General features: G+C 42.0%; 2 protein-coding genes and 2 pseudogenes across 3 annotated transcripts; 3 read left to right on the forward strand and 1 right to left on the reverse strand.

Moving 5' to 3' along the window:
* Nucleotides 1-10996: 10996 nt before the first annotated feature.
* CUNH2orf76 (chromosome unknown C2orf76 homolog) lies at nt 10997-102313 on the reverse strand. 2 transcript variants are annotated; one of them, XM_088021762.1, is made up of 6 exons: nt 102267-102313; nt 77217-77361; nt 60741-60791; nt 57065-57102; nt 52284-52365; nt 10997-11448 (listed from the first exon to the last, which is right to left on the reverse strand). In XM_088021762.1, exons 2-6 carry the CDS (start codon nt 77347-77349, stop codon nt 11381-11383), a joined length of 372 nt encoding a protein of 123 aa, XP_087877888.1. In that variant the 5' UTR covers nt 77350-77361; nt 102267-102313; the 3' UTR covers nt 10997-11380. The 2 variants fall into 2 exon arrangements, with proteins under 2 accessions (XP_087877888.1, XP_027957105.1); XM_028101304.2 differs by lacking the exon at nt 10997-11448 and adding an exon at nt 43178-43362.
* On the forward strand, nt 79247-79593 carry LOC114207296 (large ribosomal subunit protein eL43 pseudogene; annotated as a pseudogene).
* LOC114207293 (actin-related protein 2/3 complex subunit 3 pseudogene) lies at nt 79981-80516 on the forward strand (annotated as a pseudogene).
* A 110-nt stretch (nt 102314-102423) lies between the features above and the next one.
* DBI (diazepam binding inhibitor, acyl-CoA binding protein) lies at nt 102424-107990 on the forward strand. Its single transcript, XM_028101303.2, has 4 exons — nt 102424-102530; nt 103591-103708; nt 105974-106036; nt 107696-107990. The coding sequence occupies exons 1-4, from the start codon at nt 102522-102524 to the stop codon at nt 107767-107769; spliced, it is 264 nt and encodes an 87-aa protein (XP_027957104.1). The 5' UTR covers nt 102424-102521; the 3' UTR covers nt 107770-107990.
* The last annotated feature ends 36189 nt before the right edge of the window (nt 107991-144179 follow it).

The raw sequence follows: 144179 nt of genomic DNA on the forward strand, positions 1-144179 counted from the left end.
TAATTTTGTTTAGTGTGCAAAGTGGAGTTTTTGCTCAGGTAAATTCTATTTTCCCCCACCAATTTCTGTAATAATTCCAGGTACTTTAACTTACTCAGTTTGACCTCTGATAGTTACTCAGAATGCTTCGGATTCATTTTTGTTTTCTCTGTTGAGAAATGGACAGTCACAAATGGAACTTTTGATACACTTAGCAACCAAAAGCCTCCATGCCAATCCTCCCATAAAGTAAACAATCAACCCCTTGTTTACTGAGTGTTGATTTCATCTACCAGATGAGAAACCTAGCTTATTTCTACAGTTTCTATCATATGCAGAGCCTACTCATAAAAATCTAATTTATCCAACAGTTAAAACTGTTTCCTAACTAGAGAATTCATTAAGGCTTTCACTTCCTGAGGAGTCTTCCTCCTACAAAGCAACTTGTTCTTGGACAAAAGACATACTTTTTAATGTACTGCTAAACTCTTGGAGGTAAGAGAAATCACCAGGGCAGAAAAGAAATGGGAGTATGCATGCACATACAAATAAACCAGACAGTGCTGTCCTTGGCTCCTGGCAGAGGCAAATTTAAGTCCTTCCTGCCTCAATTCAGACCAACCAAGTGGGAGCTCAGTATCTAAGATCAACAAGCCACAGGTGAGAATCAGCAGAAACACAACTCCCAGAGACTTCAGAGAACAGAATTATCAAATAGAAAATAATGATATAATAAAGGATTAAAAAATAGAGTCACAAAAATAAGTAAGAAATAAGGCACAATGAAAGGACCAGGTATGATGAAAAATAGAAAATTCAGAAATGAAAGATTGTTGGAAACAAACCTAATCTGATGGATTTAACAGCTGATTGGAGAAAATTAGTGAATTCTAAAATGGAGCTGAAGAAATTGCCCAGAATGCAAAAAAAAAAAAAGAGAGAGAGAGAGAAAGAGAGACAAATGGACAGAAAATATAAAAGAGAGGTTAAAAGAGATAGAGCTTAAAATGAAGAAGTTTAACATACAAATAAGTGAAGCTCCAGAAAGAAAAAATGGTAGAGAGGCAAATTTTAAAGAGATAAAGGCTGAGGATTTTCCAAAAAGTAATAGAAGACTAGACTCTAGAAAAGCAGAAAGTACAACGTATACCTCTGAGCAGGAAAGCAAATGTGAAAAATGAAACCACACCTAGACACACTAGGAAGTTCAAAAAGCAGCTGGAGAAAAATGACAGATTATTTACAATTGTGAAATTATAACAAACTTAATAAATCAATGGAAATCAGAAAATAGTGATCTAATATCTCGAAAGTGCAGAGAGGAAATAATTGTCAACTTCTATTAGAATTGTAAATCTAGCAAAACTGATCTTAGAAAGAAGGCAAGGGGCGGCTGGGTGGCTCAGTCGTTAGGCGTCTGCCTTCAGCTCAGGTCATGATCCCAGTGTCCTGGGATCGGGCCCCGCATCGGACTCCCTTCTCAGCGGGAAGCCTGCTTCTCCCTCTCCCATTCCTCTGCTTGTGTTCCCTCTCTCGCTGTGTCTCTCTGTCAAATAAATAAATAAAATCTTAAAAAAAAAATAAGGACATTTCAGATATGCAAAAATTGGAGAGTTTATCAATAGTTTTTATCTAAAGAACTTCTAAAAAGTATACTTCAGATAGAAGGAAAATGCTCTCATGGGGGAGCCAAAAAACAAGGAATGGTAAACAAAGAAATAGTGACCATGAAGATAAACCTAAACAAGCCATGTCTATGTAAAATAACATTCATGTCTATTTAATGTGAGTTGTTTTTTTTTTTAAGGGGACACTGAAGGACTGGACAACAATGACATGTAAGGTGACTGAGTAAATGGTTGAGTTAAAATGTTCTGAGACTCTTGTATTTGTTCGGGGGTGGGAGAAATTATGGGCTAATTTAGATTTTGTTAAGTAAGCCTGGAAAAATGCCAAGGGTAAGCACTAAAAACCTAAAAATATAACATCCAAATCCTGAGGAGAGGAAAAAACAAAATAGGAAAACAAGCAAAAATTTCAATTTTTAAAAAGCAAGAAAAGAGAAAAATAGCATAGAAAAAGCAGGAGACATCAAAAACAAAAAGTAGATGTTAGAAACAAATCCACATATATCAATAATCACAACATATACAAATGGATTAAATTCTTGAGTTAAAAGACAGAGATTACCAGATTGGATTTTTCAATATAGTTATATACTATTTATAAGTAGCATACTTAAAAACTAAAGATAAAGTAATAGTAAAAAAATGTGTTAGGCAAAAACAAACCAAATGAAAGTTGAGGTGGCTAGATTATTATACAAAGTATACTTTATGACAAAGGACAATATTAGGGCTAGAGTCACTATATAATGATAAAGATTTAAATATTTTAGAATTGTATGCATTTAATAATGCAGCTTCAAATTACATGAGGCAAAAAAAAAAAAGAAATGTAGACAAATTCATCGTTATACTGGGAAATTGCAACAAACAAAAAATTGTGTGTCTGTGTTTATAACATAACAAGCTTGGTATCATAAAGAATAAGGAAATCATGTTCTTCTCAAGAAAACAAATCGAAAATATAGACCTGGGCAAATTTCAAAAAATTTCAAAGAACAAATGTCATACAGATATACTTTCTAAACTTGGTGCAAAAAAGTTAAAAATCAAGAATACAAGGCTGCATTTTAAATGCCCATATATCTTGAAATTTAAAATACAGATTTCCAAATAAGTCATAAATCAAAAAGGAAATTAAAGTGAATTTTTTTCAAAAATTTAAAATGGAATTATTAATTCCATTAATTACCAAATTAATATTTCATCAAAAATTTGAGGATGCAGCAAAAATATTACTTAGAAGGAAATCAGTAGTCTCAATTATGCACTAAGAATTAATATACTAAGAATCAACTCAGAGAAAGTAAAAAGAAAGGCACACTAAATGTAAGAGCAGAAATTGATGAAATAGAAAGGTCAGTAAAAAGGACTGACAAAGTCAAAAGCTGGTTTTATGGTAAGACGAATCAAATAGATCAATCTTTGATAAGGCCAGTCATGGGGAAAAAAAGAAAAGACTCTGAGGAAATCCTAGGTATAAAAAGAAGACAAAACTACAGATGAAACAAATTTAAAAGATAGTAAGAGAATACTACACATTAATTTATGTGATTAAATTGGACAACTTAGAATGGACGAAAATATAACTTACCAAAACTGATTCAGAAAAAGAAAGTCTGAATATTCCTCAGTCATTAAAGAAATTCTATCAGTAGTTTAAAATTTTCCCACCCCAAAAAGAAATTCCCACAAAAAACCCAAGGCCCAGATGGTTTAGCAGCAAAATTTTACTAAACTTTTAAAGAACAAATCATTCCATCTTACATAAACTCTTCCAAAAATTATAAAAAGATAAACCATTCTCCAACTTATTCTAGGAGGCAATGAGTGATAATAAAAATAGACAAGAACTATATGAGAAAGGAAAATTATAAGCCAATCTCACTCATGAACATAAATGCAGAAATCCCAAATAAAGATATCAGCAAATTTAATCTTGTGATATATAAAAAGATTGAATACCATGACTAAGTTTGACATATTCCAGGAATACAAGTGTAATTTAATATAAGAAACTCTATAAATATGCACTACATTAAAAAATTTTTTTGAAGATTTATTTATTTATTTTAGAGAGAGAGCAAGTACGAGCAGGAGGAGGAAAGGGAGAGAGAATCTCAAGCCACCTCTGCACTGAGCGCAGATCCTGACCCAGGGCTCAATCTCATGACTCTGAGATCATGAGCTGAGCTGAAACCAAGAGTTGGATGCTTAACCCACTGTGCCTCCCAGGCAGCCCCCAAATTTTTATCATCTCAATTACAGAAAAAGACATGATAAAATTCAATACCTCTTCATGATTTAATTTTTTAAAAATCTCATAGCAAAATAGGAATAGAAGGGAACTTCCTTATCCTGATAATCTATTAAAAATTTACAGAAGGGGCACCTGGGTGGCCCAGTCATTAAGCGTCTACCTTCGGCTCAGGTCATGATCCCAGGGTCCTGCTCAGCGGGAGGACTGCTTCTCCTTCTTCCACTCCCCCTGCTTGTGTTCCCTCTCTTGTTATGTCTCTGTCAAATAAATAAATAAAATCTTTAAAAAAAATTTTTTAAATATTTACAGAAAAAAAATTTACAGCACATATTATTCTTAATGGTGAAATGTTAGAAGCAGTTCACATAGAATCAAGAACAAAAATGCCCATGATCACCAGTCCTATTTAAGATTGTACCAGAGGAGGGGCGCCTGGGTGGCTCAGTTGGTTAAGCGACTGCCTTCGGCTCAGGTCATGATCCCAGAGTCCTGGGATCGAGTCCCGCATCGGGCTCCCGGCTCAGCAGGGAGCCTGCTTCTCCCTCTGACCTTCTCCCCTCTCATGCTGTCTCTCTCTCTCTCTCTCTCTCTCTCTCTCTCTCTCTCTCAAATAAATAAATAAAATCTTTAAAAAAAAAAAAAAAGATTGTACCAGAGGTACTAGCCAATGCAAAAGAAGAAAATAACACATGAAATAAATGGTACAGGGGCGCCTGGGTGGCTCAGTTGAAGTGTCTGCCTTCTGCTCAGGTAATGATCCCAGGGTACTAGGATAGAGCCCCGCATCGGGCTCCCTGCTCAGCAGAGAGCTTGCTTCTCCCTCTCCCTCTGCTGCTCCCTCTGCTTGTGCTCTCTCTCTGTCAAATAAATAAAATCTTTAAAAAAAAAGAAATTATATATATATATATAGAGAGAGAGAGAAGACACAAAACTGATTATTTACAAATAACAATTTCTTGGGACACCTGGCTGGCTCAGTCAGTTAAGCATCTGGCTTCAGCTCAGGTCATGATCCCAAAGTCCTGGGATCGAGCCCCACATTGGGCTTCTTGCTCAGCGGGGAGTCGGTTTTGCCCTCTGCCTGCCGTTACCCCTGCTTGTGCTCATGCTCTTTCTCTCTCTTGCTCTCTCTGACAAATAAATAAATAAAATCTTTTTTGAAAAAACAAGTAATAATTTCCTATACTGGAACCCCAAAAGAATGTAGAAATTTTTATAAGTAATAAGAGAGTCCAGCTACTCTTAAACATGTTCAAAGAACTAAAGGAGACCATCTCTAAATAACTACAGGAAAGCATGAGAATGATGCCTTATCAAATAGAGTATCAACAAAGAGACAGGACCTGACCATGCTGGACCTTGATCTTGGACTTTCCAGTGTCCTGAACTATGAGGAAATTAGGTTGTTATTTATGCTATCCAGTCTATGGTATTTGTTATGGAAGCCTGAGCCAACTGGGACAACCATGGAGACCAGAGGCAGAAAGATGACATATTTAAACTGCTGAAAGATAAAGAGAGTCAACCAAGAACTCTAAATCCAGCAAAACTATACTTGCAAAATGAGGGACAGGGAGGTCCACTTCTAACATGACAGCATGAGGAGCTCCAGTGACCACTCCCCAGTGAAACTGGTGAAAATTAATTTTGAAAACAAGCATTTAAAGCCTCTAAAATGGTTTTAATGGCAAATAGCAAATGACAAAACATATATTTAAGAAAATTTACCCCCCCCCAAAATTGGTAGGAAAGGCAAGAGTGGTGGTATTTGAACTAAGACCATGCCTTTCCTCCCTCTTCCAGCTTGGTAAGGTAAAGACTCCAGAATGCTGCAGCCAAGAACCCAGGGCTCCCTCTCCCCAGGCCACCAGTTGAAGGGCTCTCTTCCTAGAAGAAGCAGAACTTCAGTGTTTCTCATTGTACTCCCAGCCTCCTACTGCTGAAGCTAATTCCAAGCAAGTATTGTTGAGAGGAGTGGGCTCCCTTCTTCTGCTTAGCCCTACTTGTAGAACAGAGGCTCTACCTTGGGCGTGGCATGCTAAGAATACTGGGGCCCCAATTACCCTTGTTTCAGCTCATCAGGTAGTGGTTCCCTGCCAGGAGAGACAAACCAAAGGGACTTCAGACTGCTGCCATTACTCTACCACTCACCTGCTAGAGCAGGGGTATGACTCAGAAGCTTGCCATTGTTCCCACCTGCAGCTCTAGAGCCTTGGCTCAGAGATTAGCCTAAGTGGAGAAGCAGGCTGTAAAATAGATAGCTCCTAATCTCTTCCCAAGAACTGACTTCATTTTCAACAGAGCACAGGAAGTTCAAACCTAAGGGCACTGTCTAGAACACCAGAGGTTTTGGAGAAAGGCAATGGGGAGATTCATGGATTTTAAGAAAACACAGCCTAGAATGTCAGCAGGCTAGTTTACAAGAGAACCATGGAGTAAGATGGCTGGAAAGAACCCTCCTAGGATCAGAACAAATATCAAACACAGACCTAAGAAACTACTCCTTCAAAGGAGCCACACTTTGGGGCACCTGGGTTGCTCTGTCGTTAAGCGTCTACCTTTGGCTCAGGTCATGATCCCAGGGTCCTGGGATCCAGCCCCACATTGGGTTCCCTGCTCAACAGGGAGCCTGCTTCTCCCTCTACCTCTGCTGCTCCCCCTGCTTCTGTCCACAGCGAGAGAGGGAACACAAGCAGGGGGAGTGGGAGAAGGAGAAGCAGGCTTCCCGCCGAGCAGGGAGCCCGATGCAGGGCTCGATCCCAGGACCCTGGAATCATGACCTGAGCCGAAGGCAGACCCTTAATGACTGAGCCACCCAGGTACACCAATAAATAAAATCTTTAAAAAAACAAACAAACAAACAAAGGAGCCACACTTTGATTGGATTAGTCTGTAGAACAATTTATGCCCCAGGGCATTACTGGAATCAGCTAGCAATTAGTGGAGTTTAACAACTAGGTGTGGTCAGAGAAAGAACTCTACCAATACCACTGTCATCCCAAGGGAACTATGGGTATTTCCAAGCTGGATCTCCCTGAGGAGCAACATCAGAAGCCTAACACTGCATAGGAGGGAGGAAACAGATGTCATTAAAATAATCCAGTCACTAAAAAACAAACAAGCAAATAAAAGTAACAAACCCTGGTGGGGAGGGAGGGCAGTACCCAGAGTTGCTACAATATATTATCTAAAATGTCTACTTTCTAACAAAAATATATGAGGCATGCAAGAAACGGGAAAATATAACCCATATACTGTGAAAAAAAATATGGCAACAAAAACTGCCTGTGGAAATAACAAGATATCCGATTTCATAGAAAAAGCCTTCCAAATACCCATTATAAATATGTTCAAATATGAAAGAGAAATGAAGATATTCATAGGTAAACAAAAACTAATATGATTAGTTTATATATAATTACATATATTAATTATATATAATATAATTAGAGATAATTCATCACTAGCAGACCTGCTCTTACAAGATATACGAAAGGGAGTTCTCCAGGCTGAATTAATAGGACAGTAGACAGTAACTCAAATCCCCATGAAGAAATAAAGAACTTGGTAAAGGTAACTACAGAGATAAATATAAAAATATATAAATGTACTTTTTATTTATAACTCTTTCTCCCATCTTGTCACCGGCTAGACCCCAAGACCTGACTTCTACTGCTCACCTGCTTGTATCCACTGACCTGTGTCCCACATTTTTCCTCAAGCTCTTCTTCCCAGCTGGTCTCTTAACTCATGCAAAAGACCCTAAATGCATAACATCCCAGTGACAGAAACCAAAACTACCCCTCAAGCAATAATGACTGCTCAGAGGAAGAGCTCTAGTGGCCCAGACCACCCAGACCAGTTTGAGCTTAACCCCCAACTCATGCCAGTGCAGTTGGACCAGGGAGTGGCCAACAGTCATCTTTACCCATTATAATACTAAAATCTCCACCCAACAAGGAACACAAGCCTCATTACATAATATACAATGTATGCATAGGCCTATAAGGTGCATGCGTGACTTATGCCTGCCTATACATATGAGGACAAGCTCCCCTATCTAAATATGCATCCTAATCCTAAATAAAAGGAACCCATTCACCCTTGCTCAGGGACTCATAGCTTTGGTAATTATTCCCCATCATCTCATTTGCTGCTAATAAAGTTTCCTTTGTACAACAACTCACCTGGTGTAGTTTCTATCTGTGACTCACCATGGAGTGAACTCACGTTAGTTCAGTTCAGTCTAAAAGACAACACAAAGCAATAATTACATATCTGTCTGGATGGGCACAGTGTATAATGATGTAATTTGTACAATAACAGCACAAAGGAGGGAGGATGAAATAGAGTAAATAGGAGCAAAGTTACTGAAATTAAGTTACTACTGAAATTAAGTTGGTATTAACCCAAACTAAATTGTTGTAAGTTAATATATCAATTATAAGTCCCAACACAACAATAAGAAAATGAGTTAAAATATATAGTAAAAGAAATGACAAGGGAATTGAAATGGCACACTAGAAAATGTCTATTTAACACAAAAGAAATAATGGAGACGTTGAGGAATAAAAAAGAAGACATGGGGCGCCTAGGTGGCTCAGTTGGTTAAGCGTCTGACTCTTGATTTAGGCTCAGGTCATGATCTCAGGGTTGTGAGATTAAGCCCCATGTCTGGCTCTGCACTGGGCATGGAGCCTGCTTAAGATTCTCTCTCCCTCTGTACCTCCCCACTTCCTCTCTTCAAAAGGAAAGAAAAGAAAAAGACAAAGGAAACAAATAGCAAAATGGCAGTCATAAATCCTACCTTATCAGTAATTACATTAAATGTAAAAAGATTAGGCAGAGATTGGCAGAATGGATTTTCTTTTCTTTTTTTACATACCCAACTATGTGTTCGCTGCAGAGACACCTGTAGATTCAGTCACAAATAGGTTGAAAGTAAAAGGATGGGAAAAGATATACTGTGCAAACAGTAACAAAAGAGAACTACATGATGAAATACTATATGATAAAAGACTAACAGACTTTAAGACAATATTTGTTACTGGAGATAACATTTTATAACAATAAAAGTGTCAACCTATCGAGAACAGTTATACATGCACCTAACAACAAAAATACACGAAGCAAAAACTATTGGAATTGAAGAGAGAAATAGACGACTCAACAATAATATTTAGCCCATTTTCAATGACAGGTTGAAAAGCTTGACAAAAGATCAATAAATCAAAGATTTGAACAACATTATAAAACAACTAAACACACATCTATAGAACACGCCATCCAACAACTGCAGAATATACATTCTCAAGTACACATGGAACATTCTCTAGGACAGACCATACAGTAGGCTATAAAACCAGTCCCAATACATTTTACAAGACTGAAATCATACCAAGTACATTTTCCAACCACAGTGGAATAAAGTTGGAAAACAATAGCAGAAATACATTTGGGGAATTCACAAATATGTGGAAATTAAACAACACACCAGTTGGTCAAAGAAGAAATAACAAGGGAAATCAGAAAATATTTTGAGATGAATGAAAACAAAAACATGATATACCAAAGCTTGTATGATACAGCTAACGCAGTGCTTAGAGAAAAATTATAGCTGTAAATACTTATATTTAAAAAGAAGAAACTTCTCCAATCAATAATCTGAAAAAACTAAAAAAGCAAAAGCAAATGAAACCCATAAAAAGCAGAAGGAAATAATGAAGACTAGAGTGGAAATAATGAAAACAGAGAAGAGAAAAACAATACAGAGAATTCATAAAACAAAAAGTTGGTTCTTTGAAAATATCAACAAAATTGACAAACCTTGACTGATCAAGAAAAACAGAAAGAAACCTTTAAATGAATAAAATCAGAAATGAAAGTGGACACTTTTGGGGTGCCTGGGTGGCTCAGATGATTAAGCATCTGCCTTCAGCTCAGGTCATGATCCCAGGGGCCTGGGATTGAGCCCCACATGCTTCTCCCTCTCCCTTTACCATTCCCCCTTGGCTTGTGCCCTCTGGCTCTCTCTATCTCTCTGTAAAATAAATAAATAAAATCTTAGAAAAGAAAAGAAAAGAAAGTGGGCACATTACTCCTGACCTTCCAGAAATAAAATGGATTATAAGAGAATACTATGAGCAATTGTCTGCCAACAAATTAGATATATTTCTAGGGCAAATTCCTAGAAAATCAAAAACTACTGACACCAAGTCAAGACGAAAATCTGAACAGACCCATAACAAGCAAAAAAGATTGAATTAGTGATGAAAAAACTTCCTACAAAGAAAAACTCTAGACAAGGAGGCTTCATTGGTAAATTCTGCATAATTAAGAAAAAAAAATTAATGATAGTCCTTCATAAACACTTTCAAGACAGAAAATATGAGACATTTCCTATTATGGGTTGAATTGGGTCTCCTCCACACATATCCCGCCTCCCCTGCCCCAATTCACATGTTGAAGTTCTAATCCCCAGTACTTCAGAATGTGACCTTATGTAGAGATGGGGTCTTTACAGAGGAAGTAAGTTAAAATGAGGTCATTAAGGTGGGCCCGAATCTAATATGACTTATGTCCTTATAAAAAGGGGAAATTTGGACAGATGTACATATAGAAGGAAAATGATGTGAAGGCTCACAGGGAGAAGATGGTCATCTGCAAGCCAAGAAGACAGGTTTGGAACAGATCCTTCCCTGGCAGCCTCAGAAGGAACCAACCTGCTGCCACCTTGATTTTAGACTTCTAGACCTATGAGAACTATGAGACAATATGTCAATAACTGTGAGGCAGTAAATTTTTATTGTTTAGGCCAGCGAGGTTGTAGTACTTTGTTACAGCAGCCCTAGCAAACAGATACACTTCCCAACTCCTTCTATGCAGCCATTATCACCCTCATAATGAAACCAGACAAAGCCATCACAAGAAAACTACAGATCAATATCCCTTATAGATACAGACACACAAAAAAGTGTTTAATAAAATACTAGAAAATTGAGCCCAGTGACATATTAAAAAATGTTACACATCATGGTCAAGTGGAAAATCAATGTAAAAGGCCATATTAATAGAATAAAGGACAAAAATCACCTAACTCATTAGATGTGGGAAAAAAAAAAAGCATGTGAAAAAACCCAACACATTTTCATGATAAAAATACATGATAAATTAAGTATGGAAGGAAACTTCTTCAACCTGATAAAGGGTTTATATGAAATACCTCTAGCTAACAACATAATTAATGGTGAAAGCTGGGTGCCTTTTTCCTAAGATCAAGAGGAAGACATGGATGATCATTCTCACCAAACTGTATTGGAGTCCTATCCTGGGCAATTGGGTAAGAAAAGAAATAAAAGGCAGCTAGATTGGAAAGGAAGAAGTAAATTATCTCTGTTTACAGAAGACATGATCTTATATATAGAAAATCTTAAGGGGGGTGCCTGGGTGGCTCAGTCGTTAAGCATCTGTCTTCATCTCAGGTCATGATCCCAGGGTCCTGGGATTGAGCCCCGCATCAGGATCTCTGCTCTGCCAGAAGTCTGCTTCTCCTTCTCCCACTCTTTCCTCTCTCGCTGTGTCTCTCTGTCAAATAAATAAATAAAATGTTTAAAAAAAATCTTAAGGGATCTACTAAAAGATTAGAGCCAATAAGTAAATTCAGCAAGGTTTTAGGATACAAGATCAAATATGTAACAATGAGTTGTACTTCTATATCCAAGCAATGAACAACACAAAAATGAAATTAAGAAAACAATTCCATGGGGTTCCTTCCTGGGTGGCTCAGTTGGTTAAGTGTCTGCCTTAGGCTGAGGTCATGATCCTAGGGTCCTGGGATCGAGCCTCAAATCAGGCTCCTTGCTCAGCAGGGAGTGTGTTTCTCCCTCTCCCTCTGCCTCTCCCCTCCCACCACTGTGCTCTCTCTCACTCTCTCTCAAATAAATAAATAAAATCTTTAAAAACAAAAACAATTTCCTTAATAATACCATCAAAAATACTAAAATACTTAAAAATAAATTTAACTCAGGGCACCTGGATGGTACAGTTGGTTAGGCATCCAACTCTTGGTTTTGGCTCAGGTCGTGACCTCAGGGTCATGAGATCAAGCCCCACATTGGGCTTTATGCTTAGCACAAAGTCTGCTCGAGATTCTCTCTCCCTCTCCTTCTGCCCCTCCCACTCATGCTCTCTCTCTCTCTGAAATAATAAATAAATCTTTAAAAAAAAGAATAAATTTAATTCAAGAAACAAGAAAAATCTCAAATAAACAATCTAACATTACACTTAAAGGAACTAGAAAAAGAAGAACAAAGAAAGCCCAAGGTGAGAAGAAGGAAAGAAATAATAAATCAGAGAAGACATGGATTGGAAGAACAAACATGGTTAAAATGTCTATACTATCCAAAGCAATCTACACATTTAAAGCAATCCGTATCAAAATACCATCAGCATTTTTCACAGAGAACAAACAACCCTAAAATTTGTATGGAACTACAAAAGACCCTGAATAGCCAAAGCAATCCTGAAAAAGAAAAGAAAAGCTGGAGGCATCACAATTCTGGACTTCAAGCTATATTACAAAGCTGTAGTCATCAAGACAGTGTGGTACTGGTGCAAAAACAGACAGATCAATGGAACAGAATAGAAAACCCAAAAATAGACCCACAACTATAAGGTCAACTAATCCTGACAAAGCCAGAAAGACTATCCAATGGAAAAAAGACAGTCTCTTCAACAATGGTGCTGGGAAAACTGGACAACAACATGCAGTAGAATGAAACTGGACCACTTTCTTGCCCATACACAAAAATGAATTCAACATGGATGAAAGACCTAAATGTGAGACAGGAACCCATGAAAATCCTAGAGGAGAATACAGGCAGCAACCTCTTTGACCTTGGCTATAGCAACTACTTACAAGACATGTTGCCAGAGGCAAGGGAAACAAAAGCAAAAATGAACTATTGGGACTTCATCAAGATAAAAAGCTTCTGGGCACATGCACCCCAATGTTTATAGCAGCAATGTCCACAATAGCCAAACTATAGAAAGAGCCTAGATGTCCATCGACAGATGAATGGATAAAGAAGATGTGGAATATTATGCAGCCATCAAAAAATGAAATCTTGCCATTTGCAACAACGTGGATGGAACTAGAGGGTATACTAAGCAAAATAAGTCAATCAGAGAAAGACAAATACCATATGATTTCACTCATATGTGGAATTTGGAAGCAAAACAGATGAATATATGCAAAGAGGGGGAAAAGTTGGGACAGGAGCAAACCATAAGAGACTCTTAACGGTAGAGAACAAAGATCAGAACAGAAATAAATGACATAGAGACTAAAAAAGGAAAGAGAAAAAAGAAAAAAATTAACAAAACTGGCATTTGGTTCCTTGAAAAGATAAATGAAATTGATAAATCCTTAGCAGACTCATCCAGAAAGAAAAAGGACTCAAATAAATAAAATCAGAAATGAAAGGAAAAGTAGCGATTGACACCACAGAAATACAAAGGAGTATAAGAAAATACTACAAAAAAATTATCTGCAAACAATTTGGACAACCTAGAAGCAATGGATAAATTCCTAGAAATGTGCAATCTTTCAAAACTGAATCAGGAAGAAATAGAAAATCTGAACAGACCAATTACTAGTAATGAAATAAAAAAAGTACCAAAAAATAAAGTCCAGAAGGATTCACAAGTGAATTCTACCAAACATTTAAAGAAGAGTTAATACCTATTCTCCTTAAATTACTCCAATAAAGAGGAAGGAAAGCTCTGAAATACATTCTACAAGACCAGCATTACCCTGATACCAAAACCAAAACACCACAAAAAAAGAAAACTACAGGTCAATATCCCTGATGAACATAGCGTCACAAAAAATCCTCAACAAAATATTAGCAAACTGCATTCAACAATACATTAAAAGGATCATTCACCACAATTAAGTGGGATTTATTCCGAGATTGCAAAGATGGTTCAATATTTGCAATCAATCAATGTGATATATCACATCCACAAAATGAAGGATAAAAAAAATCATATGATCATCTCAATAGATGCAGAAAAAGCACTTGACAAAATTCAACTCCATTCATGATAAAAACTCTCAACAAAGCAGGTTTAGAGGGAACATACCTCAACATAATAAAGGCCATCTATGAAACACTTACAGCTAACATCATATTCAAAAAATATGATGGTAAAAATGGTAAAAAAAAAAAAATGAGCTTTTCCTCTAAGGTCAGGAACAAGACAAGGATGTTCACTCTTCCCATTTTTATTCAATTAGTACTGGAAGTCCTAGCTATGGCAATCAAGAAAAAAGGATTTCAAGGCATCCAAATTGGTAAGGAAGAAATGAAACTGTCACTGTTTGGAGATGGCATGATACTTTAAATAGAAAATCCTGAAGACTCCACCAAAAAACTACTAGAAGTAAAAAATGAATTCAGTAAAGTTGCAGGATACAAAATACCCTGAAATTGGGGCACCTGGGTGGCTCAGATGGTTAAGCGTCTGCCTTTGGCTCAGGTCATGATCCCAGGGTCATGGGATCAAGTCCCACATTGGACTCCCTGCTCAGCAAAGAGCCTCCTTTCCCTCTCCCTCTGCTGCTCTCCCTGCTTCTGCTCTCTTGCTCTCTCTGTAAAATAAATAAATAAAATCTTTAAAAAACAAAATACCCTGAAATCAATAGTATTTTTACATACTAATAATGAAGTAGCAGAAAGGGAAATTAAGAAAACAAACCCATTTACAATTGCAACAAAAATAATAAAATACCTAGGAATAAACTTAACCAAGCAGGTGAAAGAGCTGCAACTCTAAAAATTATAAAACATTGATGAAAAAAATTGAAGACAACACAAATGGAAAGATATTCTATGCTCGTGAATTAAAAGAATTAATACTGTTAAAGTGACCATTCTACCCAAAGCAATCTACAGATTTTATGCAATCCCAATCAAAATATCAACAGAATTTTTAACACAACTAGAACAAGTAATACTAAAATTTGTATGGAACCACAAAAGACCCTGAATAATCAAAGCAATCTTGAGAAAGAAAAACAAAGATGGAGTTATCACAATTCCAGATTTCAAGATATATTACAAAGCTGCAGGGGCTCCTGGGTTGCTGTCATTAAACGTCTGCCTTCAGCTCGGGTCATGATCCCAGGGTCCTGGGATTGAGCCCCATGTCGGGCTCCCTGCTCTGCGGGAAGCCTGCTTCTCCCTCTCCCACTCCCCCAACTTGTGTTCCCTCTCTCACTGTGTCTCTCTCTGTCAAATGATTAAACAAAAATCTTTAAAACAAAACAAAACAAAAAACAAAGCTGCAGTAATCAAAACAGGATAATCCTGGCACAAAAACAAACAAACAAACAAAACAACAAGAAAAACAACAAAACCCCCAAAAAAACCAGACACATAAATCAATGGAACAGAATAGAAGCCTAGAAATAAACCCACACTTATGTGATCAATTAATGTATGAGAAAGAAGGCAAGAATTTACAGTGGGGAAAAGATACCCTCTTCAATAAATGGTGCTAGGAGTTACATGTAAAAGAATGAAACTGGACCACTTTCTAACACCATACACAAAAATAAACCCAAAATGGATTAAAGACCTAAATGTGAGACCCAAAACATAAAAATCCTAGAAGAGAACAGAGGCAGTAATTTCTCTGACATGGGCAATAGCAACATTTTTCTGGATATGTCTGCACATGGGAAACAAAAGTAAAAATAAACTATTGGGACTATACCAAAATAAAAAGCTTTTGCAAAGTGAAGGAAATCAACAAAACAAAAAGGCAACCTACTAATAGGAAAGATATTTGCAAATTATATATCTGATAGGGGGCTAGTATACAAAATACATAAAGAACTGATATAACTCAACACCAAAAAAAAAAAAAAAAAATCCAATTAAAGACAAGGGCAGAAGACCTGAACAGATATTTTCCCAAGAAGACATACAGATAGCCAACAGAGGCATTAAAAGGTGCTCAACATCACTAATTGTCAGGGAAATGCAAATCAAAACCACAAAGAGATATCATCTTACACCTATCAGAATGGCTAAAATTAAAAAGATAAGAAATAACAAATATTAGAGAGGATGTGGAGAAAAAGGAACCATCATACACTTTAGGGGGGATGTAAATCAGTGCAGCCACTGTGGAAAACAGTATGGAGGTTCCTTAAAAAATTAAAAATAGAAATACCATTTGATCTATTAAATATACTACTGGGTTATTACCCAAAGAAAATGAAAACACTAACTTGAAAAGATAACTGCACCCCTATGCTTACTGCAGCATTATTTACAATAGCCAAGATATGGAAACAACTTAAGTGTCCATCAACAGAAAACTGGTTAAGGAAGATGTGGTACACACACACACACACACACACACACACACACACACACACACACACACAGGGGAATATTACATAGTCATAAAAAATGATGAGATCTTATCATTTGCAACAATAGGGATGGACCTAAAGGGTATTATGCTAAGTGAAATACGTCAAGCCAAGAAAGACAAATACCATATGATTTCATTGATATGTAGAATCTAAAAAAGCAAGTAAATAAACAAACAAAGAGCAGAATCAGACCTATAAATACAGCAAACAAGCTAATGCTAAAAGGTGGTGTGGGGATGGGCAAAATTGATGAAGGAGAGTGGGAGATTCAGGCTACCAGTTATGGAATGAAGAAGTCATGGGAATAAAAGGTACAGCATAGGGAATATAGTCAATGATATAATAGCATTGTATGGTGACAGATGGTAGCTACACTTGTGGTGAGCACAGGATCATGTGTAGAGAGGCTGAATCACTATGTTGCATGCCTGAAACTAATGTAACATTGTGCGTCAATTCTACTCAAATAAAAAAAAATTAAAAATAAGTAAAACAAAAAGAATGAATTTAACAAGAAGATGTAAATACACTGAAAACTATATAACATCAATTGAAGAAATCAAAGAAGACTTAAACAACCAGAAAGACACTCCATCTTCACAGATTGGAAGATTTAATATTGTTAAAATGACAACATTCCCCTAATTGATCTACGGGTTCATTGTAATCTCTATCAAAATTCCATCTGGGCTTTTTTTGCAGAAATTGATAAGCAGATCCTAATATTCATATAGAAATGCAAAGGACAGAGAATAGCCAAAACAATTTTGAAAAAGAACAAAGTTGGAAGACTCACACTTCTCAATTTCAAAACTTACACAAAGCTATAAATAAACAAGACTGGCATAAGGATAGCCTTATATATCAGTGAAATAGATTTTAGAGTCTAGAAATAAACCCAAACAACTATGGTCAGTTGATTGTCAACAAGGGTGCTGACTGAATGGTGAAAGAATGGTCTTTGCAACAAATGGTGCTGACACAACTGGTAGTCTCACACAAAAGGTAAACCTGGACCTCTACCTCATACCATATACAAAAATTAACTCAGATGGATATGCAACTTAAATGTAAGAGCTAAAACTATAAAACTTGTACAATAAAACATAGATGTGAATCGTCGTGACTATAGATTAGGCAGTGGTTTCTTAGACATGACATGTAAAGCACAGGAAACAAAAGATGAAATAGATGACATGGACTTCAACAAAACTAAAATCTTTTGTACTTTAAAGGATACCACCAAGAAGTGAAAAGACAACCCACAGAATGGGAGAAAAATACTTAAAATCCTTTATCTAATGAGGAACTTGTATCCAGAATATATAAAGAGCTCTTACAATCCAACAGTAAAAAGACACCTGATTAAATGCTAAAGGCCACCAGATTATATTCTTCATAGGTAAGTTTTATGGTATGTGAATTATATCCCAATTAAAAGAAAGAAAGTGATTCAGAAGTAAATGTGAAGAAACTCAGAATACCTTAATCAATTTAATTCACATATATTCTCCTGATGTGTATCCAGAAGAGTGATTTATGATGAAAAGACATTTCAGAGAAATAAGAAATGTTAAGTCATAAGAAAGCATTGTTATTTTTTAATTGACAATAATTTTTCTTTTATTGTTGTACCAAAGTTATGTTACATCTTACATAGATGGCTTCTTAGAAATATGACTTTACAGATATGGCATTGCAGGTTACTAGGGAAAAGGAGGTAATAATCAATAAATGGTTCTTGGATAATCAATTACATATGTGGGGGAAAAAATCAAATCCCACCTCACACCATTTATTAAAAACAATTCCAGATAAAGACTCAAGTTTCAAAGGTAAAACGTTAGCACTTACAGGAGAAAGTAGAGAACATCTTTATGACAAAGGGGCAGAGAAAGAGTCTTTACCAAGACACAAAAGGCACTAAGCATAATAGAAAAAAATATACTCAACTATATTAAAACTTTTAAAGTCACTGAATGGTACATGTTAAAATGGTAAACTTGATGTTATATGAATTTCACCTCAGTAAAAACATTAAAAACTCTTTGTTTATCGAAAGACACCTTAAATAATATGAAATAGTACCTATACTGGAATTAAAATTAAAACTTAATGTAAATTAATTAATTAATTAAAGTCTCCTTAAAAAAAAGAGAGAGAAAAATAATTTGCAAGAACTAAAATCAATTTAAAAAAAAGACAGCCCTAAAGAAAACTGGAGAAAAGACATGAACAGGCAATTCATGGAATAGGATATATGGGGGGGGGAGTAAACATACGAAGAGAAAATGAAAATGAAGGAAAATGCAAATGAAGACCACAAAGAGCAAACTATTTCCACCAAGCAGATGTGGAAAATTAAGAAATCTGACAAGTATTGGCACACCTGTGGATCCATGAGGGCTTTCATATTCTACCAGTGACAGCATAAACTGATGCAACAACTTTATTTATTTTTAAAGATTTTATTTATTTATTTGAGAGAGAGAGACAGATGGTGACAGAGATAGCAAGAGAAAGCACACAAGCGGGGGAGAGGCAGAGGGAGAGGGAGAAGCAGGCTCCCTGCAGCTCATAACCTGAGCTGAAGGCAGACGCTTAACCAACTGAGCCACCTAGAGGCCCCAAGATGCAACAACATTAGAAAACAATTTAGCGCTATCTTGTAATGTCAAATATTTGCCCTATGAATGTGTCATTTCCCACCCCACCCCCCCCACCCCCGGGATACTTAGAAACATTCCTGTAGGTGTACAACAGTAAATGTCTATACAAGTATTCCTGGGCACTCTGGGAAGGCAACATGCTTGGTGTTGTAGGTATGTAATCTCTCCAGATTCCCCACAAAGATAGAGCAGCCAGGATTGCAAAACTAAAATCCCACAGGCAGTACCTACGACAGACTATCCCACAGATCCTGCGAATCCTAAAACTGAACGGGTGGGGACACACCTACAAGATCTTCGTGGCACAGCAGCTGAATCAGAGGAAGTTACAGAGCGGGCAACAGACCTAAGAACTTCAAAATAACCAACAGGCAACCATGGAAAAGCCAGTGGGCCAACTAGAGAAAGGCACCTGACCCAGGCAGCGATCCACAGACTCTGACAGCAGGTGAGTCCAAGGGGCAAAGTCTGAAGGGACCGGGGAAGACTGGGCCCAAGAAACACTCAGAACTGACCAGGCCAGGCTCCCAATCAGGACAAACTCCAGCTGAGGAGTAACTGCCAAGAACAAAATCCAAAGGGAGCAGGTCAGGAACACAGAGAAAAGAAAAAATAAATGAAATAAAAGGACCCAGATAAAAGCAAGAAGGCAAACAGAGTCAGGAGATCTCAGGACGGGAGGTGCCATAGTTCTTCACTACTTAACAAAAATGACAGAAGAATGTGCTCTAAAGTTGTGAAATTAGAACAACTCCTATACCTCCTTTCTTAAAGTTCAGGAATTCTAATATTATGTAAATGTAAGTCACAGTAAAAAAATTAAAGCCAAATCCCATACTGTTATTTAAGGAAAAAGTAAGGAGCAGAATAACATCCCTGTGGATAATGGAAGCATGCCGGAGAAATGCACAGATGCAAACTGTAGCCTAATACTTCAAAGATCTATTTATTTATTTGAGAGAGAGAGCACAAGAGGGGGTTGGGTCAGAGAGAAAAGCAGACTCCCCACTAAGCGGGGAGCCCACGTGGGGCTCCATCCCGGGACCCGGAGATCATGACCTGAGCCGAAGGCAGATGCTTAACCAACTGAGCCACCCAGGGGCCCCTGCAGCCTCATACTTCAAAATGGCAAGAGGAAAGAGAGGAGATGGAATGTGAGCCTACAGGTTAAGGGAGATTTAAAAGACACTCTTAAAAAAACATAGGCAAAGCTAAACTGTAGTGTTTAGGACTAGTGACAAAACAGCAAGACCAGAGGTGATCAGCATAAAAACCAGGCTGGGGGAGGGAGAGCACTGTGTTCGGAAAAGGGAGCATGTCGGGCTGATGGGGTCAGAGTCAGTCTCCTTGCCTTGCGGGTCTTTAAATGCATTCCCTTGTTAACTAATTAGCTTTCATTTTGTTTTATGCTCTATATACATGTATATATGTGAGCATATAATGCTATGTTAACAACTAAACTTCTTTTAAAAAAGAATGTTCACAGAAGTATTATTCATAATTGCTCCAAAATGGAAACAGCCCAAACCCCACTGAAAGAAGAACGCATGAATAAATTGTACTATTCAGGCGATGGCCAATTACCCAGCAATGAAAATAAACCACCCATTGCTCCAATTAAACAAAATATAGACTGAAAATAGCCAATAGCATTAAAAAAAAAATCAAGAAAAAGCTGTAGGATACCATCTTTATAAACTTCGGAAACCAAGCAAAAGCTATATATTACATTGTTGAGAGTCTACATACATATGTGATGTTAAAAACTATTTTAGGGAGGCAAGGGTGGTACATACAAAATTTAGGATGGAATATACATATGGGATTTTTAAAACTATGTGCTAAAGGGAAGGGAATGAGAAACCCAAAATTCAGGATGGTTTTTCACTTCGAGGGAAGCAACAAGGATGAGATAAGGAAGGTGCCCATGAACTTTCTTCTTAGGTGGTATGGTGGGTTGATTGGCAGTGTACTTCCCATTACCCTGTCATAATTTACAAATATGTTCTTCATGAAGAGTTTATCAGATCTGCAGACAAAGAGGGGAAGAAATGAAAATGGAATTCTCCCTTTTACCAGCCATCCGCTCCTTTACTCAGTGGCTCAACAGATAGTTGCTGTGTGCCCATTGTATGTCAGGCACTGGGTGAGGCTCTAGAGCAGAGCAGTGAACAGAACAGACCCCACTGCTACCCTCTGGAAGCACACAAGCTCCGAGGACTGGAGATGGTGCTGAGTGTGAAGCGACTTTTCAACATCTGCAGAAGGTAAGAGCCAGGAGCATCCGCAGTCAGCAGGATCAGTGTCACAATAGGTGGGAGATCCCCTCTCAGTATCCCTTGAGGGAGGTGATTTTAAAATTAAGGCAATTAAATAGTCAACAGGAAACAGCACAAAGGGCAGACCAGCACTCCCAAGACCGAGGTCCCCCAACACTGCTGATTCGGTTCCATGAAGAAATTTTAATTTTCTTAAAAACAGAATATATATACATACATGCATACACACACATACAGGCGCACACCCAGGTTATTCCGAGTTTATGTCCTCCCCCGGTTGCCTTTCAGTTACCTATTCACAGTGACGGTGGACGGTGGCCCGGCTTTGTTACCCTTTAGGAAAGTACTGTTTAGTTTTAAGTGTCCTTACTTGGCAGAATAGAGAGCTGGTCAATCCAAATCAATTCCTAAGATTTAAACTATTTATTATTTAAATCTCAGAGTCTCAGAATCGTTGTCTGGAGTCGTATTTGAACCCCACACTTTCTTTTTTCAAAAGAGAACACAGGGAAAGTGGGCTCACCCCTTAATTACAAGTAACGGGCAGTGTCATGTGCTGGAAGAGAACTGGCCTGGGTTCAGGAGCCGCCTGGGCTGACCTCCCAGCACAGAGTGGACAAGGTCAGCAGCTTCTACTGGGCTTAGTTCCTGCATCCAGCAGTGGGGATGAAAGCCACCTCCCAGGCTGTTGCAACAATTAAAGGGGATACCACATGGATTGTAGAAGAGAATGCATGTAAGGAGAGCGCTCATTGGCTCCATTCCTGGCACCCAAGAGCACCAGTGTGTGGACTTCCGCGTGAGTGGATATACACGCACCGTGTACGCATGCGCATACTATTACACATACAGCCGGTCCCGCAAGATGGCTCTGTTACAGGAGCAGCCTGCAGGAAGTTGTATCAGAAGTTCCAGGGATCCTTTGGGTGGAGTGTGCTGTGTCTGCGGTCAGGTGCTTAATTGGCTAGGCACTTCCTGATTCTGTCGGCCAGGGTAGCCAGCAACTTGCCCTCATTTTAGTTCCCCTTTCACCATTTCTGCCATCCCAGAGAGTGCAGGAGCCTTATTGTCTTTACAGCAACCTTTCCTTCAAGTCGACTCACATTTTTCCTTGACTATATTAATTTTTAACGCGCTCCTGTGGAGAAGCAGCGTAGCACAGAGGTTAAGAACACAAGAGTCTAGAGCCAAGCTGGCAGGGTTACTACGCTGCCCTCCCCACTTCTGAACCTGATTTAACTCCCTCGTGCCTCAGTTTCCCCATCTATGAGGGCAATTATAGTTCTTATCGCAGAGGTTTATGATTAGGTTATGAGAATCATTGCTTTCTCTTTCTAAGCATTTAAAACAAGACTTTCACAGCGTAGGTGCTATATAAGTTGGCTAAAGGAGACCTCTAACATCTGTGGGAAACCAGGATCACTTGCTTCTTAAATAAAACATTAAAGATAAAAACAAAATGGTGCTGTTAAATTCTAGCGAGATAGTTGCCTGCTAAAATACTTTAGCACAGTAGGCCTGGTCTCTCTTAAAAAATGTAAAACAGAGAGGAAGGCAAGAGGTGAAGGAAATCTTCAAGACTTGCCAAGGGCAACCCGAGGCCACCTCCTCCACCCAACCAGAACACCTGGAGAAGTGAAACAAGACTAACTTTCTCGCTGTGCTACCCCCCTGAAATCATCCCCTTGTGCGCTAGGAGGAGGCTTGAGTGTATATACACCCTGGAAAGTTCTGGAAGGGCCAGAGGTAAAAAGTTGGGAAAGGGAGAGGTGTCCCGAGTAACAAATATAAATGAAAATGAAAGCAGGCACCCCGTGTCGATCCGTTGATCACAAACATCCCCAAGTTGAGGCAAAATATCTTACACTACCAGGCTGGCTCCGATGCAGAGAATCTGTGTTCACTTTGAGTTGAAGTGTTGCTATGCCTGTCGCTGCGGGTGGGACTGTCACTCCCCTATCCTCCTGGCTGTCCTTCACCTGGGGGTGACTCCGCACTTCCCAGTGGGTGATTCCAGGTGACAGCTCCCAGCTAGCTTGCCTCCTATTCTCTTCCGTGGGCAGGTCTGGTTCAATTGCCATGTATACTTTCTTTTAACCACCAGTGTCACCTGAGAGGGTGGCTGGAGGGGAAGGCAGCAGGTGTGGGGTCCTAGGGCAGCAGGTGTGCGGTCCTAGCACCTCGGGCCTCCTGTTCTGTGTGGTGCACGTCCCCAGCGCCTGTCAAGCTCAGTCTCTGTGGGCCCTGATGGACGGGGTGAGCACCCCGGTGCAGCCACCACCCCCCCATAAAAGGATTAAGGGGACTGTTTAGAAAGCAGAGCTCCATCCCTGGAGGGAAGGTGCCACAGAGCCATCAATACAGAGTTCTGCATAATCAGTTCAACACCAGAACAATGGAAATGGGGAGGGAAGATTAAAAAATAATCCAAATTTCATAGCCCTGAGGGGTGTGATGGAATGGGAAATAGGGTGAAAGCGTTAAGCCCAGAATCACAAAACACTCTCATTTGAGTCTTTTAAAACCTCAAGGCTAAGGTAGGAAACAACATTCCTGCCCTTGGGAGAATTGTCTTAAGTCCCTCTGAAAGACTGCCCACTTCTGAGGTTCCCTCTTTGTGGAGACACTGCGGAGCCTGGCCACTTAAGCTGAGTGTCAGGATAATTCACTGGGCCATTCACAGTGGAGCGAGAAGTTACGGCCCCTCTCCCAACCCTGGAAATTTGTCCACAGGGCCCTTGACAGGAGGCCCAGGGTCCCTGAAAGTCTCCCTCCAGGCTTCAGGTGGGGTGCCAGTGGTGGCACCAAGGGGCTTTTGGGGGTCGGGCGTGCACAGGGGTTTCATGCCCAGCATCCTCCCAGCCCTCCCGTGCTCTGCTCTATGTAATGTGCTTGCCCAGCCCCCCTGCCTGGGTGTGAGCCCCGGGTTTGCGTTGGTTCTTTCTCCTCTCTCTGCCCTTACATGCCTCCCTCCTCTTCCTCTTGCTCCCCTGTCTCTTCTCCATGACCTGTTTTTTTAAGATTTTATTTATTTGAGAGAGAAAGAGAGCACAAGCCATGGGTGGGGGGGAGTAGGGGGAGAAGCAGAGAGAGAGGGAGGAGCAGACCCCCTGCTGAGCAGGGAGCGCACACAGGGCTTGATCCCAGGACCCCGGGATCAAGACCTGAGCCGAAGGCAGATGCTTAAACGAATGAGCCACTCAGGCACCCCCATGCCTCATTTCTATTTTAGTGTTTTAAGACTGAGATTGGCGGGTTTTCCCATTTCAGGGTTTCAGATTGCCAAATCCAAAAATCAGAAATTGGGCTTTGACAATGGGACTGAATCTTGGAAACGGAGGCTTCCCAGAAAGTCCAGAATACAAGCTCCATGCGACTGCACGATGAAATACCCACAGACATTCAAGAGCACAGCTGAGACATTCAAAGTTGGCTGCCTGGTAGAATCCGGCTTTGTTCACCCTGCTCACCGTGATATGAAAACAGTTTCAGACATTGTGCTGACTCCTCTTCTGTGCCACACGCTTTTCTCCCTCCAAACATTGGCGTTCCTAGAAGCTTCCCATGATTAACCAGCACCCAACATCAGCCTCCCCATGCCCTCTCAATCTTCATGACCAGGAGAGTGCATCTCGCTAATATCTTATTGGCCTTTCCAGAACTTTCCAGAGTATGTACAGCCCAATCCTAGTGCTGTACTAGTGATGATTTCAGGTGGTAGCTAAGAATTGTGCATATCCAGCCAACGGCAAGAGCTACCTACCCATCACTGAGCCATGCTGTGGACAGGCACCTGCTAAGCACGTGACAGACATCCTGATGTTGAATCCTGATGACAGCCCTTGCAGTAGGCACTGCTGGCCTAATTTTACAGATGAGTAAAATTGAGCTCAAAGTAAACTGTCCAGAGTCCTACAGACCCCGGAATCTGTGATCTTAACCACTGTCTTGCTGTGCCCATAGAATTCCCAAAGAGATTTCAATGAGTCACTGGGTTTGTGTGATACTGATTTAGGTATATTGTCAAATTACCTCCACACTGCAAATGCTATTCTAGGTTTCCTCATGCTGTTACTACACAGAAATACTGCGATATATAAGCTTGTGTTCATTTTGTATACTGTGCATCTTTTTTTTCTTTTTTGGCAATCTAACAGCTAAGATATTTCTCATGTTTAAAACTTAAATACATGTACACATATAAGAAATAAATATACAGGGACGCTTGGGTGGCCCAGTTAAGCGTTGGACTCTTGATTTCGGCTCAGATCATGATCTCAGGGTCGTAAGATTAAACCCCAAGTCGAGTCAGCTCTGTGCTCAGCAAGCAGATGGCTTGAGGATTCGCTGTCCCTCTTCCTCTGCCCTCCCCCCGTCACTCATGCGTGTGTGCACACATGTGTACTTTCTCTCTCTCTCAATAGATCTTTAAAAAAAAATACACACACACACACACACACCATAGGTATTCGCCAATAGAATCTTATGGCTGACAATCCGTGAAGGAATGAACCCAAAATTTCATGTGAATGAATTTAGAATTGAGTATCTGTGGGTAGCATAATGTGAAAACCTCTAAAATTTCGAGCCTATGCTCTGTGATATTGGCTGTAGAGATCTGAGGCAAATTAGTGTGTCTGAGCTTCGGTCTTCTCATCTCTAAGGAGGGGACGCAATATTTATGTCCCAGGGTTGTGCACAAGATCAGATAAAGGTATTCATACACAAAAAGCCCACCACAGTCCTCACAACACATCAGTATCTTGTCATTTCCTTCTCAGGTTCCTTAAATAAGGGACACACATTTGTTTGCATATTCTTACTAAATTCTTAAAAATCAATAATTTAGTCAAATCCAATTCATAGACACCGATATATAATAAAATTATCCACTGTGCATAAAATTATGTGGAAAGAATGACACAGTAACTATCAACTGACGTTTTATTTAACATGATTGAGTGCCACCGTCTTAGTACAAAGTGACCTTAACTGCTTCGAAATTCCTTCCTTATTTTTCCTGCAACAAATCATATGGTGAAGGAAGACCTTCATCACGGTCATGTAATTTGGAAGGGCTTCTCTGGGGATATGTGCAGGCATCTTTGGGGACTTTGGAAGAAAGTCTCAGTAATTGGTTTTAATGAGGCTTCCCTCCCCCCCGCCCCAGGACCTGTCCTGTCTCCCTTTTTATGTGTCAGGTCCTCAATGGTGGGGACCACATTTTACCTGTCTTTCGTATCCCCCAACCTAGCCAACTCAAATCAACAAATACATTTTAAACAGATAGTACACATCCAACACTGTGTCAGGACATGGAGAGAATATAAAAGAAGGAGAAATTGTGGTCCTAGCTGTGAGACACAGATAATCTCATCAGGCAATTTGGGCATAGGCTGAGTTATCTGGCTGTTATTGCTGGTACGTGAATTCCTTAATGTAATTCCAGAAAGCCCAGTAGCTTTTAGATGAATATAGACGCAATAGGGAAAGTGAACCCATTCATTCATATGTAAATAAATAGACCTGCACATTTATTAAGTCCTGATATGGGCCAAGCAGTGGAGCTACAACTGTGAATAAGACTTGATCCCCAAACCTGAAGAGAGCCCCATCTTGTGGGGAAGATCAACATATAAGAAAGGAAGGCAACAGTGTATTCTAACGGCTATAAAAGACTGGCCAGGACATGGTGAGGACCCAAAGGAGAGCATAATCGAGTCTACTAGCTGTGAGGTGGTGGGAGAGGTGGGTCAGAAAAGATCTTCGAGACTGGTGGTCCTTGACTGTCTCCCAAGATGAATGATAGTCTGGTGGAGAGAGGGTGGAACATTCCAGAGAACAGTGTGAGAAACCTGAGGGAGGTAGAAGCCTGGTGTGTCCAGAAAGAACACATGGTAGGGACAGAAGACAGCTATGGGAGAGAGGAGGGCATTGCCAAATCACCAGCAAAAGGTTGGAGATGTGGCTTGAGATTAAGCCAAGAAGTCCCCAACGCCATGCTAGAGTCTGCACTTTATCCTGAAGGAAATGGGGACAATCTGGTGGTTTTAAACAAGGGAGGGCCACAGTCAGACTTGCATTTTTAAAGGAGCACTCTGGCAGCAAGCGTGACAGACGGACCCAATGGATGAGAGTCTGTAGGTAAGGACACCAGACAGGAGAGTGTCTCGATGGTCAAGATGAGAAATGATGAGGGCCCAAACCAGGGCAGGAGCAATGGAAAGAGAAGGAAGGGCGTTCTTGTGCAGTGTTCATTCTCGGAATTCTGAGCTGACTCATCCTGAGGAGTCATCAGAAAGTACTGAGAAGCAAAGAAAGTATCACTCATGGTAGCTACAGTTAGGAATTTTTTTCTAACACATCCAGTGAGTATAAGGAGCCTCCCTTTTACCCCTAGAGTCCCTCCTGCCTTCCTTACCAAGATAGTGTATAGTCGGTTGTGAGCAGGCTCTAAATGCCCCCTCCATCATTTACTAGCAGAGTAACTGAGTGAGAAAATTTACATAAAGTGGTGAGGACCCGCAGAGACTACACACTCACTAAATACTAGCTGTTACTGCACTACTGCATGAGGTCTCCCTTCCCATGGTTTGGCTTGTCCTGCAGAGGTTGTTGAACTTGTTTGTAGGAAAGATTCTCAGACATGGCCTTTTTAAATATGGCTCCTGTCATTCACAAGAGGTCTACACGAAGGGAGCAACCACCAACCGGAAGCCAAGCAACTAGCACACCCAGTTCTTAACACAGCAATACTACAGGCTCCCTCTGTGCACATGGCAGCCCCCCAACACCCACCCCTCACTGCCACCCCTGCCATGAGGGCCCTGTGCCCATGAATGCACACACTTCAGAAGGTACTAGAAGGATGGCTAGTCAAATGTTTTTTGATAGAGGTCAGATACATATTTGAAAACAGGGAAATCTCATTTTTTGTTCAGAAGAACAAAGAAGAGTATGACCTTGAAGATCTGTAAAGGGGGCATGATGTGGGTTCAAAGACATTAAGGATCTTTTTTGATTACCGAGTATTTAACTAAATACGAGATATGAAGTTCTGTTGGTTATGGAGGAAACAGATTTCCTCAAAAGCCTATCTAGGAGACAATAAATCTCTCTTCACTCCTGAAAAACGAGGTTAGAATTGGCCAAATTTTGTGCTTTTTAAAAAAATAAAATGGCATTGTTCTCTCTTCAATTCCAATTTCTTTTTTTTTTAAAGATTTTATTTATTTATTTGAGAGAGAGAGAATGAGAGATAGAGAGCACGAGAGGGAAGAGGGTCAGAGGGAGAGGCAGACTCCCCGCTGAGCAGGGAGCCCGACATGGGACTCGATCCCGGGACTCCAGGATCATGACCTGAGCTGAAGGCAGTCGCTTAACCAACTGAGCCACCCAGGCGCCCCGTCCAATTTCTTGTAGTAGAGCTATTCTTCAGTGAGTTAAGTTGGGAGAGTAATTTAGACTGTGTACATATTTCCCTCAAACATCCAAAAATGAGGCCCCAAAGCTCATCTATGGTGACAGAAATCAGAACAGCGGCTGCTGGTGGCAGAAAGGCAGGGAGGAGACTGGGAAGGGGAGAAGGAAATGTCTGAGGTCATGGCCATGCTCTGTAAAGACACAGATTGGGCTGTAGGTTACACATTTGTCACAACTCTTGAACTATATACACTTAAGATCTTCACATATTAACGCATGTAAATTATACTTCAATTTTTTTCAAGGCAGGAAGGACGGAGGAGGATTTCCAGTTAAACATGATAGAATGACCGTATGCACTATAGCATCTCTGGAAACCCTACTAAAATGGAGAAAAGGGATAATATAGGTATAATAAGCCCTTGAAGACAGAGAGACCAGAAGATAAAAGGACAACAGAGTTCATTCCATTTTGGAGATGGAAAGTGGACAGAGAAGTAGGAATTGCCAAGGTAGAGTTGATTGGAGGAAGCTCCAACTGGAGTAGTCACGGAAAGTGACATCCCTAAGAAGCTGGCTCACTCACCCTTCCAAATCCTGGGAGCCCCAGGCCACTCTGGAGGTTTATTCTCTGGGCTCTGGGGCCTGGAACGCCATGGAGAAACAGGTTCCACCCGGATGTAGGGTACTACTTTGGAGCTTTTTAGCACCTCAAGCTTAAATATAAGTGGACAGACATTTAGGGAAAGCCTCTACCAGGTAAGAAAGAACCCAAAGCAAACCACTGGGAAAAGGAACCCAGAGGAAACAGAGACAATACGGGCAGCAGACTAAAACATTTAGATAAAATGTCAATTAATAATATCTTTAGAGAGAAAAGAGAAGATATTATACCCGTAAAAGAAGGAAAGGACACTATAGAAAAGAAATAGAGAATTAGAAAAAAAATTGAAAATATGATAGCAAAAATATTTTAAAATAGAAAAAAATAGAAAGATAAAACTTAGTACACTTGCCAGGAAGGGAAACCAAAAAACAAAAGTTAAAGGCCCAGAGGAACAATTCCAGGAGTCCAATATTTGGCTAATAGAAATGCCAGAGAGAACAAAGGAAACAGAGAAGAAAGAAATCATCAGAGAACCTACACAAGAAAACTTCCCCAAACTGAAAGACATGAGTTTCTAAATTAAAAGTGTCCACACCAAATTTAAAACACACCCTTCACCAAAGAGAGAGGAGTTAGGTCAGGAAACTGTGGTAAAAGTCTTTTAGTATGATTGATGTTTTTTTAACTTGGTAAAAAGTTGCACATATTTTTTAATTCTCAAAAAAGAAGAGAGGGTTCTTTTGATAATTTGGAAGTAGAATTTTATTCTGTTCTCCATTTTTATCAAATTATCCTTTTGGTTGGCAACAGAAACCAAGAGGCTACACTGTCCTTCCTTAAATATTAAGTTGGGCCAACTCTAGTACGTTGTGTATGAATTTGTGATTACAAATATTTGTGAAAGAAATTTCCTATTTTTTTTTAGTTTTTATTTAAATTTCAGTTAGTTAACATACAGTGTACTATTAGTTACACGTATACATCCTCTTTCTTTTCTTAAGTCAGATTCCAGGTCCCCATCTGGCTTGAAATTCAATCTCACCCACTCACATTATTGAGCTTCCTTATCCTCTACCTTCTAGGCTATGCAAAAGTCCTGGGGCAAAGTATTCCAGGGAGACTCTTTCAGTCTTCGGTTCACACTGGCTTTCCCAGAGGTGCCTGCTGTCTCTATCCATGTGATCCTGGGAAGCTGAGCAACCTGCTGGCTCCTGTGAGGAGTGGAGGTCCAGAGTCTTGGGTAGAGTGGGAGGGCTTGCCCCCTCGGGGGTAGCTATTTCCTCCCCAGAACACAGACCCCTGCCAGGGGTAGAACCTACGTTGTGGAATCATTCCAGCCATCCAGTCCGCTCCTCCTTTCCCTCCACCTCAAGCCTCGTAGCAAAATCTGCCTGACCAGGATAAGGCTCCAGGAAAGACTGAAATAATCTGTCTTCAAGCTGCTTCTGCTTTCAGTCTTCAAGCACCCCTGGGTTAAAACACCAAAGAGCCTTGACTACCTTGGAATGAGAGGAGAAAAGAATACAGAGAATTGCATACAAATTCCCATCTCAATAAATTACTCTGTCCCCTTGGTCTAGAGATCTGAGGAAGGCCAGTCAGCAGAACCTCTGCACACAGGTCTCAACATGTTTCCATCACATATAGGAGACCTAAGACCATACATAGAATGCTCTCGAGGTCAGGGAAGCCCCATTCTGCCCAGGCCTGTAACAGTTTGGAAAAGGGAGAGCTTGGGAGGAGTTGAGGAGCTCCCATCTGATGCAGACCTTCCTAGGATGGTCCTCTCTCCTTTCTAGCTCCTGTGTTTCATCCCAAGTGTGACCAAGTCTCTCCCCGGCATCTTAAAGAGCTAAGTGGCACTGACAGGACTGGGGACCGAAATTCAACCCCAACAGAGTCACCAGCTATACAGAGATCCTGCCATCTCAGGCCCTGCTCCTGGGCTAATCCAGCCCTCTGCCCTAGAGTTTGTTTCCATCAGACAGACTTGAGCTGAATCATGAAGAAAGCCCACAGAGGCAGTTCTGCACTCTGGGAGGTTGGTTTGGGTTTTTTTTTTATTTATTTATTTATTCTGTTTATGAACTTAAAGCTGTATTTCTTAACTTATTAAATAACCTAGAAATAAACACAAGGCTTTTTGTAAACTATCGAAGAGTTAATGGGATGTTGCATGTGAGCACTTCCAGCCTTCAGAAGGGAAGAGACAGCACCTCATGCTACCATGTCCCTGAGGTGGGAGTCACTCTGCTTCCAAAGCTCTGGGCTCTGCCATCACTCACCTTTTCACGTGCAGAAATCATATCGCTTCCAGGCCCTCCACTGAGCAGAGTGTCTTGTCTAATATCACTGGTTTGGAAAGGGATTTGTTTACGCATCTAAGCTCAGCTAAACAAAGGAAGTTGCACATAATGCGGTATCCCTGGAAGCTTTAAGAAAGGACCTATTAACACTTGCTTGTCACTTTTCAATCTTTAGCTTTAAAAAATAATGCTCGACAAATAAGCAGAGGCATTTTGCAAAGCATAAATGCATCATGGTATTCTTTTTAGGAATAAGTAAGATTATTGAGGTCCGATTAAAGGTAGGTATTGGCTTTGAAATAATTCGGCACTGACTTTTGAAATAAATCTGAATTTTAGGCAGTAGCAGCCATATGATCACTTTTAAACAAAAGTACAAAACTCCATACCATTTACAGGCTGAAGGCTTTGACTTTCAGCTAAAGGAGTCCGGCTAAAGGCTGATTTGACAGGTGGACAAACATACCCACTAAGCACAGTCACTGACAAATGCCCAGCCCTCTCGCCCTTGAGACTCTGAGGTCTAGGCAGGCTCTGCTGACACCTGGTGGCAGACAGCAGGCAGACGGGGCTGAGTCCAAAGCAGATTTCCCTCTACCTGACCTGCCGCCCGGATTTCGAGTCTGTGTAATGAATGCTCGCTAAAACAGCAGAAAGGTGTTATATTGGAGGAAGAGCTACAAGATCTAAAGAGTAATGGCCAGGCATGAGCACCACTGAAGATGTCTGGGCAGATATGAGGATATCTACACCGCAAATCCTGCCTTTGCAAGATCGCTCTTCCCAAAGTTTGTATTTGTTTGAACAACCTCTGAATCCATCTCTATATCCAATCATTCTACCACCCTTATCCCACTCCTGTTAAGCAAGTTATGCCAGAAAATAGGGATGGCCTTACTCTTATGAAAACAATTCCAATAATTTGGAATTATTCTGCTTTTGTTAATGAACTTGGCCCTAATTGGGAAAAATTCCAACCACGGAAAGAGGACATGTACAGGAAACATTTGACAGGTAACGCTTTGAGGGCACCCAAGGCGAGGGAATGGGGAGGGAAGATTTCTTGGAAAATGAGAAGTGAGTCCTTCCCTGGGTCACAGGAGCAGTGCTGGGCGGTGTTGTGGGAGCTGACAGGTGCAGGTGGACAGGAAAGAGCTGACAAGCACTGGGAAACACGTGACTTGTAGGAAAAGGCCCAGCTTTGCTCCCCAGTGTTTGATGTGCCTTCCCTGTGTCTCATTCTGTGCCTAAACCTTCCCTCTGTGCAACAGGAGTCATCTGCTTTGTGCAAAAGCAACATGGCAGTTCTCCCCAAAACTGAGTACGTGTGTGCCAGGCACCGAGCCTGATCATCTGACCAAAACCTCGGAGCACTTCCGTGAAGTTGATGCCGTTATCCGCCATTTAACGGGGAAAGAAACGGAGACGCGGAGAGACCGGGTGGCTGGCCCAAGGTCACACCTGCAAACTAGCAACAGTGTGTGCATTCTTCCAACCCAGGACTGTCTGACTTTAAAACCCATCCCCTTTCCTCCTCCTCATGCTTGCCGAAACCAAACACCGAGGGAAAGAGAATTCCAATACATGCAAAAGTGCACCATTTGCCTTTTTCAATTTGTGTAATTTTAAATGTCACCACAAGTTCGCTTCTAGGTCACTTTTTAAAACAAGCAACTTTGCTTTAAGGCAGGTGAGGGGAAAAAAATCCTGCTGCAATTTGTAGTTGTAGAATCCACTGTTCAGTTTTCTGCTCGGCTTTCCGGGGACAGTTCAAACAGAAACAAATGACAACCTAGGACACTTATCTTGCCTATTGTGAATAACCACCACGGCGCTTTTCCACCTGGTAAAAAGCCCTCACATGAGGCACAGGATCGCCTCCAGGCATACACAGCAATCGCACCACACAAAAGAGCTGTCGGCTCCACGAATTCGCAGGTGCAGCAGCAACCAGCTTTAGACCAATAAAAACAAACTGTGGATGAGATCTTTAATCTCATTTCCTCAACTCCATTTGAAACACGTATGCACTCAGGACTGCTAACCAATTACTCCAGGGCCCAGTCTATGACCGTGCATAAATCTGGATGACCATTCTTCAAGTGCAGAAGCTTCTAGAGTTCATCCAATCTACAACAGGTCTACTTTGCCATGAAATGAGCTTCGAGAATCTGTAAGGCTCTGCCTTAGGATTCAAATACAGTCTCAAAGTCTTTCATTCACTCAAGAAGGATTTATGCTGGCCTATTAAGTGCCAGAGACTGTTCTATATGCTGGAGGCATCCTAATAGCGGGAGACTAGAAAAAGAATTTTTTTAGAGTTAGAGGGGCAGGGAGTGCTGCAGAAGGCAGGCATTTGCTATTTTAAATAGCGTGACTAGGGAAGTCTTCCTAATGGCATTTATGCAGACACCTGACAGAAATAGGGAAACTCACAAAAATAACTAGGAGAAAAGGCACTGCAGGCAGAGGGAAGAGCAAGTGCAAAGGCCCTGGGGTGTGAGTGTGTTTGGCATACACCAGGAAGGGAAATAAGGCCAAGGTGGCTATACGGAGAGAGGAGAGATGCTGGATGAAGTCACAGAGGTCGTAAAGGCTGATCACATAGGACCTTGCAAGCCTCAGCAAGAGACTGGCTTCTTTCCTGAGTAGAGCATGACAATTTATGTTCTAGAACAATCACTCCGACTCCTGGGTGGAAAACAGCGGCAGGGCAGGAGTAGGAGCAGGGAGCCCCATTAGGCTATTGCAGTAATCCCAATGGGGGACAGTGGTGCCTCGAACCAGGTGATAGCAGTGAAGAAAGTGAGTCGAGGCTGAATGCTGGATATATTTCAAAGGCGGAACAGACAGGGCTGGCTCATGGACTGGATATGGGGTCTAAGACGTGAAAGAGAAAGGACTCCGAAGTTTCTGGCCTACACAAATGGATGAGAGTTCTTTCCTTTGGTGGGGAAGACTGAGTGACCAGGTTAGGGAAAACAGATCTGAAGCGTGTTTTCTGACATGTTAAAGTCTGAGATATCTGTTAGTTGATTAGCCACCTTAATGGAGATGGAGAGTGGCCAGTTCAATGTATGAGTGCTAGGTTCAGCAGGGAGATCTGGGCTGTGGGATAAAATGAGGAGTCCGCAGCATGTCATTGTTATTTAAAGCTCCGAGATGCAGGAGTTCATCAGGGGAGTTCCATGCAAATAGAGAAGCCCAAGGACTGAGCCCTGGGGATTCCAATGTTGGAGGAGATGACAAAGGACCCACAGAGGAAATGAGGATGAGTGGCCAGTGGAACATGAGGAAGCCACATAAATAAAGTGTTTGCCCACAGGGTCATGAGATCGAGCCCCGTGTCGGGCTCTGCGCTCAGCACTGAGTCTGCTTGGGATTCTCTCTCCTCCTCCCTCTGCCTCTCCCACTCATGTTCATGTACTCACTCTCTCTCTGTCTCTCTCAAATAAAGTAATCTTAAAAAAAAAAGAAAGAAAGAAAAGAAAAAGTGTTTGCAAGAAGGAAGGTGTCCATTGGTTCATGTCAAATGTTTCTGACAGGTTAATTTGAAGATGGAGAATCATATTCCTTTGGCAAGAGGGGAACCACTGGTGACCCAGACCAGAGCTGTTACAGTCAACTGATGGGAACAGAAGCCCAACTGGAGAGAGTTGAAGAGAAAAGGAGAAGAAAGCGGGAAAAGGAGGGTGTGGATAACTCTGTTAAGGGTTTGCTGTAAAGGGAAGAGGGGGCAACTGGTGCGGCGGTCAAGATGGAAGACACCACAGCACGTTCAGAGGCCTCTGGGAATGACCCAGAAGAGATGGGAGGACAGCCCTGCAGTGATGCTCTGGGCGCGATGTCCAGACAGAGGACGGACTTGGAAAGGAGCACCACTGGCTCACCACTGTCACAAGCAGGGGGACACGGGAGTGCAGCCGGAGCAGGCCATCTGCCAATGGCCTGTTTTCTCAGTGAAATAGGAAGCAAGGGCAGCAGCCCAGAATGAGGAAGAGAGGAGGTGTCAGGGTCAACGGCCAAAGAGAACCTGGGGGACTAAGGGACCCGGAAGTGCAGAGTTGCAGGGCAAGGCCAGGAACTTCCTCGAGCCTGGCAGTCATGAACCAGAGCTTTGTCAGCCCACATCCTTTTACCCGGCCATGTTCAGTTCTTCCCGGCACAGAGTGGGATGAAACCCCAGGGCCTGGGGGCGCTGAGGGGATGAGAAGGAGGACCAGAGAATCTCAGGTTGGGGGGGGGGCGTGAAAAGGTGGTAGGGGCTGTAAACTCCAGGTCTGGTGAGGCTGAAGAACTGCTGGACAGGGCACCAGACCGAGAGAGAGGGAAGGGCAGGAGGTATGGTATGAAGATCATGTTGCAGGCTGGGGTGTGGTTGCTGGTGGTGACTAGGGCTAAGGTGTGACTGTGGGAGCAGGCTGAGACTGAGTCCATGATCACAACACTGCAGTCGAGCTGGTCAGTGGCCTGAGAGCCCCATGGTACTGGAGGGCTTGTCTATACTGAACTACAGCAGGAGCAGGACTGGAGAGGTGACAGTGAGCCAAGAGCTAACGCGGTGAAGGAATGAGGGGGAGTGGCCTGGGGGCCTGCAGGTGTCTGCAAAGGGGGTAGGGAGGTAGCAGTGCGTAATCTGATGGCGTAAGGAGCAAAGCTGGGGCATACAGAGAGGAGGCAGGGCAATGATTAAGAAATTAAATGAGCTTTTTGTTTTTTGCTAAAGAGAATTTAACACCGAAAGGATAGGAGACAGCTCTTGATCTTTCTGGCTCTCATTTCCCACCAGGTGAGAAATGGAGCTGGGAAAAGCCCTCATGATCCTCATCTTTCCCATTTGCCTTAGTCCTGTTGAAGAAATGGGAACTTCAGAGTACCCCGGTCATGGCTCTGACCCCCAGAACAGCGTCACTGGCAGGGACATCTTTCCCTGTGTATTGGACTTAACAGGAATGAGGCTAAAACCAAAAGCTTGAGTCTCTAAGGCAGCATTCCCAAAACAGCCTGCTTTCATTTATTTCAGGAGTCGTATGACATTACCTGGGACCTGAAATGGATGTGGTCCATCGTAAATCTCACTACCCAATGAATGACATTACTTACTGAATACTTCTGTAAGTGCCAAAAGCACCCAGCAGAGCGGGGTCACTGCTCTCTGAAAAACCACACGGCAGAGACAGCTGCATGACACACATCCTGTATGTTTCCTTTAAATGATATAATCCTCTCACTGACTAATGATCGAAAAGCGAGTCTCCAAAGGCCATTATCTAAAGTCAACGTTAGTATTATAACCCAAAATGCACCTTTGGGGGTGGGGGGTAGGGTGGGGAATAGTCTCCGGTCTGATTCATTGAATAAATAGATCTCCTTTGATGGAAAGAAATGGCAAAAGCTGTGCTCTCCTCTACCACCAGCCTCCCTCCTGTACGTAAGTGCTGGTCGTGCCGAGTGAAAGGTGGAGAGTGGCAACAAGTTCTATGCTGTGGGTCCAACGTGAGAGATGGGAGCTGCCCAGACCTGCAGAACCCAAATCCCACTGTCTTCATAGTGGAGTTCAAAATACTGACCTCACATCAATTAAGGAACTATTCTGACTTCAATTACCTTTGCTAATCTGACGAGTCAGAAAAGCTTTGAGTAAAAGGGGGGGCAACTGCCAGCAACCGATAATCAAAGCCCTGCCCCCAACACACACGCACATAATGAAGAAAAGATGACAAGACTCGGGTCCTCAGACACCGTCATACTTGGACTTCTTCTCTTCCCACTAAAGAGGTGGTTCCACCACCTTAGATGCACCCTTCTTGCCTTCACATGCAGCGACAGTTTTCCAAAGGGGTCCAGGCAAGGCCACCTCTCGGGGTGTCCCAGGTAGGCAGGGACATCATCCCCTCTCCTGCTTGCATCTGGAACAGGCAGAAAGACATGGCAAATAAAACACCTTTGGTATGGAAAAAGCTCCTTGAACTCATAACTAGGCTTGGCTAGTTAGTGGGACTAGGGCCTATTAAGCTCTTGTGGCACAAGAGGAGGAAGTAAGTTCTCTTCAACTGAAAAGGGCAAAAAATCACATAGAAGGAGTGCCAACCACCAACAGTGGGACACGGTCTCTTGGCCTGTGGTTGACCCCCTTCCTACCATGTTTCTCCAAGGGCCCGACACCCCTTGTTTTCAAAGAATGGCAGAATGTGGGATTTGAAGTCAGAAAAAAGCTGCCCTCGGACTTAACCAAATTTCAGGTCTTGGGCAAGTGCCTTAATGTCCAACAACATCAAGGTTCTTGGCTCCAAAATAAAGTTAATTCTGCTGCACTGCTCATAATAAGCATCATAAGACACTTACTGAGCATGTAACTTCGTGCTAGGCTCTGTCTACTAAGTTCCCATAGGCAATCTCGCTTCATTCCCCAAACTCTGGGAGGTGGGGATTGTCTTTTCCATTTTACAGATGGGGCTGCCCCCAGTTCTTTCCAACGAGACAACTTAAATGAGATAATAGGTAAAACACATGCAGTGTCCGGCACACAGTGAGGATTCAAAAGGAAAATGAGACACCTCAACTGTATTTAAGAGAATAACGTTTTAAACATCAAAGGATAACGCTTTAGAACGCACGTTTTTAAATAATGACATATGTGCAGAAAAAGGTATGGAATATCAGTCTATGCAAAGGAGTGACCTTTGAGGAAGGGGATTTTCACATTACCTTAGAGTTGGTTGTTTTTAGAAAGCCGAGGTTACCTGTGTAACTTAAAACACACCAGAAAGATCAGAAACACTGAAAAACGTATATAGAAGAAATAACCTAGATAGAATATGCCAAAATGGTAATGGCCATTGCCTAATGGGTTTTTTTTCTTGCTTAACTTCTATACAGGTATTAGTTTTTACTAATTCTTAACACAAATACATTCTCCTTATAAACATTACAGAGGCTTTTCCCCTGTCACCTCCCAGTACTAGTCCCCTCCCCAGAGGTAATCAATGTGATCAATTTGGTGTATATGCTTTTGTGCATATGTATAGATGTGTATATTCATATACATGTACACATATATATACATTATAGTTTTTTTTAAATAGGCTCCATGCCCAGCATGGAGCCCAATGTGGCGCTTGAACTCATGACCTTGAGCTCAAAACCTGAACTGAGCGTGAGAGTCAGACGCTTAACCCACTGAGCCACCCAGGCACCCCTATAGATATTTTGTGCTTTTAAACAAATGACATCACAGTTTGAGTTCTGCAATTCCATCCATCAGGATGTCCCAAAGATGGTCACATGTCCACAAATAAGATATACGTCCTTCATTGTTTCAGATTAAGTAGTTGAGAACATAGATACACCGTAGTTTGTCTATTCTGCTACTGACTTCAATTAGGATGTTTACAGTGTTTTTCTATTGCAAATAACACTGTGGTGGATTCCCTTATAAAATGCCTCCTTCTGCAGGTGTGAGGGTTTCTTTGGGTCAGAGTCTAAGAAGTGGAACCTCTGGATCAATGGAATCTGCACATTTTTTATTTTAATAGCTAGCAAACCAAATTGCTTGCCTAAGTGACTGTATACGAATTTATATTCCCACTGGTACAGTGGGCACACATCACTGCCAATACTTATTACCAAGCCCTTTTTACTCTTTGCCAACTTGACAAATGAAAATGTATCCTATTGTTTTGAATTTCCTTGAATAACAGGATGTGCATCTTTTCACGTTTATAAGCCATATAGATTTCCTTTTTTATGAACTACTTCTTTATAAAATGTGTTTTTCTGCTGCATGTTTGTCCTTTTCTCATAGACCTATTATAAAAGTCATTCACAAAATCTGGAAACTTATCCTTTGTCTCCTTTATAAGTGCAAGTAGTTTCTCCCCATCTTTGTCCTTCAACCTTTGATTTTTTTGGGGGGGAGCTAGTTTTTCATACAGACACATCAAATTTAGCAAATTAGAGTATTTGCATTTTGTGTTTTAGGGAGAACTTCTTTATCCCATGGTCATAAATATAATCCACTTTTTTTCTAATAAGCTCATCATCTCATTTTTCATGTCAAGTTATTTAATCCATTTGAAATTTTAGTGAATGGCAGGAAAAAGGACCCTTAATCATTTTTTTAATGCCTAGTCAGGTGTTAAATATCTTTTTCTTAAAAATACCTTTATTATATAATAGGTTTCCAAATACATTCGTCAGCTTAGTTTGCTATTCTATTCCTTTGATTTTTTTTTTTTTTTTTGGTCTATTTCTGTATCACTCCACAGCTGTTTTAATTCCTGCACTTTTAAGATATATTTTTACATCTGGTAGGCAATCCCCCTTCCTTCTTGCTTTTCCAAGTGATCGTGCCTCCTTTTGTACATTTACTTTTCCAAATGAATCTTTCAATCAGTTTGTCAAATTCCAGTATAAACCCTTTGGGATTTGTTGGAGGTCACACTAAATTACAGATTTGGTATAAATCTATGTCTTTATTATACCAAAGCTTCCATCTATAAACACGTGAGGTCTCTTTGTTTAGGTCTCTTATATCCTCTAGTAATATTTCTGTAGCTTTTGTGCACATGTCACTGTAGGTTTGTTATCAAGCACTCTGGAAGTCTCTCATTGCTTCTCATAACGTGTCAGTTGATCCTCTTGCAATCCTATTGTCTGCAAATGGTTTACCTCCTCCTTTCCAGTATCGATGCTTATGACTTTTTTTTTTTTTTTATCGTATTGGCTATAATAAGGCCTGCGGGACAATCCGGAATAGTCCCGGCAACAGCAGTCATCTTGGTCCTGTATCTTCTCTAATACACTTGCTTAAAACACTTCTCCATTAAGCAGTTTTTGTGGGTAACTTTGGTCAAGTGAAGGAAATCCTCTTCTAGTCTTAGTTTTTATTCATGCCTGGGGTTGCAGATCATCAAATGCTTTTTTGGCATCTATTGAGATAAGCGTAATTTCTTTCTCCTTTAATCTGTAGGTTTTGTGAATTACTTTGATCGGTTTTCTATAGTTTTGAACCAATCTTCCATTCCTGGTGATAGCCCTTTTTAGTCATAATATAGGTCTGTTTGATTTTCACACCTGTGTTTATAACTATATGTAACTAACAAGGAAAGTACACACCAGAACAAAGGGTCATATATGCATATTTTTGCATTTTTGTTAAAAAAGAAAATATACAGGTAAAGATAGATTTAATTTTTCTTAGAAAAGAAAAACGTGTGTAAACTGAATGTGTGCAAAATGAGCAAATAGTGTGTGCTTTCACCTGTTCTACTCACTAAATTTGGGTTAATGTCGTCACCATCAGGCCACTCACGGGAGCCAGAATCCACCGAAGCCCCCACTCCTCCTTCTGCTACACCCTCTACACACAGCATTCACCAAGTCCCAGGAGCCCACCGGTGACTCTACCCCATGCCTCTAATGGGAGGCCACAGGGCAGAGTGGGCAAGGTCAGGACGTCAAGACACACCCAGCTCCAATCCCACTGCACATGATTGCCCTGCTTTGATGAACTACTTTACCTCTCTGGGCCCCAATTTTTTGATCTATAAATAGATAGGATACTATCAAGACTGAAAAGCTATGGTCAAAATTAAATAAGATAATATATGTAAAGTACCTAGCATGATGCTTGCTGTGTAATGCATGAGCAAATGTTAACACTATCTCACGAAGGTCTCCTCCCCTCTCCTTCTCCTGTGCCGTGCCCTAGGTCAGGCTCTCCAGTCTTCATCTGGTCCATGACAACTATCTTTCTGCCATCAGGACATGGCTGCCAAAGCTCCCTTTCTAAAATACAAATCTAGCCATGTGATGTTATCTGTTTAAATCTTTCCACTGGCTTCCCACTACCTACTAGATAAACGTCCAACTCCTTAGCATGAGGGATAAGGCCCACCTTAACCTCCCTCCTGACCTTCTCTTCCTCCACTCTGGTCTAAGGGCTTTCCACACCAGTACATTGAAATCTGTACTTTCTACAGAAAATCAAAAGCTCTCTCACCGTGCTTTGCATTTGCATATGCTGGTCCCTTTTCCTAAAAGCCTCTCCCTTATCTTCTACTAAGCAAGAATTCCTATTCAACCTTTTAAGAACAAGCTCAACTGATACTTCTTTTAAAATAAAAATTAATCCCACATAGAATTAACTACCCCATCATCAATGCTCCCATAGCAGTTCTCACTGCCATTATATTAAGATTACTTGCTTAAATATCTTTCCCCACTCACCAAGGCAAAAACTGCGTCTTTTATTTAATTCTTTGTTAACTCCCCAGAAGCCTGGGTCATTGGTCCTTTTTTAATGAATGAAATGATGAATAAAATATATTTTCTGTTTTTTTTTTAATATTTTATTTATTTGAGAGAGAGATAGAGAGATAGAGAGAGCATGGGAGGGGGGAGGGTCAGAGGGAGAAGCAGACTCCCTGTTCCCCAGGGAGCCCGATGCGGGACTCGATCCTGGGACTCCAGGATATGACCTAAATAAGGCTCTACCACACCTTTCAACAAAGCAAAAAAGCATATTCTGATTATGTTAACCAGACTTCAAAGCTGATTTTTTTTTTAAGTTAGCCTCTACCACAATGAAACCAATTTGCCTTACTAGCTATTTTAAGGGTTTTTAGAAAAATTCTAGAGCCAACTAACCTCGTAGGAGTCCTGATTAGATATACATGCTGGCTGAGAGGCCCCTTTGAAATCACTAGTCTTCAGGTACTGATAGCCATTATCAGGAATCGAGACTATTATATTATTTTGAAAGAATGTATCTTTCATGACTTAGACTTGTTCTCAATGAAGTTTTCTTCCAGAAGTGCAAATATCCTGCTACCTTCTCTCTCCAAAGAAATGAGTTTGGTTCTATTATAGTCTGTTCCTGAAGTAAGGGAACACAGCTCAGGAAAAAAAAAAAAAATTCAGCCATGTTATTTGTGTAGGCTGAAATATGAAAAGAAGAAACTCTCTTACATCAGAAAACCTCCCTAAAATATACACAATTCAATTCATGCATGGCAGCATATCATCGTAAGCAAAAAGGTGGCACTGGTGGTCATCAGAGACTCATAATCTTTGCTAACTACAGACAGTAACAGTGCATAGTGGCTCTAATAGAAACTGAAAAAAAATACAAAATGAACAGAATGACCTTAGTCTTAACAAACTTTTTAAAGAACCCAACATGCAAGCCACCCAAATAACCCCTAATTTCAGAAAAATAAGTTATGACTAAAGAACCAATATTCCATGATGATTTTTTTTTAAGATTTTATTTGAGAGAGAGAGAGCATGAACAGGGGGTGGGGGTCGGGCAAAGGGAGAGGGAGAAGCAGACTCCCCGCTGAGCAAGGAGCCAGACTTGGGGCTGGATCCCAGGACCCCAGGATCATGACCTGAGTCGAAGGCAGACGCTTAACCGACCGAGCCACCCAAGCACCCCTCCATGACAATTTTTGAATAAGTATTTCTTTCACTTAAAAAAATGTTTTTCTCATAAATATATATATTATTTTACAACAAGAAAGAAAGAAAAAGGGCAGACCTGCAGTTACAGAAAACACCACAGACTTCAACTCAAATAGCAGAGCCTGAGATTAATTTTTAAGTTTATTTGTCAATTTCCAAAACTCACTAGTGGAATAAAGAGCTTAATACAGGTATGCAAAAAGGGAGCCCCCAAGAGGTTTTCACCAGGATGAAATGGGATTAGCTTTGTAGTTCTTATAATCTTCTTCACAGAAAAATGCAATTTCAGTTTCATGAGCTGGAAAAAAAAAAAAAAGACAATGGAAAAAAATTTTAATGTAAAACTAGATTTTAAGCAAGCACTGAAATTCATATTACTCTGATTCAGTGTTTCAGATGCCTAAAGTGAGAAAGATGAGCTACTTGTTTGGTTTCACATTTCACCAAATCAATAAGAAGTATCAGCTGTCACTATAAGAATTTAGAATTCAAATACTTTAAAAGTAAAAAGAAAAAATAACCAAAAAAAAAATTAAAAACAAGAATGAGTACAAGACTGGTTTCCAGGAAACCATAAAATTATTCATGTTAGAGTCCTCGTAACAATCCTAGAAAATAAACGTTTATTTTTTTCCAAATGTGCTGCTCAGTTACTGAAGGAGGAGGGAAAAACGCTTTTTTTTTCTCTCTGAAATTAGCCCGTAGGTATAATAATTTAATACTTAGAGGATCAGTAGAATACTTTACAGATCACTTTACATTCTCCCTCATGACCCATCAAAATATGTGTCTGAAGAAGTTAATTTTTGGCCTGCTTATGACTAATTCATGAGGCTTCAACAATATGCAAAGTGAAAGACACAAATTGGCTTCTCCCGCAATACCTTCAAACACCTCTAATTATTCACAGGGGATATGGCACAGCTAAAGGACCCACAAAGGAGCAGAGCAGTCACAATTCTTTCAACCTAGCAGGTCAAGGACTCCGTCTTCTAAAACAATAAGTCAGCAACATTATTAATTCAGACTGGAGACAAATCTGATGGAGAGCCTTCCAATTATTAAACATGCAATTCTTTAAGGTGTGTGCCAACAAATTCCACATTTGTTTTTTTTTTTTAAATTAAACCAGAAGTTAATACAGTCTGCTTAGCTTTTACAGAAGAGCAAAAGGGCCTGCAGACTCTCAACAAGAAAACAGACGAGATTATTTGTAATGAATACCGATCACTCAATTAACATATCCTCTAAAAACAGACAAGTAAAAACTCTTCAAGCCAAATAAACAGGATAATAGGGAAAGATGCCAAGGATTACCACTGGTCTCTTAGTTTACCAAACTCATCTCATCACTAGAATTTATCACAAAAGAATGAAATTAAGGAGCTTAGCATGACATTTCAGTTAAAAAAAATGTTTTTGCTGGTTTTAAGAATATCAAATTTATTGTTTCTCAATCATGAGTTACCCATGCTCATTACAGAAAATATAGAAATGCTGAAAGAAGAAAATAAAGTCACCCATAGTTTCAGATCCTCATTCCAGTCCCAGTGCATCTTCAAGATTAAATGAAGATTAATCTTGATGAAAATCAGATTGCAAACTCTCGGCACAATGAGCCTGGCGGCGAGGGGGAGACAGGGCTGCGACAAACTGAGAATCAGTGAGAAGAGGCTGGAAACAAATGAACCCTGGGCAAACAAGAAGTTTGTACAGCTGAATTTGACATGAAAATAGCATTTAAAAGAATGGCTAAGGGGCGCCTGGGTGGCTCAGTCGTTAAGCGTCTGCCTTCGGCTCAGGTCATGATCCCGGGGTCCTGGGATCAAGGCCCACATCGGGCTCCCGGCTCCGTGGGAAGCCTGCTTCTCCCTCTCCCACTCCCCCTGCTTGTGTTCCCTCTCTCGCTGTGTCTCTCTGTGTCAAATAAATAAATAAAATCTTTTAAAAAATAAAAATAAATAAATAAATAAAAGAATGGCTAAGAGGCTCCACACGTAGAATCAGTAAAATGTTGAAGAGGGATTGGGGGGGGGGGCTTCAGAAAACTCAATATTCAGAGAGAAGATAATTTTGAGATCTATTCCTTTATATAAAAAGCTCCCGGGGTTTCCTTTTTTGAGGGGAAGCAAGCCCAAAGGTACACCTATATCATTTGCAAGTAATTCTAATCATCCTCCAAATGGAGAATGAGCTAAAAGCACCCTGTTCTTAAAATCACAACGCAAGGTTTTATCTACAATGTGCTATTTACATACAGAACTTTACATAGCGCTTTGCCCACGCAGCACTTTGCTCAATACACACTAACTGTAATTACAATTTTCACTTACTGCATTGACATTTATCTGTACCCCTTTTGAGAAACAAATACATCGTAGAGTTCCTCAGTATGGTAATAACAGGTTCAGGATAAGCTGAAGTAAAGAAAGAACTGACAAAGCATTTTTGTTTTGCCACATAGGTTTTCTTGGGTCTAATTAACTTACAGATCAATTCATTACTTATCTGAAGTATTTATATACCATCTCTCACAATACACACTCAACATGAGGTCCCCTAAGATAAAGATTTTCAGATGAATACTTTTTTCAAAACAACAACAAAACAAGACTGACAAATAGGTTCAACTCCTAATGCTTCATGAAGGCTGATGAAATTTACACCCTTCAAAAACTGGAAAACAACACACAAGTTCAAAGTGGGTTACTCTAAACATTCAAAAGTCAGACGTAAAATGTATTTTTTTAAATTTTTTCAAAGATTTTATTTATTTTTGACAGAGAGAGAGGGTGTACAAGCAGGAGAAGCCCAGGCAGAGGGAGAGGGAGAAGCAGGCTCCCCACTGAGCAGGGAGCCTGAAGTGGAGCTTGATCCCAGGACCCTGGGATCATGACCTGAGCCGAAGACAGACATTTTACCGTCTGAGGCATCCAGGCACCCCATAAAATGTATTTTAAACTTGAATAATGTGGTCCTCAAACAAACCAAATAGAATGCTTTTTTAAAATTTATAAAATGCTGTTGAAAATGTTTGAGAATGATGTCCTGTATTTACACCATGAATTTACTTATCAATTAGAGTGAAAACAAATTACAGAAGATTTTCAAGACCTCTGCATCATCACCCTTTCGACCATTATCCCTTAAATTCTTGCTTCCCCAATTCTACTTAAAATGGCTCCAAAGAACCCCAAGGAAGTCTACTGTGTGCCAGTCCCCTAGGGCACCTGATTTTAAATTAAATGTGCTGCAGGCGCAGTGCACTCAGGTGCAGAGTGCCTTGGCGTGTGAATCTGAAATGAATGTAAAATCTAAAATCCAATAAATACATTGCCTGTTCATCCCTTTGTCTTACTATCAAATGAAATCAAGTAAGAACCCTCCAAATACTGTGCACCATTTTAATATGACTTTCAAGTTTAATGCAATGAACACAAGCCAGGACATTCAAACTTTGGGGAAAATGAAATTAATAATTTTTTTAAGATTTTATTTTTTATTTGAGAGAGAGAGAGAGACAGCATGAGTCAGAGGCAGAGGGAGAGGGAGAAGCAGACTCCCTGCTGAGCAGGGAACCCAAATACAACGGTGGGGGGTGGGGGGGGGCTTGATCCCAGGAATCCTGAGCTGAGCCTAAGGCAGATGCTTAACCGACTGAGGCACGCAGGCACCCCTGAAATTAATAATTTTATAACGTGTCCAAACAGGTCAGCTCCATATATATACACACCTTTAACAGGAAAATGACTTTAAATAAAAGAATGTAAGAAAAACCAATTTTAAATGTAAAAGCTCAAGAAAAATTCAAGCCAATATACTTAAGCTCCTAACTAATTTATTCCAAAAACTCACCTATCAATGAGGATTTATTGCACAGTTTTGAACTCCCTAGCCTGTACCAGTCGGCCCCAAAGTAGCATAAGGCACAGCAACTGCTGTCTGAGAAGAGAGACAGAGACATGCACATGGACTCTGTGGTACAGATAATTAATGATCAGGCAAGCTGTAATGTGATAATAAGTACAGGTTATTGGCCAAAAAAAAAAAAAAAAAATACAGGAATGAGGTCTGGTTTCTGCAGCAATTTGAGACCAAAACGACAAAGTTTTACCTTCTCTCCTAATCCAGGAGTATATCCTATCCTTCCAAGGTTCATAAAATCTGAAACTACAAATCATTCAAAACTATGCTCACAGCTGAGTTATATATTTATATTTATTTTTTTTACAGCTGAGTTATATTTCTAAGTTTGCACCAAAGTGATCCAGCCAAGAGTTCCCAAACACAGTGCTTTATTTCACATTTGCTTCAAGCATCTGTTTTTTAGATCAGTGGGCAGAGAGGATTTCAAGGTTCAGTTTGAAGAGAACAAATAGTAAAATAAATCTGACCTTTTAGAGACTGGACACAGGCCTGTGGATTCCCACAGTGATGAAGGGAGGGTAAAAAGGGAAGAACAATCCAGACCCCTTGTTCTGGAATCCCAAATTCCCTGGGCCCACCACCTACCTTCTTGAATACCAGACTACCACTGTTTTGATGTTTAAGGTAAAGAACAGCCCCTGTAAGATGCCATTAAGGGAGGAAAGCATGTATGCCCTAAGATATTATTACTCAAAAGAGGATGGGAAAGGCACCTGGAATGTTCAGGAAACACAAATCAAACACGATCCTGATAAAGAAGTGAGAGTCAAAGAATCCTGCAATATTAGCTGTATATCTGAGATAATCAAAAGGTGCTGGGCACAAAGTCAGGGTTCTGGTTGTGGGCAGACAACATAAGTTGACACATAAAATGAAAACCGACCACGGGGGAGCTTTGGAATGATTACAGGATCCGGTTTAATGCAAACTCTTCCCTCAGAAAAGCACTTTAGGGTTTGGCCCGCTGTATCTCATTTTAAAATATTTCCAGTAGGGGCGCCTGGGTGGCTCAGATGGTTAAGCATCTGCCTTAGGCTCAGGTGATGATCCCAGGGTCCTGGAATTGAGCCCCACATTGGGCTCCTGGCTCAGCGAGGAGCCTGCTTCTCCCTCTCCCTCTGCCTCTCTCCCTGCTCATGCTTTCTCTCTCTCTCTCTCTCTGTATCTCTGTGTCTCAAATGAATAAATAAAATCTTAAAAAAAAAATATTTCCAGTAAAACACAACAGGCTTGAAAAGAGATACCCTGCCACCATTTCTTTCCTAAGGAAAGAGGATTCAAAAGATAATAGTAGTAGAATGTAGCCAAAGGAAAGAGATAAAACACCACCCCAAAAATACTGACATGCAAATTTACCACTTAGGGGAATGAGTCCATAAAACTACAATCATTAATGACAAGGTAAAAAATCTTTACATTTACAAATAACAATTCTAAGTAAAGCTTTCTTCTTCCTTCCAAAAAAAAAAAAAAAAAACGCACATCTTTTTACTGAGGTCTTTTAGCTCTGAGTCCACAAGCAAAAATGTGCCCTGACGTCAGGCGCAGAATATAAAATTGGGATCCGCAATGCAGTTAAAAGGCCGGGGCAGGAACTGGAGAATTTCTCCCTGAGAAAAGATATCTTCAAACAAGTTTGTTCCCCTAATTTCCCCCTGCTCACAGTCCTTCTCTTCCTTTCATGAATTCTGCAGAAAAGTCATAATGATAAATTTGTTACATTGGCCTTATTCCCATGGCAACTGTGATGGCAGAGTGACAGCTCTGAGCAAGATCAAGTGGGGAAAAGGGAGGGAGGACTCGGAATTCTTCTCTTCAACCACTTAAAAACCTAACCAGACACGGCACTGAGGGAGAGGAAATTCCCTAGAAAAATCACACACTTCAGGTATCATTTTTACAACTCTCCTCCCACTCAGAATTTTCTGTGGCCTCCAGAGGACCACCGCTTCCTTCCCCATGTGGATGTGAAGCTTCTCCAGAGCACAGCATGGTGGCTCCAGGTGACACGGACAGGAAACCATTCCAGCCAGGCCAGGAGTCACCCCAGACCAGGACTGTGGGCTTGCCAGGGCTGGCAGGCAGCGTGAGGTTCCAGGACCACCCTGGAACTAGTGGGGAACTTGTGACAAGAATCTGATGCTCATCAAAGACCCATGGCCTTACAACAAGAATGACAGAGAGATGGATCTGATTCTTACCTTTACAGGTGGTTCATTACATGAGTCTGAAAATGACAGTTAAGCCAACAACTCAGTATTTTAATAAATTCAAAACATTTGCTAATTGCCTTCTCTAAAATGGCTTCCAAATACGTGTTTCTGAGGGTCTCTACCTGCATCGTTCCAGATGTTTTCATAGGCTTTTCTCATTCAACTCTTAGGACAACGCTCTGAAACAGGTTCAATGGTTTCTGTTTTATCTTACAGGAATCAAAACAGAAGTTCAAAAACACTAAATGGCTTATGAATGGCCACAAAATAAGTAAAATGCATTGTTCCAGATGTTTTCATAGGCTTTTCTCAGTCAACTCTCAGGACAACGCTCTGAAACAGGTTCAGTGGTTTCTGTTTTGTTTTACATGAATTAAAACAGAAGTTCAAAAACACTAAATGGCTTATGAACGGTCACAAAATAGGTAAAATGCAGAGCCCTCATTCAAACCAATTTTCTCCAACTTTAGAAGTCTATCCTTTAAAACTGGTTCCTTAATTTACATGGGAACTGTAGAAAAATTTTAAATTACGAGAACAATTAGATAATACCGAGAGGGGAAAAAAAAAAATCAAATGCTTGCAGTGCCACCGGCCAGAGAACCATTTCTACAATTTTGTTACATGATTTTTTCTTCATATACACATACAGACATGTAAATATATACATTTATAAACAATAATGGCATCACACAATATATTCTACTTCCATGCAAAAAAGAAAGCTCTACATCAGTGATTCACAAATGGGGAAGGTGAGAGAACCCCACCACCCCATTGAAGGCACATCTCAACCTCGGGGGAGTCACAGAGCTTAAGGAAGCATACTCCTGTTGGCCTGGTAACAGACGCAACAGGAAGTTAAGAGTGACAAAGTCTTACTGGCCAAATTGACCTACAGGAAGTTAGAGGTAATATACATTCCCAATAGTAGTACCAGAGAGTATCCACTTCACAACACTCTTGGATACTACCACTTTCTTCACGTCTGTTAGTTTTGAAATTACTGCTTATCCAAGGTCACCCAGCCAGTAAGTGGCAGAATCGGGTTGTAAACCCATGCCCTCTGGCTCCGGTCTCTAATTCTTAACCACTAGACTAGTATGCTACATAAAATAGCATCTATCTTCATGTGCATTTCTCTCCGGACTCGTAAGGCTAAACTATTTTTCATATGTTAGCTATTTCTTCTATCAGTAAGATTTCTTGTATTTTTCCAAGCTAATTATAAGAGCTTTTTATAAATTCAGGCTAATACCTTTTGTCATATATGAAGTATCTTTTTCATAGTTTAGTGCTTCTCCTTTAACTCTGTTTACATTTTTTAGTTTTTACGTGGACAAATCTATCATTTCTCCCCGCTCTATGGCTCTGCCTTCAAGGTCATGCTTGAAGAGCTTTTCTCCCCAAGATTATGAAACTCCTAAGCTACATTTTATTTAAAAACAATTTTTTTAGGGGCGCCTGGGTGGCTCAGTCGGTTAAGCGTCTGCCTTCAGCCCAGGTCATGATCTCAGGGTCCTGGGACTGAGCCCCATGTTGGGCTCCCTGCTCAGCGGCAAGTCTGCTTCTCCCTTTCCCTCTGCCCTGCTCGTGCTCTCTCTCTCTCTCTCAAATAAATAAACAAATAAAATCTTTAAAAAAATTTTTTTTAAAATAATAAAAAACTGTTTTACATTATGACATATAATCAATCTACAATTTATTTTGGAATAAAGGTTGAGATAGGATTTAAATTTTTATTTTCCCAAATACTTTGGCAATGGGCCCAACATCATTTTCCGGCTAATTCATTCTTACCCCACTTATTTGAGAGGTCAAAACTTTATCATATTGGGAGATCTTACTTTTTTTTAGTTTGTTTCTTATCTTTTCTATAGAGGGTTCAATCCCTACATCAATACCAAACCAGTCTGTTATAATAATTATAGCTTTATGTTTTAACAACAAGCGGGGCCAGCTTCTAGGTGCCCCATGCCTCAGTAACACAGGTGCCACTTGCTATAATAATATAACAGCATTTGAGGAAATAAATGCCAAAATAAAAACTGTTTTCAAACAATAGCAACCTTACATATTTATAATATGAAATGACACTAAATGTAGCCAATAGTGTAGACAAACAAGGAAAGTAAGTCGAAGATTTTGTAACATGTAATTTAGAATCCTATTTAAATTAGAAGACCAGTCAGGAACTCACTTTAGCCACACATGTCACTCAATACTGAATTCCTGACATATGTCCTTAAAATAACTCAATGGAACACCTGTCAAAAAAAAAAAAAAAGTAAGGCTTCCTAACACGGACCTCACTTAGCGTGCCCCTTAAGCAGTGTGTCTGGATAATTATAAAGTGTGATTTGGACTATTTCCTTAGAGTCACAGACCACAAAGGTATGTCAGAGGCACAGCACCTTCAACAGCTCCAACCTCTCCGAAAATCTTCACTCCCATTGCCAGATAATCTTAAGGTGTACATACACAGAATTAGAGTGACATCTAATGGTCACAAAACACGTCACATGGCATTTCTTTAAAATAGCACTACATCCACATTCTAGGCTGAAAAGCTAATTTAGGCCCCCTATCAAGCACACATGCTAGGCTCCTATTTGAAATTCCACGACTCGGCGGGCCCTGAGTGATCTGGAGGACTATTAGAAACCACACTACACGTTATACAAACAACATCTCACTTCATTATTCCACATTAGTTCTACCAGGTCCATTTCTCTCAAACCATCAGTTCAAATGACGCTGATAAGAGTAAGTAGGTTATTAAGTGAGTAATAACCTGTCAATCACTTAAAACAACCCTCAGCAGAATTCTGAGCATACCTGCAGAAAAGAACTATTTGCATTCTGCACATTTGGAGAGCAGATATCGCCTGCCCTCAGTCAAACACTCTGAACATACATCATTCTCATCCTCCTCCTTTGAATAATTATCAGGGAGTGTAAAGAGCACCCAGGGTAGCATTTACTTTGCGGTGAGTTATCCAAACATAATCAGCCGGGCGTTGGCAGAAAGGCTGGGGAAGTGAGCGCCCGTCCAGCACCACGGGGCGCTCTTTCTCACCGATTCCACCGGCACGCAGCGTGCTGTCTTCTTCCAGCATGAGTGTGTCGTCGTCTTCCAGACTCAACACAAGCTCGTTCGTCTAGGAAGAAAGAAAACCTGCATCTCATCGGTACCCATATGTGCTTCATATTTGGTGAAGGCTTCTCGAAGACACAGAATTGTTACTCTGGGTCACAGCAATAACCAAAGTCACCTGCTGTTCCCGTCATCATCAGGGCAGAAGCAAATGGATGTGAACACCTACCGTGTGAGCACACTCTGTAAGTGCTGGGGAGACAATGCCCTAAGCATGGAGCTCTGGGGCCAGGTCTGGATGAAAATTTGGGTTCCACTGATGCCCCACTCTGTGTTCTCCACAAACTACATAGCCTCTCCCGGACTCAGTTTCCTCCTCTATAAAAAAACGGGGAGGGGACCTGGGTGGCTCAGTTGGTTTAGCATCCAACTCTTGATTTTGGCTCAGGTCATGATCTCAGGGTCGTGAGATGGAGCCCCATGTCAGGCTCTGCGCTGGGTGTGGAGCCTGCTTAAGATTCTCTCTCTCCCTCCCCACACCCTGCTCCCTCAATCTCTCACTCTAAAAAAAAAAAAAAAAAGGGTGGGGGGGGAATGAATCTTCTCTTTCGCCCTGTGGTGAGGATGAAATGAGATGAAGTACAGAAAACCGTATGGGAGTGTCAGTCACAGAGCAAGGCCTCTCCATGTTAGCTGCCACTGTTCTGTGGCTGTTGTCCTCACCACCGTCATTGTCATCTCATCCTCACAATATTCCAAGAGTCAGAGAGGTTAAGAAACAGACCCAGAGGGGGGTGCCTGAGTGGCTCAGTCGGTTAAGCGCCTGCCTTCAGCTCAGGTCATGATCCCGGGGTCCTGGGACTGAGCCCCATTTGGGCTCCCTGCTCAGCGGGGAGTCTGCTTCTCCCTCTGCCTCTTCCCCCCACCCCCACCCCCACTCATGCTCCATCTCAAATAAATAAGGAAAATCTTTAAAAAGAGAGAGAGAGAAAGAAAAAGAAACAGACCCCAGAGTACACGGAACTGAGGCCCCTGAGCTCTGACCAGCCTGACTTCGGAGAAAAGCAAGTTTACCTGTATGGCCGAAAGTCCACGTATCTAAAAACCTTGCTCTACCTAGTAAACACTTGATCCCACGTCATATTAGCTTGACCCCATGTCATACCGACTGTAACCTTTCTATATGAGGTTTGGGGTGGGAGTGGATGAGTTGGCCCTCCAATGAAACTTACAAATCCAGTTAAACATTATAATATAGGAGAAGATTTTGAGTTGATATCTGCCCTTAAAAAGCACATAGAAGTGACCACTAGTTGGACACACAGTACCACCTGTCAACCAGAATGCAGCTGCTTAGCAACATAATCTATTTCTAGAATGTGGCTAAGAGAGAACAGAAAGGCCACTCCAGCAGCTAAAATAGAAGGCCAAGAAGCCATGCTCCACAGTCCACAACTTCACCCACTAGAGAGCACAGGGCTTCACCTCCAGAGTACACAGATTAAAGGGGAGGGAATGTTATTTTAAAAAAAATCATTTTAGGGGCACCTGGGTGGCCCAGTCAGTTCAGCATCTGCCTTTGGCTCAAGTCATGATCCCTGGGTCCTGGGATTGAGCCCTGAGTGGGGCTCCCTGCTCGGCAGGGAGCCTGCTTCTCCCTCTTCCGCTGCCTACCGCTCCCCCTGCTTGTGCTCTCTTGCGCTCTGTCAAATTAATCAATAAAATCTTTTTTAAAAAAAATCATTTTAGAATAGGTAGCACATAGGGGCACCTGGGTGGCTCGGTCATTAAGCGTCTGCCTTTGGCTCAGGTCATGATCCCAAGGTCCTTGGATCGAGCCCCACATCAGGCTCCCTGCTCAGCAGGAAGCCTGCTTCTTCCTCTCCCACTCCCCCTACTTGTGTTCCCTCTCTAGCTGTCTCTCTATCAAATAAATAAAAAAATCTTTAAAAAAAAAAAAGAATAGGTAGCATATACTCATGATACAAAATTCTCCAAGCACATAGGGAAGGAGAGAAAAGTAAGTCTCCTCCCAACCCCTATCTACCAGGTAGTCTAGTTTCCTTCCAGAGAACTTACACTAATTCTGGCGTATCCTTCCAGAGGCTGTCTCTGTACACGTTCATGCAGGCAGAAATGTGCAGGTAAACTTTTCCAAACACATAACAGCATACTGTATGCTATATTCTAACACATGACTTTTTCCTCTTAAAATATAGCTTAAAATCATTCAAAATCAGTAATACGAGCTGCCTCAATTTATCAAGGCCGTGGGCTATTCCACTGAAGGGATACACACACACACACACACACACACACACACACACACACACACACACACACACACACACACTGTCCCCAGGCTATTCCACTGAAGGGATACACACACACACACACACACACACACACACACACACACACACACACACACACACACACACACACACTCACACACACTGTCCCCAGGGATGGACATTCAGGTTGTTTCCATCTCTTGCTACCATAAACAACTCTGCAACAAGGCCGTGGGCTATTCCACTGAAGGGATACACACACACACACACACACACACACACACACACACACACACACACACACACACTGTCCCCAGGGATGGACATTCAGGTTGTTTCCATCTCTTGCTACCATAAACAACTCTGCAACAAATATCCTCATAACATGTATCATTTTGCCTTTGTATGAGTTTTATGTGTAAGATAAGTTCCTAGAAGTAGAATCGTTAGGTCAGAGAGCACGTGCAATTTTATTTTGGCAGATATTGCTAAATGACACTCCAGAGTCTGTACCACTTTACAGGAACGCTACCAATCACTGAGAGTACCTAGTCCCCAGAGCATCACTGACATGGTATATTATCAAAACCATCTGATCCTTGCCAACCTAACAGATGGAGAGTAAGTGTAGTCTGAATTTGCATTTATTTTGAGTCAAGTTTATTTTGTTTTTTAATGGACTCGAAGGATAATTTTTTATTTTTTTAAAGATTTTTTTTTTTTTTATTTGACAGAGAGAGAGACAGCAAGAGAGGGAACACAAGCAGGGGGAGTGGGAGAGGGAGAAGCAGGCTTCCCGCTGAGCAGGGAGCCCGATGCGGGGCTCGATCCCAGGACCCTAGGATCATGACCTGAGCCGAAGGCAGACGCTTAATGACTGAGCCACCCAGGTGCCCCCGAAGGATAATTTTTTAAATGGAATTGTAAAATAGCATCATATACTAAGAAAATCAGGCCTTTTCTGTAATATAAGTTAGAAAATTTTCCCCGTTTTCACTTGTTTCTCGATTTTTTAGTTTTTTTTCCTAGAAAAAGGTGCTAAATGTTTAAAGTAAAATTATCAATTTTTTATGGTTTCTGGGTTTTCTACCACACTTAGAAAGACCTTCACTCTAAGATTAATTTTAAAATTCCCCATTCTTTTCAAATGTTTTTGTCAATTTCATTTTTTTAAAGCTTTTAATTATGAAGAATTTCAAACATACAGAACAGCACAATGAACCCTCCACGCACCCATCACCCAGCTTGAACAAATGATCTACTCATGTTCAGTTGGTTTCACCTCTGTCCTCACCTGTGAGCTTTATTTTCACCTTTAAGTCATTAATCCAGTGGGTATTTATTTTGGCATAAAAAAAAAGATATGGATTCAATTCACTGTTTTCTGGATGTCTCCCAATTGTCCCAGTAACACTTACTGAATCCTCATGTTTTCTCCATAGCTTTAAAATGTCATATTTACTATATACTAAATTCTGATATATATTTGGGTCAATTTTTGGACTTTTAATTCTGTGCCATTGACCTAAGAGTTCATATGGCAGCACCACACTGTTTTAATTACTAGAGTTTAATAATATGGGTAATACATGTCAGGGCTAGTCACTCCCCTTTTTCTTCCTTTTCCCAACTATTCTTATTTATTTTTTGCATATTAGTTTTATAATCAGCTTCTTTCATTCATATATATATATGGGGTGGCATTAAATTTGTAAACTAAGAAAAAATGGACATCTTCATACTGTTGCATCTTCCCATCCAAATATCCTAAGCATTTCCATTTAAGTCTTATGTTGGATCCCTTTTGGCATGTCTATTGTTTTGTGAAATTCAGGTAGAATTTCATATAAATAAAATGCACAGATCTTAAGGGGAGTTCAGTTCAATGAGTGTGGACAACTGAATGACCCTCACTAGCATTTTGAAGACTCCCCACTGAGCAGGAAGCCTAATGTAGGGCTCAATCCCAGGACTCTGAGATCGATCGTGACCTGAGCCAAAGGCAGATGCTTAACCAAATGAGCCACCCTGGTGCCCCAAGCATTTATTTTTTAATTCACCTGATTTCATTGTCTTCTCTAGTCCTAGATACCCCATAAACTCAATCAGCTTTCAAATAACTGTATACCAGAGATTACAAAGAAAATGGCATGAGGGTATGGCTGTTGCCTGTGAATTAGTAACTTCAAAAAACATTTTTTTGCAAATTTAATTTTTACATTAAATATTTGCTGGATATAGAACATGCACGCTTTTTAAAAAACACTTTTTTAAAGGATCTACTACTAACAAGGGCTTAGTGGGGTTTTTTTTTTCCTTAATGGCTGTAGAAAGGGTATTTACAAAATAAAAAATGCTATTATAATGGGAAATATCTTAGAAGTACATGTGTTCATTCATTTATTCACTGAGACAGCCAACAGTGATTACTCGCTATATGCCAGATACTACTGTACATATGAAACGTACCTTTGCCTTATGTGCTTGATGAACCATCTTTAGTTTATCTGAAAGAAAAAAGAAGTCTTCATAAAAGATTATTTTAAAACTTCATTTGAATAATATGAAACAGGAGGGTGCAGCTATGAAATTGAGAAACTTAAGTCCTTGCCTTATGATCCGTTCACTTAAAAATCTAGTATACAGTAGAAAAAAAAAATTACTTTTATATATCATCACCTTAAAGGTCACTGCTGTTTAAAGATATTTGAAAGCCTTCGTCTTTGACACACACAACTGGGTGCCATAACCTGCAATGAACTTGGCACATTTTCCCTTAGAATAGAAGACAGGTGGATATTACTCGATCCTGTTTTTTTGGAGTTGCAAAAGGCTATAATTAGCAAATAATGTAAAAAATGTCAGACATTAACATAAGCAGTTCAAAAAAACCTAGTAATCTCTCAGAATACATATAGTGACAGGAGTCAAATGATTATCCTGACAACTTGTTACCACTCTCTGAGCTCAGGCTCACTGGTTATGTGAGCAGGGCTGCTAATGCCCAAAGAATGTCAGTATTTGCCTCCTGGTTTTCAAACACTGCACAGGCTCACACCATCTAACCGCTTTATTCAATCCTCCTTTGCTCCTTAATCTGTTTATCTTGATGTCAGGCTATGCTGTGCTTTTCCAGTAAGTCATTTCTCCACATTCGGTGAAGTCCGACTCTGCATCAGTGAGCTCTTAATTATAGCAGGGGCTCAGCATTTAATGGGATTCAAGTCAGAAAGTTTCCAATTCTTCAGTTTTGTTTAACCATCCAACTAATGTATTATGATTACATGTATTATTATATCTGGACAAACTCTTAACCTTAAACTAAAATTCATTTCTATCAATCATGCCATTTGATTCAATAAAGAATTCCAATAGTAAAATGAAATGAAAGGATCTACTTAAAAAACAGGCCCTGATTTAACTCTGTTCTAATAATACGAAAGAATAGGGTAGCTACCCAGTTAAGAACCAGCACTGAATTACCCATTATTTTAAATAGTCAACTTTCAATTATCTATTGCAATTTTTAACACAAGGTCAGCCTAATCCTAGGACTGCAACTATGTACCGTTAAGAACTAAAAATAAATCTAATCTAGGTGAAAAAATGCATATTAGGAATGTAAATACACCACAATTGCTAAAAATAAGCTCAGAATGTATGCAAGAAAATAAACAAATTGGCTTTTGGATTATCTATTATTCTGAGTTACCTATTATCTTTTTCTCATTATAGATAGATATTGGTTTATTATTATAGACAAGTTAGAAAAGCCAGTATTTTAACTAAAAGGATCCTACTTAAAGTCTGTTACAACCAACAAGCAAAACTGTGGTTTGACCTTACAAAATATTAGTCATGTTCTACATATTTTGCTAATGAGCCTTTATTAGAAATATCCTTGCTCTAATGGGTCCTGCAAACCCACAATAAGAAAGCCACATTTTTTTTTAGCAGAATAAGAAATTATTTAAACAGAAATTTTCAGATTTTTCCCTCCAACAGAAACTAGTAAGACTTGGTAAGAGGGTCAGGGAAACAACCAGCTAGCAAAAGATATTGTACTAATAATGTCCTTTTCCTTGCTGAATAATCTCTTTCACTTGTTTTTACTTCTTTAAAAAAAAAAATCTTCATTACTAACAGAAACAACATCTGTGGGTATTGTACCTGAAGTGCAAATTCCTTGAGGAAAGTAACCTCATAAAAATAAAAAGAATAGGGGCACCTAGGTGGTTCAGTCGGTTAAGCGGTTAAGCGTCTGCCTTCGGCTCAGGTCACAATCTCCAGGTCCTAGGCCCCACCGACAGGTTCCTTGCTCAGCGGGGAGCCTGCTTCTCCCTCTGCCTGCCACTCCCCCTGCTTGTGCTCTTTCTGTCTCTTTCAAATGAATAAATAAAATCTTAAAAAAAATAAAAAGTAAAAATATATTTGTGGTGCATTTGACGTGTTCACACAAGTGTGGTTTAATCACACACGGCCTTATGAAATAAACAGTATCAGCAACTCCACACTGCATAGCCACCCATAGTTACTGTACACATGACACTGTACATGTCATGTACACAGGCACAATGTCTAGGTGATCAGGATTTAAAAATAAGACCACATCCAATGTGCTTTAGAACACAGTCTGGTCGGGATAAATCCGTCATAGATGTAGATGTCAATTAGATAGGAGGAGGGGCCCTAAGAACTCTCAGACTCTCCGTGGTCTGGCCAGCGAGCCAGCCCTTTGCCTAAGGGCATGGGGACAACAACCAACAAAGCTGAAATCTGACTCTAGACCCTTTCCACTCCCCAACACCCAATGTGTTCTATTCCCACAGAGCAGGGAGCAATATTGGAGGACAAGGGCAGGTGAGAAAGTAACGTTTGGCCTTCCTTTTTGAACACAAAGCAGCAGATTGTTACAGAGCCAAACCCAGACTGGGTCACTGAAAAGTCTATCAAAACCCCAGTGGTTCTCTAATTTCTCATCTCACAGTTAAATGTGTTCATTTCTTCTGCCAATTCACCTGAATAGTATACAAATCCTAAGACAAAACAGTGTTAATAAGGTAGGACAATATAAGAGGTACATTACCTACCACCGTGATGATTAACAGTCAGATATTCTAATGCATTCAGTATCTAAAACTTATCTTTCAAAATGACTTATATGGAACACAAGTTGGAATATGTATGCATATGCATGCACGTGCGTGCACACACACACACACACACACACACACACACACACCATGCAAAAAGGAAATGGCATCTGTAGGTTGATTCAAGTTTAAGGTTATATTGCAAGTCATTATACTCTGAAAGCCACGAAAGCCAGAATTGAGAAGTTTTGTATTTACTTAACTGTGCTTTTTATTCCTTTCTCTTATTCAATATTTAGTATGTAAATTCTTTAAGCCCAATAAATCAAAGTACTTTCCACTCAGTGCCTTCAACTTCTGTTTGACTACCCCTTATGACCTCACAATTAGTCTCTGGATATTAAAATGCATACACACGGTGAAGATTGTGATTTCAAAGTATTTTAGGTCATAAGTTGCTCTACCAAATGGGAACAGAATTAAAAGCCACTCCAAAAAATGATCTAAGGTAATAAAAAATTTATACTTCAAAAAATGTCTATACCAATTAACAGAAATTAGATGCGTCATAATTTTCAAGTGAGGTCTCAAAGTTTGCTGAGTGTCACTATGCTGAAGGTTAATAACCATACCATCTTTATACCAAATAATGAAACCCAACTTCCTGCCTCATTACTGCATTGTTTAATCAACCCCTGCAACATGCAAAATTACTATATACTATGCTTAAGTTATTGGCATTTAAAATGTTTAATCTCTTCTTTTAATTCCTAGTCTGAAATCATTTTTCTTTCCCGGTTACCAAAGAAATTCATTTTAGACATCGTTTGCCAAACATGTTATTTGTTCCTCATAAATAGGCCACTTCCATACACTATTACAATTTACTTCACTGATACACCAGGATTCCTATATTCCTAAATAAATTTCCATATTGGTTTTTACTTACAGATAGTAAACTCATTTTTGAAAACCAAATTCAAATTGCTATCAACATAAAACTAACGTAAAATTATATTAATATACATTTTTAAATAAGTAAAATTAGTTACCATATTTATAATTTCTGAATGGTGGTGGCAGGTTGGTCCTTAAAGGAATATCTATAAGAGAAAGATTATTTTTATTATATTCACGTAGACATTTGTAGTATATGCAGTCTTTTGTTACGTTCTCCAGATCTCTAGACTAAGCTACTTTGAAAAATTTGATAGAACACAAAATGAAGCTAACATGCCATCAAAAATCAGCGGTCATCTAAAACAATGGAACCACTGAGGAAATGTTGAGCTGTTACTAGCTGAACTAAGAATTCAGTAACATTATTAAATGAATTGTCATTTTATTAAATACAACAGCATCTATGTACATTCAAAATATATAACATTCCTGTGTGAGATATTATTTTCTATTAGGTGACATTCAGTCAGCATATGAACCTGAGAACTCATTCAGGCCTGTAATGGAAACCAATGATCTAGATGAGTGTTATTACTCTTACCAAAATTCAGATAACCTACAATGTAACTCTAACTCAGCAAAGAAAACAAAACAAAAACAAATTAAATATTCTTTTTAAAACAGAATTTCAAATGTTAGATCTGTTTAATTTATTAGCACTTAGAGTTCCTGAACAAGACAATGAAACACTGTGAAGGTATGAGGTAAGGAACAGAGGGCCCCGTGAAAGTGCTCACAGTTAGAGGTGCCTACATTCGAAGAAATCAAATCACTGTCTTCCATTCAGTCTGGACTTCTGAGAGAAGAGACAGTGAAGGCAAATGACAGCACTTTCTCTTTCTTCCTTTGGATGTCAGCTCAAGGGCCACTCCACCGAGAAGCCTCCCCTGCAGGCTCTGCTGAGGGTGGGTCTCCCCTCAAACGGTTTCCTTCATAACATTCCTTACAACAGTAGTTCTGTTATGTTGGTCTCCCTTCCTTACTAATTCATAAATTCCTTGAGATTAAGACAGTAGGCCACAGCTCCTGAAACTGAAGACCGTGTCTGCCACATCATAGGTTATTAGATAACTGGTTCCATGAGGGCAGGGACTGTAGCCGATTTTCATTGTGTTACCAGTACCCAAAAGAGTGCTGGGCACATGTCAGGTGGTCAAAAATATTCATGAATGAATAAATATAACTTAAGCCTTTCATTTGGCAGTTAAGAACTCCGAGGTCCTGGTTGGCCCAGGGTGTCAGAGTTAGGGCTAGAATCCAATCTTCCCATTCTGCAGCAAGGAGAAGGGGTTCTCTTCTGCAATGGCAGAAAGACACCAGCCATTCAACCCATTTGGTGAGATAAGAATTTTGGTGCACAAACATATAAAAAGGCCTGAGGAGGAAGAGACAAAAACTAAACACCTTCCTTACGAAAGAGGCAAAAGAGGTGGCTTCTCATTTTGTGCTACAACAAATAAGGCTGCAGGTAGTCTTATGCGGACGTGCACTTGCATTTCACCCAAAAGTGGAATGGTAGGGGTTGGTTTACCCTTTTAAGAAACTGCCAACTCATCTTCTAAAGTGGTTCCTCTTTACATTCCTACCAGTGGCCTATCAGAGTTCCAGTTCTTCCACATCCTAGCCAAAACTGGGGTTTTAATTAATAAACCTTTTTAATTCTAGCCATTTCAGTGGGAGTGCTGTGTTCTCACCATGACTTTATTTTTTTAAATAATTTTTTTTAAGATTTTATTTATTTATTAGAGAGAGAGACATTGAGAGAGGGAACATAAGTAGGGGGAGTGGGAGAGGGAGAAGCAGGCTTCCTGCCTAGCAGAGAGCCCGATGCAGGGCTCAACGCCAGGACCCTGGGACCATGACCTGAGGTATGTACGTCAGAGGGCAATTTGATATGTATGAAAATTACATGTGCATATACCCTCTGACCTAGAAATTCCACTCCAAGAATTGATCACATACATTCTCACATGTGTATGTAATATAACATACATACAAGGGTGCTCTAGTAATATCTTCAAGGTATGTTAAAGGTAAAGGAAAGCATAAAGCAGACCATTATTTTTATTTATTTATTTTTTTTAACATTCTTAGTTTATTGATCCTCTGATGAAAAATCTGCACAACCACCACAGATAAAGCCACTGCAGCATCTTTACTCCTTCTGTTGTCCAATCTCCAGCTCACTTTTTGCCAGCACCAACGTTGGCTTTTGCAGTCCCCCTGACTTTGTTCATTCTGTTCTTACGTTCCTTTTGCTGTTTTCTTGATGTCTTTTTCTTCTCATACAGGCCATGTCTTGCAAGTCTGTGTTTGGGTTCATTTTTCTTTGCACAATCCAAAGAATCATAAATCATGCCAAAGCCGGTTGTCTTGCCACCACCAAAATGGGTTCTGAATCCAAACACAAATATGACATCTGGTGTGGTCTCATACATTTTGGCTAGTTTTTCCCGAATTTCTGTCTTAGGTACCGTTGCCTTTCCAGGGTGAAGAACATCAATGACCATCTGTTTCCGCTGAAGTAGTCGGTTAGTCATGAACTTCCTGGTCCGGATAGTTACTGTGTCGTTCATGATGGCGGCGAGGTCCAGACCATTATTTTTAAAGTAAGCGACCTTTTGAGGCAAATGGGGGGAAAGTAAGCATATGTTTGTATTTGCTTATATGTTCATGGGGTAGGGGAGAGCACGGTGTACTGGTCAGAGAACAGAAGCGGAAAGGCGAGTTTTTACTGATTTCCTTTTACGTTCTGACCTTAAAACTACATGCATTATCCATAAATAAAACTTTCTTAAAAACCCACACATCTGAATTACGAAATGTGTTTTTCTAGGCAGATGCTTAACGACTGAGCCACCCAGGTGCCTCTCACCATGACTTTAACTTGCACTTCACTAGACTAACGATGGTGAGTATGACATATCTTCTTTGCTCAAGTGTTTGTTCAGATCTTTTAGCACTTTTTAATGGGGTTAGGTCCTGCCTATGTAGTTGGAAGGGATTTTTTTGTTGTTGTTTTCTAGGCACAAGTCTTTGGTTGGATGTTCTACAAATATTTTCTCCAAGTCCATGGCTTGTCTTTTCATTTTCTTAACAGTGTATTTTGAAAAGCAAACTTTTTCATTTTGATGAAGCCTGACTAATCTTTTACAGTTTGTGCTCACTGTGCTGTATTTAAGACATTTTTCCAAAATCAAAGTCTTTAGCATTTTCTTCTGTGTTTTCTTTTATATAGTTTCTGCTTTTATATTTACATTTACATCTTGACCAATTTTGAGTTATTTTTGCATAGGGTACGAGGTAAGAGCTGAGGTTCATTTATTTGCATATGGCTATCCAATTGTTCCAGCACCTTTTTTTGGAAAGATCACCTCTTCCCCCAAAAACACCTTGGTCAAAAATCAACTGAATATACATGTAAGTGTAGGTCTGTTTCTGCACTGGTTTTCATTGATATGTCATCTATATATCAATACCACACACAATGTCTTGGTTGATGTAGCTTTATAGTACTAAGTCATGTAATCAGTGTAATTCCTACAACTTTTTTTCTTCTTTTTTGTGAGTTATTTTAACTACAGGTTGATGTAGATAGAACATTAGGGTTCAAAGCCGAAGGCCAAGAAAGAATTCTTGAGACGTCTTTGGTGCAAAAAGGTGATTTTATGAAAGCGCAGGGACAGGACCCGTGGGCAGGAAGAGCTACACTGGGGTCATGAGGAGTGGCCCATTATGTACTTTCAAGTTGGGAGGGGGTTACAGTTTAAGTCTCTAAGGAATTTGGAAGCGAGGTTTCCAGGACCTTGAGGGGGTTAACTATTGTTGGGAAAAGGTCATTTATTACCGTCTAATAAAACCTAAGTCATGAGACCCTTGAGATGTATATCGGTGGGCCATATGTTTGGGGGGGATGATTGCCAACACGCAACTTGGGGGGTTTAGAGATAAATAATACATATCTTGGGGGGTTTAGAGATAAAGGAAATTTCTGAAGGAATTTTTATATGTTAAAGTAGACTTACAGGATCCTGGGGTGGGGGGGGTGTGCTAGGATTGTCTTTTGCCCTTAGCAAAGTATTAACATTGAGGCAGTTGAGTCCCTAGAGGAATGTCACTCTGCCTGTTTCAAGGACTTGTCAATGGGCTGTAGGCAATAAGGATATTTTATAATTTTTCTTCTGCTTTTGTTTCCCACATCATAGGTCTTTTTAACTTTCCTTATAAATTTTAGAATAGAGTAACTTATTTCTAAACTGTAGAGTATATAATTATGTATATATTTATGAAGAGAGGAAGTGTGCTGAGATTTTGATTGGAAGCTATACATCATTTTGAGGAGACATGACCTCTTCACCATATTTTTTCTGACCCACAGACACAAGGTATCTCCATTTATTTTGGTCTTTTAAAAGTTTTCTCAGTGATGTTTTAAGAGTCTTCAGTGCAAAAGTCTTACACTCTAGCAAATGTATTCCATTTCATACTTTGTGATGCTATTATAAAAGGTTTTTTGTAATTTTCCAGCCGTATTAACACAATTGATTTTTGTATATTAGTCTTATATCCTACAACTTCCTTAAGCCTCGATTATAGTTTTTATAGATTCTGCAGGATTTTATAATCATAATAAAATCATAATAGATTATGTAGGTAATCACGTCACCAGTGAATAATGGCAATTTTACTTTTTCCTTTCTAATAGGGATACCTTTTATTTCTTTTTCTTGCCTCAATAAATTGGCTAGAACTTCCAGCTCAGTGTTGAACAGAAGTGATTATGAGCAGACACCCCTGCCTGGTTCCTAATCTTAGGAGGAAAGCACCCAGTCTTCCACCATTAAGTATGATGTTGGAGGTCCATTTTTCATAGATACCCTTAACCAGGTAGAATAAATTCCCTTCTATTCTTACTTTGCTAAGAGTTTCTAACAGGAATGGATGCTGGATTTTGTCTTTATCTACTGAGAGATTCATCTGGTTTTCCTTCCTTCATCTATCCATATAATGAACTACATTGATTGCTTTTTGTTGTTTTTACTTTTTTTTTTCAAGATTTTATTTATTTGACAGAGAGAGAGCACAAGGAGGAGGAGCAGCAGAGGGAGAAGGAGGCTCCCTGCTGAGCAGAGAGCCAGACATGGGGCTCAATCCTAGGATCCTGGGATCATGGCCTGAGCCAAAGGCAGATGCTTAACCGACTAAGCCACCCAGGCGCCCCCACTGATTTTTGATAGTAAACCATCCTCGCATTCCTAAGGTAAACTCCATATGGTCCTAATATATTCTTCTTTAAATACTGTATCTCTTTGTGTGAAAGATGTTGGTTTTGGTAGCTGTTTTTTTCTTCTAATTACATTCTCTGATTTTGCTATCAGGGTAAGGCTGGCCTCAGAAAATAATACTTTCTGATAAATATTTCCTCCTCTTGAGTTTTATGGAAGACTTTCTGTAGAATTGGGATTATTTCTTCCTTAAATATATGGTAGAATTCACCAATGACTGGAACTGGGACTGGAGTTTCCTGTGTGGAAATGTGTTTTAACTACTGCTCATTTTAAAATACAGAATTATTCAGGTTGTCTGTCTGTTAGTGGGCTTCGGTAGTTTGGGTGTTTCAAGGAACTTGTCCACTGTCCTGGGATAACATATTTATGGCATAAAGTTGTTTAATGTATTCCCTTGTTATTCTTTTAGTATTTGTGTCGATTCTGTAGTAATGTAACAACTCTCACCATTGATACCGATAATTTGTATCTTCTCTCTTTTGTTTTTTCCAATCAGTCCAGCTACAGCTTTATTAATTTCATGGATTTCAAAGAATCAGGTACGGCTGATTATTGACTTTCTCTGTGGTTTTCCATTATCTACTATAATCTTTATGATTTCTTTTATTCTGCTTACTTTGGATTTAATTTACTTTTCTTTTTCTACTTTCTCAACAGAGAAGCTGAAATCAGTAATTTGAGACCTCTTCTTTTTTTTAATTTAGACATTTCTAGTCCTATAAATATTCCTATAAGTACTGTTTTACCTGCTTCCCACAAACTTTGAAAAGCTGTGTATTCATTTTTATTCAGTTCATAATACTCTTTTGATCTCTGCGTTTACACACACAGGTTATTCAGAAGTACACCATTTGGTTTCCAAACATTTCAGAATTTTCCAGAGATTCTTCTGTCATTGATTTCTAACTCCACTGTAGTCAGAAAACATACATTATAGGAATTTAGTCCTTTTCCATTTGTCATGGCTTGTTTTATGGATTGAAATATAGTCTCTTGGTAAATGTTCTATGTGCACTTGAGAGGAATGTGTATTATGTTGTTTGGTGGAGTGTTCTATAAATGTCACTTTGGTCAAGAGTGTTGTTCAAGTTTTTTGTATACTTACTGACTTTCTATCTACTTGTTCCATCAATTATTGAGGGAGCAATGTTGCAGTCTCCCAGGGATTGAAGAGTCATCTATTTTTCTTTGCAGTTCTGTTAGTTTTGACCACATATTTTTGAAGTTCTCTTGTGTCAGGTGCATAAGCATTTAGAATCATTATGTCATCTTAACTGATGCCTTACCATTATAAAATGATAGTCTTTATCCCTAGTAATATACTTTACTCTGAAATCTACTCTATCTGATATTACTATAGCCGCTCCAGCTTTCTTTTGATTGGTATTAGCATGGTATAATTTTTTCATCCTTTTACCTTTAACTGATTTTTATCTTCATATTTAAAGTGCATTTCTTATAGGCAACATATAATTTAGGACTTCCTGTTATATGTCTGTCATTTAATTAGGGTGTTCAGACCATTTACATTTAATGTGATTATTAATATGATTGGATTTAAACCTACCACTTTGCTATTTGGGTTTTGTTTTGTTCTGTCCATGTGTTATTTCCTCTTCTACCTTCTCTTGGATTGGCCTATTTGACAATTTTTTATGATTCCATTTTAACACATTTGTTGGCATATTATCCATAACTGTTAGGGGAGCTGTGTGTGCCTACACATGCAGTTGCTTTAAAGTCTGTAGTAAATATCTTTATCTTATCATTCTACCTCCAAGTGATACTCTAACATGCTTCCATTTCTCCCCTCCCAGCCTTTGTGCTAGTGCATGTATTTTCCATAAACCCCACAACACACTGTTACTGTTTTTCCTTATGAAATATATTTGAAGAAAAACTATAAAATTAAAAAAAAAGGCGTTCATATTTACCCATGTTTACCATTTCCTGTGCTCTTCATTTCTTTGTGTGCCTCCAAATTTCTATCTGGTATCATTTCCCTTCTGTTGGATGAAGGTCCTTTAGCATTTCCTATAGTTCAGGTCTCCTGGTGATGGACTCTCTCAGCTTTTGTATGTCTAAAGTCTTATTATGCCTCCATTTCTGAAAGACGGGAATAGAATCCTAGACTGATTTTCTTTCAATATTTTAAAGATGTCGCTCCACTATCTTCTGACATGGATTGATTCTGATGAGAAGTCTGATGTCCTTCATACTTGTTCCTCCTTATGTATGTGTGTGTTTTTTTATCCCCCAGCTGCTTTTAAGATTTTCTCTTTATCACCAGCTATAAGCAATTTGATTAAATATGCCTTTGTGTAGCTTTCTTCATGTTTCTTTTGCTTGGGGATTTGCTGAACTGCTTCAATATGTGGGTTTATAGTTCTCATCACATTTGTAAAATTTTCAACCATCATTTCTTCAAATATGTCTTCTGTCCCCCTGTTCCAGCTCCCATCCTCATGGCCTCCAATTACACGTATATTTGGCTAGTGGAAGTTGTCCCACCCCTCTCTACTGCTCTATTTATTTTTCTTTCAGTCTTTTGTCTATGCTTTTAGATGGCTTTTGTTGCTTTGTTTTCAAGCTTACCGATCTTTTCCTCTGCCCCATCTGAACTACACGTTAATCCTACCCAGGGCATATCCATCTCAAATTCATATTTTTCATCTCTAGTTCCATTTGGGTTTTTTTTTCCTATCCTCCATCTCTAACATGGTTCAATTGTCCCTCTACCTTCTTGAGTATTTGCTATATAGTTTATAATAACTTCTGATTGTCCTTGTCTACTAATTCTGTTATCTGCAACATTTCTGGGCTGGCTTCAATTGATTGATTTCTCTCTTAATTATGGTTCATATTTTCTTGCTTCTTTGCATGCCTGGTAAGTTCTGATTTGATGCAGGTCATTGTGAATCTTACCTCTTTTGAGTGCTGGATATTTGTGTATTTCTATAAACATTCTGAGCTTTGGCTAAATTACTTGGAAACTGTTAGATCCTTTTGAGTCTTGCTTTTGAGCTTTGTTAGGTGACAGCAGGGTAGAATTCACTCTAGGGTTCATTCTGCCTTACAATTCAGCAATACCCTTCTAAATACTCTGCCTGATAACCTATAAATCACAAGGTCCTCCACTCTGGCTGGTATGGGAAAAAAAAAAAAAAAAAAAACTAGTCCCAGGCCTATATGAGCTCTGAGCATTTTGCCTTCTGCTTACATCAGGTTGTTCTTTACCTGGCCTCTGGTAGTTTCCTCACACACTTGTGCTGACTGTATTCAATTGAAGATACACATTCTGCAAGTCTTCAAAGACACTGCAAATGTTCGGAGTGTTCTCTCTGTACAGCCCTCTCCGTGCCAGTTCTCTGTTCTATGAACTCTCCAAGCTCCACTCCAGACTGCCAGCTTTGACTACTGAACTCATGGAACTAACCAAGTTCTACCTGCATTTCCCTTACCCTGCTCTGTGGCCTAAAGACTCTCTCCATCTTGTTTCTCCTATTCCAGGGACCACTGTCTTGTGCTCCCTCATGTCCAATATCTGAAAACCACTGTTTCATAAATCTTGCATAGTTTTTTCAGTTGTTTCAGATGGAAGAGAAAGTTCAGTCCCTGTTGTTCACCTGGGCTGAAAGGAAAATCTGTGGCATATCTATTACATTCTGGAAAGTATTTCCCACTTTGCACAGAGTTTTCCTTTAATTTTATCTTTCCCCACCTTTGAACTTAACTTTGAGACCTAATGAACCTTTACAGAAGATTGTGGGATTACAAGATGAATTCTGCAAAAAAATCAATTTAATATTTCATTACTGCAAAGTTCACAAAAAGGTAACCACTAACTTTACTCGTTCATTTAGGTCACCATAAAAGGTATCCATAGAAAAATTAATTAGTAAAATAAGGTAATTTAATAAATATACTGCTGGCAGTTAGGATGCCACAAAAGAAGTCTGAAATGCTGGGCGCCTGGGTGGCTCAGATGGTTAAGCGTTTGCCTTCATCAAGTCATGATCCCAGGGTCCTGGGATTGAGTCCTGCATCGGGCTCCCTGCTCAGTGGGGAGCCTGTTTCTCCCTCTGCCTCTGCCTCTCTCTTTCTCTCTCTGTCTCTCATGAATAAATAAATAAAAATCTTTAAAAGAAAAAGTCTGAAATGTTAAATCACATTTCAATGTAAAGATCAATAAAGTTTTGAACATTATTAAAATATTGATGGGCAATAAAATAATTCTTTACCTCTTGGTAAAGCCTCTAAAAATAGAAGAGATACAATTTGTAACTTATTTTTAGGTGCTAGCTCTACATTTAAAGACTTTTAGGAAAGCACTAACACCTACAGGAAAAAAAGAAATTGACTAATTTAATGACTAATCTGTATGAGCAAGAATACCAAATCCCCACCACTAATCAGAACAATGTGCCAACATTATAACCTAAGAAGGGGTCTTGTCTGATATTATAGTAAGATTCCAAGGTTAAGATCTATCAAGATGCTTTTCACTTTAATTATGAAATAATCTAAACATAAAAAGTGTGGAGAATAGGGGCACCTGGGTGGCTCAGTCAGTTAAGCTTCTGACTTTTGGTTTCAGCTCAGGTTGTGGTTTCAGGGTCATGGGATCAAGCCCCGTGTTGGGCTCCACACTGAGCACAAACAGAGCCTGCTTAAGATTCTCTCTCCCTCCCCTTTGGCCCCAGCCCCCCTGCTTGCTCGCTCTCTCATTCTCTCTAAAAACTAAATTTAAAAAAAAAGTGTGGTGAATAGAACAAAATTCATTTAACCCACCAACCACATTTACTATATTGTCATGACTGCTTCAGACACTTTACTGTTTTTTATTAAATATAACATGTCTTTCCCTAGTCCCCTTATACCCCCTTCCTAGAGATAACCACTGACTGCCCCTCACGTAACATATCCCCTTTATTGTTATATTCTCATTCCATAGGTCACAGCCACAGAGAATAGAGTGTTAGTTTGTATTTTAAGTTTACAGAGTTAAATATTTAAACTAAAGAATCTACAGTATATTTTATAGTTACAAACAAGAGAACACTGCCTCAACACAACACTGAAGGAGGAGTCCCTTTGTGATAAGGCGATAATGTGCTGTGACTTTGCCACTGCAAAATTACCCTGTTCCTTTCTAAAAGAGAGGGGCACCGGAGGACTGCTTCTTTACGGCAGAATGCGAAATAATAAATGTAGAAGGACTCACAGAGGAAGAAAAATCCTGAGTTTTGTAAACATCAATGATTCAAGTAAGGATCATCAAGAGATACTAAAACTCCTGGAAACCTGATATGTGAATGGTCTCAATGTTTATCACTCCATACACTACTTATTAATCAGAAAGATACTCTTACAACAGAGAAATCTGGTAGAGAATGCCTTAACCAAATGACTGAAATTTTATGACAGATAACAGGGCAAAGCAACATCAAGCACTTCCTGATGTGATGCAACAGGAAGGAATCACCTCCATCAGTTTCAGCAAACTATTTATGTAAAGGCGTGCTAGTCAACATTTTAGGTTTTGTGTGACATACAGTCCAGGTCACAACTGTGGCTGTGGTCCAAGAAACTTCATTTATAGAAACAGGTAGCAGGTCAGTCTTAGCTTGTCATAGCTCGTTGACCTGCAACCTACAGAATAGTCTAGCCAAAAATGTTTAACCTGAATCTAATCACAAGAAAACAAGCAAATAAATCCAGACTTTAGGACAGTCTATAAGAATATGGACTTGGATTTAAAAAAAAAAAAAAAATCAATACAATGACAGACAAAAGGTGGGGGGCTGTTCCAGATTAAAGGAAATTAGGAAGACAGGATGTGCCATGAAAAGATACAGTGGAGGGGCGCCTCGGTGGCTCAGTCGTTAAGCATCTGCCTTCAGCTCAGGTCATGATCCCAGAGTCCTGGGATCGAGCCCCACATCAGGCTTCCTGCTTGGCAGGGAGCCTGCTTCTCCCTCTCCCACTCCCCCTGCCTGGGTTCCTGCTCTTGCTATCTCTGTCAAATAAATAAAATCTTTAAAAATAAAAAAAAAAGGAAAAAAAAAAGAAGAAAAGATACAGTGGAACCTTAAATACATGTTTCTAAGTGAAAGAAACCAGTCTGCAAAGGCTACATATTTTGCAAATCCAAGCACATGATATCCTTGAAAAAGCAAAACTAGAGACAGTAAAGAGACCAGCGGTTGCCTGGGGCTTGCAGGGGAGGATAAAGAGGTGAAGCATGGAGGATTTTTATGGCAGTGAAACTATTCTGTATGGCAGTGTAATGTGACACAACATTACTCATTTGTTGAAACCCGCAGAACTTTACAGCACAAAGAGTGAACTTCAATGTATGCAAAGTGAAAAAAAAAAAAAAAAAAACCACACCACCATTCAGGAGGACGAGAATGCAGACGATGACAAGAGAATCTAGACGTATTGCAAATGTATGAAACAACCTTCCTGAGGGCAGTGGAGGAAAAGCTGCTGACATCAGTAACTGTGGCAATGAAGACATTTTTTAAATCTAAGGCAAAAGGAACTGCACCAAAGTGTTGACTTCTAGTTAATATCAAGTTGCTTCCCAGAGGGTACAGATTAATGACTATGTATACTGGAATTAAAAAATTAAGTAAATGGATGGCAGATGATGGGAGCCAGACTCCTCACTTAGGGTAGGAATATAAATACATGTTGGAATGGACTGGAAAACATCAGGAAGGACTCATGTTTAACCTATAGATACAGATGGTGACATGAAAATACTCATAGATAGGTGTATGTGTACAGGGGGATCTATTTCTTTGCTCTTCCAGCTGAGAGAGCTTTAAAAAACAATACCCTAGGAGTAGTGAGCCCAGCTAGCACCCAGATCTGGCTCTCAGGAACCGGGACTCTGAGAAATGGCTGATTCTGGGACTGGGGCAGGATATAAACAAGATGAGCCTGAAGCATCTTATAGCACCAGAAAGTGAGAAAGTACTCAACACAAGCACACAGAGAGAAGGGGCACAGAAGACAACTCAAGGTCCCCAGCGGGCAGAGCCAGAAGAGTTTGCACAACAAAACAAAATGTCCCCTGCAGAATTCCAAATAAATGATGTAGATATTACCCCATAAAGGAGGGGGAACGGAACTCCCCACTCTTGAGCTGTATGTGAGCTGTGCACAGCGACTGCCTTCCAAAGGGTACGAGATGAAGAGAGAGACTAACTACAGTGGAGAAGCTAACACTACCACAGCTGGGTGATCTAACGGCAATGATCATAATCACGTAGAAAGTACATGTCCCCGATATGACAGGATAAAAGTGACACTTCACCTTCGTGGCCTCCCTCTCAAAAACCCATAACCCCAGTTTAATCACGAGAAATGTAGCAGGCAAATTCCACTAGAGGGCTGTCCTACAATAGGCTTGACCAGTGCTCCTCAAAATTGTGAAAGCCGTCAAGCAGGGAAGTTGATCTGAGGATCCCATATGGCCCATAGGAACCTAGGGAGACATGACAACTAAATGTAGTGTGCAATTCTAGAAGAGATCCTGGAACAGAATAAAGATACTAGGTAAAAACTACAGAAACCAAAAGAAACCATAGACTAGTTAATGATGACTCAATATTGGCTCATTCCTTGCAATAAATGTAGCAGACTAAGGTAAGACATTAGTAATGGGAAAAATGTGGACAGGAGCATCAGATACAAAGAAACATACAAAGAAACTAACTCTCCTAGTATTCACCCAACGGACCAGCTACTTTACAGAAGAGAGGCAACTTAGTGTGGTGTGTAAGAGTATACATGCTACTGGAGGGGCGGGGGTGGGAGGATGGGGTAACCAGGTAATGGGCATTAAGGAGGGAGCTGTGATGTGATGAGCACTGGGTGTTATACGCAACTGATGAATTATTGAACACTACATCTGAAACTCAGGATGCACTGTATGTTGCCTAATTGAATCTAAATTTAAAAAAAAAAAGAGTACATATGCTAAGCAGAGTCAATCAGAGAAAGACAAATACCATATGATTTCATGCATATGTGGAACTTAAGAAACAAAACAAATGAACCTAGGGGAAAGGAAGGAAAAATAAAATCAGATAAAAACAGAGAAGGAGACAAACCATAAGAGACTCTTTTTTTTTTTTTAAAGATTTTATTTATTTATTTGACAGAGAGATAGCGAGAGAGGGAACACAAGCAGGGGGAGTGGGAGAGGGAGAAGCAGGCTTCCCGCTGAGCAGGGAGCCCGATGCGGGGCTCGATCTCAGGACCCTGGGATCATGACCTGAGCCGAAGGCAGACGCTTAACGACTGAGCCACCCAGGCGCCCCTACCATAAGAGACTCTTAACTATAGGAAACAAACTAAGAGTTGCTGGAGGGGAGGTGGGTGATGGGCATTAAGGAGGGCACTTGATGAAATGAGCACTGGGTGTTATATGCAACTGATGAATCACTAAACTCTACCCCTGAAACTAGTAATACACTATATGTTAATTAACTGAATTTAAATTAAAAAAATTTTTTAAATGTTGGGGCACCTGGGTGGCTCAGTCGTTAAACGTCTACCTTCAGCTTGGGTCATGATCCCAAGGTCCTGGGATCAAGCCCTGCATCAGGCTCCCTGCTCCACGGGAAGCCTGCTTCTCCCTCTCCCACTCCCCCTGCTTGTGTTCCCTCTCTCGCTGTGTCTCTCTCTGTCAAATGAATAAATAAAATCTTTAAATAAATAAATAAATAAAATAGTACACATATAGTTAAACTGCCTGGGTTGAATTGCAGCTTTGCCTTTTATTAGCCATGTAACCTCAGGCAAGTTTCTTACCCTCTCTGTTCCTTAGTTTCTTCACCTATAAAATGGGATAAAACAGTTCCTACTTTAGAAGGATGAAATAAGGGGCACCTGGGTGGCTCAGTTGGTTAAGCTTCTGCCTTCAGCTCGTGTCATGATCCCAGAGCCCTGGGATGGAGTCCCACATCGGGTTCCATGCTCAGCAGGGAGTCTGCTTCTCCCTCTCCCTCTAACACTTCCCCTGCTTTGCTCACTAACTTGAAAAATTCCCCCAAAATAAACTCTTTGGTCTTTGTTATGTACAAAATTACAAAAGGTAGATATGTGGCCCACCACCCTTTCAGCGAAGTTCCACAGTGCCTCCAATCAGATAGGCTTGGGCACAGAGCCCACAACTCAAAAGAACCCGCACCCCAAAAGTTCACCTTTTAGTCAGTGGGACACATTTGCCACACATACAATTAAAACAAGTAGCAGTTATGTTATTACCAACACAGGTGAAAGATGTGGACAGGCAGGGCTGAGCATCTAGCTGTGATCCGTACTACTACTCTGATGGGGAAGGCACCAAAGGCATCTGGGAAGAGAAGAGCACAGTGACCCGGGGCGGGGGGGGGAGGGGAACAGTACATTTTCCCCTACCACTGCAGCAGCCTGAAGATTATACCTTATTCTCAAGGGCTCTGAGAAGAACTTATCCTGCACTGTACCAAGAACATCGTAGCACTTACTACGACAATACTAAGAAACACTATAAAATTCATAATATGCATAAAGATTTCAAAATAAGAAATACAGGGATTTGTTTTTATTTCAAAATCCAAATATGCTTCTGGTGTTATCTTTTCAAAAGCAAGACACTCTGTAATTGGCAATATCTTAGTACCAACTCTCAATTTCCCCCTAACAATTAAGAACACAGCAATAACAACATATGCTCCATATGTCAGCCTACAGTTACTTTAAGGAGTAATGATGTTCTCCTTATGAAATCTTTTAACAGTCACTACAAGGGAGACTGAGCGGTCTGTCTTCTGTATAGGTCGCCTACCTTGCCTACTCCCTACTCAGGTAATACTGAGCAGTAAAACTACCCAAAGTTGGAATTCTTTGTCCTATTTTTGCAACTTTTCTGTATCTAAAAGTATGTCAAAGTAAAAAAAAAAAAAAAAATTAAGATGGATATAAAGCACTATATTTGTCAAAACTCATGGAACTATAATCTGTACACCATATGTAAATTACATTTCAATTAAAATAACCAAAGCTCATTCTAGATGTTTTATCAAATGTTGATGATTGGAACACTTCAATAATTAAAAACAGGGGTTAGAGGGCGCCTGGGTGGCTCAGTTGGTTAAGCGGCTGCCTTCGGCTCAGGTCATGATCCCAGGGTCCTGGGACCGAGCCCCGCATCGGGCTCCCCCTGCTCCGTGGGGAGCCTGCTTCTCCCACTCCCCTGCTTGTGTTCCCTCTCTCTCTGTCAGATAAATAAATAATCTTTGGGGGAAAAAAACAAAAAAACAGGGTTTAGAAACCCATCGAGGTCCTATCAAAAGCCTTCACTTGGGACACTTGGGTGGTTCAGTCAGTTAAGCCGTCTGCCTTTGGCTCAGGTAATGATCCCAGGGTCCTGGGATCGAGTCCCACGTTGGGAGCCTCCCTTTCCCTCTGTCTGCTGCTCCCCCTGCTTGTGCGCTCGCTCTCTCTTGCTCTCTGACAAATAAATAAATAAAATCTTTGGGGAAAAAGCAAGCCTTTGCTCACTTCATACCTACTGAATTTTAAGCTCGAAATGATAAAATAGCACCAGTTGGTCTGGTTGTCATTTCTGTGATCTCAGTGACCAACAGCTCTCATGATTTTCTGGCCGTACAGAGGACTGTCACCTTCCTAGCTTGCTCCCCGTGAGGCCCTCTGTGTGCTCAGCCAGGTAACACAATTGGCTACATTGCATTCCCTTGTTAATCAACCTCCAAATACATAAACCCATTATAAGAAAACCTAGATCTTAATCTTTTTTTAATAAAAAAAAAAAAAGTGGGTGCCTGGGTGGCTCAGATGGTTAAACATCTGCCTTAGGCTCAGGTCATGATCCCAGGGTCCTGGGATCGAGTCCCATGTTGGGTTCCCTGTTCTGTGGGGAGCCTGCTTCTCCCTCTGCCCCTTCCCCTCACCATGCTCTCTCTCACTCTCTCAAATAAATAAAATCTTTAAAAAATTTTTTAAAATAACAAATAATAAAAAATTTAAAAAGGAGGGAAAAAAGGTAGAAGCCAAACATGAGGGTTATAATTCCTGAGGTGGATATACACAGTGCTAAATGAGCCTCAGGAAGGTACTTCAGGCTGATGCCAAGGAACAGCACAGGAGCTGACCTACTAGATTAATATTTCAAAGTATTTTTAAAAGATTACCATCCATGTAATAGTCAACTATTTTTTCAAAATACTAATAAAGCAAAATGACTAACACATCTCATACCTTGCTTTAGAAATACTATAAATTCCTTTGTAGTTTGGTCCAAATTAACTCCATGATATACTATAGGCTTGAAATTGCGATGCTCAAATGAACGAATGAGGCGAACTGTAATGGTCACTTCTTTGGAAGCCATGTGGAGAAATTCCTGTGGTAAGAGACATGAGAACAGTCTAAATAAAATAAATTCACAATAATCTACAAGCCTGCATTTCCACCATGATCTCCAGGGCACCCCGCCATCTCTCCCACATCATATGGTTACTGACAGTCCCCAAACCCAGGTCAGAGCCCGGGCACCCACAAGAGTCCCAAGGTTACTCCCACCTATCCACTGTGACCCTAGACAGCTTTGTCATAGTCACTAATGTCCTGATTGGCACAAAATGATAAATCTCTCTCCCTCCTCCTCTGCCCTTCCCTTCCCCTCTTAAAAACAAAAAAACAAAAAACAATGCAGCCAGGTTTCAAGCATCAGTTAATTCCCAAGTCCATGCTCTAATATGCTAACGGAAACCAAATCATTTCCTCCCAAAAAATCTGCAAAGTTGCCAATGTTCTAAAGATACAATTATGGTATATTTCTATCTTGTAGTAACTACTTCATGGTACTTTCAACTTTACATAATAATTTTCAGCCATAATATACAATTTTACTAGGAAAAAATACCTGTAATACGACACATTAGAAAGGATGTCCAACCTCACTAGTAATCAGAGAAATTCAAGATGAGACCTATCACTCACCAAACAAACTTAAAAAAAATCTGATAATACCTAGTGTTGGCAAGGAACTGTGTAAAGCAATGAGAATTTAATCAGGGAAGGCGGGCATCCCCAACAGGTATCTTTTGACCCAGCAATTTCATTCAAAGGTATCCTAGGGAATCTGTGAAATACGTGCATATGAAGAACACTGTTAATTAACTGCAAAGACTGGAAACATGTCTGTCAACAGAAGAGATAAGGAAATTATGGCATACAGTGGAAGAGTACAAGCAGCAAAAATGAATGGACCTATGCATCAACATAAATGAATCTCAAAAATATTATGGCAAATGAAAAAAAAAAAAAAGCAAGTTGCAGGAGAGTCACAGTACCCCACGACTTATACTAAAGTTCAAAAACATAGCTTTGATTACGTTTAAAAGGAGATAATTGTTATTTCTGAGGCAAAGGAAGGATTATGCAATTAGAGAAGTACATGGGCCAATTATGTTGGTAGAATTTTCGTTTCTTAAGTAGAATGTTAGGTACATGGATAATGTATTACTCTTTATGCCTTTTAGTGTGTCTGTACTATTTCATAATATACCCAAACAAGCCACACTAATTTGGCCTAGAAAATCTCTGTATCATAGAATGCTTAAACAAATATTTTACTAAGGTTGAGAGAATATATAGCACATTATGTGTGAAAAGCAAAGGCTCAAGCTGTTTTAATACAAAAATTTATAATTATAATTTATATTGTTTATATTTAAATGAATGGTTCTTAATGAACTTATTTTTTTCCTCTCTAAAATATGGTAAGGGCCCACCTTATAATCTTGCTTAGTACTTAATGACCTCAAATTAACAACTGGAATGGATACTTCCAATATTAGCGATGACATTATTTCTTCTTAAATCTGAATTACCATGCTCCCCCAAAATTCTGATCTTAGAATCTATCAAGTAATAGCACCTCAGCAGACATCTACAAAATTACAATGTAAGACATACTGAAGTACTTGAGAAAGTATACTTCTTGAAAAGGGGATACTGTAAAAGATTTCTGTAAAAGATTTTAGAACAGTGTTACAGGTTTGCTGAAATCATGACCACTTCCTCCTGTCACGGAGCTCCCACAACAAAGAAGCCCTCCAAAACACACGCACACACATCCAGGCACACATGCCAGGAAGCCCTATCATGTAGTCCAAGTCCCCAAAGAGTTTAGACATGGCCAGATCTAACTAAAAATCAACTCCACCTCTTTGCTGTAACACACAGTTGGATCTCACATAATAGAAGCTTACTGAATAGACGAGATGGCTAAACGCACCAAGAAGGTCGGAATCGTGGGTAAATACGGGACCCGTTGTGGTGCCTCCCTCAGGAAAATGGTGAAGAAGATTGAAATAAGCCAGCACGCCAAGTACACTTGCTCCTTCTGTGGCAAAACAAAGATGAAAAGACGAGCTGTGGGGATCTGGCATTGTGGCTCCTGCATGAAAACCGTCGCTGGTGGCGCTTGGACCTACAACACCACTTCTGCTGTCACAGTAAAGTCTGCTATCAGAAGACTGAAGGAGTTGAAAGATCAGTAGAAGCTTCACCATTTGAAACATTACTAGCCTATAATAAATGGGTTAATTTATGTAACAAAAAAAAAAAAGAATCTTAATGAATAGTAGCCGCTTTTAGCAAGTCAACTTGGGATAAAATAGGTTTGGGCATAAGGACAGCTCATGGAGGCAGGAGAAGATCCTAGATTCCCAAGTGCAATAAATAAATCATATAAATGATCTAAGGAGGCTGGGCAGACTGTCACATGCATGGCCTGTGAAACTTTTATAATTAGAGGTTTGTTCCTTCCATTTAATAAAAAGCTGCCCAAATGTCATACTTAAATAGTTGAAATTTTACATTTGTGTTCATATCTAATTTTGGTCAGCAATGCATTGTCGTCTTCATCAGAAATTTGTTGTAATTTGTACTCAGTCACTAAAGAATAATAACTACTGCCCCTCCTCGTCTAGCTTGAAATACAGGCGCCACCAAGATGCCAGCTTACCACTCTTCTCTCATGGACCCTGACACCAAACTCATTGGAAACATGGCACTGTTGCCTATCAGAAGTCAGTACAAGGGACCTGCTCCTAGAGAGACAAAAGATACAGATATTGTGGATGAAGCCATCTATTACTTTAAGGCCAATGTCTTCTTCAAAAACTATGAGATTAAGAATGAAGCTGATAGAACCTTGATACATATAACTCTCTACATTTCTGAGTGTCTAAAGAAACTCCAAAAGTGCAATTCCAAAAGCCAAGGTGAAAAAGAAATGTATACGCTGGGAATCACTAATTTTCCCATTCCTGGAGAGCCTGGTTTTCCACTTAATGCAATTTATGCCAAACCTGCAAACAAACAGGAAGATGAGGTAATGAGGGCCTACTTAACAGCAACTGAGACAAGAGAATGGACTGAGACTTTGTGAAAGTTTCTGGCCCTCAGAATGATAAACCTAGCAAGTGGTGAACTTGCTTTGTGAAGAGACAGTTCATAAACAAGAGTCTTTCAGGACCTGGACAGTGAAAGGAGCCTGGGCAGACACTTTCCACAGCCGTGGGCAGCATTTTACAGCAAGATGTACACAATTATTTGCCTTTATTTGATAAAATTTTATAGAGAAGAGAGAAGAGAGCGTGTCTTCACTTGAAGAGCTCTTTATCAAGAATTTGGGTGGTGGAGGGAAGAATGGGTGATTTGAAATTTTCTGCAGCATTAAGCTGGTGCTTAATAAAAATAAGTAAGAATAAAGAAATTTCTAACATTCCATGTCAAAAAAAAAAAAAAATAGCTGTCAGGAGGCAACCATTACCTGATTTGTCCTAAGGACAGCAGGAATTGCAGCTTGTACGGGCGCCTGGGTGGCTCAGTCTGTTAAAGGTCTGCTTTTGGCTCAGGTCATGATCCCAGCGTCCTGGGATCCAGCCCCACGTGGGGGGTGTGGGGAAGGCGGCTTCTCCCTTTGCCCTTCTCCCCACCCGCTACGTAGCCCCCACTTCCACTCACTCTCTTGCATTCTGTCTCTCTCTCTCAAATAAAATCTTAAAAAAAAGAACTACAGCTTGTTAGTTTAGGGAGGCAGGCATACTGAAGAGACAGTTTAGAAAGCTAGTATTACAGATTATAAAATATGATATTTTCCCAGAGGTTCAACTACTTAAAAAAAAAAATCTGGTCAAATTTAAAAGGCATCCCACTGAAGCAACAGAGAAGCCAAAACTAATAAAAACTTTGGAATAAATTAATAAAAAATATTCAAGGACAAAGGATTTGAATAAATGAAATGACCAGGTTGTTAACTATGAAGGCTCAAAGTTGTAAAGAAATCAATTTTCTCCTAAATTCATCTAGAAACTGAATAAAATCTCAATCAAAATATAAAAGGGTACCTTGGGAGACCTGTCACAAATATTTCTAAAACCTATCTGGAAGAATAAATTTGTGAGCTTAGTCAGCAAAGTCATAAAAAAAAAAGGCAGCACCAATTATTAAAACATATTATTAAGCAATAGTCAGACATACAATAGTATATATGAATAAGCTGGTATGATTCATATATTCACCAAAGTCAGTAATAAAAATTTTAAAGGACAATTAAGCTGTAACAATTCAAGCTGTGATAATGAAGCAGGAAAAACTGGCAAATCAGTGGAACACAACAGAAAATTCAGAAATAGACTCAAGATTAGGGAACTGAGTATAAAAGTGGTGTTTGAGGGCGCCTGGGTGGCTCAGTCAGTTAAGCGTCTGCCTTTGGCTCAGGTCATGATCCTGGAGTCCCCGGATCAAGTCCCGCATCGGGCTCCTTGCTCTGCAGGGAGCCTGCTCCTCCCTCTCCTCCCCACTTGTGCTCTCTCTATCTCTGTCTCTCTCTCAAATAAATAAATAAAATCTAAAAAAAAAAGTGGTGTTTGATATTAGTGGGGAAAAGATTTAATAAATGGCATTGGGAAAAACTGGTCAGACATTCAGAGAAAAGTAATGCTAGATCCTTACCCCATCCCTTATACAAAAATAATCATACATGGAACAAATATTTACACTTAACTGTAAAATCATAGAAAGGCACCAGAAAAATGGGCACATATTTTTATAATCTTACAGTAAGAAAGGCCTTCCTAAGTGAATAAAAATCAGCAACCATCCAGAAAAAGGCTGATAGGTGTAACAACAGAAATATGTAAGAAAAGACCAATACCTTAGTAGAAACATGGGTAAAGGTAATTGGCTATCTTTAGGAGCGCCTGGGTGGCTCAGTCAGTTAAGCAGCTGCCTTTGGCTCAGTTCAGGATCTCAGGGACCTGGGATCGAGCCCCATATCGGGCTCCCTGCTCAGTGGGGAGTCAGCTTCTCCCTCTCCCTCTGCCTCCCGCTCTGCCTATTTGTGCTCTGTCAAATAAATAAATAAAATCTTTAAAAAAAAGAGGAGGTCAGCATCCAAGTTCAGACTAGAAAATTCTGCTTAGTAAACGACTTGGTTTCTTTTTTGTTTTATTTTATTTTATTTTATTTGTCAGAGAGACAGAGAGAGAGCGCGAGCACAAGCAGGGGGAGCGGCAGGCAGAGAGAGAAGCTGACTCCCCACCGAGCAGGGAGCCCTTGAATCCAGGACCCTGGGATCATGACCTGAGCTGAAGGCAGACGCTTAACTGACTGAGCCACCAGGCATCCCCAACTTGGTTTCTTCAATAAATAACACAAGAAATAAAGAAGGGGATGAAGATTATAAATTAAAAGAGACTTAAAGAGATCAACCAATGCAACATTTTAAATGGATTCTGATTTGCATAAATGTTTTTAATGTGAGAAATTTTAAACATATAAAAAATAGAATATGACCATATTAAGAATTAATATTAATTCTCTTTATTTGATATTATTATATTTTTGAGTCCTTATAAGAGTAAGGTATATATAGGTGAAATGGTATGAATGATTTGCTTTCAAACACCCTGGAAGAGGAAAAACCAGTATGTCAGTTGAGAGCATAGATTAAAAGAAAAAAAGGCAGAACATTGTCAACTGCTCAAGCTGGGTATATATGGGACCTCGTCATACTATTCTATTTTTTATATGTTTAAAATTTCTCACAATAGAAACATTTTAAGAAAAATACACAAAGATGTACATTCAAGGAACTTGTTTTTCACTGAAGTGCTTCTAGGAGTTAACAAAAAATTAGAATCCATCTAGATGCCCATCAACGAAGAACTGCTTAGGGAAACTCTGTCACACAGTTACCATAAGATAAAATCCCCTGCAGCCACTACAGGGCAATATGGATCCATGGGTACTATTTTGGAAGATGGCTATGACAGACCAGTGAACTAAAAAACAAGCTAGAAAACCATAGGTATGTAGCATCTCCATAAGCACACGGAGACATCCAGAGTGCCATTTACCAAAATGTTGCCAGTGGCTATCTCTGAATGGTAGAAATATAAGAGACTTCTCTGTTTTATATATTTTTAATATTGCTTGATGTTTTAATAACGATTATGTGTTTTTAAGTTAAGCTGTTTCACTGTATACTTAACATTTGTGCTTCTCTGGTGTGTTTTGCATGGACAAAAAGTTATTTTTAAAACAAAGCCATTTCCTTTTAAGAGGTAACAGGACAAAAGTAAGCAATACAAAATTGATGTATCAATACTGTCAAGGATAGAGAGGGTGAGAAATTTAGTTATGCAACTGACATGCAGTTAAGGGATACCAATAAATCTCAAATGCATGCAACAGTCAGAGGTCCCAGAAGTAGGTCACACACCCAAGACAAGTCTAATCTTGTCTGAGATGGCACAAAGGCCCTCGGTACCCAGCCTCTCCCTCCACTCTGATGCTACCTGTCACCACCACGATCCACCTTCCATATGGCACTCTAGCAGCCAAGACAGCCCACAGTCCCCCACACATACCACAGTTCCAAGCATCGGCCATACCTTCGGCCCCCAGCTTTCCCCACACTACCTCTGTCCTGAACCTCTTTGCCTCACCACGCAGGCAGCCTTCAAAACTCAGTCGGGACCACCTGCTCCAGGACACCCTTGCCATCAGCAACTCCTCTGCCCTGGGCTCAGCTACCAGACCCTCTGGCTGCCCACAGCACCTGGTCGTGCCACAGGAAAGACAGCTGTTGAAGGAGTCTGGCTTATCAGCCCCTTGAGGGAAAGAACGCTATACGGCTTATTTTGGATACAGCAACGTGTGGCCTGAGGCACACCAGAACCCCAACCAACAATGTCAGCAGAACCAAGTGCAGCTAAGGGGCTGAGGAAAACCTGAATCCTTTCCTGCACTGCAGTCATAGTACCTCGGGTCTATGAGCTTTTCCACTTCCCATAAAAATATTTGAGACCGGGCGCCTGGGTGGCTCAGATGGTTAAGCATCTGCCTTCGGCTCAGGTCATGATCCCAGAGTCCTGGAATCGGGTCCCGCATCGGGCTCCCTGCTCCTTGGGAGCCTGCTTCTCCCTCTGCCTCTCTCTCTCTGTGTCTCATGAATAAATAAATACTTAAAAAAAAAAAAAAAAGACTTAAAAAAAAAATTGAGACCTTAGGGAGCCTGGGTGGCTCAGAAGGTTAAGCGTCTGCCTTTGGCTCAGGTCATGATCTGAGAGTCCTGGGATCGAGTCCCATACCGGGTTCCCTGCTCAGTGGGAAGTCTGTTTCTTCCTCTGCCCCTTCCCCCCGCCCCACCCCCACCCCCCTAACTTGTGCGTGCATGTACACTCTCTCCCTCTGTCGCAAAAATAAATAAAATCTTAAAAAAAAAAGAAAATATTTGAGACCTTAAAGAAAAGCCCTATTGCTCTAGAATATGAAAACTTTTAAAAATCAGAAGTAACATTTAATCAAATACCTGCACCATATAACATTTCAACAGCAACTCAACTCTATTCATAATCATATGTTAGGTTTAATATAGGATATGTGTACATTTTATATGATGTAGGGTGAGGATTTGAAAAGGAACAGTACTGAGGGGTGAGGGGTGTAAAAAAAGAGAGAGAGAGAGAGAGAGAGAGAGAGAGAGAGAGAGAGAGAGAGAGAGAGACAGTGCCTAGGGGTTAGGAAGGTCTTTAAACCTCCCTGCCTAAAAAAACCTGTTCTGGCTGATACTTTACCCAGCTGGTTTGGGATAATGAAGAAGCCACAATATCCAAAGCAAACTCAACTCTTGAAAACAAAGAAAAAACAAAAGAAACACAAAATCTGTGTAGGCATCTCCTCACAGGGAGCTCCCACGTCCCTGACAGGTAACCAGTGTCTCATTAGAGCCAAGAATGGATGCAGCCCAGCAGCCTCCCCTCCTGGACTAGAATTCCCTGGTCCTTACAAGACAGGTCGGAGCTGTTTTTTTTATGGCCCAGGCTCCAGCAGCATGAACGGCAAAGGTGGAAATTCAGCATGGAAGGATCAGGGAAAGCCAAGCCAAGCTGCATGCTAGCTTCCCTAAAGACCCAGCTGTTCTCATTCCAAGCTGGCCCCTGTCCTCACTGCAAAATTCTGAGTGAAGGGACTGTCAACCAGCTGGCATGGGCTCCTGAGGTGAAAAAAATCAAGCACAGTATGTAAAAGGCTCAGAGTCTACCATGACGACAAGGACAAAATATGCATACTCACAGAACACTCAGTTGTTGACGTGAGGGGGGTCTCTGTCAGCCCAAATGAGATAAATGAAACAACTAACTGCAGCCAATGCTAGTTATTCGCAGTGGATAAGGTCTATCAAGTGGTCGCGAACACTGAATTCGTGAATACTGAACCGCTGCTCCTAGGGAAATATAGGGCTAGGTTCTCATGAGTCACTGGTGCATCTGGTCGCAACATTTTCATCAACTGACCAATATGTAACCTCGTTTTATGTGTGTTTATGTTTAAAGATGCCTTATTTTATATTGTTGATTTCTTATTAACATTCAACACACAGCCAACAGCACTATAACTCAGGTCTGGAAAAAAGTTTATCTAAGGCATGTATTTTTCTCCTTCAGGCACATCACAGCCCTCCTGGGCACTTCAGCACTCCAGGTGGGGGCCATTTTAAATAGTGAGATCGCCAACAAAAAGCACAAAAATGTGAAAAGCATGGCACTAAACAGAGCGCAAAGCAGACACTTGTTTACAATATGAGAGCTGAAACAAGAAAGTCCCCTGGTTTGACCTCAGCTGAGAATGTGAACATTGGTAACTCAAATTTTTCAGTGTTCTGCACATTTCAACCAAAAAAGTACTCTGAGTCTTGCTTCCAGGGTTACAAATAAATTTTAGTGAGTAGGCAAATTCACAAAGAATATGCAAATAAGGAAGACTGACTTTATTACCCAAAAAAAGGACACGTGCCTTTGAAGCATTTGAAGAAAGTATGCTCTTGACCTTTTTGTAAGAGAATGGAATCCAAAATGAGTTAAGTATTAGAAGCTGTAACAGTATGAAAGCACTCAACATTCCAGCAGTTAAAATGGAGGAGGATTCTATAACCACCAGACAGAAGAGGGCACTGGGTGACCTTCCTTCCTGCAACCCGCAGGTTTCTGAGAAGTGGTGGATAGGACTTGAATTTTAACAGACCCCTAGGGTGAATCATTTTGGAAAAACTAAAACTCTTTGTAAAGTTATATCTACTTCCTAAATGTAAATATTATAAAGCCAAAATTGCCATATAACAAGTTTGCTTCAAAGTTCATCTTACCCATATGGGGCCCTGGCTGGCTCAGGCAGTAGACCCTGCGATTCTTGATCTCTGGGTTGTAAGTTCAAGTTCCATGTTGGGCATAGATATTACTTAAAAGTAAAATTAAAAAAAAAAAAAAAGCTTGTGTTGCCCACATAAAAAAGGTACAACTTTCAAAAAAGTACTGTTCTAAGCAAATACAAAGAATATATTTGTATATTGCACTAAATGCCTAGTTTTCCTCTAGAGTTAGGAACTAATATTAAAGGGCAAAAAGTTAATTCACCTTCTTTTTGAAACAAATCAATAAAAAGAGGATAAGAGAGAGAGTTTATTGTTCCTTTATGTGAGGAAACTAAAGTGGCACAGATGATCAGGTATAAAAGTAGGATAAAGAAGGAATTCTGCTAAGATGACAATCACTGAAATGCAAATGATTCTAAAATCGCACCTCCGGCACCTGGGTGGCTCAGTCGTTGGGCGTCTGCCTTCAGCTCAGGTCATGATCCCAGGGTCCTGGGATCAAGTCCCACATCGGGCTCCCTGCTCAGCGGGGAGCCTGCTTCTCCCTCTCTCACTCCCCCTGCTTGTGCTCTCTTGCTCTGTCAAATAAATAAATAAAAATCTTTAAAGAAAATAAAAAATAAAATCGCACCTTACTGGGCGCCTGGGTGGCTCAGTTGGTTAAGCAACTGCCTTTGGCTTGGGTCATGATCCCAGAGTCCTGGGATCTAGTCCCACATCGGGCTTCCAGCTCAGTGGGGAGCCTGCTTCTCCCTCTGACCCTCTCCCCTCTCATGCTGTTTCTCTCTCACTCGCTCTCTAATAAATAAAATCTTCAAAAAACAAAAAATAAAATAAATAAAATTGCACCTGATTATGGAGTAAATAATCATATGTATTGCTAAATATCATCTAAATAGGTCATTTCACAAAAAAAAAAAGTTGTTTAAGACCTGGGGAGGAGAGGCGCGCCTGGGTGGCTCAGTCGTTAAGCGTCTGCCTTCGGCTCAGGTCATGATCCCGGGGTCCTGGAGTCGAGCCCCGCATCGGGCTCCCTGCTCAGTGGAGAGCCTGCTTCTCCCTCTCCCACTCACCCTGCTTGTGTTCCCTCTCTCACTGTGTCTCTGTCAAATAAATAAATAAAATTAAAAAAAAAAAAAAGACCTGGGGAGGAGAGGGGAAAAAACCATTATTTTTATTACTCTTAAAAATACTGAGCACCTGCTGAGTAGGTGAATGATAAATGTTCTCCTTTTATTTTTTTTAAAGATTTTATTTATTTATTTGAGAGAGAGAGAATGAGAGAGAGAGGGTCAGAGGGAGAAGCACACTTCCTGCCGAGCAGGGAGCCCGATGTGGGACTCGATCCAGGGATTCCAGGATCATGACCTGAGTCAAAGGCAGTTGCTTAACCAACTGAGCCACCCAGGCGCCCAAATGTTCACCTTTTAAAGAGAACTCAACCTTGGCCAATTAATAACTTTGTATTTCTAAAGTTCATAAGAATCATTTATGAAGTTCGTAAATTAAATCACATCACATTGAAGATTATGACTAAAAGTGAAATGTTAATTTAATCTCTTCTGGAATATTAGCTAAATCTGATGGCTACCAAAAGCTTCTCAGTGTTATAAGTACTTCATTGCATAATGCCATTAGCAGCTGCCCTTTCCTGCGGAAGGGTCATAAGGATTTCTAGTGAACAAACTGTTGAATGCTGTTCACTCTGAGTATACTACCCCCTGAAAAATCAACACCTATAATTCCACAGACCTGCCTTTGTGACCCTCAAATTGGGGAAAATACACAAAATCACAATTTGTGTTCTCTGCTCAAAGCAAGGCAAGATACTCAGAGAACTGACTATCCTGGACAGTTGAGTTTTCCAAAGGGGTTAGACACCTAACTCTTTGGAAAAAATACTTCACACACTTTCCTTCTGAAACACGATATATGGAATACAAGTTCTATTTTTCTTGATTCACAGTCATCAGTGAGAACGTTAATCTCTGTACTGTGTGTTGGGAGGCGAGTCTCCACATATCTCTCACACATTTGCATCTCTTATGAGGAACTGGCTGTTCCAGTTCTGAACGCTCTATGCCCAGGTGTGTGTCTAGCAAACAGCCTAGAAATATCCTCTCTCTCCAGAGGAGAAGGCAGGTTTGCTTGCTGTCCAGTATAATAAAAGTAGTGTCTCCCTCCAGGCTGAGGTTGGGCAGGTTTGTTCGCAGCACTTTATAAATGATTAGGATTACCTGAACTCAGGGCTCTCCAGCCTGACTCAAAACCACTGAGTGGGCAGCATCCTTCTGGGCCCTTCCCACTGCCCCTGGGGGATCTGTGAGGCAAGAAACACTGACACAAACATGCAACTCATGCTTCTACCCATGCTATATAGAGTCCTCTGTCTCTGACCCCAGAGTGCCGTGTCTTTTGCCAGTGTCTGGCAAACTGTGACAGGCTTGACTGTCGGCTTTCAAGTAGGACAAAATCTCAGTTTCTTCACAGTTCTTGGCAGCTGTCGCTGACAAGAATGGATGCTGCCACAGACACAGTTTTTTGGATCAGGCAAAGGTCTCATGGGCTTAGGGGATATAAGAAGATCCCCTGGGATCTGGCAGCAAATGCTCTTGTCCAAGCAGTGGGTGTGGAGGAGAAAAGGTTAATTAGCTTCTAGAGGATGAGCAGCAAAGGGTAGGACTGCAAGGAGCAAGGAGCTGACCAGTGGTGCTTTGGCTGTCAATCGGTGGGTCAGTCAGTCACTCTCCCTAGCAATGCTGCACATCACCCACCCCTCTGATCAGAGGCAATGTGGCTGCAGCAACAGTGAAGGAGTCCCCAAAGCCGAAACAAATGATGTCAGCAATGAGGATCTAGAGCTTTGGGTGACTGAAAAGTTCGTTAAGTTGAGCCAGGCCACTTGGAACTAAAAGCATGCCTTGCTGAGTGGCACAGAGCTGCTCTCCTGCTGTGCACCCCCAATTCCTCCCCACACTCTCTACCCTGACATCTGCTTTAAGGAGGAGGAGGATGATGGGTAGGCTGGGCTCTCCCTGTCCCTAATGAGACTGAAAGCTTTACGCATACAAGTACGCCGGGGAACTTCAGGGAGGGGAGGGACTCAAACTTTCATGGCTCTGTGGATACAAGCACCCAGGTACCATCCTACCTGGTCCTGTGCTGGGAGGAAGTACTCAGATTCAGTCAATGGGGTTTGGACAGGATTCACGGTGGGAAAGAGACTAACACGACCCAGTGGATGGGGGCCCTTCGGGCCAATTCAAAGTACTGTTGTTTTTACATGTGAATGTATGAATGGTATGTTACATTTACTTACACTTCCCTGTATGCAGTGCCAGAGGGGATTCTTCCCCTATCGGGAAGAGCTACACCACCACAAGCTCTCCGGCCTCCCTCCTTCTGAAGAACCCAAAATGGACATGGTCACTCTGCTCAGTGGCAGAACTTCAAGGCCATTCCCCTAGCCCTGGCTAATGTTCCCACAGATGGAGCTTATATTTTTACTGACATTTGAGCTGTCACCAAAGGCCTAATGGTTTATTCTGCCTCTTGGAAAACTACCCACTGTGAACTGTGACAATTCTCAGCTGTTGACTGAACCACCGGGGCAACTCATCTAGATGCCCACACTCATCTAGATGCCCTGTTCCCAGATGAGACCCCCGGCCTCCAGCTCCTGCTGGAGCCCATACCGTCCAGACTGCCACCACCGCCAGCTGGGTCCATCTTCATGCACGGGCACAACAACAAGAACTCCACCTCTGAGGAGGGCCACCGCCAGGCTTGTGAATACAGCCAGAAGCTGACGCATTGGTCCTGTAGTGAGGGAGGCCCCATGGCACACACTGCTGCCCAACCCTCACCCCTGCTCCCAGCAGATGGATGACATTCGGCCTTTGACCTCCTCTCAGGACTCCACAATCCCGATGGCAGTTTTTTCCAGGTTTCAGTATTCATGTTCCAAATCACCTGACTCTGGTCACGCCACCGTGACCCGTGAAATGAGCCCATGCCATGTGTTTGGTTTTCCATCCTATTTGCAGTCTGACCATGGTTCATCTTTTATCATCAACACTAAGGAACAATGGGCTAAAAGTCAAGGTATTCCATAGACTTTCCACTCCTCTCCACCATCCCCAGCCATCTGGCTTCGTGACGCATTGAAAAAGCCTCCTGAAAAATCAACTCAAAAAGATTTCTCAGCCGACCTGCCCAACCTCTGGGAGCACATAACATGGGGCAGCGGTCTGTGCACTGAATGTGGCCACCCCCAGAAAAGGACTGGCCTCTCGCAGCCATTTCCCAGGTAATGATCCAAACACGCAAGACTGAGGCAGGGGAGGGGCGTTTATGCAGACCCATGTGAAATCCTGGGATTCCACCCTGGCCATTCCTTTGTATAATGCTTCTTTCTTTCCTCTACAGAAACCCCCCTGCCAGCCCAACTGCTACACCCTCCATGTGACAAGGAGCCAAAAGGGGCTTAGGGGATTTGAATTCTGGATTCTCTTGTTGAACTGACCAAGTCCTAGATCACAAGCATAATGACCAAATACACTGCAGGCCAAAGTGGGGGACATAATGGGCCTGTGTGAGTTTTATAAAAATTCCCTTCGCGGGGGTGGGGTGGTGCCTGGCTGGCTCAGTCCGGTGGAATGTGTGACTCTTGATCTTGGGGTCGTGAGGTCGAGCCCCATGTTGGGTGTAGAGATTACTTAAAAATAAAATCTTTTAAAAAAAAATCTCTTCAGCAAATAGGAGCTAATTAGAAGAAAGGTAAAGTTATAGCTACTGGAATGAGACACACAGATTTTTGTAGAGGTGGAGGGAAGGAAATAACCTCAGCATCCAAGGCATCTACACAGAGAACAACTTACACCCCAGGAGATGTGGGTGGGAAGGATCGCTCATTAGAGATCTTCTGTCTTGAAAACTACCTGCCCCTACAAAAGTCCTCGTGAAGCAAAACACCCTGCTGAATTTCCCCCAAACTATTCTAAGGACCTCCAATTTACTGACACTTGAGAATGCCAAGTCCTAAAAGATGGCTCTGACCACAACAGGATCACCATTAGCAGAACTGTCTATCAGAAACGCATATCCCAGCTCCTCTGCCTCCCATGCAAAACACCTGTCAACATTTTCAGGTGTCTTCTTCACTGCCGCACGCCACCCCCTCCCCACAGCCACGCCATGGGACAAATCCACTCAGCTAGTGGCAAAGACAAACAAGACAGACCAGACTGACTGCCCTCAGACAGTCCCTCCAAAAGTAAGTTCCAAATGCAATGATGTGTACTCAAGTGAAAACCCTAATGCCTACCAGCTGGCCAAAGGTTATACTGGAGGCCTTGACGCCTTGTGCCCTCTGGGCCATGTGGGTCCCAGTCATAAACTGTAAAGCAATTTCTTTCCAAGGACACCATGTGCACCCCCAGGCCTGTGATTTTTTTTTTTTTTTGGTGGAAGTATTAACTTGCCTCCCTCCCCAAAACAGTGTTATTTGCATCTTAGTCTAGCAGATGTTTTTAAAAACATCACAAGTAAGCTCTTGGATACCAACAAGCAGACCAACAGTGGCAATCACTCCAAAACTAATCTTAATTACTCAGGGGGAGCTTCTAGGAAGATTAACTGGCTCATTACTTCAAGTGTACCCTCTGGGTAGTTTTCCCTACAATGAGACGTCCAATTAGAAAAGGTGGGATGAAATCTGTCTCCAGTTTCAGCTACAGTGATCAGTACCACCACCTTGCAGCGCAGGGCGTTCGGGTCAGGATCACTCACCACCCAGGCTTGTTATGGGTGACAGAATCCTTCTAGACTACAGACCTATTTGCCTTATGAATACAGATATAAATATCCTTAAAATATTAGCAAACAGAATTCAGCAATATATACAAAGAATTATAAGTCATCACCAAGTGGGGTTTCTTCCAAGGAAGCAAAGCTAGTTCAATATTCGAAAGGTGATCAATGTAATCTCCCATATGAAGAGGCCAAAGAAGAAAAATCACATAATCACATCAATGCAAAAAAAAAGCGTATGACAAATTTCTACATCCAGTCATGATAAGAACTCCCAGAAAAATAGGAATAGAGGGGGACTATCTCAACTTGATAAAGCACATTTACAAAAAAAATCCACAGCTCCCATTATATTTAATGGTGAAAGACTAAATGCCTTCCCCTTAAGATGAGAAACAAGACAAAGGTATCTACTCTCATCACTTCTTTTCCTCTCTTATCACTCTTATTCCACACAATCCTGGAAGTTCTAGCCAGTGCAATAAGACAAAGGAAAAGGAAAATATGAAAGGAATTTATTCCCAAAAAAGGAAATAAAAGACACATAAATCATAAATAAAACTGTACCTATTTGCAGATGACATGATTAGCTGTAGAGAAAAGCCAAAGGATCTACAAGAAAAAAAGCTTTTAGAATAAGTGAGTTCAGCAAAGTCATAGATGCAAGATAAACATATAAAAACCAACTTTATTTCTTTTTTTTAAGATTTTTATTTATTTATTGAGAGAGAGAGAGAGAGAGAGAATGGTAGAGAGAGAGCATGAGAGGGAAGAAGTCAGAGGGAGAAGCAGACTCCCCGCTGAGCAGGGAGCCCGATGCGGGACTCGATCCCGGGACTCCAGGATCATGACCTGAGCCGAAGGCAGTCACTTAACCAACTGAGCCACCCAGGCACCCACCAGTTTTATTTCTATATACTAGCAATGAATACATGCACACAATTAAAAATACGATATCATTTGCAATCACTCAAAAACAAGCATAAATCTAAGAAAACACATACAGGACTTATATGATAAAAAGTACAAACTGATGATCAAATACATTAAAGAAGATCAAAATAAAAGTTAAAACATATGGAGTTCAGGGGCGCCTGGGTGGCTCAGTCGTTAAGCATCTGCCTTCGGCTCAGGTCATGATCCCAGGATCCTGGGATCGAGCCCCACATCGGGCTCCCTGCTCTGTGGTGAAGCCTGCATCTCCCTCTCCCACTCCCCCACTTGTGTTCCCTCTCTCGCTGTCTCTCTCTGTCAAATAAATAAATAAAATCTTTAAAAAAAAAATATGGAGTTCATATATTAGAAGACCTAAGAGTAAATAAATCAATTCTCCCCACACTGATATACAAATTTAATGCAATTCCTATCAAAATCACAAAGACTTTTTTGTAGACAATGACACTGCAAAATTTATATGGAAAAATAAAGGAACTAGAATAGCTAGAACAATTTTGAAAAAGAGGAATAAAGTTGGAGGAATCTGTTTACCCAATTTCAAGACTTATTACATAGCTAATCAGGTCTGTGTGGTATTAATGGAGGAATAGATGCATAAATCAATAGAACAGAGAGAAAACCCAATAAAAGACCACATAAATATGCCCAACAGATTACTGATAAAGGTAAAAAGCAGTTCAATAGAGGAAAGATATTTTTTCAACATGGTGCTGAAGCAATCAGACATCAGGAGGAAAAAAAAAAAAAAGAACCTCAAGTGGGGGGGGTGAGTTAAGGGGTGCACTTGCTGTGATGAGCACTGGGTATTGTAGGTAAGGGATGAATCACTAAATTCTACATCTGAAACTAATATCACACTGTGTGTTTATTGGAACTTAAATAAAAACTTGAAAAAAAAAAGGAACCTCAACCCAAATCTTATACCATATACAAAAATTATGTTATTCATATTATTTGCATTTACTAAATGCAAAACTATAAAACTTTTTAAAAAATAGGAGAAAATCTTCAGGATATAGAACTAGGAAAAGAGTTATTAGATGCCAGATCCAATCCATAAAAGGAAAAATGGGTAAGCTGGATTTCAGTCAAAATTAAAAACTTATGCTCTATGAAAGACTCTGTGAAAGGATGAAAAGACAAGCTAAAAACAGTGAGAAAATATTCACCAACAAAGGACTGGTGCCCAGAATACATAAAGAACTCTCAAAACTCAACATTGAAAAAATACAATTAAAACATGTACAAAGACACAAAGAGACATTTCACAGAAGAGATATACAGATGGCAAATAAGCACATGAAAAGATGTTCAATATCATTAGCCATTAGGAAATGCAAATTAAAATCACAGTGAGGGGCGCCTGGCTGGCTCAGTTGTTAAGCATTTGCCTTCCGCTCAGGTCATGATCCCAGGGTCCTGGGATCGAGCCCCGCATCGGGCTCCCTGCTTGGTGGGAGGCCTTCTCCCTCTTCCACTCCCCCTGCTTGTGTTCCCTCTCTCACTGTGTCTCTCTCTATCAAATAAATAAATAAAATCTTTAAAAAATAAATAAAATTTAAAAAAAATAAAATCACAATGAGATACTGCTACAAATCTATCAAAATACCTAAAATAAAAAAGAGTGATACCACCAAAGGCTGGCAAGGATGTGGAAAAACTGGATCCCTCATTCATTGCTCGTAAGAATGTAAAATGGTACAGCCACAATGGCAGTTTCTTACAAAATTGCCACAGAATGGCAATATGGCCCAGAACTGCACTCCTGGACATTTATCTCAGAAAAATAAAAATGTGTTCACACAAAAATCTGTACATAAGAGACTAGTGGCAGCTTTACTGGTAATGGCCAAAGAAATGGAAACAATATAGATATCCTTCAGCAGATGAATCCTTAAACTAGTTCATCCATATAATAGACTATTACTTGGCAATAAAAAGGAACTTACAGAATGCACTCAAATAAGCACTATCAGGTTAAAAACAAATATATCTCAAATACGAGCCTCACGGTAACAACAAACCAAAAACCTACAACAGTTACAACAAAATAAAGAGAAAGGAAACCAAATATAACACTAAAGAAAACCATCGAAACACAAGGCAAGAGATCAAGAGAAGAAGAAAGGCAAGAGAACTTCAAAAACCAAAAAACAACAAAAATAGCAATAAGTACATACCTATCAATAATTACTTTAAATGTAAATGGATTAAACACACGGATCAAAACAGGGTGACTGGATTAAAACAAACAAACAAACAAAAAAACAAAAACAAAAAAACAAAACTAGACCCATCTATATGTGACCTACAAGGGACTCACTTCAGTTCTAAAGACACACAGAATGAGGGGCGCCTGGGTGGCTCAGTCGTTAAGCGTCTGCCTTCGGCTCAGGTCATGATCCCAGGGTCCTGGGATCGAGCCAAGCATCAAGCTCCCTGCTTGGCAGGAAGTCTGCTTCTCCCTCTCCCACTCCCCCTGCTTGTGTTCCCTCTCTCGCGTTCTCTCTGTTGAATAAATAAAATAAAATCTTTAAAAAAAAATAAAATAAAATAAAAAAATAAAGACACACAGAATGAAAGTGAAGGAATAGAAAAAGATATCCCATGCAAATGGAAATGAAAAGAAAGCTGGAGTAGCAATACACATATCAGACAAAAGAATTTAAAACAAAGACTGTAACAAAAGACAAAGAGGAATATTACACATAATGATGAAGGAAGGGGTCAATCCAACAGGAGGATATAACATTCATAAGTATTTACGCACCCAACATAGGAGCCCCTAAATATATAAAGCAAATATTAACAGACACAAAGGGAGAAATCGACAATAATCCCAAACAGTAGGAGACTTTAATACCCCACTTACATTAATGAATATATCATCCAGAGGAAAAAAACCAATAAGCAAACACTGGCCTTAAACAACACATTAGGCCAGATGCACTAAACAGATATATATAGAACATTTCATCCAAAGGCAGAATATACATTCTCTTCAAGTGCATAGGACACATTCTCTAGGATAGATCACATGTTGGCCCAAAAAACAAGTCTCCATAAATTCAAGAAGACTGAAATCATATCAAGAATCTTTTCTGACCACAAGAGTATGAAACTAGAAATCAATCACAAAAAGAAAACTGGAAAAAACACAAATACATGGAGACTAAATAACCAATGGGTCAAACAAAGAAATAAAAAAGAAATTAAAAAATACCTGAAACACATGAAAATGGAAACATAACCTTCCAAAATCTATGAGATGCAGCCAAGGTAGTTCTAAAAGGGAACTTCACAGCAATCCAGGCCTATCTCAAGAAACAAGAAAAATCCCAAATAAACGGTCCAACTTTAAACCTAAAGGAACTAGAAAAAGAACAAAGCCCAAATTTAGTAGGCCATAATAAAGATCAGAGCAGAAATAAATAGCAAAAAAAAAAAAAAAAAATAGAAAAGATCAACAAAACTTAAAAGCTGGCTCTTTGAAAAGATAAACAAAATCAAACTTTTAGCTAGACAACCTCATCAAAAAAAAAAAAAAAAAAAACAGAGAGGATCCAAATAAACTCAGAAATGAAAGAGAACTTACAACTGACACCACAGAAATACAAAGGATCAAAGAGAGTACTTTGAACAATTATATGCCAACAAATTGGAAAACCTAGAAGAAATGGATAAATTCCTAGAAATACACAACCTTCCAAGACTGAACTACGAAGCAATATAAAATATGAATAGACTGATTACAAGTAATGAAACCGAACCAGTAATTTTAAAACTCCCAAAAAACAGAAGTCCAGGGACAGATGGCTTCAGAGATGAATTCTACCAAACATTTAAAGAAGAGTTAGTACCCATCCTTCTCAAATTACTCTAAAAAACTGAAAAGGACAGAATATTTCCAAAATAATTTTACAAAGCCAGCATCACCCTGATACCAAAACCAGACAGATACCACCAAAAAAGAAAATTACAGGCCAACAGCCCTGATGAATACACATGCAAAAATCCCAAACAAAATATTAACATACCCAATTCAACAATACATTAAAAGACCATACACCACAATCAAGTGGGATTTATTCCAGGCATGCAAGTATAGTTTAACATCCACAAATCAATAGATGTGATACACCAAATTAACAAATTGAAGGATAATAAAATCATGGTCATCTTGATGGATGTAGAAAAAGCATTTAACAAAATTCAACATCTGTTTATAGCAAAAACTCTCAATGAAGAGGGCAGACATAATAAAGACCATATATAACAAACCACAGCTAACATCAGACTCAATAATGAAAAGCTTTTCCCCCATTAAACAATTTATCACAACACATTTACTGTAATCAAAGTGATGCTGTTTATAGACATTACCACATAAATATTTGTAATGAGAACTGCTATAAAAACAAGCATTTACTTGACTTTTTTTCCAATTGCTTGCACATTATAATGGCCAAATTTATGTAACCAGCAATAAAGTTGCAAAAGCTCTAACTTTTTAAATCACACAGATTTCCTTATCATAGGATAACACAAGGGCTCCTTGATAATGGAAATGTTCTGTATCTTATAAATTTCAATGTTAATGTACTGATTATGGTATGTATTATAGTTTTGCAAGATGTTACCACTGGGAGAAATGTGTAAAGGGTGTAAGGGATCTGCGTGTTACTTAACAACTCCATGTGAACCTACAACTGCCTCAAAATAAAAATTAGGGTTTTTTGTTTTAGTGCATCATCTCAAAAATAAAGTTTTTTATTTTTATTTTTTTAGATTTTATTTATTTATTTGAGAGAGAGAGAATGAGAGACAGAGAGCACGAGAGGGAAGAGGGTCAGAGGCAGAAGCAGACTCCCTGCTGAGCAGGGAGCCCGATGCGGGACTCGATCCCAGGACTCCAGGATCATGACCTGAGCCGAAGGCAGTCGCTTAACGAACTGAGCCACCCAGGCGCCCAAAAATAAAGTTTTTTAAAATGGCATTGTCTCCAAAGGTATTATCAGCCAAGACACCTATCATCAGATTTTAATATTTCTAATTTTCTTGTTGACAGGCAATAAAAAAGCTCACTAGAAAATTCACCTAACAACCTAGTTCTAAGGCATTTACCAAGGGTCTGTCATGTGCAACTAGGAGCTAGGGAAACAGGCAAAATGAAAGCAGATTTAGAAGAGTTTATACTTCTAATGAGGTTGAATAAGAACTACGGTACTGAACTCAAGCTATCTTCCTAAGGTGCTTCATTACTCCTGTCCATAATCGTTAAGTATTTCCAAACAGGATCCAGGAGTAGTCTCAGCAGTGTTTATCTTATGTTTAAGTAAGTCTTCAGAAAGTCTCTCGGGGCGCCTGGGTGGCCCAGTCGGGTAAACGTCTATCTTCGGCTCAGGTCATGATCTCAGGGTCCTGGGATGGAGCCCAGCATTGGGCTCCTTGCTCAGCAGGGAGCCTGCTTCTCCCTGTCCCTCTGCCTGCCGCTCCTCCTGCTTGTGCTCTCTGTCAAATACATAATATCTTTTAAAAAAAAATTTTTTTTAAAAAGTCTCTCCTTCCTTACTCCCAGCCAGTGTAGGACACTTCCCCCACAAACCCCTACTCCCAAGCCCTGGTATCCAAGTCTCACCTCAGCCCAAACCACCACCCCACCATGTTGGCTGGAAACAGGACTCAGGAAAGGAGCAAATCATACACATACAGGTCACACACACACTTCTCTCACATCCAGCTTGCTGCAATTCCTCTGAATATAAACATCCAAAGGAACAAGAGAATGGCAGGCGGGAGGGGTTGGTTAAGACTTGCAGCTGCCCAGCCTCTAGAAGAGGAGTTATGCCATCAGAAAAATTAAAGAGACAGAGGAATCGACCTCACTGATATGAGGAGTTCTTAATCTCAGGAAACAAACTGAGGGTTGCTGAAGTGGTAGGGGGGGTGGGAGGGATGGGGTGGTTGGGTGATAGACATTGGGGAGGGTATGTGCTATGGTGAGTGCCGTGAATTGTGTAAGACTGTTGAATCACAGACCTGTACCTCTGAAACAAATAATACATTATATGTTAAAAAAAAAAAAAGATCGTAGGGAAGGAAAAATGAAGGGGGGGAAATCGGAGGGGGAGACAAACCATGAGAGACTATGGACTCTGAGAAACAAACTGAGGGTTCTGAGGGGGGTGGATTAGCCTGGTGATGGGTATTAAAGAGGGCACGTATTGAATGGAGCACTGGGTGTTATATGCAAATAATGAACCATGGAACACTACATCAAAATATAAATAAATAAATAAATAGGGGAAAAAAGAAAACTACTCTTCACACCCACTGAGCAAGAACTGCTTTCACCTGTTAATATATCTTGCCCGTCTGGCTTTACACTGAGACCCAGCAAGTGTAGCCTGTGACTAGTCAAAATTGGCACCCCAAGGATGTGAGGGCAGGTTGCAGCAATGACAAGAGCCTCTCTACTTAATGGGCAGGGTCAATTAGACTGACTGGGTGGCTCATCAGGTTCCCCATCTTCCCTTAATATTTGTTTTGTGTTCTGCTTCCAGCTAGGAGTGACACAAAGAGATTACCTGGTCCTTGCATCAGAATTCATCTACTTTACCATTGCCTTTAGTTGCACATTCAGTTCCATAAACTTAGTTTCCAAGCTCATGGCTAATCAAAATGAATATATTTCAAAGAGAGCAAAGGGCTCTGTTCATCACCTGCCATTTGCTCAGTGCCTAAGAAGTTCCTGGCACTTGAGATAGAGCACTGACCAATACAAGGTGATCCCTATTTTCCCGGGCTTATGTAGGGGAGAGAAATCAGAAGAATAAGTAAAAGTGATTGTAAATAAAATTACTACCAAGTGTGCTAGTTGTTAGCAAGGATATAAACACAGCTGAGGAACCTGCATTTTCTGGGGATACAAAGAACTATTTCCTTTTAAATGCCATAGAAATATAGAATTAAAAATTCATACAATTTATTGATCCCCAAATTTACTCTAAAATTTACTTCAAAAAATTAAATCTCAGATGCTGGCTTGTTAGCTCTTTATTTTAAAAGCCAAATGCCATTCCAATTGCCTAGAATAGAAACAGTAAATGGAGACCTTAAGGCAACATTTCCATAGGTGGAAATCACACAAAATGGGTCCCTGAGGAATGGGGGAAGGAAGCAGGACGCAGGCCAAAGAGCATGCCTTCAGCTATTTCAAAACTTGGCCTAGGGTGGGCCCTGTAGCAAGGAAAACCCTTTAGCACCCTGCTCCCTGAGTCCCACAATCCTTACTAGTTATATACTTCACTTGCATTAGGCAACTTTTGTGGACTCACTTGGGCACAGAACTAGCATGTGGAAAGTTGGGGTTTTTTGTTTAGGAGAGTGGAGTATATTCCAAATAAGAAAGCAACAAATCAACCTCACTTAGACTGGTGACTGCCAAGTTAAAACACTAGCCTTGCTTTCCACAGTATCCAGACAAAACTCAACCACATCAACCAACCTTTGAGGAATATAAAGTTACATTGTCAGAGTTACCTAATTGTGCTATTGTGCTAAACACAATAACCTAATGTTAAAACCTAATGACTAAGATACATTTGACTATAAATCTGACCCACATAGACAATAATCTGAATTTCCATCAAGGAATCTGTAAGCACTAAATGATGGAACAAAAATGAATCCAGGCTTCATGTGTGCCGGGGGGGGGGGGGGGGGGGGGGGGGCGGGGAGGAACAGCTCTGAACTGTCCCTTTGGTGGGGGGAGCCTCTATTTCCCAAGATTCAAATGTAATCTCCCCAAATTTAACTACAATCTTTTTGTTAATTTGTTTGGCTTTCCTTCTCTACCAAAATTATTCATAGACTTAAGCCTCTAGATTTGTTCCCTGCTACTGCATCTCCACTTCTTCCCAAACATTATTTTATAAAGGCTGGCCTACCACTAGTTAGAAGTTACATCTGAAAGCTTTCACCTGGCCTTTCTTTCTAAATACCTGTGGCTGTAAATGGGTTGGGGGGGGGTGTGTGTGAGGATTTCTAGTCTAGTTCTCTTCACACAAATTAGGAATTGGAGAGGAATGATCTTTGTAAATGATCTCCAGGGAATTTTCCATCAATTCCCTCCCTTCATCCAGCTTTGTAAACACCAGAAAATTCTCATCATCTTCAAATTCTGAAAGCCACCTGTGCTGCTCCTTTCTGTTCCCATGGAGAGGATCAGCCTCTACAACAACTTCGCAAAGCTGTGCCTCCCCTCAGTCTCAACATCCTCTGCTTAAAAGCCTCTGGCTTCCCATCTCAAAATAAAAGTCCAAATTCCTATAGTTCTTATAAAGGCCAAGGTCTGCATCATCTAGCCAGTCTGACACCTCTTTAACTCCCCAGTCTCATCTCTTTCTACTCTTTCCCTCCACTCTTTGCTCACACCTTTACACTCATTTTCTGCCTGGAATGCTCCTTCCCCTCCTTAAAAGGCTTTCTGAAATGTTACCTTCCCCTACCCTACCTTCCATGTAAAACTGTAAACTTCCAACTCCCTAACCCCCTAACCAACTGCTCTAGACCCCCGTGAGGGGCGGAGCCCACTCGTCCTCCCCAGGCCTGAGAGGTTACTTGTACGGAGGCGCATCTTCCGGGCTCTTCACTGCAGACACAAGACTGAATGAAGAAGTCCCTGCTCTTTGGTCACCGACCCCTCTGCTCTGCCCCGCGGTCCACTCCCCACAGCAGCCGAGCCCTGACCCTGACTCGGACCTGCGGGCCCTCTCCCGCAAGCACGCCCCTACCTCCGCGGGCCCCACCTGTTCCCGGCGTCCCCTTCGGCTCCCCACTGCGCGTGTGCGAGCAAACCCACGTGGTTTCGGGCGGGGTTTGGCGGCGCTGCGGAGGCTGGACACGCCCCCAGCGTAGAGCTGGCTTCTGATTGGCTGCCTGGCCTGCCTGGCAGGGTTGGAGTCTCCTGCGGCTGCGCCTCTAAAGGCGCTGCCAGTCGAGTAGTGTGTTACCTGCTCTTCGCCGCGTCCGCGGGTTTTCCGGATCTTCGCAACCCCGCCAGCATGTCTCAGGTATAAAGCGTGCCTAGCCTGGCTGCGAAGGTGCGGCGAGGCTGCAGGCTGGGGGGAGAGGGGGTATCTCCCAGGAAGAACTCCACAGGGTCTTTCCCTTCCCCGCCCCGCTGTGCCTCCTGCACCCGTGCCCAGCCCTGACTCTGTAGGGAGCCTCGTGAGCGGAACTTGCAGGGTTTGGACACTGCTACCCATCCGCAACTGCTAGAAAGTTGCCCATGGGGTGGACTTCGCGATGAAGCAGGAACAGGGGGCGGAGGCGAGGGTCCTAGGTAGAAAGATGGCAGGTAGAGGGTTCCGTGGATTGAAGGAGCAAAGAGACCGAGTTCCCCATCCGGAAGGTCAGGGCAGGAGTAGGGACGCCATGCAGAGTGGGGAAGCGAGAAAGCCGTGGCTGACAACTTAGAGGTCACGGGACATAGGGGCTGAGTGTTCAACGTGCGGGAAGGGGAGGGCTTGGGGAGAGTTGGCCCAGAACTCTTTCCTCCTTCGAATGTAGTCGCCTTTCGGAGACTGAACTGTGTGGGGTGACCTCTGACTCATCTCACCTCTCTCCAATCAGAACACTGAAATAGAGGTCAGCGCTGGACGCCCAGTCCCAGGGGGCGGGGGTCCAACGGGCTCCAGTCGCTGACACCTCCGTACTCAAACCCCGTCCCCTAACCCCGTCCCCTTCTCAACTGTTTGAAACACGCTGTGCTAGCCCTATCGGCAAGTCAGGGCTTTACTGAGACCCCGGCCTGACCCAGGGGTGGTCAGGCAGTTGACCACGCTTTTTCACTGAAGTATATGCCTACTGCAGGCACTTCTAGCCTGCTTCCTTCACCACTGTGTTTCCAGCACCTGGTACCTGGTAAGAGTATCCAGTACATAGTTATCCATCGAACGAGTGAACCCCTGTGCTTCCCCTCCTTGTTTTGCTGAATCTTTCTGGCTGCCCTGTTGGGGAGCTGAGAACACACACTGCTTTTCCTAACAGGCATTGCAGGAGTGCTGCCTTTCCACCCTGTCTCTCCCCATTACTGAACTCTATTTAGACCTTTTCTCTCCTCATGTTTAGGCTGAGTTTGACAAAGCTGTTGAGGATGTTAAGCACCTCAAGACCAAGCCAACAGATGATGAGTTGTTTTTCATCTACAGCCACTACAAACAAGCAACTGTGGGTGACATAAACACAGGTATGGGGTGCCTGGGTGGCTCAGTTGGTTGAGCATCTGCCTTGAGCTCAAGTCATGATCCCAGGGTCCTGGGATCGAGCCCCGTGTCAGGCTCCCTGCTCATTGGTGAGCCTGCTTCTCCCTCTCCCACTGACATTACCCTTGCTTGTGTTCTCTGGCTCTCTCTAGCTGTCAAATAAATAAATAAAATCTTTAATTAAAAAAAAAAAAACAGGTTGCTGAACTTGGGAAGGCCCCCTACTCATCAAGGCAGACTCAGGGCCTTGATGGGTGCTGGAACTCTTAATCTATGGGAACTGCACACTCAAAACCACTGAAAGTCCTACTTTTCAGGTGGAACATGGTAATGGCTCATGGCGTGCCCCCCCCCCATGCCAAGATCATGCTCCTGAATGGGGCTCATGGACCCTGTACTGTTCTTGGTGGCTCGGGTAGCAGAATTCAAATCCTAGTTTTTGGAAGGACTTTACTTGTTATCACCAGCATTTTCCATCTGCTTGGGAGGAAGCAGAGACCCCAGGCTGGAAGAGACTTAGTCCAAGCTCTCAGCTCAGTAGTAGCTTTGTTGAATCCTACTACTTCCACCATAGACAGGCAGAATCAAAGTCAGAGCACTTGGCAGCCGGGCCAAGTCTGATAGCAGGAGCAGAGAAGCTGGCTTCCTGAGGCCAGTCAGAAGCATTTTTGCTGACAGTGGTTTCTGCTGACCGTTTCTTCCCCATTGAAAAAAATCTTAGTACAGATTTTGAGGTGGTAGTTTAGACTACCATATTCTGAATAGTCTTTCCTGCTTTGGACAGTTTTTATTCTGCCCCTAAGTCCCTGCAACTCAGGTGTGTACTGAGGCAACAGCACAATGCAGTCTCTGCAGGGACTCAGAGGCAGTGGCCACAGCAGCATAGAAGGAGGTCACCCCCTCCTCTGTTCAGGAGGGAAAGCATGGCCAATTCCATCGTGCTTGGGGTGGGCAGTGGAGCAAGTGGTGGCTGCCAGCCATATGGAAGCAGGAAATGGTGCCCAGAGCAGTGCCAAATCGAAGTTCCCAGAAAGGGCTTAGCTGAGAGAGGTCTTGGGGCAAAGGTGAGTTCTGCACTGGGTTTATAAACTTTATATCCTCCCAGGAAGGGAAAGGAGAGATGAAGTGGGGGTGACCAGAGGGGCTGAGATGCTTTTCTGCCAAACGGGATTTTCCTAGACCCTGGCCTCTGCCCTGCTTTTACATGAGTATGTAGACCGGCTTGGGAATCTGTCGCTTCCTCATTGGGGAGGCTTCAGCTCATTCTAGGGCTGCATTGTCCAATAGCTTGTCACTACTAGCCCCATTCAGTTTTAAATTGAAAATAGTTAAAATAAAATCCAGAGCTCAGTCCTCAGTGGCAGAAGCCACATATCAAGTGCCACAAGTGGCCAGGGGCCCTGAGTTAGTGCAAATGTACATGTCCATCATCACAAAAATGGCTTTTGGAGTGTGCTCACTCTTCCTGGATGACGACTCTGCAGGCACCCTCTCCGGCATCCCTGGAAATGCTTCTCTGAAAGCATCTGAGGAGACTTGCTGTTTCTCAGGCACAGTGGTCCGGGCCATGGGCCCTGGGATTGCTCCTTTTGCCTTTGTTCTCAGCGTGGCGGTAAAATAGGTCAGCAGGGAAGTAGCCAGTGTGTTTCCCAAGTGCAGCTGATGACAGGTCTGGAAGCACAAAATCATGGTGTAACTTTAAGAATGCTTTAACTTTGGAGACAAAACGCCCACAGATTAACAAGAGTTAGACTAACAACTTGGTAGAAAAGTGGGGCAAGGGTATGAACAGACTATTCACAGAAAGAGGAGCCCAGAAAACTGATAGCAATAATGTGAAAGAGAGAAATTGGCTGACTGAGAGCAGGAGTGGGAGGGAAACTTTATAGTATTCTCCGTGACAGCATTTCAGTTTTAGGCCATATGAATGGATGTAGTACTTGTTTAAAAAAAAATTTTTAAGTATGGTTTTTAAAAGGAGAAATTTTGGAGTTAAAATTTAACTTCTAAGACAAAGTCTGCCTAGTAATGAGAACAGTTTTCTTCCTATTTTCTCTAAATCTTAAGTTTGGATTTCTGTACATCTGGGTTTCTGAAGGCAGAACCCACTGTGCTGGACCCATTTAACTCCCTAACAGAGCTTGGAAGGAACCAATGAAATGAAAGATGGGTTTCAGGACAAGAGAGTCGATGACGTTCTCCATTAGAACTTGAAGCAGGTCTAATGTCTTTTTCTTTCCTTGTTTCAGAACGGCCTGGGCTGTTGGATCTCAAAGGCAAGGCCAAGTGGGATGCCTGGAATCATCTGAAAGGTAATTGTTCGTAATCAGTTTCCCTAGTCTGTGAAGCCCAGTAATGAAATACTCTTCATTATGGAGTGTGTAAAGGGTGAGGAGAGTAAACAGAATGGATAGGGCACATGCCAGAAACCAGCCTGGCCTGGCCAAAATGGAAAAAAACTGGGCCACCTACTTTTTCTCCTAATACCATGTATGCCTTCTCCAAGAGCTCCGTCTCTGAGCAGTGGTATTGTTGGGAGAGGAGGGGCTGGGGACCAGGTTACTGGAAAACAGACTATGTGTGGGAGCGTGTGTGAAATAGTTGGCCTGGGTTTTATGTGTATTCACAAGAAGGAATGGTTTCAGGGCGCCTGGGTGGCTCAGTCATTAAGCGTCTGCCTTCGGCTCAGGTCATGATCCCAGGGTCCTGGGATGGAGTCCTGCATTGGGCTCCCTGCTCCGCTTCTCTTTCTCCCTCTGCCGCTCCCCCTGCTTGTGTTCCCTGTCTCACTGTGTCTCTCTCTGTCAAATAAAGAAATAAAATCTTTAAAAAAAAGTAGGGGTGGTTTCCTGCCTGCACCTTCCTCTTCCTCGCAAGGCCAGACAGTGATCCCCTAGCCCAAGCAGCCCTCCCCAGCTCCCTTCCAGCCAGAAAGGCACATAAAGGAAAGGAGTGAGTACTGCATGGCACACCGTAGGCCCCATGAACAGAGCTACTACACGCTAAGCAGCAGTAGCCAAGAAGTACCCCAGCTCTGACTTCATCACGTGCCGCCTGCGGCAGCAAGACCCACCAGTTGGCACTGAAGCTGCCTACCAGCTTTTGTGTTCTCGCTCGCTAGCTTCTGAATAAGCCCTCTGTCTTTCTGCGAATGAAAAGCCCTCAGATTCAAAAAGGGCCAGGATACAATCAATACACTCCTAGGATTTGCAAGTAACTGGAACAGGAATGCGCGTCTGACTGCCCATCGTCACTGGCCGTTCGCATACCGGTGTCCAGGCGCTCTGCAGTGTTTCAGAAAGCGCTCCGATTCCCAGCATCTCTCCCTCACCGCAGAGTCCAGGAAACCGGGGCTCACTGTCTCTGAGGGATATGGTCTGTGCCCTTTGGACTGTGGCGGGAGGGCAGAGATGTGCCTCATTCACCTCCACGAGCTAGCTGCCTTTGCTCACAGTTCTTGAAACTTTTCCCACAGCTCCTCTCTGGGGAGAAGAGGGTGCCTGGCTTTGCTTTCTCACTGCCAGCTTAGCAGCTCTAGCAGAGAAGAGCCAACAGATAGGTCAGAGCCAACCATGAGAGTCAGAGTCAACAGGGCCAGGAAAGTCACTGCGACTCCCCATAGTAGGCTTTCCGACCTGTCTGGAGCGTCCAGCCTTGCCCCCGAGGCTCAGGTTGACCACTCACTCACAACAGTGGGGGACTCATGCGGCCCGCGGGCCAATGACGGGCCTCAGGACAGCTGCACACACGTTAGGGGTTCAGTGCTTTCGGAAGCATCTGCTGCGGGCCCAGCTCCTTAAGTATTTCAAGTTGAATCCTGGACGTCTGTGAGGTGCAGGTAAGAGAAACCCCACTTCACAGGGGAGAAACTGAGCCTCCGAGCATGAAACTGGGGCTGTCGAGGGCTTTTAAGTCTGCTGCTTTTCTACCGTGCTGCCTCTCTGATAAATAATCCTGTTGATTCCTTCCAGGGACTTCCAAGGAAGATGCCATGAAAGCTTACGTCAACAAAGTAGAAGAACTAAAGAAAAAATATGGAATATAACAGACTGGATTTGGCTGCCAACATTGCATTTCATCTAAACTGATCTAATGCCTTTCTTCTCTAATACTGTGGATGACATGAAATAATGCAAATAGCCTGTTAACCTAGGTCCTGAAGACCGTACAGGACATGGCTCCAACAGAGTAGGGCCGCCATGGTTACTGACCTGCGCTGAGTAGTTTTTATCCATAGATCTATTAAAAGCACATTTGTTACTTTAAGTCTTCAGTAATCTGGGTTCTTGAAATAGTTTACTCGATTCCAATCGCTCCTCCTCACTTCCTTTTTCTAAAGATTTCGCCTGGAAGTGTTTGAGCTCACCCTCCTCTACTCTGGTGGGGAGCGAGGCAGGTGACACACCTCTGGTGGGGAGGGAAAGGGTTACAGAAATAGCCTTTCCTACCTCCTCCTTCCTCCCCCTTCCAGCCACACTGACCAGGTGGGCTGGCTGAGACCTCAGGCCGCAGGGACTGCCAACCCTCTGCTGGGGACATTGCTGGCCTCAAGCTCCAAGTAAAGCAGGGTTGACAAGTATTTGAGGTTTGTCTGAAGTCCCTCCCGACCATGGTTCCAGAGCAAAGGAGCAAGACTAGAAGCTCCAGTCAGGAATGAACTGTGCATCTGCCACGGGGCATTCCCAGAGTTCCAGGCCCATGGGGCGGCTGGACAGGCAACACCGAGTGGGAAAGTGGGTGCTCAGCAGGGAGAAGGGAGATCAGGACCCAGGAGGCTAGGGCTTAAGGTTACAGAGAAGAAAGGCTGGAGCTTGACCCTGGGGGTTGTAGGTTGTCAAAAAGAAAGAAAAAAAGACAGCCAGCAGGCCCTCCTTGCCAGATGTTCTACCCGACTCCTCGCACAGTCTTGGGAGGAAGGTTGTGGTTTTCCCATTGTGCAGATGAGTATGCTGAGGCTGAAAGGGGTCAAGGGAGAAGCTCCTTGAGGCCAGACAGCTGTGCCTTCCCTCCAAAGCCTGTGCCTTGGTCTTGGACCTAGTTCAGCCAGCAATACAGGGAGGCATCAGAGTTGGAGTGACTTGCCCAAGGCCACTCGGCAAATAATCTAAGAGCCAGCATTCACACACTCATCTCCCTGGCTCAGATGCCTGCACCACACAAGGTAGCCTCACAGGTTTGCCCTGTGCTGGAACGGGAGAAACCAGAACAGCCCGAAGGGCCTGGCGTACAGCATGCCTTCAGTGGGAAGTGGCACCTGATACAAGTCTTGATAATGAAACTGAAAAGCACAGATTTGTCAACAAAGGGGCTAGGCAGCTGCTGGGAAGTAGATGTGGTCAGAGGCATTCAGATTGTGGACCTGATGGCATCCGTGGGTTCTGAGAATGGTGATTGTCCCGTGCCAGCCCAGACTGCGCATGGAAAATGAACCCCAGAAGCTCGTATAGAAGCAGGTGTAGATGGGGGGTGGGGGAGCGCTCCCAATGGGGCCAAGGTTCAAAACCTAGACGTGCGCCCTGAGTGAAGTGACTTCTTGAGCAGCCATGTCATTTATACGGGAGTTAGCCTTCCCTGGGCGCCAATGTGACTGAAGGCCTATGGGGCAGGAGGCCCTCCATTCTCTCTGTTCTGCTCTCCCCCCACCCAGCTCCACGGCACCCAGCCTGCCAAGGCCACGGAACTCCCAGGCATCTCTGAGCCCGAGGTGGGGGAAGAGCCACTCAACTATACCCATACCTACATTCTCTCCTTTGATCAGTTTTTGCCTGCTTCAGGGGTAAAACCAAAGGAAAAACCACCTTCAGTGAGTCCAGGGTATGGTTCTTGTCCAGACGGACCTGGCTCTGGGGTCAGGCCTACCTCACTTAACCTGGAGGGTGGCGGTCAGTGTGAAATGTAATGGTGTGAGAAACTCCTGCCCTAGCGAGGGTGCCCGGTGTGTGACCCTTCATCAGGAATTTTTCTCCCGCCGGTTCTCTACCAACTCTTGTCCCTGGCAACATCCCTTGCAATGGCTGTCAGAATCAAGGACCTAGCCCAGAAGCAGATGGTCACTCCCTGTGGCGGCAGTGGCAGGAGTGCAGGCAGTGGCAGGAGTGCAGGCAGAAGAACCTGCCTGCCCGGTACTCGAGCTCGTGAAAGGAAGCCAGAGCAAGGCGGTTGTGTGCTTGGGCACCGTATTGCTGCCCAGCTGCCGGCCAGCATCAGAGAATGGGCCTCGGCCTAGGGAGGCCCTGACAAAGAGGGCAGCCTGGCCATCTGCAGTCACGTGGGCTAGGACTGTGTTAGGACTACGCCATGGTTCTTCCCCGGACGCAGATGGGAGAGAACCACCATGGGAGCGGAAAGGCCCACTTGCCCACAACGGGTGTGGCCTCCAGTTACTGGCTGTCGTTTGCTGAGAACCTGCAGGGCAAGCCTCCCGCTCAGGTTCATTACTCCGGTTGGTGAATTTAATCCCGCGGTGCTTTGAAGTCAGTACTACACCTCCATGCTCTGTGATGGGAATGACCGGACCCATTATTCAGATGAAGGGATTAAGACTCAGGTGATGTGAATGGATCCAAACCCAGGGCTCTCTGCCCAGGAAGGGCCTGCTTGTCCCCTTCTGTCACATTCTCTCTCGTGACCACCGGCTGCCACTCAGCTTTGCAGTGCCCCTGTCTGTCCGATTACAAGGGTGACCCTTGCCCCACTGGGCTAGCAGAAGGTGCTGTGAAATCCCCCGCCTACTGTGCAGGTCTTCCTGAGAAGCAGCTCAGGGAAGCAGATCACATCTCCCAGGCTGGAGCGGGGACCCCCAATGAACCATACTTTTTTCTTTTTTTTCTTTTTTTTCTTTTTTTTAAGCCATACTTTTTTAAGCATCTCAGGTGATTCTGAGACAATGCTAGGTTTGGAAGCACACCCCCCCGCCCACCCACCTCCCCCCCCCGACACACACACGCACTATAAAGTAGTGGAACTGGTTTCTCCAAAAAGTAACAAGCTGTGGTGTTCTTTTTTTTTTTTTTTAAGATTTTATTTATTTGCCAGAGAGAGAGAGAGAGCACAAGCAGGGGGAGCGGCAGGCAGAGGGAGACGCAGGTTCCCTGCCAAGCAAGGAGCCTAAGGCGGGACTCAATTCCAGGACCGTGGAATCATGACCTGAGCCAAAGGCAGACGCCTAACCACCTGAGCCCCCCAGGCACCCCACAAGCTGTGGTGTTCTGGGAACACGGCACCAGTGGCTTCAGGGACCATGCCTGTTCCGATGGCTCCTGCGGAAATGCACGTACAGCCCCAGGCTGGTTCACAGGCTGTCGTTTGGGAACAAATGAGATCAGCAGTGGGGCGCAGGGCAGGGCACCAGTCTTCACCTTCCCCCTTGTGAGGCATCCACAGCGGCACTTCTTACCTCCAATCTGCCTTTGGTGACAGACTTACCTGTGAATCAAACTGCGGTCTCTCGGGTGCTGGATCATGGCTCTTCTTGGAGCCACATTTTCTTCATCTAGAAAATGGGCTGACAAAATGGGTAAAGAGCCTCACACAATGCCTGGCAAACACAACTTCCTAGCAGCCCGGGGGGCCTTCCCTAGTGTGCATCCTCACCCTCGAGACTTCCTTCCCCACCATCCAGACAGGTCCTGGCCTGGAGTTACAAAGTGCTGCTCCCCACCTTGGCCATGCTCCAAAAGGTGGGAAGTCAACCATGCAAATAAGTGTGGGTCGTCCCAGAACGTTCTCCCCACATAAGAGTAATTCCAAGAGCCAAAAGCCTGGGAACCAGTGCTGTAGATCAGGGGCCAGTAGGGGACCTGGCTCAGCCGCTGCCTGAGTTACATAGACACGGGGCAAGTTAGGTCACCTCTGTTAGCCTCAGTTTCTTCATCAATAAAATGGGGTTGAGCAGAAGGTCATTGCCCAGTATAGATAGGAAGGAAAGCCAGAAGAGGGGAAATTGAAGGGCCCAGAAATGGCTGGCTTGATGGGAGCCAGGCTAGGAAGTTGTTGAGAGGGTGATTTAAGTAACCAGATGATTACAGGTGTTTAAAATTAAATTACAGTTGTCTGGAGTTGAGATGGGCCAGGAAAAATAATCAGTAGAGGCTGGCTTTAGCAGAGCTGTGCCCTAGGGGCCTGAGTCAAGGCAAGTCAATGCTTCTGTCCCTGGCAGCTCCCAAGTAAGATTTCAGAATGTTTCCTCTCTTAATTATTTGTGTGATTTTATATGATCTCTCTTTTGAAAGAACATGGAACAGCTAAGAACAGACCACAAAATAAGCAAAGCTCTTTCAGGAACCTAGGATTTAAAGATAATTCAGACACCATCTTTGCCCTGAAAGATCTGTAAACCACAAACTGGAGGGCAACAGAAGTGCCCTGGGATGCCCTCTCTGCATTCATCCAGAGAATCAATCCCCCCCCTGCTTTGCAACACCCCTGCCTTGGCTACAACTCAATGCTTGGAAGACCAGGAATTGGTCAACCAATAGCTTTTTCTTATGTTTTATGATTTTTCTAAGTAATGAGTGAACTTAATTCTAGACTGTATTTTCTTTTTTTAGGAGCTGTAAAGCCCCATAAAGTCTTTCCAGGGAAATTGGTGCAATACCAACCACAGACCGTGGCACTTGGGGGGATGGGTAATCTCTCCGCCCTTGATGCTGGCTGCTGGCCCTGGGATATCTCAGCCACTTGGACCCGCCAGCTACAGTGGAACACACAGCCAGGTACTGGGAGAGCCCTAGGCCTTTGAGGGTCTCCCTCCCCCATGTCCCATCATCCTACTTCAATAAAGACATTCTTGACCTTGGGGGGATAAAAAAGAATCTCGAGATAAGATCATCCTGGACGTGGGATGGGCCCTAAACCAATGACTGGTGTCCTTTTAAGAGGGAACAGAGAGAAATTTGAGACACAGAGATGCACAGAGATAAAGGCCATGTGAACATGGGGGCAGAGACTGGATTGATGCAGCCATAAGCCAAGGAATGCCAAGGTTTCCCAGCAACACCAGAAGCTAAGAGAGAGGCATGGAATGGAATCTCCCTCAAGGTTCCCAGAAGGTACCTTGCCAGTACCTTAAACCTGAACTTCTGGCATCCAGAATTGTGGGAGAATAAGTTTCTATTGTTTTAAGTTACCCAGTTTATGGGATTTGTTGCAGGAACCCCAGGAAACTCATGTGCCTGCTGACTCCTCTGTGGCTACCCATGGGCTGGTCCCTTCCACCAGCAGCCCTTCTTTAGGAGCAAGACCCTGAAGGTCTTTGTCAAGTATAAACGTGACTCATGACCTGGAGGACTCTCTTGGGAACACTTGATTGGGTTCATCTGTGTTGGAGATCTGGGACCTTAAAAGCATGGGAGTTAGCAGTTTTGATGGCAGTCATGAACAAGCTAGAGCTCGGGTTGCTACCAAGGGGACCGCATTGAGAAATCACACACCAACCCCAGGGCATCACCATCAAGCAGGAGAAGTCAAAAGAAAGGGGGACTGCAAAGTGGGAGGAGTTTTGGAGAGGCGATTACCCCACCCTTAGCACAGTTTTGCCCAAGTGTGGCCCTAAAGGATGCTGCCAGTTCATCAGGTGATACACTGGACTGGAAAGAGCATGGGCTTTGCAGATAGATTTGAATTTAAATCAAGACATGACCACTTTTGTTCTTCATGACCTTGAGCAAGTTTCTTATCTTCCCTTAGCCTGAGATTTTTTTGTGTATAAAATAGGATAATCTCTACGAGGGAGGACTGAATAAATGCCTAATACACAGAAGAAAAATTAATACATGGTAACTATTATTAGTCAACAAAAGGGTTTAAATTAAAAAATGAATTAATCTTTCTTAGGATTTTAAGGTTTGAGAGGTTCTGGATGAAGTAGCCCAGACTCTTTCTCAATCTTAAATTGTATATCTTTTGTGCTCATGTGAACTTGGACCCTCATCCCTTCTTTTTAAGGAAATGTCTCCACTCCACTATTCCTGAGGAATTAGCCCATCAGGTCAAGTGGGCATAAAGAAAAATCCCTCCAAAACTCCCCCACTGGTGAGAGAAATGATTTGGTTTACACCACTGTGGCAAAGTGGGTGATGGCTCCCAACCCTTTACATGCTTCAAGTAATTATATATCTGTGCAACTTTGTGCGTCACTCTGAAGACCCTCCCACTAGAATGGGCAGAATTTTCATTTCCACTCCTTTGACACTGGGTATGGTCATATAACTTGCTTTGGCCAGTGAAATTTGATCAGACATGATGCAAGGAAGAGCTGTGGATGTGCTTACTTGGCTTGGTTTGCCCTCATATACTTTTCCTTCTGCCATGAGAAGAATATTCCTGAGGAGAATATTCCTGAGGAGCAGCTGTCCCAGGTAGATGTGAGAGACAGGTAGAACACACCTGAACCTAACCCACAGCCTAAAGTTAAGTCCAGTTGGTCTCAGAGAAGCCTGGCAGAGCCACCATCAACTGAAGACCTGTGAGCTACTACACACTGATGATAGATGTTGTTGTAAGGTCCTCAGTCTTGGGGGTTGTTGGTTATGCAGCATTTTTGTAGCACATGTTCACAGAGGACATTTGATGTTTTTGTCCATCCAGCATCCCCTCCCTCTCCCATTTGAGCAACTGTCAAGAGGTGGTTCTGGTAGGCTGCCAACCACAGAACCTCATTCCATAAGTGGACATATCTGAGTCCATTCAAGACAGTGGGAATGGGGCACCTGGGTGGCTCAGTTGGTTGAGCTTCCAACTCTTGATTTCAGCTCAGGTCATGATCTCAGGGCCATGAGATCGAGCCCCGAGTTGGGCTCCATGCTCAGTGTGGAGTCTGTTTCAGATTCTCTCCCTCCCTCTGCCCCTCCCCCCCATGCTCGCTCTCTCTCAAATAAATAAATAAATCTTTAAAAAAACAAAGATGGGGGAAGGAGGAGGAAAGGACAAAATGATATCCCCTCCCATCTGAGGATCTCCAGTAGGCAGAGAAATGATATCCCAAGGATGTCCATGTTCTGATCCCCAGAACCTGTGCATATGTTAGGTTACACAGCAAAGGGCAATTAAGGTTGCAGATGGAAGTAAGGTTGTTAATTACCTGACCTTAAAGTAGAGAAATGATCCTGCATTATCTAGCTGGGCCCACTATAATAACAAGGGTCCTTAAATGTGGAAGAAGCAAGGAGAACAGTCAATGTCAGAGTGATGTGATACTGATGGCTTTGAAGAAGTCCTAAGCCAGGGCCTCCAGAAACTGAAAAGACAAGGAAAGAAAGACTCCCCTACAGCCTCCAGAAGGAATGCAGCCCTCCCGGCACCCTGACTTTAGCCTAGTGAGATCTGGGTCAGACTTCTGACCTCCAGAACTGGAAGGCAATAAATCTGTGTTGTTTTAAGCTACTAAATCTATAATAATTTGTTACAGCAACAGGAGGCTAGGCAAGATTATAGGAAACAAATACAGGATCTGTCCCTAAAGAACCACATACACCTCTGCTTGTGTCTCATTGGCCAGAATTTAACCACATGCTTAGCTACAAGACAGACTGTGCACCTTGTCAACCCAAATAGAACTCGGATGTCATTAACAGGGGAAAGGGCAAGTATACAGCTGGCAACCTAGGTTACAGAACTCCATTCCTTGGGCCACAGTGATGATCCAGCATGGTCAGGACGCAGCGAATTAGCTCTTACCATAGATTTTATTTGGACACTGGAAGAAAAAAGTTATCTGTTGCTGTATAACAAGTCACCCCCTAACTTAGTGGCTTAAGACAACAATAATTTCATTACCATTCTCACGGTTCTGGACTCGACTGGGCTTTCGCTGGATGCTGTTTTTCAGAGTAGCTCATGTGGTTGCCGCTAGATGATCATGGGGATGGAGTCCCCTCAGAGCCTCATCACTCATGCTGGTGCCTGGTGGCTGACCCTGGCTGTCAGCCAGGACCCCTACACAGGGCTCGCCATGTTGGGGAGGCTTCCTAATAGCACGAGTTCCCAGAGCGGGTGTCCCAAGAGACCCAGGCAGAACCTGTATCACCTCACCTCCAAAGCCACATAGTGGCACCTCCGCCATCATCATAAGCACACCCAAATTCAAGGACAGAGAACACAGGCCCCATTGCTTAATAAGAGAAGTGTCAAAGTCCCATCGTTGGAAAGGCCTGTGGGATGGAAGACACTGTTGCAGCCATTTGAGGGGGGGACTGGGGTATAACCTGTCAGAGATTCACGACGTTATCACATGAGGCCTCCTTCAAGCTGTCCTTTCTAGATAACTGAACCATTACATCCCCTTTTTGCTTGAGCTAGTCTGATGCAGGTTTCTGTCACTTCCTGGTGACGTTTTAATGCACATCTCACAGGGCTACTCTCGGGATAAGATGACGGATAATGCTTGCAAAATTACCATCACAGTGCGAACTCTAAGGACCTCCTAAGTGAAATTTCCCTTCTCCCTGTTCCTTCCCTTCCACTGACCTTTCACTTCCCCTGTGGATGGTGGGAACTGACAGCCAATGCCATCAATGATGCAAGATAGCAAGAACAGCAGCCTTTACCACGATGGACAGTTCACACCCCTTGCTTGCAGTTATACTCTTGGGAATTTTGTAATGCAATTTTGCTCCAGCCCAGTGCAGGCAAAGTTCCACCCTTTAGCGGTAGTCTTTTTTCCCCTCTACCCACTGACTTAACATTTCCATCAGTTTGATCTTAAACGGGGTCCTGCACTATCTTCATATTAAAGCAAAAGATTTGACAAATTGATTTTAAGAGTTTTTAAACAAACCTTTTAAGGTACAGTCTCTTTAAATGCATCATACCGTGAATCCGCAGTAGACGTCTCCTTCATATCTCAGCTCCAGACTGCCACATTGAAAATTCTTTTCTAATTTGAAAAACAATGTGCATGTATTACAGCTAACTTGGAAAATACCAGAAACTATAAAAAGGAGAACAAATAATCTCTCGTAGTCCTTTAGCATGTCGTGAGGATCACATTGTATAGAAAGTTCTATAACCTCATTTCTCCCTGCTAAAAGTATATAGTGAAAAATGTCTGGGTAATATTTGTATCACATTGTTGAACTGCCATTGAATTAGTATCCTGGCAGGCAATATCCAATTTTTGCTATTATTATGATAACTTATAAAATATCTTTATATTTAGACCTTTGAAAACATTTTGAGGGTGCCTGGGTGGCTCAGTTGGTTAAGCGACTGCCTTCGGCTCAGGTCATGATCCTAGAGTCCCAGAATCGAGTCCCGCATCGGGCTCCCTGCTCGGCAGGGAGTCTGCTTCTCCCTCTGACCCTCTTCCCTCTCTATCTCTCATTCTCTCTCTCTCAAATAAATAAATAAAATCTTTAAATAAACATTTTTTATGTTTATTTTAAACATAAACATAAGAAGTTTAAAATAAAATCTTTAAAAAAAAAGAAAAAGAAAACATTTTGACTTTTCACTTAGAGATAAATCCTTGGATATAACTTATGGATTCAAAATATAGAATTTCTATACATATGTAAAATATTTCCATAAAAAAGCTTTTACTGGTCATGTACCATGTGCCCTGCCATCATCACATCCTTGCCAGCATTGAAGTAGTATCACGTTAAAAATTGTTTTGTTTTTATACTTTGGAGGGTAAAACATGGTGTCTTGCAGATTGAGGCTCTTTCTCAGGTCCAGCACTGCTCCCCAAAGTTTAATTCAATGGCCAGGGAGCAGAAGGCCAGATGTTTCCCATGAACCAAGGTTGTGTGTGTTAATGGGTTAACCAGGGAGGCCCTGAGTTGCCCAGGAAGCGGAGTGGTACTGAGGCATCCCCACCCTGCCTCACAGGCCAGGTGCCACGCTGGGGGACTAAATGCAAAGCCTTTTGGTGTCATTGCAGTGACAAAGCCACCTTCCTGAATCGTGCACATGATCAAGACCCAAATGCTCACAGAGGAGCCTGAGCTCCTGCGTGGAAAGAGGGAAATGTGTTGGAGGCTCCAAGGGAGGAAGCCACTTTCCAGCACTGATAGCCATGGGACAGAACAGCGTGACACACAGATGGAGGGCGGGTCTGCAGGAGCTGGTGACAGGGAGCAAGAAAAGCTAGCCTCAGGGCACCTGGGTGGCTCAGTCGTTAAGCATCTGCCTTCGGCTCAGGTCATGATCCTGGGGTCCTGGGATCGAGCCCCACATCGGGCTCCCTGCTCTGCAGGAAGCCTGCTTCTCCCTCTCCCACTCCCGCTGCTTGTATCCCCTCTCTCGCTGTCTCTCTCTGTCAAATAAATAAATAAAATCTTAAAAAAAAGAAAAGAAAAGCTAGCCTCCTTTCAGCCTCACCCAACTTTAAAGGACTTTGAGAGCTTTCATCTTATTTATTTCTCTCCATTTTATTAGGAAACTTTTCCAACATACGGAAAAGTTGAGGGCAACCCTTGTGGGTCCCCTCCCTCTTCAGGAGTTTTGTACTATTGCTCAATAAACTTTGCTTTGCTGCCCACAAGAAAGAAAGAAAAGAAAGAAAGAAAGAAAGAAAGAAAGAAAGAAAGAAAGAAAGAAAGAAAGAAAGAAAGAAAGAAAGAAAGAAAGAAAGAAAGACAAAGAAAGAAAGAAAGAAAGAAAGACAAAGAAAGACAAAGACAGAAAGAAAGACAGAAAGACAGAAAGACAGAAAGAAAGAAAGAAAGAAAGAAAGAAAGAAAGAAAGAAAGAAAGAAAAAGAATAAAGAAAAGTTGAAAGACTTTTACAGTGAATACCCATGTAGCTGCTACCTAGATTTTTACCACAGCATTTTACACCAGTCGCTTTCTCTTTTTTTTAAAATATTTTATTTATTTATTTGAGAGAGAGAATGAGATAGAGTACATGAGAGGGGGGAGGGTCAGAGGGAGAAGCAGACTCCTTGCTCAGCAGGGAGCCCGATGCAGAACTCTGATCCCGGGACTCCAGGATCATGACCTGAGCCGAAGGCAGTTGCTTAACCAACTGAGCCGCCCAAGCACCCACCAGTCGCTTTCTCATACAGCAACCCATCCACCCCTTAATCCTGCAACCTGAACTCTTTTTGATGCATTTCAAAGTAAGCTGCAGATATTAATATGCTTCCCCCTAAATACTTAAATGTGTATATTATTAACTTGAGTTCAACATTTGTTTACAGTTTTATTTCTTTGGGGTCAAATTCAACTACAATAAAATGCAAGCATCTTAAACATACCACGATAAAATGCAAGTATCTTAAACATACCACTAGATATGTTTTAACAAATGCACATACTTGTACAACCCAGATCCCTGTCAAAATATAGAACACTGCTATAATCCAGAAAGTTCCTTCATGCCCCTTCCCGGTCAGTATCTCTCACCATGCTCCTGGAGGCAAATGCTGCTCTCATTTTTTTTTTTTTTACCCTAGATTAGTTTTGCCTTTCTACAACTTCATATAGGTGGATTCATACATTTGTATTCTTTGTGGGAGGTTTCTTCCACCTTATCTAAGAACACTTTGTGATGTAGGAAAAAAATAGCAAACTATAGGCCTACTGGGAGCCCAGTGTTCATATGGGACAAACATGGAAAAAGGTTTTCCATTAAATATAATTTAAAATGACAGTGGAGTGACACCTGGGTGGTGCAGTTGGTTAAGCGTCTGACTCTTGGTTTTGGCTCAGGTCGTGATCTCAAGGTCGTGAGATCAAACCCTGCATTGGGCTCTGCACTCAGCACAGAATCTGCTTGAGATTCTCTCTCCCTCTCCCTCTGCCCCTCCCCCTACTCTCTCTCTCTCAAATAAATAAATATTTAAGAAAAAAGACAGTGGAAAACACCATTAAGGGAAGCCAAAGGTAACCCAGAGTGAGAAAAAAATGTTTGCAATACGTCTATCCTACAAAATACTCGTATCCAGAATATACAAAGAACTCCCACAAATCAATAATAAAAAGGGAGATAATCCAACGGGAGAAAAGAGCAAAGGACTTGAACTTCTCAAAAGAGGCTATGCAAACGACCAATAAACAAAAAGGTGTTCAACCTTGCTAGTCATCAGAGAAATTTAAGACCACAATATGATACAAGTACACAGCCACCAGAATAGCAAAAATGAAAAAGAAAAAGAAATGTCAAGTATTGGCAAAATGTAGAGCAATCAGAACTCTCATATGCTGTTGATGTTCCATCAGCACAAATATTTCAGCTCAAATATCTTAGATAACTGTCTGATAGTAAAGCTAAACATAAGTATACCATAGGGCCCAGCAATTCAATCCCTGGGTATACACCCACTGAAACGCATCACGAAGACCTGCACAAAAATGTTCATAACAGCACTATTCATAACAGCCCCAAACTGAAAATAACCCACATGTCCATCAACAGGAGAACAGAAGAAGTAATATGGAATATTCATGCAATGGAATAATATACGATAATAAATGGACAAACTACAACTCATGCAATAATACAGATGAATCTCACAAATATTACAGTGAGTGGGGAAAAAAACACAAAATATAACATGGATGCAAAAATCTTTAATAAAATATTAGCAAATCAAATCCAGCAATATGTAAAAAAGATAAAGTGAGATTTATTACAAGAATACAAAGTTGGCCTAACATTCAGAAACAAATCACTGCAATTCACCATATTAAAAGACTGAAAAAACAAAATGTGATCACCTCAGTAGATGCAGAAAAAGCATTTAACAAATGTTGTTCCCCATCCATGATACAAACTCTAAACAAACTAACGCTATAAGGAAACTTCTCCTTATGGTGGTAAGATGTCTACTCTTACCACTTCTATTCAGCAGCATCCTGGAGCTTCTAGCAAGGACATGTGGCAAGGAAAAAGGCATCTAGATTGGAAAGAAAAGAAACAATATCATAGGATACAATATTAAAAAATCAGTTCTATTTCTATGGACTAGCAATGAACAACTGAAAATCAAAATTTTAAAAACTTTACAGTAGCATCCAAAAACATGAATTAGGAATGAATTTAAAAATATCTGCAAGACGTGTACAATGAAAACATCAAAGCATCGTGAGTGAAATTAAAGAAAACTCAAGTAAAGAGGTATACAATATTAATGAATCAGGCGGAGAGATTCCAAGATGGCAGGAGTAGGAAACCTTAGTTTCATCCAGTCCCAGGAATTCGGCTAGATAGCTATCAAATCATTCTGAACACCTGCAAACTCAACCAGAGACCTAAGAAAAGAATAGCTGCAACTCTACAAATAGAAAAGCGACCACTTTCTGCAAGGTAGAAGGTGTGGGGAAGGGAATCCAAGGTGATATATGGGAAGATAAACTGCGGGGGCAGGGAGCCTCCATCAGCCAGCACCGGCAAGTGATAGAGCAGTGGAGAAAAAAATCGGAACTTTAAGAAGTTGGCTCTGGTGAGGGATGTCCCCACCTGAAAGATGTTCAGGTGGTGAAGCAGATTGGAATCCTAGGTGGGACAGTGTGGTCTCAGGACCCTCGGAGTCACAGAAAGACTGGGGGTGCCTGAGTGAGGCAGAGTACCCAGGTATTGGGAGTGGGGAAGCCGGCTGTAACCAGTGAGCCTAGGAGTGGCCTCTCAGCTCAGTGTTGTCATAAACCCTGAACCTTGACATGGTCAGGCGACTGCTCCCCAAGCAGGGGCCCAGCAAGCTACAGAACCGGCGAGACCCTCCTTCCTCCCCCGGGAGGAGTGGTGGGGGAGCCCACTGCAGGAGTCCGCAGGGTTTGGAGACTCAAAACAGGGTCGCATGCCTGAGATAGAAAAGCTAGGTCACGGGCCTGGTGAGCACAGAATACACAGACAGCTGAAGGAGACAGGAGTGATTGATTGCTTTTCCCTGAGGGCGTGCTGAGGAATGGGGCCCTGAACTCTTGGCTCTGGGGCCAGAGATTGGGAGGCTGCCATTTTCATTCTCATCCTCTAAAACTGCACGTAATTATTTCAGGGAACAAAAGCTACAGAGAGCAAACTGGAGCAGATTACTTAGTCTGCCCCAGCAAGGGCAGTGCAATTCCGCCTCAGGCAAACACCCGTGGGAATCAATGCAACAGGCCCCACCCCCAGAAGATCAGCAAGAACATCCAGCCAAGACCAAGTTTACCGATCAACAAGAACTGCAAAACTCCAGCACTAGGGGAATATAGGATATAGAATTCATGGGGTTTTCCCCACGATTCTTTAGTCTTTCAATTTTTTTTTCTCTTTCCTTTTTCACCCAATTGTTATTTATCAACTCTTTTTTAAAGTATTTTTTAATTTTTATTTTTACAATTACATTCTATCTTTTCCTTGTATTTGATTTTATACATATAAATATATAAATTTATATATAAATATATAAATTATACATTATAAAATATTATATAAATATATAAATTATATAAATATATAATAATATAAATTTATATATATATATATATATATATAAGTTTTTCTTCTTTACAATTCTGGGATACAGTTTCTTCTAACAGACCAAAATACACCCAGAATTTAGTGTATGGCTCTGTTCTTTTCACCTGTCTGATCATATTCTCTCGGTTTTTTTTCTTTCTTCTTCTTTTTCTCTTTTTTGTGTTTTGTTTTGTTAAAGTCGTTTTTAATTTTCATCTTTACAGTTACATTCTATCATTTCAACTTATTTACTTTTATTTTTGTATATGTATGTTTTTCTTTCTTTATAATTTTGAGATGTTGTTTCTTCTAACAAACCAACAAAAATACACTCAGGATATAGTGTATTCCTCTGTTCTGTACACCTATCTGTTTATATTCCTCCTTTTCTTTATCTTTTTTTTATCTTTTAATTTTCATTTTTACAGTTACATTCTATCCCTTCATTGTATTTAATTTTATTTTTGTACACATATAAGTTTTTCTTCCTTTACAATTTTGGGATCTAATTTTCTAACAGACCAAAATAGACACAGGATCCAGTGTATTACTCTATTCTGTTCATCTGTCTGATTATATTCTCTCTTTTTTTAAGATTTTATTTATTTATTTGAGAGAGTGAAAGACAGAGATCACAAACAGGTGAAAAGTTTAGAGGGTTAAGCAGACTCCCCGCTGAGCAGGGTGCCCAATGTGGGGCTCGATCCCAGGTCCCTGGGATCATGATCTGAGCCAAAGGCAGATGCTTAATGACTGAGCCACCCAGGCACCCCTATATTCTCTTTTTTTAAATTATTTTTTCGGTTTTGGGTCTCTTCTAATTTGTTTAGTGTACATTTCTCTGGGGTGTTGTTGCCATTTTATTATTTTGTTCTCTCATTCATCTCTTCCTCTCTGGATAGAATGACAAGACAGACAAACTCACCTCAAAAAGAAAACAAGAGGCAGTACTGACTGGCAAGGACCTAATCAGTATGGACATAAGTAAGATGTCAGAACTAGAGTTCAGAATAATGATTATAAAGATACTAGCTGGCCTTGAAAAAAGCATAGAAGATACTAGAGAATCACTTTCTGGAGAAATAAAATAATTAAAATCTAATCAAGTTGAAATCAAAAAGGCTATTAATGAGATGTAATCAAAAATGGAGGCTCTAAAAAAAAAGGAGGCTCTAACTGCTAGGATAAATGAAACAGAAGAGAGAATTAGTGATATAGAAGACAATATGATGGACAATAAAGAAGCCGAGAAAAAGAGAGATAAACAACTACTGGATCATGAGGGGAGAATTCGAGAGATGAGTGATACCATAAAGCGAAACAATATTAGAATAATTGGGATCCCAGAAGAAGAGGAAAGAGAGAGGGTGGCAGAAGGTATACTGGAGCAAATTATTGCAGAGAACGTCCCTAATCCGGGGAAGGAAGAAGGCATCCAAGTCCAGAAGGCACAGAAAACCCCCCTCAAAATCAATAAAAATAGGTCAACACCCCAACATATAAGACTGAAACTTGCAAATCTCAGAGACAAAGAGAAAATCCTGAAAGCAGTTCAGGACAAGAGGTCCATAACCTACAAAGGCAGAAACATTAGACTGGCAAAAGATCTATCTACAGAGACCTGGGCAGGCCAGAAAGGACTGGCATGATATATTCAGGGTCCTAAATGAGAAAAATATGCAGCCAAGAATACTTTTTCCAGCAAGGATGTCATTCAAAATAGAAGATAAAAAGCTTCCAGGACAAACAGAAACTAAAAGAATTTATGATCACTAAACCAGCCCCGTAAGGATCCTTTAAGTGAAGAGAGAGCCCAAAAGTAACATAGACCAGAAAGGAAAAAGACAATCTACAGAAACAGTGACTTTACAGGTAATACAATGGCACTAAATTCATATCTTTCAATACTTACTCTGAATGTAAATTGGCTAAATGCCCCAATCAAAAGACACAGGGTGTCAGATTAGATTAAAAAGTAAGACCCATTGACATGCTGTCTGCAAGAGACTCATTTTAGATCCAAAGATACCTCTGGATTGAAAGTCGGGGGTGGGGAAAAATTTATTATGCTAATGGACATCAAATGAAAGCTGGGGTGGCAATCCTTATATCAGACAAATGAGATTTTAAACCAACGAGTATAACAAGAGATGAGGAAGGACACTATATCATAATTAAGGGGTCTATCCAACAAGAAGATCTAACATTGTAAATATTTATGCCCCTAACAGGGAAGCAGCCAATTATATAAACCAATTAATAACAAAATTAAAGAAACACATTGATAATAGTACAATAATAGTAGGGAAATTTAACACCCCACTCACTGCAATGGACAGATCATCTAAGCAGAAGATCAACAAGGAAACAAGGGCTTTGAATGACACACTGGACAAGATGGACTTCACAGATATATTCAGAGCATTCCATCCTAAAGCAACAGAATACATATTTTTCTCGACTGCACATGGAACATTCTCCAGAACAGATCACATACTGGGTCACAAATCAGGTCTCAACCGGTACCAAAAGATTGGGATCATTCCCTACATATTTTCAGACCACAGTGCTTTCAAACTGGAGCTCAATCACAAGAGGAAAGTCGGAAAGAACTCAAATACATGGAGGCTAAAGAGCATCCTATAAAGAATGATTGGGTAAACCATGAAATTAAAGAAGAATTTAAAAAATTCATTGAAACAATTGAAAATGAAAACACAACTGTTCAAAGCCTTTGGGATGCAGCAAAGTCGGTCCTAACAGGGAAGTATATAGTAATACAAGCCTTTCTCAAGAAACAATAAATGTCTCAAATACCTGACCTAACCTTACACCAAAAAGAGCTGGAGAAAGAACAGCAAATAAAGCCTAAACCCAGCAGGAGAAGAGAAATAATAAAGATTAGAGTGGGGATCAATGAAATAGAAACCAAAAGAACAGTAGAACAGATCAACGAAACTAGGAACTGGTTCTTTGAAAGAATTAATAAGATTGATAAGCCCCTGGCCAGACTTCTCAAAAAGAAAAGAGAAAGGACCCAAATAAATAAAAGCATGACTGAAAGAGAAGAGATCACAAGCAACACTGAAGAAATACAATTATAAGAACACATTATGAGCAACTATAGGCCAACAAATTAGGCAATCTGGAAGAAAGGAATGCATTCCTAGAGATGTATAAACTACCAAAACTGAAACAGGAAGAAATAGAAAACCTAAACAGACCCATAACCAGCAAGGAACTTGAAGCACTAATCAAAAATCTCCCAACAAACAAGAGCCCAGGGCTGGATGGCTTCCCAGGGGAATTCTACCAAACATTTAAAGAAGAATTAATACCTATTCTTCTGAGGCTGTTTCAAAAAATAGAAATGGAAGTAAAACTTCCAAACTCATTCTATGAGGCCAGCATTACCTTGATCCCAAAACCAGACAAAGACCCCACCAAAAAGGGGAATTACAGACTGATATCCCTGATGAACATGGATGCAAAAATTCTCACCAAAATACTAGCCAATAGGATCCAACAGTACATTAAAATGACTGTTAACCATGACCAAGAGGGATTTATTCCTGGGCTGCAAGCATGGTTCAACATCTGCAAATCAATCAATGTGATACGCTAAATAAATAAAAGAAAGGACAAGAACCATATGATCCTCTCAATAGATGCAGAAAAAGCATTCGACAAAGTACAGCATCCTTTCTTAACTAAAACTCTTCACAGTGTAGGGATAGAGGGAATATACCTCAATATCATAAAAGCCATATATGAAAAGGCCACAGCAACTATCATTCTCAGTGGGGAAAACCTGACAGCTTTCTCCCCTAAGGTCAGGAACGCGGCAGGGATGTCCACTATCACCACTGCTATTCAACATAGCATTAGAAGTCCTAGCTACAGCAATCAGACAACAACAAAAAAAAAAATAAAAGGCATCCAAATCGGCAAAGAAGAAGTCAAACTCTCACTGTTGGCAGATGATATGATACTTTATGTGGAAAACCCAAAAGACTCCACCCCAAAACTGCTAGAACTCATACAGGAATTCAGTAAAGTGGCAGGATATAAAATCAATGCACACAAATCAGTTGTGTTTTTATACACTAACAATGAGACAGAAGAAAGAGTAATTAAGGAGTCAATTCCATTTACAACTGCACCCCAAACCTTAAGATATCTAGGTATAAACCTAACCAAAGAGACAAGGGATCTGTACTCAGAAAACTATAGAACACTCAAGAAAGAAATTGAGGAAGGGGTGCCTGGGTGGCTCAGTTGGTTAAGCGGCTGCCTTCAGTTCAGGTCATGATCCCAGGGTCCTGGGATTGAGCCCCTCATCGGGCTCCCTGCTCGGCAGGAAGCCTGCTTCTCCCTCTCCCACTCCCCCTGCTGTGTTCCTGCTCCCACGATCTCTCTCTCTGTCAAATAAATAAATAAAAATCTTTAAAAAATAAAAAATTTTAAAAATTTTTTTAAAAATTTAAAAAAAGAAATTGAGGAAGACACAATGAAATGGAAAAATGTTCCTTGCTCATGGATTGGAAGAACAAATATCATTAAAATGTCTATGCTACCTAGAGCAATCTACACAGTCAATGCAATCCTATCAAAATACCATCAGCTTCTTTCACAGAGCTGGAACAAATAATCCTAAAATTTGTATGGAACCAGAAAAGACCCTGAATAGCCAAAGGAATGTTGAAAAAGAAAACCAAAACAGGTGGCCTCATAATTCCGGACTTCCAGCTCTATTACAAAGCTGTAATTATCAAGACAGTATGGTACTGGTACAAAAACAGACACATAGGGCACCTGGGTGGCTCAGTCGGTTGAGCGACTGCCTTAGGCTCAGGTCATGATCCTGGAGTCCCGGGATCGAGTCCCGCATCGGGCTCCCTGCTTGGCAGGGAGTCTGCTTCTCCCTCTGACTTTCCCCCCTCTCATGTGTTCTCTCTCTCTCTCTCATTCTCTCTCAAAAAAATAAATAAAATCTTAAAAAAAAAAAAAAAAACAGACACATAGATCAATGGAACAGAATAGAGAACCCAGAAATGGGCCCTCAAACTCTACGGTAAACTAATCTTCAACAAAGCAGGAAAGAATATCCAATGGAAAAAAGATAATCTCCAACAAATGGTGTTGGGAAAATTGGACAGCCACATGCAGAAGAATGATACCAGACCATTTTCTTACACCATACACAAAAATAGACTCAAAATGGATGAAAGACCTAAATATGAATCAGGAATCCATCAAAATCCTTTGTTCTTCTTGCCCAAGATTGCTTTGGCTTATTGGGGTCCTTTGTGGTTCCATAAAAATTTTAGGATCATTTATTCTATTTCTCTGAAAAATGTCATTAGAATTTTGATGGGAAGGCTCCTAGCTGGCTCATACAACTCTTGATCTCAGAGTTGTAAGTTCAAGCCCCACGCTGGGTGTAGAGATTACTTAAAAATAAAATCTTAAAAAAATAATTTTGATAGGGATTGCACTGAATCTGTAGATTTCTTGGGTAATACATTTTAACAGTTATAATTCTTCCAATTCACGAGCACAGAATATCTTGTTTATCTGTGTCATATTCAATTTCTTTCATCAATGCATTTTAGTCAGTGTACAGGCTTTTTCACCTCCTTGATTAAAGTTATTCCTAGCTATTTTATTCTTTTTGATGCAATTGTAAATCAGATTGTATTCTTAGTTCTTTTTCTGATAGTTTATTATTAGTATATAGAAATGCAACTGATTTTTGTATATTGATTTTGTATCCTGCAACTTTAAAGAATTTGTTTATTAGTTCTAATAGTATTTTGGTGGGGTCTTTCAGGTTTTCTACATATAATATCACATCGACTGCAAATTATGACAGTTCTAGTTGTTCCTTTCCAATATTGATGCCTTTTATTTCTTTTTCTTGCCTCATTGCTCAGGCAAGGACTTCCAATACTATTCCAACATTATAATAAAGGTGGTGAGAATGGGTATCCTTGTCTTGTTCTTAATCTTATAAGAAAAGCCTTTAGCTTTCCCCTGTTAATTATGATGTTAGCTGTGGGCTTTATTATGTTGAGGTATATTCCCTCTGTACCCACTTTGTTGAGACTTATCATAAATGGATGTTCCTTTGTCAAAGATCAAAAGATAAAAAATGGACCACTTTCATATGGGTTTATTTCCGGGCTCTATTCTATTCCAATGTTCTCCTTGCCTATTCTTTCCCTAATACCACACTCTCTGGATTACTGTAGTTTTATTAGTCAATTGATCTTTGACAATGGTTCCAAAATAATTCAGTGGGGAAAAGGATAGGGTTTTATTTTTTTTTAAGACTTATTTATTTATTTGACAGAGAGAGACAAAGCGAGAGAAGGAACACAAGCAGGGGGAGTGGGAGAGGGAGAAGCAGGCTTCTCGCTGAGCAGGGAGCCTGATGCGGGGCTCGATCCCAGACCCCTCGGATCATGACCTGAGCTGAAGGCAGATGCTTAACGACTGAGCCACCTAGGTGCCCCACAGATAGAGTTTTAACAAATGAAGCTGAAACAGCTCTATGTTCTTAGGGGAAAAAATTAATAAATCCATCCCTTGTTTCATACCATGTACAAAAAGTTAACTCAAAATGGATCATAGACCCAAATATAAAAATAGAACTACAAAACTACTAGAAGAAAACATGAGACAATATTTGAAAACTGGGGTAAGCAGAGATTAGATAGGACACAAAAAGCACAAACTATAAAAGAGAAAAATTGATAAATTGCACTCATCAGTATTAAAACCTTTACCCTTCAAAAAAACATAGTTAAGAAAATAAAAGGGGAAGCCTAAACTTGGGTAATACATTTTAACATGGAAACTTGGAAACTTGGAAAAAGATATTGAAAATACATTTACCTGACAAAGAAACTGTATCTCTAATATATAAAAAGTTTTTACTAAAGGGCGCCTGGGTGGCTCAGTTGGTTGGGCAACTGCCTTCGGCTCAGGTCATGATCCTGGAGTCCCGGTATCGAGTCCCACATCGGGCTCCCTGCTCAGCAGTGAGTCTGCTTCTCCCTCGGACCCTCCCCCTTCTCATGCTCTCTCTCTCTATCTCATTCTCTCTCTCAAATAAATAAATAAAAAGTCTTAAAAAAAAAGTTTTTACTAAAAAGAAGTTCTTACACTAAAAAGACAACCCAATTTCTAAAAATTGGCAAAAGACTTGAATAGTCACTTACAAAAGAAAATATGCAAAAGGTCAATAAGCACAAGAAAAGATACTTAACATCATTGGTCATCAGAGTTAGTTAAAGCCACAATTAGATAACATTACATATCTGCTAAAATGGCTCAGATTATAAAAGATTAACAGTACTAAGTGCTGAAGATATGGAGCAACTGGAATTCTCATCCATTGCTAATGGGAATGTAAAATGGTGTGACCACGTAATTTAGGAGTTTCTTATAAAGTTAAACAAAACCTTATCAGATGACTGCGCAATTCTTCTCTTTGGTATTGATTAAAAAATGAATGAAAACATATGTCCACACAACACCCAAATGTTCAGAGCAGTTCTATTCTCAGTGACCAAGAAAGAACTCCACTGTCCATAATGGGAGCATGGAAAAGCAAATTGTGGTGTATTAATACACTGAAACTACTATTCAACAATAATATGGAAATACTGGTCCACAGATGAATATCCAGTACATTATGCTGAGTGAAAGAAGTCTGACACAAGAGTACATACTTTATATTTCACTTATATGAAACTCTAGAAAAGACAAATCTAATCTATAGGGTCAGAAACCAGATCAGTGATTGCCTTTGGCCAAGACAGAAGCTGGGAACCATTGATTGAGAAGGAACACACAGAAATTCTTTTGGATGATTATAAATGTCCTCTGTCTTGATTATGGTGGTCTAACATGGTTATGTAAATTTGTCAAAATTCATCAAAATATGCACTTAAAATGGGTGCATTTCATAGTATTAAAATATATCTCAATAAAGTTAATATTTTTAAAGTAACAAAAACATGCATTAGAGGCAAATATAAAGTTGTACTTTAATTACATCTTATACTTTTTTTTAAGATTTTATTTATTTTTTGACAGAGAGAGAGACAAAGAGAGAGGGAACACAAGCAGGGGGAGTGGGAGAGGGAGAAGCAGGCTTCCCACCGGGCAGGGAGCCCAATTCGGGGCTCGATCCCAGGACCCTGGGATCACAACCTGACCCGAAGGCAGATGCTTAACGACTGAGCCACCCAGGTGCCCTACATCTTTACTTTAAGCCTATTGAAATTTGGACACACTTCACGTCTTCCTGTAGTAGGAAAGGCTATCACATACATGATAACTATCCTAAAATAAATTATCATAGGAGAGATATGTCTTGGGACAACACCTGATAAATTGATTTAATTTGTTTCAGAAATGAAGATAATAGGCAGAGGTCCTTGTGGGCCAGCAAGTTATCACCCTGGAGAAGGCAGAATTTGAGGCAGACATTACATGGAGTAGAATCTGTGCGAGAAGCAGAAGATGGCATTGGAGGGGGGAGCAAAGCCAAGCCTGAAGCTATGCAGGTGACCGTGGCCATGATATACCTGCGGTAGGAGAAGGCTAGGCTGTGAGGAGACCTGACTGCCCAGCGTCCCAAGCAAAGGCTGGCCAGATCTACCCACTGTCGCATAGGAAGGCAGGGTAGGGGTGGAGACAGTCCAGAGAGAGCCAACTACAGTTCTCAGAAGGACATGCAGAGAGATGGTGTCATTGATTTCTGGGGTGGAATGGGCCCCGATCCAGAGAAAAGAAGGCCTGGGGGCCTGATGAGCAAAATGTGTAGCTCCCGGGTAGCCCTAGAACAGAAGGCCTAAAAGCATGAGATTTATTTCAATGCCAGCAAGTTTGGATTCCAATCCTGGCTCTGCCACTTGCTAGTTAACCTTTCCATGATTCCATTTACTCATCCGGAAAGGGGGTTGTTACTAGAATTCAAGGAAATCGGATGTGTTTAGATGTATGTAGTGCTTGGTGTCCAGCATCTGCTTAATAAATCAGGCAGTTTTTCTTGTGTGGAGGGAACTAGGACTTGGTGTACAAATTCCAGAAGGTGAGGACAAGGAGTCCTTACTTCTTACGGACACATAGCCAACCCCTTCTCTGGGTTCTTATGATATCCTACGTGTATGTCTCCTGGTGGACTCATGACAGGCATGACATGTAAAGGATCTGTTTGCGTCAGTCACCCCCATCGCCTACTAGACTGTGGGATCGGAGCTGAACCTGACACACAGTACACATTCTATGTATACAGTAGTCCCTCCTTATCCATGGGGGATACATCCCAAGATGCCCAGTGGATGCCTGAAGACCACAGATACTACCAAACCCCATGTATACTATGTTTTTTCCTACACATACATTCATACCCATGATAAAGTGTAATTTATCAGTTAGGCACAATAAAGAGATTAACAGCAATAACTAATAATAAAATAGAATACTTAGAACAATATACTGTAGGGGTGCCCGGGTGGCTCAGATGGTTAAGTGTCTGCCTTCGGCTCAGGTCATGATCCCAGGGTCCTGGGATCAAGCCCCGCATCGGGCTCCCTGCTCCGTGGGGTGTCTGCTTCTCCCCCTCCTTCCTGCTCGAGCTCTCTCTCACTATCTCTGTCTCTCTCAAATAAATAAATAAACTATTAAAAAAAAGAACAATATACTGTAATAAAAGTTATGTGAATGTGGTCTCTCTGTTAAGATATCTTATTGTCCAGTACTCACCCTTCTTCTTGTGATGTTTCGAGATGATAAAGTGCCCACATGATGAGATGAATTGAGGGGAATGACGCAGCCATAGTGACGTAGCATCAGGCTACTACTGACCTGATTATACGTCAGAAAGAGGATCATCTGCTTCCACTGGGTGGTTGACTGCAGGAAAACCTGGTCTAAGCGGAGACTACTGTATTCAAGAGTGAACCTTTGTGGGAAGCACTGGCGCGCCCTCTGGAGGCCAAGGGAAGAACTATGACGGTGCCAACCTGTAAAAGTCCCAAGAAGCTCACTCAAGCCCATCGCTCAGCTCACCCGGCGGCCTCTTCGTATGGTAGCACCGTGAGACTAGATTTCTGCTGAATCCTGAGGTTTTATGCAGAGCTCAGTCCTGAACCCCACCATCTGCCTCTTGCCACCAGCCTGGTGGGATCTAAGGGATGTCTGCTTCCCTAGCCTACCTCCTGCCCTCCCTAACCTCCCCCTGCTCGAGTAGAGGCAACTGGCTCCAAGCTATGGCAGCCTTGTTTGCCTTTGAAAGCTGTTTCCTCCTTCCCCCGAAATGGGAACTCCCTCCTCTATCCCACCCGCCCACTTGGATATATTTCTATCACAGGACACTCCATTTGTTTTTGTTTTTTAAAAGATTTTATTTATTCATTTGAGACACAGAGATACAGAGAGAGAAAGCATGAGAAGGGAGAGAGACAGGGAGAGGGAGAAGCAGGCTCCTCTCTGAGCCAGGAGCCCGATGCAGGGCTCGATCCCAGGACCCTGGGATCATGACCTAAGCGGAATCCTCGAAGACAGGAGCTGCATCTTCTCTGTCTCTGTATCCTCAGAACTTAGCCACGTAAATCCTCAATAAATACTTGTTGAATGAATAGATGGATAAATGTAAAAATTCCACCTTCTTGCCTTCCTCCACCTTTAAAGATATTCCAAAATAAATTAATAAATCTCCACTGCTATCCACCATTACCATAATTAAGACATTATTGGCTGTGGGTGCCTGGGTGGCTCAGTTGGTTAAGCGACTGCCTTTGGCTCAGGTCATGATCCTGGAGTCCCGGGATCGAGTCCCGCATCGGTCTCCCTGCTGAGCAGGGAGTCTGCTTCTCCCTCTGACCCTCTCCCCTCTCATGAACTCTCTCAAATAAATAAATAAATAAAATATATTTTAAAAAAAGACATTATTGGCTGTGACAGCTAAGTCAAAAATCTCGGTAGCTCAACACAAGAGAATTTTATTGCTCACTCATGGGAAGCCCAAAGCAGATTTCCCCCTCAGTGGATGGGGCCCTCCACGTCCTGGCTCTGCCCTCCCTTCCCCAGCTTTTGAGTTGTCCATAGTCAGAGTGTGGACTGGAAAAAAGATGGGGAGGCTTTTGCGGGCCAGCTCTGGAACTGATGTGCCTCACTTGCACTGATATTCCATTTACTGGAATTCAGTCACACAGTAGTCAAACTGTGGGGGTGGGGAAATGGAGTCTGGCTGTGTGCTCGGGGAGAAGAGGAAATGGGTTTGCTTAGTAGCCGGCCAGTCTCTGCCACAACATCTTAATGGGAATTCTTTTACTAACGGGAAGATGTGGGAATTTAGATTCTGAATTTACATGGGTGGAAAATTATAGTATCAGAAAGACTTTTTTGAGTAGAGAGGAACACTTCCCATCACTTGTATAGGAATTCATGCTTTTTTTTTTAAGATTTTATTTATTTATTTGACAGAGAGATAGAGAAAGAGCACAAGTAGGCAGAGAGGCAGGCAGAGGGAGAGGGAGAAGCAGACTTGCCACTGAGCAGGGAGCCCCATGCAGGGCTCGATCCCGGGACCCCAGGATCATGACCTGAGCCGAAGGCAGCCGCTTAACTGAGCCACCCAGGCATACCTGGAGAATAATTTTTCATAAACATTTGAACAGTGATTACAAACTCAATTCAATAAATATCCCAAATGGTTTACACTAAAATGATAGTCTTATCACAAACTGATTATTTGAAGCTTTAAATACTCTAGTCCAGGGGCGCCTGGGTGGCTCAGTTGGTTAAGGTCCGACTCCTGATTTCAGCTCAGGACATGATCTCAGGGTCCTGGAATGGAGTCCCATGTCAGGCTCCGCATTCAGCAGGGAGTCTGCTTGAGGATTTCTCTCCCTCTCCCCTGTCCCTCTCTCTCCAAAATAAATATTTTTTTAAAATGAAAAATAAAAATAAATACCCTAGCCCAGGAGTCAACAAACTATGGCCCACTGTCTGCTTTTATAAATGGAGTTTTAGGGGCACCTGGGTGGCTCAGTCGTTAAGCATCTGCCTTCGGCTCAGGTCATGATCCCAGGGTCCTGGGATCGAGCCCCGTTATCAGGCTCCCTGCTCAGCAGGAAGCCTGCTTCTCCCTCTCACTCCCCTCTGCTTGTGTTCCCTCTCTTGCTGTGTCTCTCTCAAATAAATAAATAAAATCTTTTAAAAAATAGTTTTGGGCGCCTGGGTGGCTCAGTTGGTTGGGCGACTGCCTTCGGCTCAGGTCATGATCCTGGAGTCCCGGGATCGAGTCCCACATCGGGCTTCCGGCTCAGCAGGGAGTCTGCTTCTCCCTCTCACCCTCTTCCCTCTCGTGCTTTCTATCTCTCATTCTCTCTCTCTCAAATAAATAAAATCTTTAAAAAAAAAAATAGTTTTATATGCACACAACATGGTTCTCATGGCCAACAGCCATGCCCTTCATTTGGAAGTTGTCTATGGCTTCTTTTGCTCTATGACAGCCGAGTTGAGTAGTTACAACACAGACCATGAATCCCACAAAGCCAAAAATATTTACTATCTGTCCCTTTAAGAAAAAGATCTAGGGATGGGGTGTCTGCGTAGCCCAGTCAGTTGAACATCTGACTCTTGGTTTCAGCTCAGATCATAATCTTGGGGTCATGGGATTGGCCTACACCAAGCTCTGTGCTCAGTGCATTGTCTGCTTATTCCTCTCCCTCCCCCTTTCCCCTCCCCCAGCTCAGTCGATGGCATGCACTCTCTCTCTCAAATAAATAAATAAGGTCTTTAAAAAAAAAAAAAAGGTAAAGTAGATCTAGGAGCACCTGGCTGGCTCAGTCAGTGGAGCAGGCAACTCTTGATCTTGGGGCTGTAACTTCCAGCCCCATGTTGGGTGTAGAGATTACTCAAAAAGAAAATCTTAAAAAAAAAAAAAAAAGAGAAAAAGATCTAGACTGATATAAAATATCCACAAATCCAATGACTATAAAACTACTACATTTACGTTGAAATATGTTTTAAAATATCAGCACCATGGGATTCATCTTACAACCATCACTCTTACACTTGTTCTTTTATGTTTGTACAATTATGGTAGTGCTTATTTTAATACCTTCTAGGAATACAGCAAAAGACCTTGGAAAATGAGTGAGAGGGGAGAGAAAGGGGAAGAACCAGAGAAGGGGGGAAAGGAGAAGGGGAAGGAAGGAGGGGAGGAAACACTCTTGCTTTCTGAAGACTCATTTTAATTAAGTAGAACAACTAGAGGTTTCATCTCCCAGAACTCAAGGAATTTAACGTCTAGGCAATTGATTCTCTCCTTTTGGAGACTTACCTCATCCTTCATCTTGCAACACACTTTCTTTCTATTTTGTGACCTTGTGTGACTGTCAACGCTACTCTTCCTGGTCACCTCTTGCCTGCTTGCACATCCCATATTCAACTGTTCCTACTTACAAACATAAAGAACATGTTGGACATAGTTTTATAAACAGACAGAACCTGAAGAAATAAGAAAGCCATACATAACACTTTTTTAAGATTTTATTTATTTTATTTGACAGAGAGAGAGAGAGCACAAGCATGGGGAGCAGGAGATAGAGAAGCCAGGCTCCCCACTGAACAGGAACCCCCCCTCCACAGGGCTCGATCCCAGGACCCTGAGATCATGACCTGAGCCGAAGGCAGAAGTCCAACCGACTGAACCATCCAGGCACCCCCATAACACTCTTCTTAATATTGAAATGCATTTAAAATACTGTCTTTGTATACTTTATATAAACATTTCGAACTACCATTATGGTCTCGGGTCTTTTTAGACCAGACTTGCTCTTAACAACTACAATTGTTATTCAACTTTGACACTCAAATTGTGATAAGTGGTTGCCAGCTGTTGCAGTTTGGCCAACCAGACCCTTTGTTCTATTAACATGACCTGCCCCCAGGCTCACCCCACATCTCAGCAATCTTTCATTGTTAGAAGACAACAGCAGGATAGTTTAAGCCCATTCCTGCTTTTCTCTTCCCTGTACATGGAATTCGTTACCTTCTAATGGAGTCCTGATTCCCTTTAGGGCAGAATTATATTGAAGTACCAAACCTGGCTACTTAAAAATTACGCAAAATCATAATCTTCACTTTTGAAGTTAGAGACCTAGAACATGTCTTTTGAATGTGTCATTGCTCACCTTTCAAATTAATTTTTTTTTTGCCCTAGAAAGACAGCAATCTTGAAAACTTGACTTTATGGAGAGAAAAGGTTTTCCGATTTCCAAAAGCTTCCCCTTACTTACCAAAAGCAAAGCTTGGAGGACAGAGAGTCGACCATTAAAATAAGCTGCAGCATAAAGAGGATGCAGAGTCTGACCTAAGTAAGGGGTTTTTCCACTTCCTTGGACAAGGGGGAGCCTCTATGTAGGTCTGGGGGGAAGGGAGAAGACAGGTGGTAGAGAGAGGGAGGGCAGGAGGTGAGTCCTGAGAATCTTTTCTTCCTCTTTCCCTCCTGTGGCTGAATATGGAGGAGGGAGATCAAGTCCCCTAAGAGCAAAATACTGCAGTGTCTGGGGGTGGTGACACATCAGACAGGTGGCTCCTCCTGCTTGCAGGCACCCCGTGGGGAGATCTTGGGAAGCCCTGAAGGCATCTGCCAAGGAAAACAGTGTGCCCGTGTTGAGGGCCGGACGTGCCCATGGTCCCAGGAGGATAACCCAGGTGCTGATTCCCTCAGCAAGGTGCAAAGGGAATCTGAGGAAGAGGGACACAGGCTGGACTCGTAAACCAGGCCACGAGGCCTCAAGGATGGCAATGCCAGTAAGCTCGAAGTTAGGGCAAATGAGCATAGGGGCCCAGGAGCGCTGGGCTTGGGGCAGAAGGCATCAGCAGGTCCTGAGTTCCCGGGGCCACCCATGCATCACTAAGGGACTGGGGGGGGGGGGGCGGCCCACACACAGCCTCGGGCCAGAGCCCACCCTCTGCCTCTGACCTCTTAGGAAGGGTGGGGGGCAGATGCCTTCAGAAAGGAGGCCTGATGGGGAGTCTTAAATCTGAAAACTATTTGCAAAAGTCTTGTAAACTAGGGGAAACCCGGTAACTTTAACCTGCAAATTACCGCCTCAGTTCCCTCCCTCAGTGAGCTGGGGGCAGAGCAATCTAAGGCAAGACGAACGTTTGCATGGGCCAACGCCTTGTCCCCCGGCGCCTTTCTTGTGTGTAAGTCTCGCCTCCCTGTTGGACCTGCCCAGCGTAGACTGCGCGGCTCCTGAAGGACGCGGGCCAAGGGAAGCCGGGATGCGCGGGGGGGGGGGGGGGCGGGGCGGGATTTGACCGTGGCTGGCACTGTACTTTGGGCCCCTGGCCTCTAGAGGGCGCGCCGACGCCTCCACTCGCCAAGCTGGCCACGCGTTTTTCCAGCCTCCTTGAAACCTCTGTTCCGGGTGGCGCCACCCCCCTCCCACCCCCTGCCCCCTCTCCCAGTCCCCCCACCCCCGCACAAGAAGTGTTTCTCGTTCTTACCACCTTACCCCAGCTTCACCGATACTTCTTTACTTTTGTAGGCTGTGCTGCAATTCGGTAGGGCTTTTTCCCCTCTTTGAAACATGTTATAATTGGATGTCGTTTCTAAATACTCGTGTCCCATCCCACCCTGGAGATTTGCATAACGCTACACACACAGGACCTTGAGAGTGACTGTGGAAGGCCTGTTTCCCCCCAGTGGCCATTCTCCAAGACGTCCTGGGCCAGCCTGGGATAGCCCCATTCACTTCTGAGCTCAGTCAGCCCAGAGCCTCTGGCCTGTGAGCCCCAAGGATGGGAGGGAACTCCCTTCATAGACACTCCCTGCCACGTCTCCGTTTTCTGGACTGTTCCCCCTCCTCTCAACCCTTCTCCAGAAATGATTTGGGATTTAATGCTGCCCAGGAACATTTGCTTTTCAAAAGGAGAAATGAGGAACAAAGCAATGTTTGACTTCAAGAGGTGACTCACGCCTCCCTCGGGCAAGCATCAGAGAGCCAGGGAAGCTGTGTCTGGGTGATGTCACCTTCCCAGGGCCCCTCCCAAGCTAGGCACTGGCTCTCCCACCTGCACCATCTGAGGGGTGCATCTGGGTGATCAGGCAGATGGAATAGCTGATTGCAAGAAGGATCACCAACCTTGGGAGCATTTAGCAGCTGCGTCCCGGAAAGGCTACTCTGAGCTTTTATGCAGAGGAGATACTATTATCCCCACCTGACAGGTTCAGAAACTGGGATCCAGAAAGTTCAGTAAGTTGTACCAGGTGCACAGTGAGAGGCAGAGTGGCTGTGACCCAGGTATCTGGCCCCAGAGCCTTTCCCCTAAGGGGAAGCTGCTGAGGTGCCTGGTCTTTGGACACAGAGGTATACAGAGATCCTGCCACATACTGATAAATCCGACTTGTCCCTGGTTTCCAGAGTTCTCGGTCACCAGAGGACAATGCAAGTGGAACCAACTGCTCCACCTCTGGTTCTGCTTGCCAGCAATCTCCGCTAGATCTCATCAAGACTCCAAATGGAACTATTAGCTCACAAGAAGCGCAGGAGACAGAGGAACACGTTACACAACTCCAGAGGGATGCAACCGGAAAAATCCAGGTGTACAAATGCTACCGGGCGAAAACCCAGCTCTCTCCAAAAAATGCCTGGTAGGGGAAAATGAGGAGGGAGGGAAGGAGGACCCTATGAGACAAATTGACCAAGTGCAAAGCATGGACCGTGTTTGGATCCTGATGTGAGCAAAATAACTCTTAAAAAAAAAAAGTGATGAGGGGCACCTGGGTGGCTCAGTGGTTAAGTGTCTGCCTTCAGCTCAGGTCCTGATCTCAGGGCCCTGGGATGGAACCCTGCGTCGGGCTCCTTACTCAGCGGGAAGCCTGCTTCTCCCTCTCCCTCTCCCTCTCCCTCTCTCCCTCTCCCTCTTCCCCTCCCCCTGCTCGTGCTCGCGCTCTCTCTTTCTCTCTCTCTCTCTGTCAAATAAATAAAATCTTTTTTAAAAAATGATGAGGTAATTAGGAAATGTGAATACTGATGGACATTGGATGATACTTCTAAGGGCACAGGTGTGTAAAGAATCAATGACCCTATCTGCAGCCCGGCCTTCAGGCTTGAATCCTCCATCTGTGGAACCAGGCCTCTCCAACCATTAGGAGCTGAGTCTTCCCTGAATTCCTGCCGCTCTTGGGGAAGCCAGGGGGCTTCTGTGTCTCCTGACACCCTGACTTCTTAAGGAGACAGAATTCTAGAATTCTGTAAGTAACCCAGTCATTCCTTGACTACACCCAACAGAAGGCCAAACCCACGTGCTGCCCACCAGTCCCTAACAGTGAGCACTTGCTGAGCATCATCCCCTACCTACTACCTGTGTTCACTGAACACCCGGTGATTCGGCAGGTGAGCACACCCGGCTTGGAGGACAGAAGCAGCTCGTACAAGGCAAGCCATTCATCCAGTTGGCTCAGAACTGTCCTGGTATGAGCAATGACAGTCCCCTGTCCTAAAAAAAGCCCAAACTCTCCTCAGCCCTGAGCAAACCTGGACAGTTGGTCACCCTGAGCCTACCGCTGAGGGGCCCATCGTCTTTCCGCCACATAACATGGCTCTCCCAAGTTGATGTGTAGAATGTTCTCAATGTTAAGGGCTTTTCCCATACACAAAAAATAAGTTTTTTGTGGCAACCAATTAAAAACAAAAGGAAAAGTTAATATTAATGGAAAACTGAGAAAATAATGATGAATGTTAGTTCGACAGCCCATTTTTTCTGCGTGGGCTTCATAGACTCATGGCCCCTTCATATATTCACCTACGTCTTTACCTCATGGAGCCAGATTTTCTACTAGTTTGGGAATTGCTGCTCTATACTCTGCTGTCTCTTTGACTGACCCGCAGCAACCACCCAGTAGGAAGGAAGAAACCAGCTTGGAGCTGGAACTCCCTGGTGGCCAGGGTTAAAGGGGGCAGGAGCGATAAGCTAGTGCTTTCCTAAGCACTACAGGTGGCCGACTTTGCCGGGAGTCTGGAGAACACCCACAGTGCTGGGCAAAGTTTGCTGGTTCCTGACCCCTCCAGCTACACGCCACTCCATCCAGGGCCTCAAGGGAATTTCTTTTTTTTTAAGATTTTATTTATTTGACAGAGATAGACACAGGGAGAGAGAGAACACAAGCAGGGGGAGTGGGAGAGGGAGAAGCAGGCTTCCCACTGAGCAGGAAGCCCGATGCGGGGCTTGATCCCAGGACCCTGGGGTCATGACCTGAGCTGAAGGCAGACGCTTAATGACTGAGCCACCCAAGTGCCCCAGGGCCTCAAGGGAATTTCTGCTCAGCATTTGAAATACAGAGCCGAACCCCCAAACAGAAGCACAGCCTGAAGGCATTTGGAATGTGTTTTTCCTCCTTCCAGGCATTATTCAGTTCTCCATTCATTCATTCATGGATTCATTCATTCATTCAACTCCTCAGGCATTTGCTGATTGCCGCTGTGTGCCGGCCCACGGAGCCCAGACGGATCAGCTGCTTTTAGTACAAGCTGGTAAATGGAAGCTTCCTCCAACCCCTTAGTGGTCCCCTGGCCCCTGCCTCTGAAGCCTCCCTCCTGAAAGTGTCCTCAACATCCAGTGACAAAGGGTAAAGGCCAGCCCAGTGAGGAACCTCCAGGGCCCTGCTCCACGATGCCCGCTCTGTGCAGTTGTCCCAGTTGCTGGACATGAGGTGTTGGGGGCCTTACGGTGCAGACACAGGGCTAGCCCCTGGTGGAGGCCACCCAGCCCAGACCCTGAGAGTCCAAGAGTCCCAGTGAATGCTCTGGGTGCAACAGCCATCCGGGCTCTGCACGGAGCAGCTTGTCCCCAGGAGGAGGAAGGAGCAAGGTGGACTAACTTACAAAATGGCTTATAGGGTGTGATCAGCCCCTTCCAGGCCTCACAGAGTCCCTGGGATGAGGGAGCAGAAGGTGACCGGAAGACAAAGCATAAGCTGACACCCAACAACCTCCCCACCCCCCATTCCTGGGTGGAACAGGTGTGACATTCTTCCAGGAAGCTCCAAACTATCTTCATGTTAATACCTTGCTAGAGGGAAAAACAACCTTAACTTGACAATGGCAAGTCCTCCGTCCTCTTTAGCATATGAAAAGTTTTGCAAAACCTCCCTTTTTCCTTAGCACCCCAAGCCCCATGGTATATTATCAATTGCTCCTCAACCCCAGTGCCTCTCTTCCTGCCCATGAGGAGTCTAGTGTGGACACGAAGAACCTTGCTCTTGCGACTAACCAAACCCCCTCGCGTCTTTCCCCAGGAGCCTGTTTTCTCCTCTGCAAAACGAAGGGGTAGGAAAGATCTGGATTCCCCCCTCTCACGTCCTGGCTCTGGTCCTGCTCTGCCCTTGTATCTGCACCTCCTATCCGAGCAGGACCGGCTGCCCAGGCTATGGGCCCAGAGCAAAATGGAAATGCAGAGTCCCTTGTTCAGACACTTCTACGAATTTCGAGGTGGTGACGGCCCAGCACTGAACCAAGCCTGGGCCTTCTGGAGCATGGGGTGCTTTGTGACTGCTGGGGCCAGCTCGGGCCCAGTGGCATCTGACAGAAACAGGCGGCCCCAGTGAAGCGCAAGGTGACGCCTACTGAGCGCTCACTGTGTGGAGGCTCCAGTACCTCAGGTTGTCAGGGTGCCGGAGGGACAGGCCTGTGGGAAGCCTGTGGCTGACGCAGACAGTGGCCAAGTTAAGAGCCATTCCTTACTCCGTGCTTGTTGGCAGGTGCCCAGGCCCAGGCGAGGAATCCCAGTTGGGCCTCCGCCGAACATTGGACTTGCACGTGGCCCTGTGTTCTCCTGGGGTTCGTGGGAGAGTTTTCACCTTCTGTGATCCTTATGATGTGGTTTTGGGATATAGGTGGGGTTCAGTGGGGTGGAGTCCGGAGCCAACGACCAAGAAAGCATTCTTGAGACGTCTTTGGTGCAAAATGGTGGGATGGAGTCCAGAGCCAACGACCAAGAAAGCATTCTTGAGACGTCTTTGGTGCAAAATGGTGATTTTATTAAAAGCACGGGGACAGGGCCTGTGGGCAGAAAGAGCTGCTGCTCCGGGGTAGTGGAGGGTGGGTGATTACATACTATGGTGGGGGCGGTAAGGAAAAGGGAGGTCTCAAAAGGATTCTCATATGTTAAAGAAGATTCACAGGAGACCCAAGGCCTTGCCATTGTCAAGGTAAGGTTGTCTTCTCTCTAGCAAGGCATTATCATTAAAATAGTTGGGAACTTCCTGGAGGAACATTACACTCTGCCCACTTCAAGTATCTGTCGATGGGCTGCAGGTTATAAGGGCATTCAATTTTATCTACAGTTCCTTCTGGGAGCTAGTTTATTGATAGAAATGCTTTGTTAAAAAAAAGAAGAAGATAACAGGAGGGGGAGAATGAAAGGGGGGAAATCGGAGAGGGAGTAGAACCGTGAGAGACGATGGACTCTGAGAAACAACCTGAGGGTTCTAGAGGGGAGGGCGGTGGGGGATGGGTTAGCCTGGTGATGGGTATTAAGGAGGGCACGTTCTGCACGGAGCACTGGGTGTTATGCACAAACAATGAATCATGGAACGCTACATCACAAACTAATGATGTAATGTATGGTGATTAACATAACCTAATAATAAAAAAATTTAAAAAAAAAGAAATGCTTTGTTCTTGTATATCGCTAAAGCATTTGTAAACTGAGGGAGACCCACGTCTTGCAGGATTGTGATTGCTGTAAGTTTAACTATTTGTTTTTCCTTTCCTTAGCTTAGGGCAGCCACGGGTGCCTGAGGAATGTCACACAGATCCCATGGGTCGGGGGGCAGTTGTGGGGTGTCAGCTTCTGCTTTGTCCTCAGCTTGCCTTCTGTTCCTCGTCACTTAGAACCCCTCTTTCAGCTTCTGTGCGCTCCCCTGGTGCCTTCTGCTTTGTCCCACTGTGGACCTGAGGTGGTCCCCCCTCTTCTCCAGACCAATCCTGGATTTGAATGGGCCACAAACCTTATGATCTGAAAACATTTATAATGTAGGAATTAGGCAAGCTTAAAATTGGGTGTTAGTGGGACGCCTGGATGGCTCAATCGGTTAAGCGTCTGCCTTCAGCTCAGGTCATGATCCCAGGGTCCTGGGATGGAGCCCCGCATCGGGCTCCCCGCTCTGTGGGAAGCCGGCTTCTGCTTCTCCTTCTGCCTGCCACTCCCTGCTTGTACTCACACTCTCTCTGACAAATAAATAAATAAAATCTTTAAAAAATAAAAATAAAAATTGGTGTTAGCAAAAATGCCAGGCACTCCGCATCTTAGGGGGAAGGACAAGGGGGTTTTACGCGGATTACCTTAGCTTCCTTCAGGGGATGGGGAGGCCCAAGTAACAGAGTACCTCCTGGGGCATTTATCAGAAAATTCCTGATTCGCAACTTAAGGTTTACATTTTTGGGAGAGGCTGAAGCTGCCTTTAGGTTAGGTATTAGCTGGATGTGGTGACTTGGCCTAAGTGACACCATTTGGACCTGTGGTTTTCTTTGTATCACTCACTGGCCATCTTTTGACTGCAATATTCCAGTCCCTCAAAGGCAGAACGCGGGCTGGAGAGGGAAGGGTCCGTAGTGACCCTTGACTAAGAGAGCTAGGTCACCACCACTCCACGAGCAGCAGGGGTGGGGGACCGGCCTCGGACACGTTCCCGTGACACGTGGCCACAGGAACATGGCGGGCTCTGGCTCCTGATCCTCACAGGTGAGACAAAGCTGGTCCTAGGAAGAGGGTAGAGTGTCCCTAGCTTTGAAGATTAAGGTCTTTGAGGGCCAGCAGCCCAGCTGATCACTGCAGGATCCCCTCCCCCACTCTCCCTAATCTCTTGCTCGCCCTTTCCCCAGGGACGACCCTCTGCTTGTTTTCCTTAACTTCACCTCCCTGATATAGGGGAGAAACAAAGACAATTTCTGTCCGTGCAACACTTGTTTAGAAGTTGGAGCCCGAGCCCTTAACCTGGGTTTAACTGGACCCAAGACACCCCTAGAAGA

The sequence above is a fragment of the Eumetopias jubatus genome, unplaced genomic scaffold (genome assembly GCF_037043125.1).
Source record: "Eumetopias jubatus isolate StellerSeaLion01/CBP00866 unplaced genomic scaffold, mEumJub1_p1.0 scaffold_3, whole genome shotgun sequence".
In the NCBI taxonomy this organism is placed as follows: domain Eukaryota; kingdom Metazoa; phylum Chordata; class Mammalia; order Carnivora; family Otariidae; genus Eumetopias; species Eumetopias jubatus.

Excerpts from the sequence above, each read along its gene's own strand:
- CUNH2orf76 (XM_028101304.2), bottom strand. The coding sequence starts at position 77,349 with ATGGCTTCCAAAGAAGTGACCATTACAGTTCGCCTCATTCGTTCATTT. Across the intron at positions 57,103-60,740 it reads ATTCAGAAATTATAAATATG|ATAAACTAAAGATGGTTCAT; the intron begins GTAACTAATTTT and ends TTTTTCTTTCAG. Across the intron at positions 43,363-52,283 it reads GCTGCGTGCCGGTGGAATCG|CTCATGAAACTGAAATTGCA; the intron begins GTGAGAAAGAGC and ends TTTTTTTTCCAG.
- DBI (XM_028101303.2), top strand. Across the intron at positions 103,709-105,973 it reads TGTGGGTGACATAAACACAG|AACGGCCTGGGCTGTTGGAT; the intron begins GTATGGGGTGCC and ends TCCTTGTTTCAG. Across the intron at positions 106,037-107,695 it reads TGCCTGGAATCATCTGAAAG|GGACTTCCAAGGAAGATGCC; the intron begins GTAATTGTTCGT and ends GATTCCTTCCAG.